Raw genomic sequence first — 129141 nt, forward strand, 5'->3', positions numbered from 1 at the left:
AAAATAAAGGCCCTATCTCCAAATACAGTCACGTCCTGTGATACAGGGGTGAAGACTTCAACATGAATTTTGGGAGACACAAGTCAGCCCATAATACAAGGTAATTTCACACAGTGACAAAGAGCACACGTCACAAGGAAACAAAGTGATTGCATGGCAACAGTCGGGACTCTTCAGACTGGATGGTCTCAGACACCTCATGGACACGTGACTTGGGCTGAGACCTGACTGACAGGCACTGCCAGGGGCAGGATCTCTGGTGGTTACAGACCCGGCAGTGGGGGCTGGAAACACAAAGCCTCCAAGTTGGGAACAGGCTTATAAATTCAAGGACCAGCAAGAAGGCCAATGTGTTGAAGCAAAAGAAACAAAAGGGAGAGTGAGGGTGATAATATTCGAAAGTTAGGGAGGGGCAGGTCATATAGGGCCTGCATCCCAGGGTGAGGAGAGCAAGTTTTAGGGTAAGAGTAATGGGAAGAGTTTCAGGAATCTAAGCAGGGAGCAGCACAATCTGATCTGTTGTCATCTCTAATGAGAGAGAAATCATGCCCAACCTGACCATGGCGGAAAAAACCGCTCCAGTTTCGAATGGGTCAGTGGTGTCTTGCAGGGGTGTGGTGGACAGCACACGACAGGCAGGGTCATGAGCACCCAGCCGCTGAAAGAAATAAAGGACTAAGCGCTACTGAGGATTCAAACCATAGGCAATAAACTAAGCCTGGAGACAGAAAGAGAGGGAGAAGCTTCTGCTGTAAAGATGCTGAGACCTGAGAAAAGCCTCCAGGTTTCTTCAAGGAATGCAGCTTGACAAAATACAACAGATTGGCAATCATCAGCCAGTGGAGACCCTTAGGGAGAGGGCACACTTCCTCACTGAATATAGTGTTTTGTTGTTACTGTTAGCACCTTTCTTTGTGCGGTTTGAAGGCGGCTCATGGGCGGTAAATTGATGGACGATCACAATTTCCAAAACACCTCTCCGGAGGAGGCGTGCATCCAACGGCAACTTGCTGTTTGCAGGTTTTGTCATTTCTGAGTGAGTCTGCCTGCTTTAGCATAGCACTGCCTGGCACAGGAAGGTGAGGTGAAGAAGAGTAGAAACTGCTTAGGACCTCCCTACAGTGTGCCAAGCATCTGGCTTATGTGCAGAACTATCTGATCAAGCCATCCCCTAACAGGTAGATACATTGGATTCTTGTTATTCACAGTAGGGATGGCCTATAAGATCTTTATGAACCATTGGTTCTATGAGAAATACAGAGTTAGAGTCCTGCAACCCTCTAGTCAAAACATGTTTATCAACGGATCAATATATGACCTTGTTTTACCCACACTTCTGTTTAAAGACATTTTAATATATGTTGTTAATTCATTAACATTGAACTCATACCCAAAAGCGCCGTACCACTGACCTGAATAAAGTTGTATGAACTGATTGTTAAATACGCTGAAATTTTGCCAGCTGGTTATTAAACTAACATTATTAAAAATTATGTAAACTTAGGATTTTAAATTGTATTTTAAAATACAGGGAATACTCAAAAATATCTCTAATTATTTTCCTATGTTTTATTACCATGCATGCTCATATATGATACACTGTATAATGGTATGTCACTGTACATTTCTTCCTAATTCTGTATTTAGTGACTTTACACTGGTAGCTTGCAATCAGGGTTTTATTTATGTATTTACTTATTTGGGTAAGCCAGTTATAAACATTTACCAGAATACCACTGTCACCTGGAACCCATAGAGGCAGAAACTATGGCTTGTAAAAAGTTAAGTAACTTATTTCCTGTCACCCAGCTAGCAAGCAGTAGAGTTGAGATTTGACCTAGACCTGAATGATTTCAAAACTTATACCTATTTTCCTCGTCGATTATGCTTCTTCCAATGTTTGCATTTGTTTCTGAAGACGGGCTGCTTAGATTCCTACTGCATTTGAATTGTGCCTGGCGTTTTTTCTTATCTACCTCCTGTAATTTTCCTTACACACTTCCTTCTCCAGCTAACCCAGAGAGCTTGCAAGAGCCAAGGTATAACCAAGAGCACAGGTTTAAAAGGAATCAATTCAAGCAGTTCAATAATTCAGTGCATCGCAGACTAGAAGGATAGAAGATACGTAGGTTATGAAACTAGTTATTTAGTGGTCTGGGCTTTAAGAATGGGCTGAAAATCTCATAGGGAAATACTCCCAGGGGTGAGTGAGGGATGGGGTACTATAGATGAGGAAGATATAGGAAATGAATGGGCAATCTCCAGCTCTCCTTTTTTTGAGTCATAGCAGTTAATTTGATTCATCAGGATTAAACTCTTGGCTCCTGTTAGTTCTGCTGACCCAGGATGCTAGTAACTACCCAGTAAGCCAGCCAGCCAACAGGTTGTAAGATGCTAGGCCAGTTGGAGCCATATCACCAAAGATGAGCTCAAAAGGCTCTCTAGAGTTTCTAAAAATGGTGTTTTCTCTGTCTGTTGAAGGCACTAGATGGTTTATAGAACCATAGTGACATACTATACTTTCAGGGCTACAGTTTCTTAGTTATCCACTTATAAGTCATTCTTGAGGAGATACAAAACAGCTTATACCATACTAGCTAAAACACACACACAGAGCCACAATGCTAATGAATTCAATGAAATGCACATCAAAATTAAGTCAACACGTGTATTGAGCACCAACTCTCTATGAGACATTGTGTTAGGCATTGTGAGAGAAGCCAGAGGCAAAGCTGCTGAACCCAAGGGTTTTTCTTTTTTTTTTTTTTAATTTTTTTTTTCAACATTTATTTATTTTTGGGACAGAGAGAGACAGAGCATGAACGGGGGAGGGGCAGAGAGAGAGGGAGACACAGAATCGGAAACAGGCTCCAGGCTCTGAGCCATCAGCCCAGAGCCTGACGCGGGGCTCGAACTCACGGACCGCGAGATCGTGACCTGGCTGAAGTCGGATGCTTAACCGACTGCGCCACCCAGGTGCCCCAAGGGTTTTTCAATCTAGTTAGAGAGGCAGAGCACAAGCAGTGGCTGTCTTAATAGGTCACAGTAGCTCTGAAAGAAAGGATACTCGTTCTGTTAAGTAGATCAAACTTTATCATAAAGGTGAAACGTTTTTGAAAATGATAATTCCTCTTATTCCGCATTATTTTCATCATTATATCAAATATATTGTTAGGGTGATAATCACCAGAAAAGTTCAGAGGAGAGAGAAGTTGCTTCAGAATCCGATGAGAAAGATTTGAAGGAGAAAACCATGAATGGATTCAGATGAGTCAAGCGGGAGGAGGGAGGGCATATGAGACGAAGGGCATGGTGTGAACCAGAGAGTAAGCCCTTTAGCATTGCTACCCCTGGCTCCTAGTGGCCTGACCTCTGACACCTTTCACTCTGCCCTCATCCTTCCCCATGCCTCTCGACCCAGGTCCCAAGTCGGTGGCCTCAAGTGGGCTGTGCCATGTCATCTCTCCAGCACATCAGACTCTCTCTGCCTCAAGGTCTTTTCCCTCTTTGCCATTGAGCAAACTCTCATATGCCCTTCAAGACTAACTAATGGATTCCTCCTCCTAGAATGCCTTAGTCATTTGAAATGTAGTGCTCTTCCTAGAGAAGAAAAGGTACAACCATTTAATTCCATCGGAGTGCTTATCACACCCGCCCCCCCAAACACACACACACACTTGACTGTAAGCATCTTGAGGGCAAGGATCTTGCTTTTTCTATCTGGATTCTTAGCCAGCATATTTGCTACTTAGTAAGCACTCACTAAATGCTTATAGAATGAATGTATATATTTACAGAAATAAGAGTTTCAGGAAGGCAAATAAGTTTTGGAGGGGAAAAATGAGCTAATTTTTACATTTTGAATTTAAGCTTCTGAGCCCATTCATTTGGAAACATCTACCAAAAAATTGGAAAGATGGGACTGTGACTAGGTACCATTTTTACTGCCATTATTTCAGATAAAGAGGCAGATGCACAAAGAGAAACAGAACCTTGTCTTGATCTCAGAGCCAGAAGACAGACACAGATAACTTAGTTAAGCTGAGATATTTCTCCATTGCCTACTAAAGTGGAACCTTGAGGAATGCCTACCAGAGAGATACAAGGAAGAAGATAAGCCAGCAAAGAACTCCACGATAACAGAGATAAGAATACAATGATGTTAATGACAATGATCACCATCCATTCTGCCTCTTTCTCTCTTCCTTCCCTTCTCTTTTCTTCCTGAAGTGTTCAGTTCCAAAGCCTTGGATGGGACAAAGCAGGGTGGATGTTTAGGCCAGGTGAGGGATTGTGGCCCAGAGTGGAGTGCTGGGTGCCAAATAGGGTCATGAAAATGTCTACAGAGGAGATTAGTATAGCATGGAGAATCAGGATGGGGTGAAGAGGGTGTCCATAGAAGGGAGGCCTAATATCAGCTACCAGGCCTAAGCAGGATGATGAAGGCATACCTGCCAAAGAGCAGCCAGTATGGGAAGTCAGAGTGGCTGCATTCAGAGAATAGTTGCATGCAGGGAAATTGAACGAACACAGAATATCTTAAGAATAACTGAAGACAGTTTCTTTCTGTTAGAAAAGGGAGTTATATATATGGAGGGGTAGAAAACCCAATAAATTTAGTATTAGATTAAAATTATTATAGGTATCCATGTAAAGTCATGCCTTTCAATATATAGACTGATATCGTTAGAAGAGCAGACGTTAAGTGTTTATCTGTGTAAATGTGACTATATCTCTACATATTCCCTAGCTGTCCACCTGAGGGCCTGCCATCAGTGAATCCCTGGCAAACACAACTAGCACCCCAGGTCTTGGTTTCTAATCCAGCCTAAATCCATTTTCCATTAAAAGGAACCAGCCTTCTTGAAGAAGTGGTTGAATCCTGGGCTGAGCAGGAAAGCACAGGCTGAAAGGGAGGATTTTTTTGAGCTAGAAAGCAAGAAAGTGCTCAAAGAATGATGGGAAAATGGTAGGGCCTGTCACTGGTGAAATCTGAGACATGTTGTGCACCAAAATTCATCATAGTAACTGATTATAATGCATTGAATAAAAAGGGAAACTGAGGTTCATATAAATTAATAAATAAAAACTGAAAGGTTGAGGAGGAGCAAGGTGTCTGCATAGTTTCATGGTAACTCCCCACAAAATATTTATTAACTGCAAAGGTGAAAGTAGTCATTTTTACAGCCAAGAAGCCTGGCAGACATCATCTCAAGTGAATGCCATCAGGAATGGAGCAAATGAAATCATGAGTCACTTGACTGGATGCAATAAGAAAGCAGCATCACTTCCGTGATATTCCTGCCAAAGATGCAGATATCAGATAAATGCAAACTGAGGGGCATTCAGCAAAGTAACTGGTAATCTTCAAATGTGCAAATGGCATGAAAGTCAACCAAAGAGTGAAAACTGTTCTAGAGTGAAGGAGACACTAAGGAGACATGACAACTGAAAGCAACGCAGGAATCTGAACTGGATCCTGTTGCCATGGAGACATAATTAGGACAATTGGTGGAACTGAGGAGTAGATTGTGGTAGTAAATCAATGTTAATCTCCTGACTTTGATGGTTGCATTGTGGTTTTGTTGAAAAATGTCCTTGTTTGCAGTAAGTACACACTAAAGATTAAGACGTAAAAAAAGAAAAAGTTCTGTGTACTGAACTTACACTTTGCCTGTAACTTTGAGATAATTTTTTAAATCAATATATTTGTTTTCACAACTCTAATAATTTCTCAAGTGAAATTTTCAGAAACCTGGATGCAGTAGAACTCTTCCTAAAAATGACAATGCCATCTTCGAGTTCCAAGAACAATAAAGTATACAAAATGCCTCAGCCTATTAAAGGGAAATTTAGTGAAAGAAGAAAATGCATTAGCTAAAACTTCTCAAGAATTCTAAATTGTTTGGCAAGTAGACTACTTATGTTAGTTTTTGCAAGTTTTTGAATTATAATAGTTGTATTTTTCAACACTTTCTAAGTGTAATAAACCATCATGTTTAATATAATGCCTCAATTTGTTATGCAAAAATAAATGAAAATAATAACAGTAATAATAAATAGCTACTGTTCGTTGAACATTTATTATGTATACTCTGCTATGAGGTATGCGATATTATTATTTACAGCTTGCATATCAGAAAAATGATGTTTAAATAGGTTAAGAAATTGCCCATAAATAGGGATACTAATGTATAGTATAGCCAACTTTTGGACCCACGTTTTTCACACTCCAAAGCCCGTATTAATAATTCCTGCCCTCTGATGCCTCCCATGGAAGCCCAAAGAAGGGAATTTTAGGAAGGATACGAGAAGCCTGGGCTTCCCTCTAGAGCCCCCCTCTCCTTCACTGTTTACTCCCAATCCAATCTATCACTAAGTCCTGCTGTTTTCATTTTACAACTCTACCCCTCTTCTCCCCATGTTAGTTAAGGCCTCACCATTTTCCTCCTGCTTCCTGGCAACAGGTTTCCTCTCTTCCCGATTCTTATCTCAGCCTTTTTCGATGTCTCCACGTTGTTGTCCGAGTGATCAGTCTAAAATGCGCATCTGAATATCACAATGTGCTTAAAGTTCTATATGGAATAAAGACTCCTTTGTGGTTCCAATTACCTTTTGGTTAAGGTCAAAACATGGCACCCAAGTCTTTCTGTGTCCAGTCTCTGGATATCTCTTCAGCCTCACTAACTATGAGGTCCCATGCAAATGTCCCCCATGCTGTGTGCTCAAGGAACTCTTGTGGGATTTATAATTCTCCGAATACACCAACACACCCTAATGCAAAACTAATGTGTGCCCTTCAGCAAGTGTGACTATGTCTCACCAGTGTTTTCTGGCATTCTCCCCTTCCCCAAACAGGCTGAGCTGGGTACCCTTTGGAATTCCCAACACATTTCTGTAAAGACCTCTTTTGTATAATCTATCACAACTTAATATAACCTTCCTTCATCTCACTGAGCTCCTCGAAAGTGGGATTAGAGCTTGTTCGTCGTTGTATACCTCCTAATGGCGGGATCAAAGAGGGTGCTATAGAAAGACCCCACTGAATGAGTGAGCGAGTGAATGAATAATCATCAGTGAATTATCAGTTGTATTAAATGCTACAGAGAGGCAAAATGACAGAAATAGTGATTTTCTGGAGAAGCGCCTCAGAAGAGTTGAGGGAGACACCGACTGACTAGGGGGTTAGATAATTTGAGTAGGAAGACAGCAGGGGAAGTTTTTAAACAAGTACACAGAAAGCTGGTTGGCTGAACCTAAGTTCTGAGTAAACGTGCTTCAAACACTAGGTGCCCTCAGTCCCAGAGGTATGTGATGGCTTTAACAAATCAATTAGTTCATACTTGTGAATAGGTAATGCAAGCACATCGTATAAAATTCCAAACTGTAAAGCTCCCTCCCCTCTCCGTGCCCATCTCCAGCCCCTCAGTTCCTGGTGCAGAAGGAACCACAATAAATAACCATTTAGAGTGTTTTTGTTTTCTAAGATTCTGTCTTCATAACCTGGCAATGATTTATAGGAAATAAATATAAATTGATGATTTGTACCATGGATATGTAAACAAGAGGCAAAGGTAAATAAATCTTGCAGGTGGCACTCTATTTCCATTTGCAAAGCTGCCAAACTCGTACTTGCCCCTGGAGACGAAAGCAACTGTATACTGGACATTCCAGTGTGCTTATTTATCGAAATCTGTAAGACTGGTCCTAGATGAGCTTGGAAAAATATAAGTAATGGCACACGAATATTAACATAGGTGATCGAATGGAAGATATAATGTGATTTGGAGGAATCTGCATTTGTAAAATATTCTTCCTGAGCTGTGTTTTGTTTAATTGAAGCCGCAGACATGGCTGTCGGATGACTTGGTTGTTAATTAGTTGTCCATTAGTCTTCATTTCCTTATTAGGGAAAAGCAAATGTATGCTAATGTGTTGGAGGCAACTTAATCTATTGAATTTCATCTTTATTCCCTATTAACACCCGAGATTTTTCATTAATATATATGAAACTTGGACATGCACAGTGACAGTTCATCCTAACACGCTGAATACAAGGCTAGTTTGCACGTATAAAGTTAGTTACGACCATTTGGACTTTGATTTAAAAACTAGGAAATTGGGGTGGTGGGGGGTGCCTGGATGGCTCAGTTGGTTAGGCAGGTGTCTGATTTTGGCTCAGGTCATAATCTCCCCATTTGTGAGTTCGAGCCCCATGTCGGGCTCTGTGCTGACATCTCAGAGCCTGGAGGAACCTGCTTCGGATTCTGTGTCTCCCTCTGTCTCTGCCCTTCCCTGGCCCATGCTGTGTGTGTGTGTGTGTGTGTGTGTGTCTCAAAAATAAACATTAAAATTAAAAAAAAAAAAACCCTAGGTAATTTTTATGAAGTGGAAAGTGGTAAAAAACTTATTTTGTGCAATTTTTAAAGCTACAATATAATTAATACATACTGAGCATAAAAGTTACCTTAGATGCTACAAATTAGGCTGGCTATTAATAATAACAGTGTTGCTGTGTGCATCCCTGCTCCTGTTATGGTGTGACACACTCATTAGGGCTTCTGAATTAGATTTTTTTCCATCCTGCGGGTTTGGGCAAAGTTGAATTTTTTTTTTTTTTTTTTTAATGTATGCATTAAGGCAAGGCTTTAGAAATGTATTTTTCAGCTTTGGAAAGATATGGAAATTAAGCAGACTAATCACTGCAGCAACCAGAGACTAAAAATAAAAAGTAATTTAGTCAGAATGAGATTGCTTCTCCACTTCTCTCTGAGGGTGATTGGTGGGAATGATGATGTCATGTCTTGTAAATACTGTTCATGATTCTCACAGCCTGAAATGGTGGCAGAGATGGCACTGGTCCTCTGTCAGTTCAAAGGAACCAATGCATCGGCTTCATCCAGGACTCAGAAATGGGGTGGCCCTGAGAGATATGTCAAGGCACTTTGAGGATGTGGTGTGCTGCCAGCCAGCCGCTCTGCCTGCCCTGCTAACCCCTGGAGCCTGGCAGCTGACCCAGCTTTCCTGCTCACTCTGTCATCGGGAACGCAGGCCAGGTGCTCCAAGCCAAGGGGCCATCCCTTGACATTCCTCTTGCTGTGGAAATAGTGAAAATTCTCTCCGACATTCTTGGCAAACTTTGCAAAACTTAGCTCATTTTAGACTCCAGCTTTCTCCAATGTATTCTTAGCATTAGGCCGCTCTTTGGTCCCAAGATTCTTATTTATGTCTTTTTAACTAACATACCTCCAAGAAAGTTCTCTAAGTGGCCCCTGGGGATTCTTTAGATTCCTTCTCAGTTTCCTGTTTGTCAAGGCCATTTTTAAATAAGAGTGTCAGAGATTCCCAAGTGAATTTGGGTCATTTCCCATTTTAGAGTTCCTGCCCAGAAGGTCACACTTATCTTCACTCTCAATGTTTTGAACTCTGCTTCCTGAGAACTGAGGATATAGGTCTGCCCATAAGCAACATTCCCTGTGTTGGCAATGGAAAGGAACTAGCTAATGAGGTCACTTTCTCAGTATGGAATTCAGTGAAATGAAAACAAGTATTTATTGAACATTGACTTTGCTCCAGGCACTTTGCCATGAAGATCTGGCTGAGGAATGTGGGAGGCAAACCATTAAACTAATAATTTTCTTCTTTTTTAACTAATAATTTCAATACAATGGGATAAATCAATCAAAAGAGGTATGTGCAATGGATAGTGGCGGTACAAGGGCAAGAGTGTACTGTGTCTAGGGAAAATGGCACTAACTGGGCTTTTGGAAAGAAATAAAAGTCAATGAGGCCAACATAAAGGTAGAAGGACTTCCAGGTAGAAGGAACCAGCATTGTGCAAAGTCCTGGATGTATGAACTAACAAGGTTTGCTGTCATCAGCAACTTCTCAGTTCTTCCTTTTTATTTTTTTTTTGAAAAATCTTTAATGTTTATTTATTTTTGAGAGAAAGAGAGACAGTGTGAGTAGGGGAGGGCAGAGAGAGACTTGAGACACAGAATCTGAAGCAGGCTCCAGGCTCTTAGCTGGCAGCACAGAGCCCGATGCAGGGCTCAAACCCACGAGCATCGAGATCATGACCTGAGCCACCCAGGCGCCCCGGTTTTTCCTTTTTAAAAATTAAAGTTAGCATAACTGTTATTCTTAAGTGTTGTTTGTCTTATTTTGTTTCTGAAGCGATATATGTTTGGTTTAGATATTGATATTACACAGAAATGTGTGCCAAGTAAGAATCTTCCATAGCCTCAACCTTCAGGAATATGCTATTGCCTGTCTAGTATATACGTGTCTAGATCTTTTTTTCTTACATCTGTACCAAACTAGAATCGTACTTTTTCTTTGGCAACCTGCTTCTAAGTCAGTACGTATAACTAAATGTTTTATACTCTATCCTCAATTTTTGGTATTTTGTATCCCATTGTTCAGGTTGAGTGGCAGTGTAGTGTAGTAATTAAACATGGAAGTCTTAGAGTCAGATGAATCCCAGCTATACCACTAGTAACTGTGTGGCCCTGGGTGAGTAGCTCAACCATTCTGTGTAACCAAACAAATGTGAGTTCTCTCCTTGGTGACTCATAGATAGAAACTATACCCGGTGAGTTGTCACACAAAGGAAACTTTATTTACAGCAAATAAGAAGATGATGGGGAATAACTTCCAAAGCCATGACTCCCTAAGCAAGAGTGAATGGGCTTCTACCTAGAGACAGGTATAAGGTCATGCATGCACCTCAAGGAAACACTGTATGCTTTATAAATGAGGCTTGTGCTCCTCCTTGGGCAGAGATTTTAGTGTAATAATGAGATAAAGGTAAATGTTGGTCATCCCAGAGGTGACTCCATGGTCCATCTGCACAGGCGTGAGTTGGGGGTTTAGCTCAAACTGGTCTGGATAGTCTGGGCCACCAGAACTCTTCCTCTGGGCAGTGATTATTGTTTGAGTGCTATTTTCGGTTTCCACCATGGGATGTTATGCCTGTAGGGTTCATTGCCTGAGTTAAGAGATACTTTGGGAAGAAGAGCTTAAGGAGAAATGTGGGCCAAAAAACATCCTACAAAAAAATCATATATATATATATCCCACTTTATACATATATATGTGTATATATATATATATATATATATATATATATCTCCCACTATATATACACATATATCCCACTATATATATATATATATATATATATATATATATATATATATCTCACATCTTTATCCACTCATCTATTGATGGGCATTTGCATTGCTTCCATATCTTGGCTATTGTAAATAATGTTACAATAAGCATGGGGGTGCATATATCTTTTCGAATTAGAGTTTTGGTTTTCTTTGGGTAAATACCCAACAGTGAAATTACTGGATCATATGGCATTTCGATTTTTCATTTTTGAGGAACATGCTTTTTACCACAGTGGCTGCACTGGTCCCTGTTGACTGATATTTGTGCTATTTCCAATTCTTTACATGTTTTGGCTACTAAAGAATCTTCCAAGGCAAGTTATGAATTGCCCTTAACCTCTAATGCATTTGAGCTCCTGTTTCTTTCTGAATTATCAACACCCAGCAACAGCATATAAGCACTTAACAAATGCTACTCATGGTGTTGACTCTCTTGGAGGCAGCACAAAATGGGGTGAGTGGGGGTACAGTAGAGTGGCTTCCAGGCTAGAACAAAGGACTCCACTGCAAGTTTTCTCTCTGCAGATATGCCCTGACAGGAAGGCATATGCTAAGCATAGACTGGGAAAGGATGCAGGAAGATTGGGACCTGAGATGTCAAGCTGGGCTGGAAAGAAGCCAGAGAATGTGTGTAGGCCAGAAATATATGGCCAGTGACAACCTTGAGTTCAAAGAACTCAAAAGGATGCCCTGGGATCCAAATATTTTAGGAAAAAAGTGTAGTATACTTTTTTGTGAGATGCTTCACTATATATAGTTCTCATTAATCTGTAGATAGAAATAAAGTTATATTAATATTGATAAGGGCCAAAAACAGTCCCGCCCCCCAAGATGGACCACTTGACATGAAGATTATTTTGAGTTAAAAAGTAATCAAAACCCAGCAGATTCAGAAAAAGCTCTTTACCTCCCCCACAAATGCCGAAAAGAATTTAGATAAGGACCTGCTCCAGGAAAAGAGCTGTCACCATAGATAACTACATTATGATATGAACTAAGTATGGTAGACATGGAGGAACCTAGCAAGGCCTGCTTTTTCAAAGTCTTCTCTTTGTCCCACTGTTTCTGAGTGTCCCAGCAAACATTGACTTAGCAAACATTTACTCTTTTTTATTCTTCCTGAAGATTGCATTCCTTCCCTTTGAAGACCCAGCCCCTCACCCCTTGTCTTTGGTTCAGAATGATGCATATACCTCTTTTTGCCTATCTTTAGAATTTCCATGTCTATGTGGACTTGCCATACGCTGTTAAGTTTGATTTTCTCCTGTTAATTGGTCTCATGTCAATGTGATTTTTAGTCCGGCTAGAAGGACTTTGAAAGGGACAGGATTCTTTCATAATATGAGTTCCAAAACTACAAGGCTCTTCCCTCTCATGTTGGCAGGGGAAGTCAGCTTCTTTCTCTCAGTCTCCCTGGACCATTTCCCGGGGTCAGGGGGCTGGGAGATTCTCAAATGCACAAGGACAAATTTACTCACCCTAAGGTGCCTCACCAGTCACAGCCTCAAGTGCAGGAGACACTGCAGAGAACCTGCTCTGCTATTTCCTCCTCCCCCACCATTCTCCCCACCCCTGCCCCCAGGGTAAGTGTGCTTTGCTGTATTCTTTGGCAGAGTTTGTGTAAGATGGGATATGGAGTCAGAGGGAAGAATGACCCTATCTCCAAGTCTGGGTCTAGAGTGCTGGAGAACTTAACTCTTTATTTCTCTCCCTAAACTCAGTCTCTGCAGAAGTCCCAAACATGTCCCCTGAGGCAGAATTGGGGAAAAGGAAAGGATACAGATATCAGCCATGCCCTCCACTGTTTTTATTTGTCTTTTTAGCCACTCAAGCACAAACATTGACTGACCATTGTAGTGGGTTTAATGTAAATCCCAATTCCCTGACTTTTTCTGTACCTAGGGGTGGATTCTCCCCCAACTCCTTCCTTGAATCTGGGCTGGCCTATGACTGGCTTTGGTCAGCTGCATGTGGCTGAAGTGATGGTGTGTGTGTCAGTTTCAAGCTTACACCTCAGGAGGCCTTGGGTGCTTCTGCCCACTCTTGGCTCCTCACCAGGCCCTGAAAACAACCCAGCTTCGACTACTGGCTGATGAAAAATCACCTCAGCCCACAGCCAAGCGCCTGCCCAGCAGAACCCAGAAGAGCTGTCCTGCCAAGCCCAGCCAAGATCAGCAGAGTTGTATCGATGACTTGCTTTCACATGAGTGATGCCAGGGAGACCAGGAGAACCATCCAGCTAAACCACCGACTTGTGAACTAAGTAAGGTCTGTGCCATTTGAAGCCACTGGATTTTCTGTTGGTGACACAGCATCATTGTGACAATGGATAACAGGTATAACCCTCTTTCTGACCTCCAAGATCAATATCATTTTTCTTTTCTTTTCTTTTCTTTTTTTTTTTTGGGGGGGGGGGGGTCAAATACCTCCCTGAGAAGCTCAACAAATAGCCAAACTCTAGTTCTCAGTCTAGATTCAGCCCAGACACTCTACTGCCCGTACAACAGTCTGTGGGAAAGACACTATAGCCAGAAGAAGATATTTTAATTTAGTAGATGTCCAGAAATCCTAAAGGAAAGCTAGTCGGCCTACTGGGAGAGACATACATGAGGAGTAAGTGCAGTAACGCCCTACAAATCTTCAATAAGGCCACAAAGATTCCAGTAAGTGTGGTGGGAGGGCATTTCTCGTGAAACCAGTGAGGGAGGCCAATCTCCCCATTTTGAACTGAGTTGGAGCTGAAATGAGACCAAGAGCCGCCAGAACCAGAAAGGAGATGCCGCGCTGCCCAGGCCTTGGAACCCAGGCTCCAGCTAAGTTTACCTACGATCTCTGATGGCAGGGAAGTCCTGCAATGGGAATCCGAATGATATATTTGTTAGGGTCAGGCGTAAGGCAGGGTAAAGATAAGAGTCAGAGGCTAAAAAATTTTAGCAGTCAAAGGCTTTATTTGGGAACTAAGTTCTCGGGCGAGGTTCCGTGACTCAGGGAGAGAGAGAGAGGAGTCAGGGAAGTCGCCCCCAGGTGTGGTGGGGTGGGGTTTTTAAGCTGCAGCGTTCCGGGTTTAGGTTCTGGTGGGCCTTTTTCGCGTCAGGTCGTGCTGTCACTTGGTGATTGGTTGACCTCCAATTCGTTCTGGCAGCTACTAGGGGCTTTTCTTTGGGTCGCGCTGGCAAGATGACGGTCCCCTCTACTGTGGTTCCAAGGACATCCTAACAATATTAACTTGTTTATAACCTGTCTCTACACTTCTTCCAGGATGCCAAGTGGCCTCCTCTAATTCTAACCCCTAGGTTGCCACTGCTCCATGTTGTAACCTCCAGGGGTAAAGTTCTTTGGGACAAGATAAGGGGAGAGCTTTGTCAGGTATGTGAAGGGTGATCCCTGACCACAGACTGCTCTTCTCCATCTGACTGATTGCAAGGCAGCTTCTCTTCCCTCAGGGTCCCCTTCCTCATCATTTGTGATTTCTAGGGACTTTGAATGGAGCCTGTACACCTGGTGCAGATGAATAGAGCTTGCCCACCCAGGCGGCTCTGAAAGGTTCCCCTGGGCTCTCCTGATGGAGTTCCTTTCTGACTGGGGGCCTGCCAGCCACACCAAAGCTGCCCACAGCCCAACAAACAGCTACCGCAAGGCAACAGGCCAGTAGCTGGAAATCTACGGATTGACAGCTGGGTGCGGAGAAAGCGATAAACGATAAGTTGTTGATTGATTTCTAGTTCTGTTTACCCTTTTGAGTAATAAAAAACAAAAAAAAAAGTGAGGGTGAACGTGCGAAACAGGGTAAGGCCCTGTGAGGTAGTTCACATGGGTCCTGCTCCCTGATGACCTTTTCTAGACATTTTCCCACTACAGTCATAGTTATGTGGGTGTGGTCCTAATTGTTTGGTACCTGACCTTGGGGTGATTTGGGGCAGGGGAATATTGACTTGGTGTGTGACTTAGATAAAGGGAGTGGTTAAGCGTCTGGGCTCAGGATTGGTCAGTTTGCATATCAAAGTCACAAGCAAGTTGTTTGCTATCTCTAGGAATTAGCTCACCCTAAGAGGGCCAGTCCCTCCTCAAGTCTGAAAGGCCCCTACATGCCAAAGCATCATAAAATACAGAAACTTAAAAATATATATATATGATAAACACAGCAGGCTGGGAGAATATGCATCCTCCATATCTGCCCTGAACACCCAAATTGTCAAGACACTTGACAGCTTCTGGGCCTTCCCTCAAGGCCACACAGCTTAGGACTCGGCATTCTGCCCTCTAAGTATTTACAGAAGTCATTCGTAGCACCTCAGTCCAGCTCTCTTGTCCCAGAGCAGTTCTTTGCTTTTCCAGGAAACCAACGGGATGAAAGTCCAGGGCCGGGACTTCCTCCTCAGGGTGTTTGACAAGGACTGACGTACTCTAGGCCCTTTGAATACGGGAAGTTCCAGACACACCCAACCTTGACTGTAGTTTCTTGAATGCTGAATGCTGGAACTTAGGTAGAAGGACAGAAGCAAAAACATTTCAATATGAGGGACCCACTGACAGATTGTTCGGTGAGTAGCTCAGTGTGGTTTTGCGCCTGTGTGTGAGAGGGTGGCCTTAGAGGGATATGTTTATATATTAATGGGTTTTAACTGAAGAAATCTGAGACGTTTGGAAGACAAACATGTTAGATACTGGCTGTGATACAAAAGTCTTGTGGCTTTTCTTTGGTTCGATTTAAAAGACAGTGCTTTCTAGCAAGTGACGGGTCAAGGTAATAGTCATCTTTTATTCTCATATTGTTGGAAAGACTTGGAGTGGGTATAGCATCACATTTGCTTGCAGATGGTGGCTGTTTGGAAAGCATTCGTAAGATATACACCGACGGTGCCAACATCGTGTGTAGAGCGGCTACCCAAACACTCAGAATCTGCAGCTGATTTGGGGTTCTGAGAATGCAGTAGGGTGGAGGGCTTTGGCATATTTTCCCGTATCATTTACAGTCAATAACTGCAAGACGTGCAAGAGGAAGGATGGGCTCCCCACGCTGCCTGCCCTACGGTGGTTCTCAGACAGGCTTCCCAACATGTTTGTTTAGTCCTGGGGAGCATTACCAAACAGAAGATTGGCTAAAAGTCCGAGGACAGTGTGAGGTCATTAGCAGCAATTTAGGAAATAAGGAACAATTAAAATAAGGTGTGTGTGGGGGGGGAAGGGGGTATATATGCTCTGAACAGAAAATAATCAAGAATCATCAGCGTGTTAGCCCAATAAATGATGCCAAAAAACTGAAATTGGTGACATCGGAAGCAAGGGGTTACGTTCATTCATCCCGCAAGTATTTTATCAAAAAACAAAACAAAACAAAAACCACCAACAATAACAAACTGGATAAACAGATAAATGAGGGCTGTAATAAAGCCATAAAGAAAAAAAAAGCAACAGGGGCGCCTGGGTGGCTCAGTCGGTTAAGCGTCTGACTTGGTTTTGGCTCAGGTCATAGTCTCATCTCACCTGAGTCTCATCTCAAGTCATAGTCTTGCATAGTTTCTTGAGTTCGACCCCCACGTCAGACTCTGTGCTGACAGTGCAGAGCCTGCTTGGGATTCTCCCTCTCTCCTTCTCTCTCTGCCCCTCCCCTGCTTGCTCTCTCTGTCCCTCTTGAAATGAATAAACATAAGAAAAGTTTTTAAAATAAATAAAAAAGAAAAAAGCAACAGAATTAACGGTTTCATTGTTGTTTATTCAATGGACAGAGCACAGGCTTAGAGCAGATGGAGCCGTAAGTGCTACGCCACAAAATGAGTTCATGAATCAGATGAGCTAAATGACACGAAGTCATAATAGCTAGTAATATTATTAGTGATGATGCAATAGCAGATTCTACCTACTTTTACTCTTTTAAATGCAAAAGTAAATATGTGTCTAATGTAAAAACAAAAATTCCAACAGTATGGTTGTATATAGATTTTAAGACTGAAAATTCCCCCCTTTAATAAGCATGCATATAATTTTAAAATATGTTTTAATAAAGGTATATCAATATAATGTTTCCTTTGCAATCCTATGTTACTTTATCTAATGCATTTAAAAATATTCTGAGTAAAATATAGATTTCACAAGACTGCCAAAGGGACCCATAATACAAAAAATATTTTAAAATCTCTTTTGTTGGGGCACCTGGGTGGCCTAATCGGTTAAGCGTCTGACTTCGGCTCAGGTCATGATCTCATGGCTCGTGACTTTGAACCCTGCATTGGGCTCTGTGCTGACAGCTTGGAGCCTGGAGCCTGCTTCGGATTCTGTGTCTCCCTGTCTCTCAAAAATAAATAAAAATTTTTAAAAATTAAAAAAAAAAATCTCTTCTGTTAAGTTCATGCTCCAATGGGAAAGATAGGCTAATAACTGGGCTATTCAACATCAGACAGCTTAGTCAGTGTCCATGCTCAAAAATGGGCTAAATATTGTGTAGGCTCTTAACCAATCTTAAAAGTGTCAAAATTTATTTGAAGAAGGTTTTTTTTTTTTTTTTTAAGTTCTGGTTTTGAAAAGGAACAGAATTGGCTCCGGGCCTTAAGGTCTTGAAGTTTACAAGTTTAGCTTCTACACCTACAAAAAAAAAAAAAAAAAAAATGCCAAGTGAAGTCATTTTCAAATCTATGTACAAGGAAGTGGATAGGATCAAATTGTCTCCAAATGAAATAATCCAATTATTTTTAAAAAGCAGCACCTTCTTATGAAATAATACCATAGAGATAGATCATGGGAAAATAACAAGCTACAACCAAGTTTATATTTTTATCCACTCCTGTGGTATCCAGGTCAGGACCTGTAAAATCAGGCATTCTGGGCTTCACCTAATCTGTCCCTTCCCTTAACATCATCAGCTATTGAAACAGTACCAGGCTGTGGGACTGCTCCTTTAATCTGGCTTAGATGCCAATCTGAGCTTTCTACCTCCGTGGCTCTGCCTGGGTCATGGGATATTAACTGACACTAAGACAGAAGACACTGGTACAATGGCCCATGGCTTCTGTGGGATTCTGGTTCTTCACAGATATAAGGAAGCAGGTTGGGTCTGGCATAGATGTCCTATGGCCCACAGCATCCCTGGTGTACACATCGAGATATGTGATACGCCATCCACGTTTCATAGACTGCTGTTTCCTCATCTGGAGTAAGAGGAAGAAAGGATGGAGTAGACTATGTTCTTTAATGTTCTATATCTCATAATTTATGATGGTGTGCCATGGGGATTCCAAATGTTACCCAGGTAATCCCTTAGAGGGACAGTGGTTTGAAATATGATCCCCCATGAATCAAGATTCACATGAAATCAGTAGCACGGTGCCTGTCATATGAAAGACATCCAACAAAACTTATCTGATTAAATATAAGTGGAATATCATAGTTTATTTGACCTATGAGGATGCCACTGTCCAAAAAGTTTCCATACTGCCATCTACAATACAAATGGACTATTCTCGAATAACTGAATTTAACCTTAATCATTCAAATTGTAGAAAGTCAAAAAGAGCTGCTAGTCCAGGGTTGATACAGTGCATTTAGAAGTTATCTAATTATGTCATGTGCCCATTGCTTTGATTACTGCATTTTTTGTAATGACAGCATTTATACAACAGAATTTGCTTACAAATGCTGGGCAAAAATATTTTTGTAAAGACTGAATAGGAGGGGCATCTGGGTAGCTCAGCAGGTTAAGCATCAGACTCTTGATTTCTGCTCAGGTCATGATGTCTCAGTTGGTCGTGGGATTGAGTCCTGTGATGGACTCTGAGCTGACAGGCTCTCTCTCTCAAAATAAATAAATAAGTGAAGAAAAAAAAAAAAAAAAAGACTGAATGGGAAATGCCTGTGTGTACTAGTTGTGTTGTGAAGGGATTTTTTTAGGGGCTTAGAAATGTCCCAAATATTCTACCACTAGCCTGGACTCCCTTTATCAGGAAAAAAACACATAACTTTTTTCCTAGGGATTCATGAGCCCTAGGAGAGACAACATGTTAATAAAAATTCATATGGAGATGTAAGATCGATAGCAGGTCTTTTCCTGGAATAAATATTTGGTAGGGTTGGAGTATTTGAAAGCTCAACAGGGTGGGAAAAGAACACCAAAACTTCACCTCCTGTACGACTTTGAGTAGAGAAAACCCTTCTTGAACTGGTTGATGACATGACGAAGCCATTTGTGCTGACCATAGCACTTAAAGGTAACTATTACTCCGAGTAAACTTAGTGTCATTATACTGATAAGCTGATTATAAATATATTTATTTCTGAAGGTTTCTCTAATTGATTGGCTCACCTAATATTTCTAATCACAGTTCTGCCCCTAACTAATGAAGTTATTTTCAGCTCTTTGGCATTTCACTATAAAATAAAAGGATTAGATGTTAGTGATTTTCAAGCTATGCTCCATGGAATCCCTTCAGTGGTCTCTCTGGTGCATTAGAGTGGAGTGGGAAGGAGAGAGGTGGGTTAGGAAAGGGAGAGCCAAAGCCAAGGTCAAGAGATTTCATACGCTCAAAGCAGATATGTTCCAAGGTTTTCTGATCTCACACACACACACACACACACACACACACGCACGGCAAGATGGTCCTGGGTTCCACTTTGACATTTATGCAAGTCTGCTTTTCACAGATTTTTGTCTTTAAGTTTCAGTGGATGGGACATGATGAAAGGTACAGAATCACTGTTTCCAAAGAAGGGGTTGTGCTGAAATACTGGAAGTATTCTTAGCTATTCTTTTATTTACCGATATCACCTTTATCTCATGTAGATCAGGGTTTGTCAGGGAGTGTCTGGTACATTGCATGTAGGGTTAGAGATAAAAAATCTCTCCATTGCTGTAATAAGAAGAACATCCTGTTGTCACCTGATCACTAAGTTAACAACAACACAATGTATTCAGGAGCTTTTGAACTAGTGTGTGCCTGGGCATCCTGGAGTTTAGGGAATGGGTTATAAGTGTACCTGAGACATGAATCTCGGCAACCCTAAAACTGGCAGGATGTGGTTGGGGGACAGAGCTCATGGGCCAATTTCCTCTGCCTGGAACAACTCCGCTCATTTACCACACTGTCCTAGTACAAATAGCATTTTCTAGATGTGTCATAATGTGAAAACAGTTAGGAAGTACCAGTCTATTAAATAACAGGAAATCATCTTCCAAAATCCTGGCAGCTGCAGCATCGATTGAAGCATAAGATGTGCTTCGTCTGAGCAGCCTCTTGCTTTAACAAGTCGAGTTTGAATGCCTTTGGAAAAGACAGAAACTCCCCACTTTCTCACAGTCTCCCTGACTCCCTCCAAAAACAATTGAGCTTTGAATCAATGGTTTAGAAACATTTAAGGCTGTCTGGCCTCCTAGAACTGGTCCTCTGGAGATAGTATTTTAAAAACATGTCTTGGAGAGTTTTGATGGCTTGATAAATTTGGGAAATTCAGCAGCCCCTGCAGCCCAGCACATAAAAATTCTCAACTGGTTCTGCTCATTTCCACTTTGGTTAGGGGCAAGATTTCCCCTCCATGCTCCCATCCTCATACATGGGGTCCAAGGTATCCTATTCTCTCCCCAGGTCTGCTAGATGCAGACTCCTCAGGTGATGGGGCTGGTGTGGGCCCATCCCCTGGGACACCTCATCTCAGAGTCCCTTCCTTGCACTCCTGGCCTCCTGATGGGAGGTTCTTCTCATGTTGCTCTGAAACCTCCAAATTCCTCCAGTCTACATCTCTGCTCTGTCTTTTCCCAGCCCCAGCCCCAGCCTCCTGATGTTTCAGAGCAAGAAAACTCACTCTGCAAGCACCCTTTCAAATCTTTCTCTCTTGCACATGGCCCCCTGGCGTTTTTGCTGGGTCTTTGTTTCTGCTTTGCTGTGGGCTGGAGAGAGAAGCAGATAGGACATTACATTAAAAACTTACAATTTAATATTGTGAGATATTTCTAAGTAAATCAAATAAGAAAGCTACAGGACTTAGAAAGAAAATCATAAAATTTTATTGAACATAAAATAAGATTTGAACACACGAAAAGACTTACTATGTCCTTGGATGGGAGGTCTAAATACCATAAAAAAGTCAATTTCCCCAAATTGATATATTTATGTAATGACATTCCAATTAGGATTCCAACAGGGACTTTTTAAAAAAAAATGTAATTAGATAAATCCTCATATGCAAGAATAAATGCCCAAGTATAGCCAAAGAAATTATGAAAAGGAATGAAAAAAAAAAAAAACAGTTGTTTACAGAAAGCAGAAGCAAAGTGTTAAGTATCTCTATAACTTAGGTAACGAGTTCTTATGTGTATCATTATTATTATCTGTATCATTATTATTTTATGAAACATAAAAACTGTGTCTGAGTTTGAACTATGTTCAGCTGCACATTTTAAAAGTCAAAAATAAGAGTGGCTTTTCAAAACCCCTATTATTGCATTCCTTTCACACATAAAGTAAGTCCAAAAGTAGAGAGTTGAGGGCTTATATGGTGGCCCCCAGGGCCATCAAGGACCCAGGCTCTTTTTCTTTTTCTACTCTACCATCTTAGTACATGGCATCTATCCTCAAGACCACCTCGTGGCCTCAGCCATCGTTTCTAAGTATAGGTATCGGGGAAGAGAAGGAAGGAAACGTCACTGAAACCTCACACAACACTTGTACCCATGCTTCCTTGGGAAACGTTTAGTCACATGGCTACATCTAAGGGAGAGACACCGAGAAAAAACTTTATGCTGGGGATATGTGCCCTGCTTCACATTTATTTATTTTCTTCTCATGATACCTATGTGTGATTTGTGGAATGTTATTTGGTAGTGTAGTAAGAAAATAAAAAGGTTAGGGGTGATTTATTGAAAACGTTTAGGCAACAGAGGAGCAAACAAAAAAGCTAAACAATCTTAAAATGCTCACTAAAACTTTCCCATTGTACCTGTAAGGGAAGGAAGGAGGCCTTATAAGATCATATCGTTCACAGACAAGTTATTTTTATAGAAATAAAAGTGGGTTGGTTGCCAAATAGTAATTTTACTCTCATGACTCAGGGGAGAATCATTTCCTCAGACATCCTACATCTGAACCTCACTGTAGGTATGTTTTGCTTGCTCTGCAGACAGCTTAAAAATTTGTAAATTGTTTGCTACCATTGTTTTTTTTAAACCGTATTTCAGATGCCAATCCCTATGTCAGCTTTTTGGGACAGACTAGAATATCTGGCCATCCTGGGCTGCAGTCCCTTGGTCCAGAGCAGTGGGGACAGCTGTCTCTCCAGCTCGCTCTCCCCACCCTACTCCTCACTCACGCAGGGGTCTGCCCCCTGCCTGCAGACGTGTGATTTTGTCAACTTTGCTTTAGGGGTTCACAATGTATTTATAAAGAGCTTTGCTCCCTGACTGCTGTCTTTGAGCCCAAGGTAGTTTCATTGGAGCCATTTGCTATTCCTGTGTGTCTGCCAAACCCTGCCCTGGCTCTCTGTGCTAAGTTCAGGTGAAAGGAGAACCACTGCATAAAGATAAAAGAACTTGGTACAGGGACACCTGGGTGGCTCAGTCGGTTAAGCATCCAACTTCTGCTTAGGTCGTGACCTCAGAGCTTGTGAGTTCAAGCCCTGCGTTGGGCTCTGTGCTGACAGCCCGGAGCCTGGAGCCTGCTTCGGATTCTGTGTCTCCATCTCTGTCTCTGCCCCTCCCATGCTTGTGCCGTCTCTCTCTTTCTCTCAAAAGTAAATACACATTAAAACATTGTTTTAATTATAGTTAAAAAAAGGAATTTGGTGTCTATAGAATTGCATTTCTATATCCTAGATTTGGTTCATTCCACTCTGAAGTTAAGGACCTGGATCAGGTCCTTTCCTTTAGGTCCTTTCCTCCTCCGTGACCCCGTGTCCTCTGTTTGCTACTCTGCTAGCACACACACCAGGTGTTCCCATGACAACTGAAGGGTTGCCTTGGCCCTGAGGATTCACGTCCGTGAATCTGCCCGCTGCATGGTAGGTGCTCCCTGAATGTGAGCTCTCAAAGCCACTGGAGTGCTGGACGAGGCTGGCTCGTCGGAGGAACAAAGAGCCACAGCATGGCCCTCATTTCATACAGAACTTGCATCCTCCTCTGTAAAATCTCATTTTAAAAAATGCAATGAGGTATCACACCTCCCACATGGAAACTCTGAGGGAATGTGCTTGGGACTGTTCCACCGCCTAACTGATCCACTCTGTGTCAGGACAGCTGCAGAATTCATTCACGTTTAGTCTCTTCATTTGGGCACTTAAAATCTACCATCATCAATGTCTACTTTTACAAATACAATTTTCAGGGTGACTTCGTGGAGTTCGAAATCAAATGACAAAATCTTTCCCATTGAATTCTTGTGTCTGTAGGCTAAATTCATATAGGAATGAATTTATAAATATTTATTCATAAATTTGTAAAAGTTTGGTACACCAAAAATGTTCAACTCATTATTATAACATTCTTATTACTAGAGTTAGAAAAAAAAAATTTAATGTCTATTTTTGAGAGGGAGAGAGAGACAGAGCACAAGCGGGGGAGGGACAGAGAGAGAGGGAGACACAGAATCCGAAGCAGGCTCCAGGCTCTGAGCTGTCGTCAGCACAGAGCCGGGTGCGGGGCTCAAAATCATGAACCGTGAGGTCATGACCTGAGCTCAAGTCTGACGCTTAACTGACTGAGCCACCCAGGTACTCTTTATTACTAGAGTTAAATCAGATTTAGAGGGACCAGGACACATTTTATTAGCAAGTTATTTCACTTACATATTCATATCTCATCCAAAAAAAAAAAAAAAAAAAAAAAAAACCACATTCACTTCATGAGTTCATGGTATGGCACCCAGGAATATTATTTGGGAACTTGGGGTGGAGGCACAAAATGATTAGTCAGTGTACGTATTTCAGAATGTACTTTTAACCATCCTGGGAAACAATAGAAGTGACAGGAAGTCAGACTTCAAAATCACCCCACTGCTGACTTGTTGCCTGGGGACAAACAAATCAGCTGTATTTTTGAAAAGTTCTGCCGGGTATTTCATATCCAGGCATAAGACACTTAATCTTTATTTTAGGAACTCATCCAAAATGTGTACATCCCCTTAGCTTCACGATCATTTACAATGACAGTCATCATTACAGAGCAGTTTGAATTTATCGTTCTGTCTTTGAAAGTGCTCATAACCCTTCTGTGCTTTTCTTTTTCAGTGTAATAAAGTGTACAAGAATCTAAAGGGGTTTTCTCAAAATGGAGAGAATTTCTGCAAGCAGGTCACATCCATTCTTCAGCAAAGGTACAAAAATGCACGTTTGCAATAAACAGTTCTTCTTTCATTGCAGCTAGCAATATGACCGGAGGAGTGATTACAAGCTGTCCTACTTTCCAGAACTCCGTGTTGTATTCTGGTACTGGAGAGATTAGTTTGAAGAGTGATTCTCTTGTATTGCACACTTATCACTTGGGTGCCATAAAAATCAGGAAACGATAGGAAGTAATTCTGCTTGCGAAGGCTCAGTCAAGTCTCTTTTGACTTCGCAGACTGAGTTTATCAACCCCCTCCTGGGGCACTCCACTGGGCCTGATGTATATGCCATTATTAGATTCCCATACTGATGGCAACTGTGAGTGTACATTTCCATCTTCCTTACCAGGGCAGGGGCTGTATCCTATTCATCTTTTCATGTCTGGGCTTTGGACTTCCTCAGTAAATGTCTCATGAATGAAAAGTGATCATTTTCAGCATCATCTTCTCTTAATACTAGATGTGATCATGTGTAAAGTTGTTGACTATGCTAAAATGAGCACACCTAAGTCAGTCAAGAAAGTTACAGAAGTTCCTGCTTAAAATTAGAGAACCCAAGAACTGAATTGGGCCGTAAAGAGTCCTTAAGTCTTTTCCCTATATCTAGACAGCTCTATAATAAGCAACCCTAAAGAGTTAAACCTATTCTTTTAAGATAACCCATTTCAAATTTAAAGTGTTGCATGCGTAGTATATATGGATCAATTGCATCCTGCATTAGTAGGATGAGAGCAAATGAGAATATTAGCTTTATCAGGAACAATCAGTAAGGCCCGGGAAAGATAAAGGAAAGCTCAAACGGGCAGTTATTAAAAAAACAAAAACAAAACAAGCAAACAAACAAACAAAACACATGTTTGTCAAATGGAGTCAAAAAGAAAAAAAAATTAAAATAAGTTACTTCTATCTTAATAGCCAATTGCTTTGATTCTGAGAGGAACAGGGAGGAACAATCTGGGAGGGAATTTCTTCTTTAAGAAAATATTTATTTTTTTAGTCTCAAAAAATTATTTAAAATAGGACCAGTTAGCTATTGTACAAATTCAACCCATTACCTAGATTAGAAAGCACCCCCCTCCTGCAGATTGGGAAGGATCTATACATATTTTAGCCATGCATGTGACCTGGATTAAAGTCCTCTGGGCCTTGATTATTTGGTGTCCCTGTGTTCAAAATTAGTGCCCCATAGACCGCAATGAAGACAGAAGGCAGGTGATAAGTAATGCTTGGCAAACGGACTTAAGAATGAATGGAATAAATATGGGGGAATCAGTGCTCCGAACTATCTTATTGTTTTTCCCTGTCCAGGTCACTCCAAACCTCCACGCTGCCACAGACACATCTACTTTATATACAATCACAACCTTCATTTCTTACCTGGGTCTCTCAGAGTTGCTTCCTAGGGCTACTATCCTTCCCAGAGTTATTCACATGCAAAGTCTTCCACCTTCCACTAGAGCAGCAAACAAGCTCCAAAGAAGAAGAAACACTTGGGTAGCTAAGAATGTTTCTCTCCATAGTTTTACCTTCCTATGGAGTGGAAATTAGAATTTGAAGATCTAAAGAACAGTACTGGTTAGCAAAATTACTAGCACTTTTCTGGGATAAAAACTGCATAGCATACATATGAGAAGGGAATCTATTTTTTTTAATTTTTTTTTTTTAACATTTATTTATTTTTGAGACAGAGAGAGACAGAGCATGAACGGGGGAGGGTCAGAGAGAGAGGGAGACACAGAATCCGAAACAGGCTCCAGGCTCTGAGCTGTCAGCACAGAGCCGGATGCGGGGCTTGAACTCACGGACCACGAGATCATGACCTGAGCTGAAGTTGGACACTTAACCGACTGAGCCACCCAGGCGCCCCGAGGGGAATCTAATATTTACCTTGACTGGAGAAATTATGCTAGGTATTAGGTCATTTATGCAATAGATGCTTTCCTGGACGTTTTTGTAAAGCTGAACTTATAAGCTGAACTTATACAACAATTAAATAATTTCTCCCTAACCAAGATGCCATTTGAGTTGCTTTATATTTACTCCTGATAAATGTGCTTTTGGCAATGTCTCCTCACACCTGAACTTTTGGTTCTCCTTCCTCGGCTCACTTGTTTGATCATGTAATTAACCTGAAGGATGTTCACCCACACTAAAAGAGTAGGTATTTGGAGACAACATTTTTCTAACAAACTTTCTTTTTTTTTTTTTTTCAGACACAAACTTTCTATTAATCTTTGAATATGTAACACATTGTGTTTTTTTCCATCTATATTTCTATATGTTAGCTGGCAAATACAGAGTCCACTTCACTTGCTAGAATTATTTTTTTTTTCCCCCATGGGGAGTGATTCTGAAGTCACTAACTCTTCCTATAAGGTATTTGAACTGAGTTGACATAATAATCATAGCAAAAGGAGGAATGGTCACAACATAATTGGTACTATACTTGCCTTACCCTTTCCATTCTGAGAAATCAGTATCTATTACCTTAGATATACAAAACATAAGAGCTAGGCCATCAGCCATCCTTGTAAATGGGTAGAGTTATTACATATAAGTCAATGATATCTTTCCTCTGTATTAGAAAAATACCTGGAAACCAATACTCTTTTTAAGATTTTATTTATTTATTTATTTACTTACTTACTGACTTACTTGAGACAGCAAGCATGAGCAGGGGAGAGGCAAAGGGAGAGAGAGAGAGAATCCCAAGGAGGCTTGGGGCCCCATACCACAACTCTGTATAAAAACTATCCAGTTACTTAGAGTATAGACAAGTAATGAGAAACCCCATCAGACAAGTAAATGGTACTTCTGGAACACGTATAGTAGGCATTCTCTGTGAAGGTTATGACATAGAAAATTATGAAGACAAATCCAGTGGCCAGGATAATAAAAGATATAGTGAGGAAGCATATGGGGCTTCTTAGGGCTAAAGGTGTATCAGTCATATAAAATACATTCAGTAAATACTTGTAGATTGAAAGAATAAATGAATGCAAGATAGTTAAATGTTTCTTTCTTTTTAATTTTTTTTTTTTGTTTTTTAGAGAGAGAGAGAGAGAGCATGAGCAGAGGAGGGGCAGAGGGAGCAGGGGGAAAGGGGGATAGAGAATCTTAAGCAGGCTTCACACAAAACATGAAGCCCAATGCAGGGCTCTGTTTCAAGACCTTGAGATCACGACCTGAGCCAAAATCAAGAGTTGAACGCTTAAGGGACTGAGCCACCCAGATGCCCCTATTTTATCATTATGCCTACATTACTAGAACAAGGTCTTTACTGTCCTTGGATTTTAACAATTCCAGACACCTTGCTTACGAATACATTGGAATGTGTTTCCGCATGGCAGTTCCACATTAGCACATGGCTACAAGAGACAGCATCACGATCCAGCTTTAAGTCCAGATAATGCTTCATTTCCAAGCTCAGCTGCCTACCAATTTGTTCTAATTGGTGGTGATAGAAAAGTGCAGTTGTTATTAAAACATCATTTTGCCTGGCAATTCTGCAATTCATGGTCATGCTTAACTTCTTTTATCCAATTAGCAGCATCAGTTTCCTTTTTTTTTTTTTTTTTTTTTTTTTTTGTAGCAGCAACTCTGATTTAGCCAGAAACACACAGCAGCTCCTGACATGCCTAATGTCAAAGTCATCGGGTTCGCTTTAACACAATTACAGATTGGACTTAAAGGACAAAGGCACATTCCCCAGAACTGTTTATGAATGTTTGGTCCCCTGCACCCTCACAGCTAGGGCTTAAACAGGTTTTCATGGGAAAATCAATTGTTCTCTGTAAGGAAGCTTCAGGGCAGGTTTTCAAATGGCAAGTGCCACTGGTCTGGACATTAAAATAAATAAATAAATAAATAAAAAGAAAGAAAGAAAAGAATGAAACAAAGAAATAAGTATAGTTGGTCATTGTTCCATCCACGACTCATTGCAGATGCTGTCAACAAAGGCATAAATGATTGAAATGAAAATATTGATAAATCCTAAACTTTTCTACTCTGCCCATGGCCTGGGTGATCTTAACTTCTACGGCTTCAGCTCTTTTTTGCATATTGATGACTCATACATTTATATTACCAGGCAATATGTCTTATCTGTACTCCAAGCCATACATCTGACACTCTATTGGGCATTTCCACCTGGGTGTCCCATGCAACCACAAAGTCAGCCTATTTAAAACAAAGTTTATCAGCTTTTCCCCAAAGTGGATACTCCTGGATGTTTTACCATGGTGACTGGGACCTCTGCCCACCCAATTAAGCCCAATTATCTGGGAGTCACCCATGACCCTTCTTCTTTCTCACCTCATGACCAGATCTTCATGTTTCTCTCCTTTAAGCACCTGTTATACCCATAGCTTTATTATCATTTCATGGCCTCTGCCATTGTTCTGGGGGGAAAAAAATCTCTTAACCTATTCTTCGTCTAGGAGTACCGCCTTGAAGTTGTGCAATTTGTACACTGCATAAAAGCACCTGCAGGGGCTGAGTGAAAGCAGAAATCTAACCCACTCTCCACCCTCGAGCCTTGCACCTTGGCTCCGAGCTGTGCCTTTTCAAAGAATCTCCTTTTTCTAATGCAAGCAAAGTTATCTCAACTAGGGAGCTGGCAAGGGCTCTGCCCTTATCTCTCTAACACACCTTCCACTCTGTGACCATGACCCTGTTTAAGACTCTTCAAAGACTTCCATGACCTTTAGTATAAAATTCAGCCCTCATAGCGTTTTATAAAAGGGCCTTTGAGACCTGGGCCCTGCCTCCCTATCCAATTTGTCTCCTCCATCTACCCATGATCCCCACCCCTCTTCATCTATTAAACCACTGGTAGTCACAACTCCGCCTTGTGTCCTTGCCACCCCTCCTACCAACTCCCACCTGCCCTGATGGGTCCCTGAATTTGTGCATACTGTATCCTATGTCTGCTAGACACTTCTTCACCTTGGTTACCAGTCTGCATTCAATAGATCTCCAAGATTCAGCTATCCCACTCATGTGAGCCTTCCCTGACTCCAGTCCCATCTCAAAATGGTACTCCTCAGGGATGCGGAGAACTTATCTCTGCTCTAGATCCTACTACTCTACATGGTTACAGTCTGTTCACTTGCCTGTCTCTTCCACTGGAGGCTGACCTCCTTGAGAGTCTCTGTATCCCATGTGACCAGCACAGAGCCTAGAATAGAGCAAGCGTTCAACACATGTTTACTGAGTGAATGAACGTGTCAGTGTAGGAGTGACTTTAGGCAGTCCTATCTTTGAAGAAGTTCAAGTTAGGCTATTTCTGAGAAGCAATAAATAAATGTGTGAAAGAAATTTACTTACATGGTATATAGATTATTTTGAACAAAAAGCTAGACAAGAATGACAGAAACACTGAAGATACCATTTGTCCAGCACAATCTACAGATCAGGCACTGTGTTAGATATGTCTTATACTTGGTGTCTTTCACTTTTTTAATTCTCACAGCTCAATGCAATGTGACCACACTCTCACTCATTCATAATATAGAGATGGGGATGTGGAAAAAAAGGATACATTTTGATTTCTACCCAGCCCAACACACGCTGGGTGTGAGGGCATCTGGCCACCGGGCACTGCCACTGTGGGTATCCCAACATGCTCAAGGGGTCCTAGTGTAGCCCCCTTCAGAGTCTTAAAGTCCTCTGTGGGAAATGACATCAGCGGCCATTAAGCCTAGTAGCTTCTAAATCTGGTAACACGGGGGCCTGGGGGAGCCCTCAAGGGCCACTTCAAGGAGGGAGGAGAAGTTAAGCGGGCAGGGCTCAGCTCCCTTGTGACTCCCTCTCTCATTATAGCAGAGTATAGTGTTTCTATGACATGGTGAAATGCTGTACACAATTTTGTTTTCCAGCTAAAAAGTTAGGCATATGGCCCTTCTTGTCTATTTTACCTGACTCCCCCCCCCCCCCCCCCCCCCCAAAAAACAACACTCTCACCTGATTCCACTGACCTCACTCAGTTCAGGAATTACCAGCCATGGAGAATCTGAAGTTCTGGAGCTACCATAGCTGTGTACTCTCTGGGCCAGAAGTGAGCAGTGACTGAGTGGCGCTTGAATTCTGGGCAGCGAAGGAGGGTCTGGTCCTCGCATTTCATCTTCTCATACTGTTCTTAGCAGCCAGAATTAGGGCAATTGATACTGATGAGGTGGGCGTTGTGGGCTAGCAGAGAGCCCAGGCACTCGAGTAACAGAGAGCTTCCATGTGAAAATGTCCTCCAGATGGCTAATAACTAACTTTTAAATACAGCCTAGTTATAAAATGGGCTTAGGACCATCTTCCAAAAGGCAAACTGATAAGGCTTGGGTATAAAATATCAATATACCAGCCCCCAAACCAGAAGTTGCTGCTGGTGGAAAGTAGGAAACCAGAGGTGGGACTGATCCACAAACATTTTCAGATTACTAAAATTTCTTCTTAATTCATAATGAAGGGATGGCTCTGTTACCTGCTGTTTTCAAGCTTGAGAGAGGCTTAGTTCAATTTTAATTAATTCCTCATAGACACAGGGGCAGCTACAGTCTTTTTTTTAAATCACTTTTTATCATCTTAATTTTAATAGAGCAGGATATGCTAAAATTGATGACATGGTCACTTATATTCTTACAGTTTAATTTGTGCTCTATCTAAAATATTGAATCTGATACCACATATTCTTCCTCTCCCCTTTCTTTCAAAAGTATCATTTGTTTTAAAATTGAAGACAAATGTTGATCTTTGACTTACTGGTTGGTCTTCATTATTACTAATGAAAATTTATTGACCTGCCTCCACATGCTGAGAGGAAATTAGAATATAAATGGATTAAAAGTCAGTGCATGCCATTTCCCTGGTTCAGGATCTTTAAGGCTCACTGGAATATTCTGAGATTGAGTTATGCATCAAAATATATATACGTACATCATCAATTTCACATGTGCCAAGACAGTTGCTTGGAGAAGAAATCTCGACCTCTACTACATATGGTAGCTATAGGGCTAGAATATTAAACAGAGTGTTCTTACAAGCTTGTTTCTGATTATTTTAATGAGGGAATGAAAATTCTCTGTCTCGATTCGACATTAGCTCTGTCTCTCTTAACTCCCTTTACATTATGGAAACCGTGATAAAACAGCTCTCTTCAAAGGACTGAGAAGAAACCAATGTATACAGGGGTACACTTGCCACCTTTGCCTTGGGAAAACACTGAGGTCAGTGCATTTCTGTTCAGGAATTCTAAAAGGATATCCATCTATCTACCTATCACCTATCTATCTATCGATCGATTGATCAATCGATACACATATCCACACATACTCTTTATTAGACCATAAGCACAGACGAGCCACATGGCAGTGTTTGTTTAAATTTACAAATGTCCTGGTTTATAAAAGTAAAAGCTCTCTCTATGCTTGCCAGTGGGAACATGGCTTCTTAGAGCAATTTTCTCTGGGGAGGAATTTACTCATTAACCTCTGTTAAGATGAAGGCCATTCGTTGCCAGAGGCAGGGAACTTTTCATTAGTTGGCAGACTCACCAGAAAGAGAGCTCAGAGTGTTCCATTCCTCCTGTACCCACACCCATCCTCCTGACCTTGTTTCATTTCCTTCTAACTGGCAGGGTAATCTGTTGAGGATTCTCAAGTGGTTATTAGGGTTTAAAATGTTGGCAGCCAGCTTTGCTTGGTCAATTTGAATGCTGGGTCTAAAACCCTTCAGGGTCACCATTATGCTGAAGGTGGAGGGACAGTTACAGGTGCTCTTCAAAGAGGCCGTGTCCAACTGGGTCCTGACTCAGAGACCTACATTGATGACAGCTGATATCACAGCCCTCTCCCTCCCACCTTCCAGACCCTTAACACCTCCTCCATGTCTGGGAACATGACTTATACTGATGTTTCCAGAAGATGCCCGGCAAGCTCAGTCTGCCTGTGCTGAGGTTGCTGTGAGTTCGGTCTCTAGCTGCTAAGCCACCAGGAGCCTTGGTGATTCAGAACACTGCCTTTAAAGGCGAAGTGAGAGGCGGTGACAGTTTTTAAAAGCACTTACCTTTGACTTCCCCCGCAATTCTCCATCTCCAGCCTCTTCCCCACAGTTTCAGAGGCAGGAAACTGGAAGGACCAAGCAGGCAGTTTCTCAAGCCCAGACTGCCTGGTTTCAAGTCTCAGCTCTGTCACTTCTTCTTATATGACCTCAGGAAAGTTAATGGGGGTAAACTCTCTGCATCTTGGTGTTCCCCTCCATGAAATGGGGAGAGTATGTGTGCCTATCTGATGGGAGTTCTCCCAGATTAAGTGAGGAAGTTTCATGCCTATTTTGTGGGCAGGCAGAACACAAGTCAAGCATCAGCAACATGTCACAAGGGATGGCAACACATTTATCAAGAGGGCACTATTTGGAATTTTTAAGCTCTATTTCAACCTGTAAAACTACAAATCTGCCCAGATTTCTAAGATACTTGTGTATAAAGAGAAATGCTGTGTGGTAATTGAATCTCTTTAGGCTGGTTTCCTATTGTGCTCAAGCAAAACCCAGCAGAAGTCCTGGGGCTCGGAAGCAAAGCTCAAAACAGAAGAGTATTAGCTTCACAGCCAGCAGGACCCTTTTCCTTTCTTGATGCCAAAAGCCCAACATTTTCCCCCAGGTGAATCTGATTTAGTTAGCAATTTAAAGGAAAACAACACTTCCTTCTGGCAATTGTCCTTTTTATTTCCGCCTGGCCTCTGAGAGACTCCTTGTACAGCCTCCAAGAACATCCTGAAAGTGAAAATGAATTCTGAGGAAAAGGCTGTGCCCAACAGCATTACCTGTTGTGTTAGAAGCCATTCTGGATTGTCCTGGAGCTGATGGATGAGCAAACTGTGGATTCTTCCCCCAACACTTCCCATCTCTGTATATTCGAGGTGTTCTGAATGTTTAGAGATCCTTTTGGGTACATAATAATGGTACTTGAAAAATTACTATTTATTAAGAACTTGTTTGGTGCCTAGCACTTAGCTGAGCAGTACGAACACTTCATCTTATTTAATATTCTCTGTGCTGCTTCCAAGAGAAAACGGAATGCTAAAAAAGAAAGTCTTAAAAAGCCCTCTGGTTAGCAATGGTCTAGGTAAGTGGATCTAGCTACTCCAAGGGCTAGAAAGCAGTGTACTCTGACATTAGGACTGAGCAATGCATCAGGGCAGGAATGCATCGAAATAGTTTAAGATTTTCAAAAGCTGTGGAGCAAGAACAGATATAGCAGAGACCAGTTAAAAATTCTAACCAAGATCTGATGGGAAGTCCATTCAAGACTTATATACTGAGTGCCTGGCACTGTTCTAGGCCTAGAGATATAGCAAGCAGCGAACGAAACAAATTCTGGTCCTTGTGGAACTTACCTTCTAGGGGTGTTCACAGAATTGTTCATAGAAATATACTGAGAAAATATGTGGTGTAAGACAGTGGTTAAGTTCTAGAACATAAAGAAAGCCTTAAGAGAATATATAGTCACAGGGTAGCCTCTGAGATAGTGATGTTTGAACAAAACCTGTTGGGGTTTATATGAAGGAGATGCCATGTGGCTATATAGCAGGAGTATCCAGCAAGGGCCACAGCAAGTGCAAAGGCCCTGAAGCAGGATGGCATTTGGCTACTAAGCAGGAGTACAGTAAGCAAGGGGATGACTGGTAAGAGAGGAAATAGAGAGGGAGATAAGTGTCAGATTATGCAGGTCAGTCCAGCAATCAATCTAGGTATTGAGCCCCTCCTAGGTTTGGATCATTTGCATATTTTAATCATCATAAAACCTCTAGAGGTGGGTCTGATTACTCCCTTTAAGCAGTAACTAAAGCCACTCCAGTAAACGGTAGAGGTCTGGGCTTCTAGAACATCCAAATTCATCAAGGTGATGATCTCTCCCAGTTTGCTGCTGACCAGCATTCTCTCTCTCCATCGATTGGAATATATTCTTAGAGCACAGAAATAGCTTTTTAAATGCAATGATGTATTTACTTATCAGCTTCATTATTTTAAAATACTTGCCACGACCATTACTTACACTTTGGAAAGGTTTAATTCCAAATGGTGTTTTAAGCAACTAGGCCTTAATATGCATTCTACAGTGACTTTCTTTCTTTCAAATAGTGGTGAAAATAACTTAAATCACAGCTATACTAACAGGGAAAGATGAATAGAAATTTAACAATAGATCAATAGCTCATGATCTCTGGATTCCATTTTATACAACAGAGCTATCTTTCCCCGTTCGATCCATGATATTAAATTCTAATCTCATTGCACTGAAAAAAATGCAGGTATTAAGTTAGTTACTAGAGAATTCTGGGATTGTTTTTCCAATGAAGTGAAGTCATAAATCTAAAGATATGTTATAATAAAAATAGAATTCAAAGACTAAAAACTATGCAATAATAGTAACAAAATAAACACACCCACTCTGGTCCAAATTAAGAAGGAATACAATATAAATTGAACTTAATGTCCTACATTTGTATTATCTTCAAAGAAAGTGAGAAGATTGAATAAGACTATGTCTTTATTTTATCTATAGATGGGCTTATAAGTAGGACATGGTAAAATCAGTTTAAGATAACGGTGATTCAATCTATTCAAAAGAACCGAGGAGTTTGTTTTTGGAGGCATGCCCAGATTCCCTACTGAGTCTTGTCCTGCATAGAAAGTAACAGAAATTCATTTTCTAAATCTAGTTTTGGCCCCTCTGCACTTTTCCATTAGAAAGCTACTTCTTGCTTTTTGTGTAAGAGCTGCTGGGTTGAGAGGAGTGCGACATTCTCCCCTCCCTGCCATGGCGTGTGCTTGTCCACTGGTATCAGTGTATTCTGAAAAGGGGGAGTCATCTGGCAAAAATACAACTTTGCCTAGTGTGCTCAAGGCTCCCATTCCACCATATACTGTGAACTTTGTTCATACCAACTTGCGCGCAAACAACAGATAGCCCTACACTGTTATGAATTAGCAGGTCACCAAACAAGTGCTGAGTCTTAGGGTAGTGGCAGAGCTGTGGCTCGAATGTCCAGAGTTTGAGGCAGGGGGACTCACCATTCCAGCCTGGGTGCTTTTGGAAACCCGTGTCACGGGGGCTCCATGTTTGCACCAACCAAAACCTGGTGTCATTGGCACCAGAGTGAACACAACTCAGAAGTGGTGTGGTCTGCCCTGGGTGCCTCAGCCTTACCAGAGCTGGTCATGTCTAAAGGTCATCATATCGAGAAAGTTTCTGAACTTCCTTTGGTGGTTGAAGATGAAGTTGAAGGCTACAAGAAGACCAAGGAGGCTGTTCTGCTTCTTATGAAACTTAAGGCTTGGAATGATATCAAAAATGTCTAATGCATCTCAACAAAGGAGTGCTGGAAATGGCAAAGCGAGAAACCACTGTCGTCTCCAGTGTGGGGGACCCTGCATCATCTATAATGAGGACAACGGTGTCATCCAGGCCTGCAGAAACATTCTTGGAATTACTCTATTTAGTAAGCAACTGAACATTTTGACACTTGCTCCTGGTGGGCATGGGATGGTTCCACATTTGGACTGAAAGTGCTTTCCCCAAGTTAGATGTTCTGTATGGCACTTGGTGTAAGGCATCCTCCCTCAAGAATAACTACACGCTTGATAAACACCTTAGCAGAATCTGGAAAAACCCAGAGATCCAAAGAGCCCTGGGAGCAGCATGCAGGAAGATTCATCACAGAGTCCTGAGCAAGAATTCACCAAAGAACCTGAGAATCAGGTTGAAGCCAAACCCATATGCCAAGACCATGTGCCGGAGCACCATCCTCCACCAGGCCAGGGGTCAAAAACTCTGGATGGATGAGGCAGCAGCCATGCTAAAAGCCATATCGGATGAGAAGAGGGTTCCAGGCAAGCAGTCTGTGGTAGGGAAGAAGGGAAAGAAGCCTCTTGGTGTTAAGGAGCAGAAGAAACCTTTGATGGGAAAAAGCTGCAACTACCAAGAACGCAGAGGCTGAGAAGAAGCCTGTAAAAAAGAAAGAAACCCACCATGGAAGAAAAAATCCTGCTGCATAAATTTACATTTGTGTCTTCTATAAATGTTGAATCATTTTGGGCAGCTAATTTTTTTATTTTTTAAATATTTATTTATTTTTGAGAGAGAGACAGAGCATGAGTGAAGGAGGGGCAGACAGAGAGGGAGACACAGAATCCGAAGCAGGCTCCAGGCTCCAAGCTATCAGCACAGAGCTCGACACAGAACTTGAACTCCAGCCGCAAGATCATGACCTGAGCCGAAGTCAGACGCTTACTTAACCAACTGAGCCACCCAGGCACCACCCCTGGGTAGCTAATTTTGAATAAAGACCTGATCACGGGCAGTGAGAAACAAAACAAAGAAAAAAAAAGTGACTTCTTGGCTAACTTCATCATAATTGATTACTTCATTGCCAGCTATTATAATCTAGAGCTAATCTGATGGTGTTGATGTCCCAGAATAAGTAGGAAAGTTTTCCATTCTTTGCTCGATGAATTAGTTTGCTAGGTCTGCCATAATAAGGTACCATAGACTTGGTGTCTTAAATAACAGAAATTGATTGTCTCACAGTTCTGGAGGCTGGTAGTCTGAGATCAAGGTGTTGGCTAGGTTGGTTCCTTCTGAGAGCTGTGACGAAGAATCTGTTCCATGCTGCTATCTAGCCTCTGGTGGTTTTCTGCCAATCTTTGGGACTCCATGGCTTGTAGATGCATCACCCCAATCTCTTGTCTTCATCTTCACATGGAATTCTCCCTGTGTGTGTGTGTTTGTCTCTATGTCCAAATTTCCTTTCTTTATAAGGACATGGCCATATTGGATCTGGCCCATCCTGATGAACTCATCTTAACCTGATCATCTGCAAAGCCCCTATTTCTAAATAAGGCCACATTCACAGGCTCTAGGGCTTAGGACTTTAACATCTTTGTGGGGGTGGGAAGGGAATACAATTCAACCCATAACTCTAGTGTAGAAGAAGGTTAAATTAAAAGCTCTCCCTCCGTAGGATCCTTTTGGATATCCTTAAGGATTTCACCTAAGGACAAGATGATCCTTATAGTAAACAAGGCGTGTCTTTGTGCAGACATGGAATGGTCAGCCTGATCCCTCCTTCATTTGTGTGTGCATATGTGTGTTTGTCAGCCGTTTGGCCAGAGCATCCTACCTAACAACTATCCCTTTGCTAACAGGGCAAACTTGGAGATTAACTATGCCAAAGGACTTCAGAAGCTAGCAATCAAGTTAAGCAAAACATTACAGAGCACCAAAAAAAAGTAAGTATCTGTAAGAGGTAAGGCAAAATAATTCTTAAAAGCTATCAAAAGTGACATATGTCCAATCCCAGCTTCCTCTTATAAATGTGGAGGAATAATGTCAAGCACGGCTTACAGTTCTTGGGCACTTACTATGTGCCAGGCACTGCATTACAAGCTTTTATAGATGCTCTCCTTTAATCTTCATGATCCTTGGCAAGTCTTCTTAATTGTCCCTATTACAGACAAGGTCTTGAAGCTTGGAGAGTTTAAGAAACTTGCCCCAATTACACAGGTATTAAGTGACAGAACTGGATTGATCCTGTGTCCTTACAATGTCTACACCCATATTCATAAGAAGTCCCAGTGATAACATGTTACTTTAGAAACAGTGTCACTGAGTTGGAAGGTCTTGGAGTCAAGAAGTGTGAATCCCACTTTATCTCAACTCCATGACCTCCAAAGAATAACCTGGCCTCCCTGTGCCTTGATTTCCTCCACTGTTAGATGGAGTAACAACATGTGCTTCATTGTGTGTATGTGTGTGTGTGTACACACCTCTTGGGGGAGGTATGTATTATATGATATCACGTATGTAGAGATTAGCTCATCGGGTCCTGAAAAGCTGGTGGTTCACATTTTCCTTAGTACATTTCAGAATGAAGTTGATATTTTCTTCCAGGGGAGAGAAGAAATATATTGGATATTCTAAAAGATATTCTAAAAATGGTCCATCAATGATAATTTATAACAAAGATTCTTGACCAATACTTGCAGGTGTCATCCTAAACTGGAAGTACCATTGCAAAGACCACTTTTGATGGTGAAAGAGAGAGGGAAAGAAAAAAGAAGCCTTCTGGAGCTCACATTCCTATTCCTCCTCAGGAATTCTCTGTAATAGCAAATAATGGCTTTGAAATTGTTTGACTTTGAGCTCGATTTTTAGGACGGTACTTTAGTAGACTGCAAAGGAGCCAGTATAGCAGAATGGTTGAGTATAGACTTTATTTACGCTGACCAGATTTAAATTCTACCTCTACCCCTCATCAAGTGGGTGAATAGGGCAATTTATTTTACCTCTCAGTGTGTATTTAAAATGGAAATAGAACCTATCTCATATAATTGCTGTGAGGATTAAATGAGATAATTTTTGAGAAGTGTGTTTAATTCCTGGCATAGAGCAAAAGCTCCATAAGTGTCCATTATGATCTTGATTACTCCCTAATTATCCCCTAAAGAATGAGAGGTGTAGGGGTGCAGGGGGTGTGTCTTGTTGTGTTGTAATCCTGGCATCCAGCATAGATGCTCCCAGAGCGGTGGCATGTCCAGAATGTTTTGTTAATAATAACCATTGATTAATTAATAAACTTTTATCTATATGAAAATCTGTGTTAGCTACTTGGATAGATAACCTGAACTATTTCTATTTTAAAAGACCAGTTAAGGGGTGCCTGGGTGACTCAGTTGGTTAGGCACCCAACTCTTCATTCCGGCTCAGGTCATGATCTCATGGCTCATGGATTCAAGGCCCACATCGGGCTCTGTGCTGACGGCACGGAGCCTGCTTGGGATTCTGTTTCCCTCTCTGTCCCTCCCCTGCTTGCTCTCTATCTGTCTCTCTCTCAAAAACAAATAAATAAACATTTTTTTAAAAAGTTTAAAATAAATAAATAAATAAATAAATAAATAAAAGACCAGTTAAGTGAAGGTCAGAGAAATCATGTGATCTTTTCAAGGTCAAAGACACAGACCCCTCTGAGGTCCAAGCTCTAGGCTTCCTGCTCTGCTGCTCAGCTCCTCTAAGGATCAAATGTCAGCTTCTCTTTCCCAAAGGGTGCCTGAGTTCCTATTTATTTGTTTATTTACTTATATACTTTTAAAGTTTATTTATTTATTTTGGGGGGGTGGGTGGAGAGGCAGAGAAAGGGAGAGAGAGAATCCCAAGCAGGCTTCTTGCTGTCAGCAAAGATCCCAACATGGGATGAAGCCCACTAACCATAAGATCATGACCTGAGCTGAAATCATGAGCCCAAATCAAGAGTCAGATGCTTAACTGACTGAGCCATCCAGGCACTCCATGGGTTCCTTTTTTAAAAATCAACTCAGGGCATGTGGGTGGCTCAGTGGGTTGAGCGATTGACTTTGGTTCAGGTCATGATCTCACAGTCTGTGAGTTCAAGCCCCGCATCGGGCTCGGTGCTGACAGCTCGGAGCTTGGACCCTGCTTCAGGTCTGTGTCTCCCTCTCTCTCTGCTCCTCCCCCACTCACGCTTTGTCTCTCTTGCTCTCAAAAATAAATAAGCATTAAAATAAATAAATAATCAACTCTATTAAAGTTTAATTTGCATGCAATAACAAGCACCCATTCTAAGTAAATGGTTTGGTTGATTTTGATATGTGTATACACTATGTAGCTACCACCAAAATCAAAACATAGACATTTTCATCACATCAAAAGATTCTTTGTGCCTGTTTGCAATCCTTGCCCCACTTAAACAACCACTGATCTGCTTCTTATCAATACAGATTCATTTTGTGTTTCCTGCAATTTCCTATAACTTTGAGTCTATAGAAGGTAGTCTCTTGTCTCTGGTTTTATGCCTGGCTTAGGATATGCAGACAATCTGTCATCCTCTGGTGTATCTCTCCAATTCTCTGCAAGGTGCAACCTAAGTCATTTGGAGGCACAACCTCTGCACCATCCTGACTTCAGTAGAGGCACAGGTCTGTCCCCTCCCCCTCCATCAAAGTCTACACAGGCCTCTGTCCCTGAACTTTATTAATGCAATTGAGCTTATTGTTCTGGCTTCTGAAGGCCAAGGCTATGGGCTGCTGTGAGCTATGCCCCTTCTGTGGGAGAAAATAACATCACACTTGCTAACCCTCCCCCTGTGCCGTTAGGGAGAGGTCAGTGCTCTCTTTCATGAAGTGGAGACACTGCTTACAAGACAACAAAATATCTGAGCTGTTGTCCTAAAAGCCAGCAGGAAACGGGAGCTGGACCCTAACCCCAAGAGCAGTACATGGGCCGTCCCAGGGCTCTTGGGTGCTTCACCACTTAACTTTTCTGAGCCTAGCTCAGCTTATTCATTCATGGGATGAGGAGCCTGAAAAGATTGTCTTTAGGCCCCTCCACCCCTACCTACTGCATGATCTTCCACCTGTTCTAAATGCCTTCTCACCCTTGGCTACTTTATTTTCCTGACTTTCTACAGACATGAAATGGAAAATGAAAACTGAAATGAAAAATGATGGAAAGAAACCCATATATGTAATGACTATAGTGCAAATCAGTAAGTTGGCAGAATTTAACCCCGTGGACAAAGTGAAATAAGATTAGGGAAATGAATGCAATTGCTGAGTGTAGTGACTCAGACGGGATGCTGTATTTCTCAGATTTACTGGGAAAATGACACCCACTCTTGTGCTCCCTGTTTTTGCCTCCAGCTGTCTCGTCAGTGCCTGGGCCTGGGTCTCAGAGGGCATGAAATCTGCGGCGGACCTGCATCAGTGAGTGCCCCCACCCTGGCTTACTCCAACCCCCAGGGAGGCATAAATATTTAAAGTGGGTGTGCTACAAATAGTCTGCTTCAAACTTGCCCTTAACAGATAGACTGGAACACACCATTTTATTTCCCCAGAAAATAATTTGGAAAGTAGATATAAATCCTAATACTATGCTTGTGTGTCTTTTATGTTCTATTTCCAGAAAACTTGGCAAAGCAATTGAGTTGGAAGCAATAAAACCAACTCATCAGGTCCTGAGTGTACATGAAAAGAAGAGAAAATCCGTGAGTCAAATCTTAAAGCAAGATTTCTGTCTTTGACCCTAGGAATAAACGGTGATCGAAAGTGATGCTGGGTTTCAGGAATTTGCCAGAATAAGAAACACAAACTCAAGATTTATCTACAGAGATGTTTGTTAAAGCATTGCTTATAATAGTGAAAAACTAGAAACATCTTCATCATCCAAAAATAAATCATGATAATTTGAATGGCATATTATGCAAGCATTAAAAATCTTATTATAGAAGAATTTAATGATATGGAAATTTTTTCACTATATAGTGTTAAATAAAAATGATCTCAATTTTTTAAACTATTTGTAAATATATGTATATATGAATAGAAAAAAATCTAGAGGAACCTCCTAAGAATATTAATAAGAATTATATCTACATAGTGGAATTCAAGGTTATTTTTATTTCATTTATTGTACTTTTTGTATTTACATTGTTTTTCAAGGAATAGATATTCCTTTTGTAAACAGGAATTATATGCACAATTTTTAGAAAGACGTGCTTTTCTGTGCTTAACAGCTTCAGATTAGGTAAAGGCAATAATGGATATAGTCCTCAAATAAAATTAGAAAAAAAAAAGAGAGAGAACAACTAAATACTTTCAGGACACCTGGTCCTCTTATCTAGTGCATTCTGTAGTCTTCCTGTCTACCTCTCTTCCAGAACAGTTTCATCTGTGTTTCTTTTTCTTTTTCTTTGTGTGTCATACAGTTGTTAAGCACTTTAAAATATATTTTCAGGTGATGTGAAGGGGTGTTTGATTAGCGCTGCTTAGCTCTGATAGGGGTGAGGTCATGGTCACTATTTGTTTCAAGGCCAGGTGCAGGTAAGAAGCAGTAATGGTGGTCCTTGTGAAGGAAAGGGGTGGTGGTGAGGGGAGTTTCAAGTGACCACAGCCCGATAAAGCAGGTCCTAAAGGTAATAAGTTAGTAAGATGAGGGAATTTGTAAAAGTCCTGATGGAAGATAAATGATCCAAAAACATTTTTATTCAGATGCATTAAACTGAGTCAGGAAATGGATTTGATGTTTGTGTGAACCTATATGTATTTTTACCAGAATGGATGTTCTACTGAGGGCTGGGGTGATGGGGGAAATTTACAGTAATTACTAAAAAGCAATATAATCTTCCACCTTCACAAACAAACTTAATAAACACTGAACACCAGTCAATATTTCATTAATTACAAGATAGTTCTCATAACCCCGTATTTATATGATAGTCACTAGCATTTCCTTAGTACTTACCATAAATTAGGCACAGTGACATTATCATTATTATCACAGTGCTTTGGATAATTCATTCCATGATCCCCCAAATCGCTGGTCCAGTTCAGAGTCTTCATTTTGGCCTTTCTCCTCCTTGCTGCTCCCCCAAAACCCTGGCCCACTCTCTCACAGAAGATAAAAATGAGCATTTTTTTTAAAAAGTGAACTTGTTCCACATTTCACAGAGTCAAAAGTGACATAATGCACAAAATTATTTTCATCGTATTTGTTACATAAATTGTATATTCCAAATTTAATCAGCTGGTAACATAAAAGTGCAATGTTGCTAGGTCTCAGTGTGGTTGAGTGATAGCTGAGCTGTGGGCCTGCAAAAAAAGTCTATGGTCCAGGAAGAAAAAGTTTTGCCTCATAGAATCTGATCTCCTTGGGGGGTTGGCTAGGGGCATTTTTATCATTATTATTGTCCTTTTGGCTGTTGAAAAGCAGGAGAAAAGTTAATTATAATTAAGAATTCAATCTCTTTGAGGGGTGCCTGGGTGGCTTAGCTGAGCATCTGACTCTTGATTTGGGCTCAGGTCATGATCCCAGGGTCGAGGGATCAAGTCCCGGGTGGGGCTCCGCACTGAGCATGGAGCCTGCTTAAGATTCTCTCTCCCCCTCAGCTCCTCCCCCCTGCTCACACACACTTGTGCTCTTGCTCTCTCTCTCTCTCTCTCTCTCTAAAATAAAAAAATTTAAAAAAATTGTTTTAAAGAATTCAATCTCTTTGAAATTAAAACAGTATTCATTTCAGGGGCCATGAGACACTTAGTAAAATTAGCACTGCCAGGACTGTTATAGATTGTCATGGTGCTAGAAGTTGGGCCACGTGAAATGATGTGGAAGAACCAATGGGAGCGAAAGTGACGCCAGATTCTGCAAGACCCCCTCCACACAGATTGTACACATTTATATTGTTTCTACAAGTTTTTATATAGTCACATCGTTTACGTAGAAATCATTCTGGGGCGCCTGGGTGGCTTGGTCGGTTATGCGTCCGACTTCAGCCCAGGTCATGATCTCATGGTCCGTGAGTTCAAGCCCCGCGTCGGGCTCTGTACTGACAGCTCAGAGCCTGGAGCCTGTTTCAGATTCTGTGTCTCCCTCTCTCTCTGCCCCTCCCCTGTTCATGCTCTGTCTCTCTCTGTCTCAAAAAATAAATAAACGTTAAAAAAAAAAAAAAAAAAAAAGAAATCATTCTTTTACCAAATGCACTCAAGCTAAATCCTGTCAAGAGATTTTTGACATGGGGAAAAGATAGTTTGACTACTTTTCTCAGGACTTTGAGATTCCTGCGAACTGTGATCGTGACTGTGCCAGAATTTATAAGCCAGCCCCATGACTCAACAAAAAGAAAAAAAAATCATTTTTCTTTTTTTCTGTTCATAGCTTGATAATGAAGTTGAAAAGGCAGCAAACCTTGTCATTAGCAACTGGAATCAACAAATCAAGGCAAGTATACATACAAATGTCATTTATGTGAACTCAGTTTTTAGGATTGATACTTTTTGCCTTTGCATGAATGTGATCATGTGCTTTAGTGTTAGTCTTTCTAAGTGCTAACTGAAGAGAAACATGTTTCTTCACCTGAGTTTTTAAATAGATATATCTTTCAACTAAACCAACAGAAGAGCAGGGGTCTAAATATGGTTATTATTTATAACTAACAGACATAGCATTTATTGTATGCCACATGCTATATATTTTTATTAAATCATCACAACACCACCCCCCCCCCAAAAAAAAACCCAACCCAATGTGGTATGTGACCTGTATTGTTCCATTTGACAGATGGGTGGGGAAACTGAGACACAGAGAAGTAAATCATATGCCTAAATCTGGTTAATGGTTGAACCAAGAATTGTTATAAGTCGTTGGGTTCCAGAGTCACTGCTCTTACCCATTACACTACACTGACTGCCTCTCTTTATAATCTGTAACTTAGGGCAGGAGACATATACTATCTTGAGTTTTGGATTTATCATTCATAGAAGGGCATTCGTGATCGCTGTGTCACTAGCGAGAGGAGTACCATGAAGGGTGGGGAGTGATATGTAAAGAGGAACACATTTATTGATTCCACAAATATGTATGGTCTGCTTCTTGTAGTCCACACTGTACTAGGATATAGTTCCTATTTTCAAGTAATTTAAAATGTAGTTGGCTAGATAACATATGTGCAGGAAACAGTAAATGAATTCTAGGGAGAGGAATTATGATCTGGTGTGAGAATTTAGAGCATATCATTATAGGTTCTTAAGCAGAGAGAATAACAGATGGAACCTATACATATGTACAGAAGATAATTCTAGAATAATCTGGTTTAGGAGGAATTCAAGTAGAAAGAACTAGAAGCCAGTGCAGAGGGAATCTGCTAAGAAAGCCCAGTGATCTGTTTTACTAGAACTTGTGCTTCAAAAGTTGAACTCCATTTTCATCTCCAGAGTGTTAATGCCCAAAGAGAACTTTCCCCAGCAGACAGCTGCTAGTGGCAAATAACTAGAGAGGCCCTCAAAACTATAAGGCAGCCCCAACTTAGCCCTCAGGGTTGACTTTGAAGCTTCTTCATTAAAACCAATGGCTCCATAAGACCAAGGACATTAAGAAATGTTTGAGATAAATGAATTTCTATACCCACAATAGTAGTAGTGGTAAAAAGAATGCTCATGAGAACCACTTTTATAAGAAATGTTTAAAAGTCCCATAATCAGCACCCAGGCATGTGTTTTTAGTTTTGCTCTTGATTTTAGGAGCTTTCTTAAACAGGCTTTGTGTTTAAAAATCCATTCTCTAAATATTCAGCTTTCACCAGAAACTCAATATAACGAACCAAAAGAGAGAAACCGGGCTCAGCAGCTGTAATTGCTTTCAAGAACAAAAGAAGCATCTTTTATTCTTTCCCAGTTCCCAGCAAGTAATTTTTCTAAATAAAATGATCCTATTTTTTTATGAAGAGTGACAGAGAAATTAGAGAACATAAAATTCTTGAGCTCGAATAATTTTCTCCCCAGCTACAGTTGAAGGGTTTCCACATGTAATGAAGTGTGGTCTATTTGGGAGACAGAAATGGAAGCCTTAAAGGACCAAATGCTCTTCCCTCACGCTCTCATTTTTCCAGGGTTGTGTGACTGGAGGCAGAGAGAGAGGGCCAGTGGCTTCCTGTTCCTTGAATTCCCTTTTGCAGAGCCTTCATAGGTTTAGAGACGTTTAGAAGGCGTTGCCTCTGATTCCTAAAGAGAGAGGGAACTGAACTTTTCCCTTCATTGCCTGGTTTTGCAGTCCTTGCAACCTTGAGGTGAAAAACTAAACAGTCTTCCAATCAAGCCAGTTCCTGAACAGGCTGAATCCAATTCAAACCAAGTTCTGTTTGTTTATTTTCTCTCTGGAACAGCATCTTCTGCCAAGTTGGAATTGTGTAGAATAGGAAATGATCACCTGACTCATAACCCACTTTGAGGTTTAAGGCACCAACAGAGTAGGGAGACTTTGAACACTTCTTCCTTCCCAACTCTCAGTCCCCTGCCGCAAATGCAGGCCATTTCACAGAATGCCAGTCAAATGCGCAGGGTATCAGGAGCAAATCTCCCCTTTGCTTTAAGTTTTAAGAGAGCATCTTAAAATGACCTCACTTGTGGCCCAGGTTGATTTTTAAAAATGATGCAGGCAGTCTTCCATGTTTGCTGTGATGTTTTTGTGGGAAAGCTGTTCCCTTCATTATGCCAGCTAGAACAATGGTTTGGAGACTTGTAGGCCTTTGTGATTTGGAGAAATGTATAATGTTCTCGAGTGCACTTGCTATAATAAAAAAATATACATTGTTTTCAGGGAAAAAATGTTAGCTACTGTTTTATTGTAGGCAGATTTTGAGGTGAGGGCAGAAATGAAGATCTCAAAATACACAATCATTTAAGCTAGCACATGAACACAACTTGTTTCAAAACAGAAGAGTTTTTCTCCTGACATCCATTTCTGATCCGTTTTTGGTTTTTGTATGTTTTTGACTCTAGGCCAAGAAGAAATTAATGGTGAGTACCAAGAAGCATGAAGCACTTGCCCATCTTGTAGAAAGCTCCAAGCAAACTGTGACTAAGAAGGAGAAGCAGAAGGTAACCTGTCTTGGCCGGCTGTGTGCATGTGGCTTGGAAACCAATGGGTTTCCTACTCTGACTTCTGAACACAAGAGAACTGGCTGATTCTCTGCTCTGTATGGGGTCTCTGCAGAGCTGTTATGTGGCAGAATAGGAGAGGGATTCTAAATCATTTCTAATCCACATCTATTTTTAAAATTTTTTTAATGTTTATTTCTGAGAAAGAGAGAGAGAGAGAGAGAGTGGAGTAGGGGCAGAGAGAGAGGGAGACAAAGAATCCGAAGCAGGCTCCAAGCTCTGAGCTCTCAGCACAGAGCCGGACACGGGGCTCGAACTCACGGACCACAAGATCATGACCTGAGCTGAAGTTGGATGCTTGACCGACTAAGCCACCTAGGTGCCCCCCGTGGTCCACATATATTTTTAAATTTTTTAAAATGTTTTTTATTTATTTTTGAAGGAGAGAGAGCATGAGCGGGGGAGGAGCAGAGAGAGGGGGAGACACAGAATCTGAAACGGGCTCCAGGCTCTGAGCTGTCAGCACAGAGACCGATGCGGGGCTCAAACTCACAAACTGTGAAATCAGGTCCTGAGCCAAAGTCGGACGCTTAACCGACTGAGCCACCCAGGCACCCCGGTCCACATGTATTTTTAAAAGGGATTATTGACAGGCGATAAATTAGGCCAAGGGTGTCCAAATTTTTTGATAGGGACCCCTTTCAATATCTCTCAGCCCAAAAAAATAAAAAAAAAAAAAATACCCATTCATATATAATGAATTGTACAATGTACCTTATTGATGTTGTACATAATATAGAGCACTTTATATATTGTACTAATATGTTATGAACATTATAAAACATAAAAAAGTGTTTGAAGGGTGACATAAAGATGAAAAAGTATTTTAAATGATTAGTTAATGATGATGCCTTCAAAGGATCACTGAGTGACATTTCCAGGCGAAACATACACTTGGGCAAGTTTCAGCCTTCATCTTAGGAAATGTAAACTCCTATTTCTAATGCTCCTCTTGGTAGTGTTAAACCTTCTGGTTAACTTCTTGTGAGATTTCACCAGATCGTCCCAGATTTTGCTTTTCCTGTGGGCGATGACGCACTCATAACCAGGAGCCAGAGAAAGCATCAGCTCTGACATTTTCTCCTGGCTTTCTTATGCTTCCATTGGCAGTACTGATGTCAATCTACATCTTCTTAGCAGAAACCTTTTTGAGACATTTGTTAACTTTGTGTGTGTAACCTAATTAAAGCTAGATGATAATTCTGTAAATCCCCACGCCCCGGACACATGCGGATGGCCACATGTCCCAGGATGCTGAAAGTGAAGACATTTGTGAAGGCCTGTGTCAGCTGCCTATGCTGTGAAATCCCCACTCTCCCTCCAGAGCACACAACTGTCTATGTGTGGGCACCCGTGTTGATTCACATGTTAAATAAGAGTAAGCTCCATTACTGTTTTCAGGTAAAAATGAACACAAACAATACTGGAGACATAATAGGTTATCTTGCACACTTCTGGTGGTGCGTGCTCCAAATTGGAAACCTTTGAAATAGTATCTTCCCTAAAAGATAGAGTCCCCCTAAGGAAATGTGGGCAGCACCACGGCAACCCAAAACACTATGAAAAGAGAAAGAAACTTGTCATTGCAAGTAACGTTATCACTTCATCTGAAGCAACTATTAGTCAAATAACTTAAATTCATTGTTAGCAAGGTTTTACAATGTTCTTATTTCTTCCCATGTCAATCTTTGCAGTATGAAATGATCACAACGCGAATTGAATGATGAGGCAGCTTCTGCGGAGGCAAAACTACAGTCTGTTCAAATGCTAAACACCAGGGCCAGTCCTAGGCATTCAGAGCCCTCATTAGAAGTTATTCTTCACTGATGTCAAGCAATAACAAAGAGAAAAGCTCAGGGCAGCTAAATGGTGGATTTCCTTTTCCTTTCCTCATTAGCAGCTTCCCCGGGCTGTGGAAACCAATGGACTTCCTCTGGCCTCCTCTGACTGATCCTGTAACCATGGCCCTTGGCTGTCATTTTATCCAGACCCTTACCATCTTCATTGCTTTTTCTGGGAGCTTCCTTTGTTTTACTTTTTTTCTTTTCTTTTTCTTTTTTCAGTCCTAAGGCTAAACACCTAAGGCAGCATTCCCTTTTTGCATTTCCCATAGAAGTGCCCCTCATCTCCGACCTGAGCAGGGCTGGCTTTTCAGCGCTCAGCAGTTCTTTCTGTTTCCTGCTCAGCAGTCCTTGTTCTCAGCAGAAGCTGATCTAAATCATTCTTCTTCCACCTCCATCCTCACCACCCATCTCAGCAGACTGACTCTCTCGCCTCCTTCCTCACAGAGTAAATGGAAGTCAGCTCAGCCACCTGCCTATTAAAGTCATATGTGCAATGGGACAAGCCAATTCTTCATGTGCTTGGATTCCCATCCCATCCTGCCTCCCAGAGATGCTTCTTTTGACTCTTTCTCTTTCTCCTATATCTCGGACATACCCCTCTCTAATAGCTGCTTCTCATCAGTCGACATGTCTTTCCCCACCCTGTCTTGGGAAAGTGGGGAGAGGCAGGGATTCACCTTTTTGTGGCCTTGTTCCTCTCCAGATTTTTAATCATCTCCTTTTTACAATAATATTTATTTACAAAATATTTATTTATAAAAATATTTATTAAAAGGGCTGTCTGTGCTCTGTCTCCATTTCCTCACCTCCTGATTCACACCTCAAACTATAGTAATCAAGCTTCCCCCCAATCCTACTAAGAGTTTCTTGCCTGGAAAACAATGTCACCCTTGTTGCTAAAGCCAATGTGTACTTCCTGATTCTTATTTTATTTAACTCCTTGGAAGCATTAAGCATTGTTGACTTATGCCTTCTAAAAAAATTCTCTTCTAAAAAAATTTTTTTTACTGTTTATTTTTGAGAGAGAGAGAGAGAGAGAGAGAGGGAATGAGCGGGGGAGGGGCAGAGGGAGAGAGGGAGACACAGAATCCAAAGCAGGCTCCAGGCTCTGAGCTGTAGGGCTCAAACTCATGAACCACGAGATCACAACCTGAGCCCAAGTCAGACACTCAACACACTGAGCCATCCAGGTTCCCCAACATTCTCTTAACTTCAGCAATATCTTACCCTTTTGGGTTTTTTTCTTTTGGGCAATTTTTTCTTAAACTCCTTTATGGACTTCTCTTTTTCTGCCTGACCTTTATATATTGCTTTTCCTGATGATTTCTCTCCTGGGACTCATTCTGCTTTATTCAGCATTGTATTTCCAGGGTCCAACGCAGTATTCTCAAAATCAGGTACTCAATAAGTAACCAGTACGCAATAAATATACTCTCAAAGTTTCAACTACCATATCTATGCTGATAATAACCAAATTTATATCTCCAGCCCAACCAGTCTCTAAACTGCCTTCTGGCACCTCAAACTCAACATCCAAGATTGGAGCCATTATTTCCCTCTACCAAAAATATTCTTTATTGCTGTGTTTTCTGTATCTTTTGAATATTACCAGTTAACATAACCTTGCTGTTCTACCTCCTAAATGAAATACTTCTTGAATTTTTCTACTCGCACTCATCTCCCAGACCACCATCACCATCGCTTGGATTACTCCGGCTGATTGGTCTCTTGGCTTTCAGCATTGCTTCCTTCTCCTCCCCCCGGCCCCCACCATCTATAAGCCCACCCGACTTTTCTGAAACTCGAAAATGAGCATATCATTCTCCCTTTTAAAGGCCTCCTTTTACTGGCTTCCTCACCAATTCTTACCCCTATTTTAAGTTTATTCACTCAGGGTCATTTCTGTGAGCACCCAAGTCTCAGCTTACATGTCATTTTAATCCCAAGGCTAGTTTAGGTGCCCCTCTTGGTGCCCCAGTGACACCTAATTCTTGTATCATTCCAGGATTGATCATTCCAGGATTGATCACACAGGATAGTGATGGCCCTGTGGGTCTCTGACTAGAGGGGGGAGACTACCTAGTTCCCTTTGCTAGTCCCAGAGCCCAGTATGTGATGCATTGTGGCACTCAGTAAATGTTTGATGAATAAATTAATGAGATGTTTGTTCCTAGAGAAAGAAGAAAAAAGAAAAAATCTTCAATTTTTGCCAGATTTTTGGTAGAGGTTTCTGAGAATTTCCTTAAATAAGAATATAAAACTCTACATTCTTCTTTTATATCTATTTGGGATTATTTGTTGTAAATTTGTTGAGCAGAAACTTCTAGTCAATAGCTCTCTAGTGTAGGCTGATGAATGTGAGTAGTCACCTCAAAAGTGACCTCATTCTCATTGCCAGGGTGGCGGGGGGTGGCGATGAGCATTCTCAGTAAGAATCTAAGGATTATGATTTAGCAAAGTATGGCCATGGCACACTTCCAGCCTTTTCACTATATTGTCATCAGGTTAAAATTCACAAGCTCATGTTTCCATAGATAAATGTGGTTCATTACACTTGATATACAAAACCAAATGTGTCCTGTGTAAGTCATACATCAGAGCCGAGGGACAGTTGAATGGCTAGCATATCAACTCAAATAATAAAGTGAGTGGTATTAATATTCACCATTTTGGATGAATGTTCTTCATTACTGAAACATTAGTCAAAATGTTCTTAAGCATAAAGAAGGTCATTTTTAAAAGTCTTTGTCTCTGTCCTTGAAACTCCTAAACTGCTTAAGTCCCAGGGATCTTTGGTGCTCCTTCACCTGTGGTTTGGGGACCATTTGCATCAGAATTACCCGAAGAGATGGCGAAATTCAGATTTCCCAATCCCATTACAGAACTAAAGAGTCAGTATTGGCACTTGTGGGACTCCAAAAATCTGCAATTTTATAAGCACTCAGGTCCTTCCTAGGCATATTCAAGTTTGAGAATCATTCGTGTTAACACAACTTCCTTTGTTCTCAAAGATGTGAAATTACTTCTCTGAGTATTTTGAGAATTTCAGCTACCTTGGTGCAGAGAATTTTTTATCACTTTGATTTTCCAGAAGACTTCACAATCAGATAGCCACGTTTGGTGGCAGGCAAGAGGGGGCTCTTTGTGAAGGAGCAGATCACTGGGGAGCAGGATAAGGGGAAAGCACCTGTCAGCTTCCCATAACTTGTAGTGAACATTAGCATGTGCCTCAGGCTCCTCACCGGTGATCCAGTTCTAAAGTTACATGGCTGCATAATCTCTACCTGTCCTGGTAGGAAACACCAGGGCACAAGGATTTACCAAATAGAGTACAGGAATCACTAGTAGGTGACAGTCTTGAGCTGGAGGTTCTTAATCTGTGCTTGTTTCCCCTCACCTGTCATTTGGTCTCCTCCTTGATTTGATGAGCACGGGCACATCATGTCACACTTAAGAACCTCAGTTTCCTCATTTGAAAAATTGAAGGAGGGGCTGAAGGAGGGGTGCCTGGATGGTTCAGTTGGTTAAGCGTCCAACTCTTGATTTCCACTCAGGTCATGATCTCACAGTTCGTGAGTTTGAGCCCCACATCGGGCTCTGCGGTGACAGTGTGGAGCCTGCATGGGATTCTTCTCTCTCTGCCCCTCCCCTGTTCTCTCTCTCTCTCTCAAAATAAATCAATAAACTGTAAAAAAAAAAAAAAATGAAGGAATCATATTGAAAGGCCCTTAGATTTCCTTTCAGGTCTGATACCCGTTTTCTCTGAGAAAAATCTTTCATTTTGTCATCTATAGCTACTGTTTATGACTTTAGCTGGGAGTTGAGAAATGTCTCATTGGGATATACATAATTCTTTACCTGGAATTACAAAGAGCCTTGATAAATGTGTTAATGAATATGTTGCGCTGACCTTTTCCTTCAGCTCCTCAGTAAACTGAAAAAATCGACTGAAAAGTTGGCAAAAGAAGATGAAAATTACTACCAAAAAAACCTGGCAGGCTGTGCTACCAGGCTGAAGTGGGAAAACACATTAGAAAACTGCTACCAGGTAAGTTCTGTGCTCACATTTTTCTCTTCTTCCATTGGGCTCTGTGAGGCCTTGAAAATGAAGGTCAGATCTACACTTACGGGACCTGATGGTCTCTGCCCTTGGCTAGGACCCTCACTCTAGAGGTGACTTTAGACAAACCACATAACTTCTAATTGTTTCCATTTCTCTGTGGATACAATAACCAGTGAATATTTATTGAGTGTCATTGGCCAGAATCTAATTCTCAATGGGCACAAAGGCACTCAGCTAACTTCAAAAAGTGCTGTCAAAGTAAAGTATTAGGTACTCAGAAATGAGTTTTTAGGCCTGAGAGCTGATTTATACAGTAATCACTTAATGTGGTTCCTTTGTGTCTAAGGCTCTGTGGCGGGCACTGGAGCAATAATGACAGTCCCGTCTCAACTTGGGATGTGTACAGTTTAGCAGCAAGGAAGACGTCTAAAGAAAGAATTGTGGCAAATCATCCAATAAAAATTAAGAAGTGTGAACAAGCAAGTCACGAAAGGGAAAATCAAAATCACCTACAAACATATGAAAAGATGCTCAATCACTTGGCAAAAATTAAAAAGTAGCAATGCCAAGTACTGCTAAATAAGAATTGCTGGGAAACAAGAATTCTTGTCCCTCTCTAGTGAGAATAATTTGATGGTATCTAGTAAAACTAAAATGTGAATGTATTTACAACATGCAGGTCCCCTCGTAGGCTTATATCCTAAAAAAAAAAAATTTTACACCTATATACCATTATGTATAACAATATTTATTGTAGGACAGGTTTATAACAGTAAGAAAAAATTGTACACAACCTTCGTGCCTCTCAATAGAAGAATTACTCTAAAAATTGCTCTAATTTAGAAAGTAGACTAATATTATATCTAGCAATAAATATTAATTAAAACTACACTTAAACACAAATTAACCTCAAAAAACATGATGTTGAAGAAAAGAAACTGCTATTCATACAGTGTATGTAAATTAAAGCATTTGAAAAACGCACACGTCAAACTACAGTGTTTTTATGTGTGTGTTTGTAAACTTATACATATAGACTGAATGTATGTTGGAGGAGGGAAATGGGAATTCAACAGGCTGCCACATACAGCCATGCAGCTTGTGGACAGTCTGGCAGAGGACCAAAAAAAAAAACCCACAAAAAACAAACAAAAAACAAAAAACAAAACAAAACAAAAAAAACCCAGGCTTAAAATTTACTCTACTGTATATCTGAATAGCTTGGTTCTCTATTTTTAAAGTCAACATAAATATGACCAGCTTAAATAATTCTCAATTCTGGGTGCTAAGAACATGAACGTTTGGGTTTATTTTTTCCCCATATTTTAAGTTAAAAAAATGTTTAAAGCAAGGTACAGTTGCAAAAAGAGGCAATCATGATACAATTCGATAAGCACAGTAATGTGTCGATGATAAGGGCCAACATGTAACAGGTGCTGCTTATGGACAGGCACTGGGTTAAGTATATCCACTGCATTATATTTTGCATTCATCACAACATTTTGAAGAGGTCATAATTTTATTCTTAATTTATAGTGAGGGAGTGGAGGCTGAGAGACATGAAGGAACTTGCCCAAGATGGCAATAAGGTTCAACGTAGGCAGTCTGATGCCACGGCCTTAACCTCTACTCTCTGCTTTGGCGTTAATAGGAGCTGGGCAAGCAGAAATGGAGGAGCTGGGCAAGCAGAAATAAAAGAGCCGTGTTTAGTCTCTTGTTATTGCACTTTCAAGGTAGGATAGATGCAGTTAGGAAAAAACGGGGAAATTAAAGGAGAGACAAAAATTAGGCCATAGAGGAAGAAATGAGAATAAACCTTTCTTTAATTTATGCCTTCAAACATAGGGTCCTGGTACTTTCCTTGCTTTTGTTGACTAGGTTTTACATGCAGATGGTGAGAAAGGGCCAAGGATTTAATTTCCAACCTTATCCATCTGAAACCTGGCCCTCCAAACTGGCTCTGGTCTTGCCTCATCCCCTGGGACTGCTCAGTGGCATTGTGGTTGTCCACAGAGGCTGGCTTCCTTGGAAGCCCTGTTAGATTATGGGAAAGAAATTGCTGCTCCCATCCCATCTTCCAGACACCCTTCAAGGGTGATAAGAAAAATATTTCTCTATGTCTCCACCCTTCTCACCTCTACATCACGGCAATGGAGGATAATTATGGTTCTTAACCGGTATGGCTGCCATGTCTGGTGTAGGTGACATCCAGCTGGCCTTCCAAATGTCTTAGATAACTGCTCTTAATAACTACCTTCTCAGAGGCTCTTACTAGGTCTCTCTTTCCTTTTTTCTAAGTTTTCTTTCTTCCTATTAGAGTCCTCCTACACCTGACCTCCAGACCGATCCCCCTTTTAGCAGCCTTAACTTTTATATTGAAGCATCATGGAAAGGATCTTCTTTGTTTGTAAAGATTCTCTGATGGTGACAAGATACACATTTATTTACATTTTGAAAGATGTCTTGGCAGACAAACAAAAACACAGACTCTTAAATATAGAGAACGAATTAGTGGTTGCCAGAGCAGAATTGGGGGAGGAGGATGGGTGAAATAGGTGAAGTTCCCTATAAGCGAAGAGTACACTTACATGATGAGCGCTGACTCATGTATAGACTCGTTGGATCTCTATATTGTACACCTGAAACTGATATAACTGTATGTTCATTACACTTGAAGTTTTTTTTTTTTTTTTTTAAATTCCTTTCAACTCAGCTTTAAAAATATTTAAGACTCAAGATTTTTTATTAGAATCTAAGTCAGGGCACCTGGGTGGCTCAGTCAGTTAAGCCTCTGACTCTTGATTTCAGCTCAGGTCATGATCTCATGATTTGTGGGTTTGAACCCACATCAGGCTCTGCACTGACAGTGAGGAGCCTGCTTGGGATTCTCTCTCTCTTTCTCTCTCTCTCTGCCTGTCCCCACTCATGCTCTATCTCTCTCTCTCAAAATATACAAATGAATAAACATTTATTTTTAAATAATTAACAAAGAATCTAAGTCAAAATCAGAATCTCCATGAGGAAAAGAAAGATTTCTTTTCGTCCTTCTTGTGTCCTGGTTTATTTTTTACCAGCATGCCAGCAGCCACCAACCTTTCACCCCCTCTCCCTTTTAGTTCACATACTCCCTTTTACCACAGCCTCTTTAGGGCCACCTTCTGCCTCCTGAGTCAAGCCCAGCCTTTCAGACCCGCTCGAGACAACTTCTACCAAGTAAGTCATCCTTGCCTGGCCCTAACCAAGAATGATTCCCTTATTTTGTATTCCCTTGACTTGTTTATACTCAGTCCACACCAACAAGTTGCTGACTCACATATCACTGTGTTTACACTATTGTTTGCAAACTCAGAAGTAGAAAGTTATATTCATAAAGACACATAACAAAAGTGGGCTGAGCAGAATTAAAGGAGAATTTTATTGTAAGTGTGGGAGGTGGAAATGTGACAACAAAGTTCGCTCATTTTCGTTTTTTCCTCCATTCTTCTACCAATCTTCTGTAAAAATGGAGTATAAGAATTCATTCAAATGTCCTATAATGTATCCTCCTACCCCTTCTTACTCTCCAAATTAGATTTACAAATTCTTTCAGAGAACATTCAGTGACCTGCATTTGAGGCAGGATTTACTAGATCCCAAGAAATGTGAGGTTTCAAATGTGGTTATGAAGTAATAAAACCAATTCCATAAGCCACATGTAAAATTAGTCTTATTATTTATAATCACACTATGTTCAAGTCATATTTCCTACCCTCCAAGAAAAAACAGTTCAGCTGGTAGAAATAATCTTTAATATATTTTGAAAAATAATAGCCACGCTAGTAAGAATTACCAAGAGCCAAATGTTTGGTACTAACAGAACTTACTCAAGGAATTATTTATTTTAGAAAGTTATTTGCAGTAAGTGTCAAGGGCATTAAGAACGTTCACTTTCTCAACCAGTATTCTTCATCTGAACCGCAGAACACAGAAAATAATCTGAGTGACTGCTCCCAGTTCTCCTAAGGGTTGTAGTGACTGGTAGCACTCTAGATGCAAGGGGGCAGATGGTCACTCACAAGGTGTAAAAAGCTGCCTTATGACATTAGGCCTTAATCCTCTCCTAGAACCCATGTTGAAAAATGCAAATTTCTTTCTATAAATCCATCTTGAGAACATAGCTGAAAAACAAACCAATTTCTGCTCAAAATACATTAAAAACAAAAGGGAGGAAACAATTCAGCCGGCTAACATTAAGAGGACGGCTAAATGAATCAAATACACTATATGCAATCCCACAAATAGACCATATTAAGTGGTGTTTTGGGAGACTAACAACATGAAAAATTGCTTTTGTATAAGTTAAGGGAAAAAACAGGGTACCAATTTGACTAATTTGATAGATAATTAGAAAGAAAAAATCTTACATACACGCCACCTAGATGGACTGAAATACACCAAAATGCTAATGGGTTATCTCTAGGTGGAAGAATTATAAATAATTTTTAAATTAAATTTTTTGTGGCCCTTCATAGTCCCAAGATAATGTTTCAAAGCAGCTAGCATGTTTGTTAAAATTCCAATTCCTGAGCGGAATCATCCCTAAATGGGATGAATCAGAACCTTTGAATGGTTTTAGGAAGGTATCTGGGTGATTGCTATGCATACTAAAATTTGAGAGTTCTTGTTCTAGAAAGAACATGGTATTTCTTTGATTAGTTTTATGAAAGCAATTTAGATGAAATCTGTCCAAATTTCTTGGGTAGTGCAGACCAGGAGGCCAGGACAGAAGGACCAAAAAGAATGAATGAAGAGGATGAATTCTCACAGTGCCTGGGCCGCAGATAGACTTCAAATCTGCTAACTCTGACCATACTCTCCACGTACACACTATTGTAAAAGCAGAGGAGGACAGTTTCAGTTCCTTCAGAGTATTTTGCTTCTCTGCCACCCACTTTATACAAAAATAAAATGATAATAGAAAGCAGTAATTCATTAGATGAGATATGGATTTCCCCTTTGCACAGTGGAATTTATCTCTGCCTCTTTTCATGAGCAAACATAGATCATTTTAATGATTTCCCTGAAATGTAATTAAAATCTCTTAACCATTACCATCTCCACCAAGGGATACTGGTTGTTCCAATCTCAAATTGAGGCTCGTGGCTCAGCACTTGTCAAAATAAGGAAACAGCTGCCCACTAGGATACAATGTGTTCTTAAACACATTGTTTTTTCTCCTGTCCTTTGTTCATGGTGCTAAACTAGAACAGGTGTTTCTCTAAATCTTTCTCTAAGGTGTAAAGTCTCTTATTGAAGATGGTTCCAGTTGAGGTTTAAGCAACTGAGCAGAATTTGTCCTATAGATTGGTTAGGAAGCATATATCTCTGTCCTTGGAAGAAGCAATACATTGGATAGCCTACTTTTCTGTGTCTTTAATCCTATATCTGGGAAACTGAGGGCACACAACCACTTTCATGGCTGGTGCCTGACAGTATTGAAGACAGACTCAGGAGACTAAGAACAGAAACAAAGGCATTTTTCTCCCAATGACTTATAAAAGTTGTATAGCTTCTGACTCAATAAAGAAGTGGCCATGGGAGAGCAGAGCTCTGGCTTCTTGCTTCAAATGTCATGACACTTGGCACAGAATTGAAATTTTCATGTGATCGGCATAAATTTTCATAGTTACTGCCTGAGCTTTTTACTACTTGCATTTAATAGCAGTGTTAAAATGACTATATACCAATAAACAAGGAATATACATAGAATGGAATATTATTCAGCCTTAAAAAGGAAGGCCATTCTGTCACATGCTACATGGGTAAACCTTGAAGACTTCATGCTAGGTGAAATAAGCCAGACACAAAAGGACAAAATTTATATGATTCCTCTTATGTGAGATACCGAAGGTAGTCAAATTCATAGAAGACATAAAGTAGAATGATGATTGACAGGGGGTATGGAAAAAGGGGTTTGGGGAATTTGGTTTAATGGGTAGAGTTTCAGTTTTGCAAGATGAAAAAAGTTCTGGAGATGAATGATAACTATGGTTGCACAACAATGTTGAATGTACTCAATGACACTGATGTGTACACTTAAAAGTGGTTAAGGGGCGCCTGGGTGGCTCAGTCGGTCAAGCGTCTGACTTCGGCTCAGGTCATGATCTCACAGCTCATAGGTTCGAGCCCCACATCAAGCTCTGTGCTGACAGCTCAGAACCTGGAGCCTGCTTCGGATTCTGTGTCTCCCTCTCTCTGCCCCTCCCTCCCTCACTCACGCTCTGTGTCAAAAACAAATAAACATCAAAAAAAAAAATTTCCAAAGTGGTTAAAATGGTAAGTTTTATGTTATGCAAGTTTTACCACAATTTTAAAAAAAATAAATTTTTAAAAAAGTTTAAAGTGACTATACACCATAGATAAAATAACAACTGAATGTGAATGTGATCTACCACAGGGATATAAAGGACCGCCATACTGTATTAGGTCAGTGGGCCCTGTAGATGTGCCTAGAGAGGCAGATGGGAGAACCCAATGATCTTTGTGACCACCCCCCTGCACTACCCCCACCCTGCCAAAGGCCTTGAGAAGGACTTGACCTTCTTACTTCCTATGGAAATGCTACCCACCAATTTGACCAAAGCCTTCTTCATGAAAGACTATTGCTGAGTCCTCTTTATCGTGTGGCATGGAGTTGGGTGGGATGGTGGGCGTGAGAGCAACAACCTGACCTCTGAACAAAGCAGGGACGCCCAGGCTTTGTCCTTACAAAAATGGGATGATGAGCATGTGGTCTTGGGCACCTGCCACCTCCATCAAAGCCCAAAGTCCTCTGTGCACATACCCAGCAGCCTCCCCCCTCTCCCACATGGCCTAGGAATCCCATCTGGCCCAGCCTTCTCACACAATGCCTAGCAGCTGAATTTGCCTACACTCCCTCAAAACAATCAGCAGCCCAGCTAGCAGTGAGTGGCAAAAACCTAATAACTAACTTTTTCTAAAATCTTAAGACCAACAAGGGAAACGTGACATCCCTTTGTTTACCCTTCCTAGGTAAAAGTTACGAGACTCTAGGAGTAGAATTTTTATCATTCCACACAAAGTGGAAAGGCTATGTTCCCACCTTCACACAGTGGTCTTCGACCCCCCAGGCCTAATTTTAGGCCAGGATTATGAGTTGATCAGACTTTGGGGCTCTGCTCTTTTCAATAGTTTCCTTAAATTCACCTGCCCCGCAGAGGCTAGCAGAATGCCTTGTATGTACTATAAACAGTTCTAAAAATATTTAGCGTCTAAATGCACTTCCAAGGTATGGATACGGGTTTTACTGGGCTTTGCTCTCCTTCTCTAGAACTCACAGATGCTTTTCAAATTATTCCTTTTCTCCCCTTTTTTTTGTGAATGTCAGGTAATCCACAACATCACCTTATATACCTTTTGGGCCAAAACAGCCTGGGGAACATATGTGAGTTAAACCAATCCTACATAAAGCTAAACAGGAAATACACCAATCTCCCCCCCCACTGCAGCTTGGATGTGGCATAAACAAGAGGCACTCACATAACAGTTCATTCAGACTTTCTTCGGATGTGTCAGTGCTTGGTAGGTAACATTAGTTTTGCACAACAACGGGCCAGTCTTACACCATTTTCCATCCTTTTCAGAGCATCCTGGAGCTGGAGAAGGAAAGAATTAAACTTTTATACAATAACTTAAACCAGTACACCCAACATATTTCTGTTTTTGGCCAAACCCTGACTACAGTGAGTAGTAAAGATTTCTCTATTTCTGATATGCATGGTAAGAACTGGCAGGAAACATTCTTCAGTAAACTTGCTCTGCTTTCTTGGCTTTTCAGTGTCACACTCAGATTCACTGTGCCATCAACAAGATAGATGTTGAAAAAGACATCCAGGCTCTCATGGAAGAAACCGCAGTCTCATCCACAGAAAATAAATCTGACTTCCTATTAACCGATTACTTTGTAAGTATGGAATGGAAGGAAGTTCCATTAATGGGGCACCTTAGTCATATATTGAGGGATTCACTTTGAAAAAAAAAATTGAGATCAATTATAAATGAAAGTATTGGTTTTTTCATAGTCTGTATAAATAAAAAACAGTATGTGGTTTACAAACTGGGCAACAGAAATATGTCTTTGGTGTTCTTTGGAAGGGAGGAAAGTTAAACGGGATTCCAGACTGAATCTTTATACTCAGTCTTCTATAGAAGAGTAATGCCAGGCAGACACATTTCATGATCTGTAAATAATCACTGTATATCATATTGGATGTCTATTGTTGCATAACAATTACCCCCAAGCATAACTGGTTAAAACAAGCATTTATTACCTCACAGTTTCTGTGGGTCAGGAATCTAGGTATGGCTTCACCCTCAAGGTGTCAGCCAGGAGTGCTGATATGTCAAAGCTCTCCTGAGAGACGACCTGCTTCTGAGCTCATGTGGCTGATGGCAAGCCTCCGGCCCCTCCCAACTGGTAGCTGGAGATACCAGCTTCTTGCCATGTAGGTCTTTCCACCTATGGGAGGTTCACAACATGTCACAAAATGTCTGCTTCCCCCAGAACTGGTGATCCAAAAGAGACGGAGCTAGAGTGTCCAAGATGGAATTTAGTCTTCATAAGCTAATCTCAGAAGTGACATCTCTTAGTATTCTATTTGTTAGAACCAAGTCAATAAGTATGGCCCACATTTAAGTGGAGGAGATTATACAAAGGCATGACTCAAATGTGGGAATCATTATCAACATTCTTCATGGTCTTTGCCTTTGAAAATCTTGAACCATATTACAAAAACTTATTTTGAGAGCATTTGGATGATTCTACTATTATATGAAACTTGCTAAAAACTGATCAATCATCTAACCTCTTTGTTATCTTGGGGTAAATTCTTTGTCTTCTTGGATCATGCCTCAAAGATTTTGTCTTCTGCTCCCCTCTTGTTACCCTTAATTACAGTGTTCTAGAAGCTGATCATTAGTTACCAAAATCTGCAGGAAGAATTCCCCATAGCTCCTCCCTGTGCCTTCTGCTATATTTCATTCAGACTTTCAAGGTCCAGACTGGGAAGGTTCATTTCTCCCTGTATAGGGAACTAGCCTACTGGTCATGCTCTAGAATTAAAAGTGTAGCTGAAGTCAACATCCCAGGAGTCCTGTGCAGGGAATAAAAGATGAGGGAGGGGGAAAGCCCATCAGATTAGGCACAAAGATGACGCCTGACCAGCTTTTTCCCTCCCCATCCTCCAAATAGCCATAAGTGGCCACATATTTCTTTAATCAAATCTTTTTTTTTTTTTTCCTATTCTGGCAACGGTGAAATGAATTAGCAACAGCAATGTCTGCTCAGAGCAGTAACAAAGGTAGCAATGGGAGTGGAAAGGAAGATTTGATGGGGGAAGTGCTCTTCTTTTTTTTTTTCTTTATCCTTTTTAATAGGTGACCTCTTAGATGGGAAACGTACAATAAAGTATTTTTGTTATTCTCTTTAAAAAAGTGCCCCTATTGAATAACTTGTCAATAAAATAAGGGCCATTCTCCTTGAATATTTGATTAGGCTTCCAGTGAAATGTAAGGAGGCAGCCATGACAGTCTATCTTTAATTGCCACGCCCATGGAAATTTTGGGTTTCTATGGAACTTCTGTGTACCAAAGCTGATGACTACATATCTGTTGTCTAAATGAACGGATTGTATCTCCAAATGTGTAAACGGGATTTTCTTAATATCCTCAAAGCAAAACACCCCCAAATTCTGACTTACTAGACATTAGCAGTAAGTATAGACTGGTTTATATCTAGTGCCAAGAAATGTACATGGACTAGGGTAAGACAGACCAATAAGAGTACAGATATTGAGGGGCTGGTGACCAGTGTGAAAATATTTGTAAGGTTACCATAAGGCCATGCTCAGAAGATTGTATCTGAAGTTTCATAGGCCACCTTCAGTACTGATCTTCTTTCCAAAATCTTTGGAAGAGAAGGACAAATTTAAGAAAGTTAACGGACAGCAGTATATTCTAGCCTCAAGTTGATCCAGTAGTGATCCATCTCTGGAAATACATTTGTAAACAATAGGTGTCCCTAAACAACCCAAATGAAGTCTCAGCCTGGCATGGGAGCCAGAGTGTGATGTGCATTTCTCCAGCAAGGAAGTCCTGAGGGTTGGAGGCAGGCAGCCATGCAGTTCCACTGGGGCTCATGTGGGGTGTGACGACCACCATGGGCAGGCATGTGTAGGAGCAGATGGGGAAGAGACCTGGGACTCAGAAGAGCAGGGTTTCAAGCTGTTTCCTTTGGGCCTTCATTTATGTCTCTGAGTGTCACAGGTAAAATGGGGGAAATAAAGCCAACCTCATAGAGTTGTTGTGAGAATCACATGTAATAAAGATACATACTTTTATAATATGTAATTCACAATATATAAATATTTTTATCTAGAGCTCATTATTTCTATAATGGTTGTTTGCTTTGCTCTAAATTCTCATGCCTCCCTTTCTTTGTGATGATCTCTCCACCAACTTTCAGGATCCTGGTTTTTCTCCTTCCATATTGGAGAAGTCCTGACTCCTTTAGTGCCATCTTCAGTCATTGGTGTCCCCTCTTTCTCCACGGGTTCCTGTCCCTCTGCTACACTCATGTTCAGCCCCTCGCCACCTGACCCTAACATCCTCTTTTTTTTTCCTCATTTAGATCTTGAAATAATGTATGTGAAAGTTCAGGTATTGTTATTACTTTCTCACATTTTATAGGATAAAATCTCTACTTCAGCCCAAAAATCTGGCTTAAACTATGAAGACAAATTTTCCTTCCACTATGTTTGCTCATGCAAATGGCTGGTCTGTTGATTGTTCCTGATATGTTTTTTTTTTTTTTTTGCAGTCCTCCCTCTATCCTTTGGCTTGAGCCATTTCCCCTACCCGGGGTACCCTTTGACTTCTTTTCCCTGGACTGAAAAATCCTGGTGAAGTCTTCTAGCCTCCTTGAAACTTTCTTGCCTTGGCACTTGCTGAATCACGCATTCCTGTCTGCACCATTCATGAATGAATGTGGCCTTGAATTGTTAGCTCTCTTCATGATATGCTTCAAGGCTTGACTAAATTATAGACCCATTCTGGGAAGAGCTCACGTGTTCCCAGCAGCTGGCCAAGAAAGCAGAACACAACAGATATTTGTTCCACTCCGTAGGCAGTCCTGGTTCAAGGTAAACACATGATGCTACATTGGATGTTTAAAGAACTCTAACTGGAACCAAGGCAAATAGAGAGCAACATGTATCCAAAAAACCAATTTACTTATCAAGAAACTATGAAATAACCATAGTAAGGCTCTTCCTTCAACAATGTGTTCTATTAAGGAAGTCCTCGGCTATGTACTGACAAGCTGTGGGCAAGATGTTTTCATAGTAAGCAGGCCTAGAACAAGTAGAACAATCCGTATAAAACCAAAGGTTATCCTGCTTTTATTTATTTATTTTTTTACTCTTTTTCTCCTGTCCAGTTAATATTAAATACAGTTATCAGTGAAAGTATCAGTATAGCCAGGGGGAGCAACCCTTACTTTTTTCTCCTTAAATTGTTAAGCATCATTTTCTCCCCCAAAGGAAGAAGATCTTAACAATGCAATGAATAAAGAGCGACAAGAGTCTTCAATAAAATCCAAACTGTTGAGACTGCAAAAAGATATCGAAAAAGCCTCAAGAGACCGGGCAGGTGTGTAATTGTATCTGTGAGTGGCCTGATAAGTGTTCTACTTGGAGGGTTCCTTCAGAGTTAGGGTGATTCCACTTTTGCAGACTGGGGCAGGGACCATCTCATTTAAAGAATCCTATGTCAAGGGGCGCCTGGGTGGCGCAGTCGGTTAAGCGTCCGACTTCAGCCAGGTCACGATCTCGCGGTCCGTGAGTTCGAGCCCCGCGTCGGGCTCTGGGCTGATGGCTCAGAGCCTGGAGCCTGTTTCCGATTCTGTGTCTCCCTCTCTCTCTGCCCCTCCCCCGTTCATGCTCTGTCTCTCTCTGTCCTAAGAATAGATGAACGTTGAAAAAAAAAAAATTAAAAAAAAAAAAATCCTATGTCAAACCTAATTTGTCTGAATAAAGAACAATGGGAAAGAAGACAGGAGAGCACAAACAGGCTGGAAATGACACTTTGGTCTATTTGAGAGAGCTATGTCACCATTTCCAGAAATGCAGCATATTGCTGTGTTTCTGAAATGGCTGGAATGAGGGACAATTTGTTTGGTTGAAAACGTGGTAAACCTGTGCACACAGCTTTTGGTTTTCTTGTTTGTTTCTTTTTAAACTATCCTTCCAAATGACGAAGCTAGGTATGTCAGAATGTGAAGCAGCTCTAAAGGGATACGGATAATAAAAACGACCCCACACCTGTGATTCTGGAATGTGAAGCTTATCTTATGTGGACCAGAGCGACACGTTGAAATGTAATCCCTGTCAGGAAATCCGAGGGAGTGAAATGTTTAGAAACCTAAATATCATAGTGAGGAAGAGCCTAACACTGTGGGAAGTGTTGGGAATGGACCACGGACTGGGTCCGCAAGGAGATTCAAAAGCTCATCTTGCAAAATAATAATCAAGATTTTTTTTAACTCCAGCATTTCTCAAATTTCATTAAATGAAGGTACAGGCCACTGGTTCAGTAAAATTTAGTAACAACTACGTGCAGAAAGAGCCTCAGCCATTGGGAAGCCCTCCTGGTATCACCTCTGGGCCCAGGCTCGGCTGCCTGTGGCCCCTCTCAGCTGTGTTCCGCCAGGGCAGGATGGACAGCGGTGACCGAGAGAATCATTTCATTGCTAGGTTTGGAACAAATGCTGAAATCCTACTCTAGCAACTCCGCCTTCTTGGACACAGAGAGCCAAAGAATCACAGCGGCCTTAATGGACGAGGTAAATATTTGCAGATTCCACCTTCCTAGGTTTAATGACGAAAGAGTTATTTTTAGGATGCTTGTTTTCGGGGCCCATTTGACCTCTCTTTGCCTTTCTTTTCTCATGACATACAACATTCTAGGAAGAGAGCTCCTATAGTCACCTCCTTGACGAACAGTTTGAGGGATCCGGAAAAATTCAACTTAGAAATGTTTGCTTTAGTGTCCTTCCTGGAAAAGAATTGTGCCTAAAATAGAATTCCCCAAAATAGAATAATTCCATCAAGGTCTGGAAACCACGTGTACTTTAACCCAGTTAGGAAAAGTGATTAAACACACACACACAAACCCACAACCAGGGCCTGCATTCAGAAAGGTCTGGCTCTGGATCCAGCCCTGCCATTTACAGTGACTTGGGACGACTTTAGTTTTCTCATCTGTAAAATGGGGATATTGGTCCCTACTTCAGAAGGTTATTGTGAGGATATAGTGTTGGTTAGAAACTGTCAGCACAGTGCACAGAGGAGAGCTGAAAACCTGGTAACTATGAAGATTCCATTTTCTTAGTTCACTGATCCCTCAGCGAACATCACGGTCTTCCGAAAATAACAGGGGAGCGGAAAGATGTGAGGCACAGAGTGAGGGGGGTAGTCTGGGTGTGTGGCAAAAGCTCCTGAGAAAAAGGGAAAGAACTTCAGAGGCTGAGGTTGTCTGAGGGGAGGGGAGGTGCTGTCAGGAGAGGGCAGGGAGAGAGGCATCTCTGGGCCTTTTTTGCTGAGAGCCTGGACCTCAGCAGCCCCCAGGCATTTGTGGGAGTGATGGACAATGCAGCCGCTTCAGAGGAGCCCAGGTGAAAGAGAGGTTAGCAAAGTGCTGTGAATTCTATATAGGAATAAAGGCAAACAGATGCTATGAACTATGTGTGCTAGATGCAGGTTTTCTGCTATGATTACAGAAATAGGAAGTTGACTGGGGTTAATATGAGAAGAATTCAGGAAGCGATAAAATCTTTAGCAATGTTTTGTAGGATATAGGAAGCTGGGCCAGCTGTCCTTACCTTGTACCTAGCCTGTCTTGTGAAAGCAGGTACCTAATAATTCTGTCCAAACAGGTAATTTCAGTAGTTCTTTGGTGAAAGGAGACAGATACAGCCAGGTACAGTTTAATCGATTGTTTAGCAGAGGTTTCCTTTAGAGGAGGTGCTGTTGGAAAAACAAACCTAACACTCTTAGGGAAAGAAAGGCCTGAATTCTGTTCACTTGGGAACAGAGCTCTAACATATTTGCAGTGACACATGGCTATAGTTTTTATGAAATTATAAAGCAGTCTGTAGAACATTTTCTGTGATAGTGCAAAATGTTTGGTTTTCTAACTCCATGCAAGTAGTATTTACCAAAATAAAGTCATATGGAGCATTTTTTGATGGTGTTAAGTTGTAAGTTTATTTCTTTGGTTGTTCTTGCATAGAATTTTGTCATCATCATTACCAGCACAGAACATGTATTGGGATCATCTGGGTACATGCTGGCCTGATCCACATAGTGGAGGGTATAAGGTCCGGGAGGGTCTGGCTCCTGAATTAATGGTGCTTATGATGGAGTAAATATGAACCTTTGAGCAGTGAATAGCAAATATCCGTGTAACTTGGCTACACACCCCTGCATCCGATGGATAACACGAAGTCTACCCAGGGAAGGTTTCTTGCAGGAGGAAACTCTGTTTCATTTAAATTCTTCCTAATTCATTGCCTCTTTGTCCTTCAAGTGCCATATTTGAAAGAGAAGAATGTTGATAACACATGTTCTAGGAGAAAGTGTTGTGGAAACTGAATATATTTAGAATAGATACTATCTTCAGACACTGGAAGGAGCACCACATAGGAGAGGAAGGAGATTTGTCCTATGATGCTCTCAGATGCAGACTAGGTCTTATGGTAGAAGATATGCGGTGGGTTTTGGTTTCATCTTAGGTAAGCCTGTCCCACAGTGCAGTCGATCAGAGGTGTTCAGTTCAGTTCAGTCCAACCGGAGGTGTTGTGGTCTCTTGGCAAGAATGTTAAGGTTAGGAATCCCCCTGCTGGATATGTGGAAAAGGAAGAAATAATGGTCAAGAAGAGATTGGATGAGCAGGCCCCTTCCAATGTTTAGATTCTATTATTTGGTTTACCCTAACTGAACACAGCTTAACAAAGAAGTTATTACGAAGTTTCTAGTTCAAGGTCAAATGGAGAACAGGAGGTCAAATTCAGAACTAGGAGTGTATCTTTAGCTTCACTTATTTTTTTAAATGTTTATCTATTTATTTGTGTGTGTGACAGAGACAGAGAAAGCGAAGGAGGGGCAGAGAGAGAAGGAGACAGAGAATCCCAAGCAGGCTCTGCACTGTCAGCAGGGAGCCTGATGTGGGGCTCAAACTCACAAACTGTGAGATCATGACCTGAGACGAAATCAAAAGTCAGGATGCTAAACTGATTGAGCCACCCAGACACCCCTAGCTTCACGTATTTTTATACTCAGATACTCCAGACCATTGTTTCCAGTGTCCAGAAGTGTTACTGCAAACTTGTTGGGTAATATAAGACCTAATCTCTTTAAGAAAAGTAATAACAGCAGCAGCAGCAACAAAACCCATCTCACACTATTTCAGTTGGATTCTATCGATACAAGTTCAGTTGTGTTCACAATGCTGAGCACAATGTTCAACATCCTTTTTTCAAGGCCCTGGAAGTCTACCTTCTGCAATCAACACTCATTATTCCCTTTCTCACTGCTCAGCAGAAAATAGCTCAGAGTAAAGCTATTTGTTGCCACAAAATACTGAGTAATATATCTATCAAGGTTTCTGCTTTACCCTATGTATAGAAGAGTCCAGAATGCGGTGCACTGCACAACTAAGCCTTTCCTTTAAAATACGGAAAGTGTCCACTTTTTGCTCCCTTTAGCATTTTCTGTGCATATCTGCATGAAGTTGAATGTGTACCTTTCTAGACCTCTTTGTCATCTTGGAAGTTATCCTGATATCCCTTTACCCTTCCAGTCGTACCTCATGTTCTAGAAATTTACTCACATGGCCAAATGATATATCCACAGACCAACTTGAAACTAGACCTTTTGCAAGCAAACTCCTACAAACTGTCATCAGTGTTAGCAGAACTTGAGCAAAGACCTCAACCCAACCATCCCTGCAGTAACTCTATCTTCAGGTGGAAAGAAAAGGTAAAAATTTAAGAGATTTGGTTGTAATTTCTTGACTGGGTTTGCTGTATGGAGTGGCTTCAAATAGTACCGGGGCAAAAAGGCTATTATGAATTACATGTGCCACATGTCCCAAATCCCAGTTGTGGAATTTTAAGATAAATTTATGTCTTACTCCTTCTGGGTGAAGTAACAAGAGTTAATCACAAATGAATACATTCTTTGTGGACTAAATATGAGGAGCTAATAATTCTATGGATTCCTTCTTCATCTCCCTCATACCTTAACTTTATTCTTTGAACATGCCTCTAGAATAAAATTTCTATGTGCCTAAATTGTAAGATTTTGTGATATACTCTAGTCTCATCCATTTCACACGGTACATGACGTGGATAAAGTGTGAGCATAATTTAAAAAATTCACACCGGTGTATTTTCCTGGTGATACACTATAAGGATTGATAATGAGCATGTGCATATATGTGGGTCACTGTACCTTGCAGCTGTTTTCCACTTCCAATCAGAAGGGGGAGCTGTAACCACCTTGTGATAAGGGGACTTTTTCCATGAAACTTAGCTCTAAAATGGTCTCAATCATGGCAGATTGAGTCATGGCAATTTCACTTGCATTAAAGCCAATTAAAGTTGAATTTGTAGAAGTAATGCTGTGAACGTTATTATTTGACCTTGAGGTCACGTCAGAATTGCAAACACAGGGTGTAAAATGCGGTGATTGTCTAATTTTGAAAATATTAAGGCTTTAGAAATAAGAAAGCTTTATGGTAGAGTTTTTAAAACTATTGAATAATTCATTTATACTCTCCCCCCCAAAATTAAAAAAACAAATTCCTTAGGAAAACAGCTGTGGAAGAGTTACTTCTCATAAATACTTTTGATGACAGTGTTGTTAAAAATGACTTTTTTTTTTTTTTTTTTTTTTAACAATTTAAACAGCAACAGACACATAGTTATGTGAAAATATCTCGGCCTTTTCTGATGAAGGTGAGCAGGGCATCTTGTGGTGGGCAGAGAATCCCGAGTGCTTCATCTGCAGGTAATCCCAGGCCCACAATAATCTGGGGGAGGTTCTATCGGTAAAGCACGTTGCTACATTTACATTTTATTTTCAGAATCCTTTGGGCATATATCAGCTCAAAGAAATTTGCATTTCAGTTAGGACTGATTCATTTGTTGGTATCTGTAGCTTTCTGTGCAGATGTTATCCAAAATTTGGGAAGGAGTCAAAAAGTGGAGGGTTGAGGAAAAAATGTATGATATGAGAAGGTACCTTCGATGACTGGCATCCGTGTTATTCAGACAGTCTGCATCTGCTGTCCTTACATTCAACCTCAAACCCTTGTGAGGAGTTCTGTCTCCACTGCCTCCTCCAAACTTCCATGGAAATCCTGTCCTTTCTGTGAGAAACACGGTGGTCCCAACCCTACCTACTCCCTTTATTCAGCTGCCTTATATTAGCCATTTGCCAGCTCACACCCACCACATTTCACCTTTCAACACACAGATACAAGCTCACACACACACCCTACCATTGTCCCTTGTTGTTTAACTATAGTTACCATAACCTTGATTCTCAAGTTTCTTGATGAGAAGTTGGTGAAAAGAGTTTCAGTAAAACCCAGGATGTTATGGTCCACTTGGTGTATTAAAGACTCGCGATCGCATTAAGAAATAGTTCCATCAGTACCTAGGGATGGTGGTAACAAACACGAGCACTAGCTGGCTCTGATCTATTCCTGAATGGCAAAACTGGTGTATGTTTTCCAAAATATGCTTCAACTACCACACATACTAGCTAACTGGTGTTGACAAGTTCATGTGGGAAACAACCTTAAATTGTCATCTTTATTGTTTTTTCTCCAGACTCATTATTTTCCGTACTATGATATAGTTTTTGATTATATAATATACATAGTCCATATACACAGTAGGTATATCATAAATGGTTACTATACCCAGGAACGAAGATTATGTGAAATTATAAACTTTCCCTTTGAGAAGATGTCAGTATATTTCAGCTCAGCACCACACTATTCAATAACTGAAGAGCTTCCCATCATATTCATCTTGCCTACTGACACAGCGTTACTAATTATTACTGGATCCAACTTTCAGCGTCTGGTGTGGCCCAGCTCGGCAGTGGTCTTTGCAAGGCTTTATATTCTTTCCAAGCCAGACAAGATGATGAATTAAATTTGGAAAAAGGTAAGAATCATTTTCAAATAGTTTGACTGCCTTCCCATTTGATTTGACTAAAACTCCTGTCTTTGTTACAACAGCCTTAAAAGTTACTACAACATCAAATCAGTTCAGGTTTATAATGACCCTTCTTAGAAAATAAAGATAAAGCACATCGAAAATAAGAGTCACATAATAAAAATAGCTAACATTTATTCCGTGTTTACTGAGTGCTAGATATTGCTACAAGCACATTGTCCCATTTAATGTTCATGAAAGCCCTGTGAGGTAGGTATTATTATTTATTCCCATTTTATTGTTGAGGAGACTAAGGCATAGAAACGTTAAGTACTTTGGCTAGAGTTACAGGAAGTGGTAGAACATGCTTTGATCTCAGAAACCCAGAGTCATGCTTTTTATCACAGGGCTAACCTGGGCGAGAATGTCAGTAATGGAAAGTTACTAGAAGGGTAGCCTCACCTTTTTCCTTTTCAGAAAACTAAACACACAAGAATGTGAAATGACTTCCTTTCATGGCGTAGGGTAAGCTCGAATTCTAGAAGCCAGGTCAGAGGACTTCCAGCTTAATGTTTCTCCCACTTATCGCTTATAACAGAGTTTTATGGCCAATCTAAGGAAACAACCCCTTTCTCTGTGTCACAGATTTTTGATGAACATGGAAAGGTATGCTGTCATAGGTTACCTAGACCTCAGCATTAAATAAGAAACAGCCACTAGTCTCAACTTTCCTTGTGTGTCCGATGAACAACCATATTTGGACATTAAAGCTGAGATCTGGAGATGAAATAGTGAGAAAGGGTTGTGTTGTAGGAGAGAGCTGTTTACCTGCAAGCAGGACATGGCATCCAGAGCCAACAGGAAGTCGTGATGGATTTTGCAGCCATACAACAGGGACACCATGTCTTTGCTCTTGGTTAATGGGTGCTTCCTTTTCAGTTTGCTGGTCAGATTTCTTCAGCGACTACTTCTCCTTTTAGTTCAGAAAGAAATAAAGATAAGAAAAAGGGTAATATAGTAGACCCTCTCCTCTGTTCATCTTAAATCAATGTTGCCTTTACCTAAAATTGGAAGTGTTAGAGAAGTCACTTTGTTCTTCATCACATCATAAGGTTACCTACAGCAGTAGGTAAATGAAATGCTGTATTCCCACTTTCCATGTGAATAAAAAACACATTTCCCAGATGCCACCTAGACCCCAGGGCCTGAGTTTGAGGTACATAGTTACACAATAAACTTATTATCTTCTTTGTCTTCAGTTCTCTGTTGGCAGCAAAGTCTACTTATACTTTATCTCGTAAGTGGGTTCTTTATACATTAAAACATTTTTTTAATGTTTATTTATTTTTGAGAGAGAGAGAGAGACAGAGTGTGAACGAGGGGGCAGGCAGAGAGAGAGGGAGACACAGAATCCCAAGCAGGTTCCAGGCTCTGAGCTGTCAGCACAGAGCCCGATGTAGGGCTTGAACTCATGACTGTGAGATCATGACCTAAGAGTCACCCAGGCACCCCTATAAATGAATTCTTTAAATAAAAGGAGACATTGGAGGCTTCAGAAAGCTGGCAACAAGATTTTAAATTATTTGTTTGAATTCCTGTTAGTGGACTGTGTCAGTCTGCTGACTTGAGAGAATTCATTGGAGGTAGAATGTAGGCTGGGAATGATCTTTAAGAATAAAAAGTGATTTATGAGTGAGGTGAGATAGTAAGGGTGGATGTGGACAGTCTCCTTTGCCTAAGAAAGAAAATCACTGGGGAAGAAAATGAATGGAAGAAAGACTAAAAAATGACCTCAGAATGATGCTCAAGGTCAAGGAGCTCTCTTGCATCACGAAGGCAGTGGATGTTTCTACTCTAATGTGCAGAAAGCAGCCAGAGAGGAAGGACTCTTTCTCACAAGGGAAGGATTTAGCCAGAGTATTTGGGGGCATCTATGGTTAAGCTTTTAGGGTTATTAATATCAGAATAGTATTTGTTAAAAGAGAGAGAATTAGAGAAGGGCCATGTGTTTCTTAGGAATTCTATTTGAATCATTGCTTTAAAAAGTATTGTCTTCAAATTGACATTTTATTAAACTTACCAAAATTGCTGAATGGGGAGTTAAGTTTCTGTGCAAGCTATGAGTTGGAACTTTGGACTGTGAAATTGGCACATGTAATGGAGGGAAGCCGTCTCGATCTAAAGAAAAGTCTGATAGCTGAGACATAATAGTCACCATAGCAGACTGTCTTGGCCACCAACATGAGAAACCCTTAACACACAGACACCAAGAAAAGAGTTTGATGACAAGCTGTATCTGACGTGAGCCATCCAGCATGAGAAGGATATATGATCCAACATGATTCTGTTCTTTTTTTTTAAATTTTTGATGTTTATTTTTGAGAGAGAGAGAGAGAGAGAGAAGAGAGTGAGAGACAGAGTGCAAGCAGGGGAGAGGCAAAGAGAGAGGGAGACACAGAATCCAAAGCAGGCTCCAGGCTCCAGGCTATCAGCACAGAGCCTAATGCAGGGCTCGAATCCAGGAACTGTGAGGTCATGGCCTGAGCTGAAGTCGGACGCTTAAGTGACTGAGCCACCCAGGGGCCCCAATGCCATTCGTTTTTAATCAAACTATTTTATGGCATAACTTTGCTCGTTATCTTATGCTTTTTAATATTCTCTGCATTATGCCTGCTTCACACAGAGGTGTTCAATAAATTTGGCTTTACCTAAATCACGTGCAGAGACTGATGCTAACAAGTAACTCCTTGAAAGCACAATCTCCTTAAAATTGTTTTACCAAAAAAAAAAAAAAAAAAAAAAGTTTTACCAACTGGATTCAGGCTTGTGCTTAAATGGCAGAGACCTGTTTGTCTAACTAAATGTGCATTTTTACAGGTGACATTGTGACTATATACAAGAAAGAAGAAGAAGGATGGTGGTTTGGTTCTTTGAATGGAAAAAGGGGTCATTTTCCTGCCGCTTACGTGGAGGAGCTCCCTTCAAATGCTGGGAACCCGGCTACGCAGACGTAAGACAAGATTCCGAACATGCCGCCTTAGTCCGTAAACTTCACAATGCAGTGCAAATAAAGATAAATGCTGTAATCTTTACAAATAGGTAACGGTGTCCTCCCTCTGTGTCATGGCACTTTGCACTCCTGCTTATTTGCCTGAAACAGAGTTAGAAGATGGAGAGCAAAGGGAGAAAAGAAAGAGACCCTGCAGTTCCTAGAGTTTTCGAATCCTAGGAGACCCTAGAGATGCCCCAACACAGCCCCTGGTGTCACACACAGAGAGACAGAGCTCAGATCATTCAGCCACTTGCCTGAAGTCACATAGTTTTCTGGTAGTGCCGCAGAGATTAGGACTTAGATGTCTTTTTCATCTGGATCGTGTGCCCACAGGCCAGAGCAAGCCTGTGAGGGGTCAGGCAGTGTCTGGGAGACAAGGAAGACCAGATTAAGTCTGAGAAGAAGAGTTCAGCAGAGCCCTGGCAGATAAGACCCCTGGGAGATAGGCCCAGGTTAGGAGAGGGTAGAATAAAGAATCAGAAGCTGAGGCCAAGAGTCCCTATGATCAGGAGAGGGGATGCTAGACAAGAGGTCTGGATACTAGGTGAAGCTCAGTGTAGAATGGAGCCCCATCCTGAGCCAACCTTCTGATGTAGTGGCTTCTTGTAAACCTTGTATGCACAACCAGAACTTCTATTAGAAGTGAGGTCAGGTGTGAGCCAGAGATGGTTTGGAATCTGAAAGCGAGAGCAAGGTGGATAGGAAAGGGTTAGGAAGGAGACAGTGCCTGAAAACTCTTGCCTCCTTGTCCATTTGGAAACTTCATATACCAATTTAGAGGTATGAAACTCGCACTTCCCAATTAGTCAGTGTGAAGAGAATATCCTCAGCAGCTTCCTAGTGAAAGGAACCTTAAAACGCTAATGAGTCTCTCTGGATGGAAAGTTCTGGAAATCAACATTTACGGTTAAAATGGAATATTTAGAGAGAAGCAGTTTTATGTTCCTTCCTCAAATGCCCTCTAATGGGTAAAGGTTGGGGATGAGACAGGGTAGGCCTCAAATTCTTCCCAAGGGGAACATTTTAAAATGGAGAGAAGTGGTTCAGCAGCATCTTTCAGAAAATGACCTAAGTCAGCCTGGAGATCACACTCTATTGAGTGGAAGGTCCTGGTGTTAATAGAAACATCTGGGCATGTTTACTATTGTGCCTAACAGTCTGACATTAGAGTAATTAAAATCCATTCCATTACTGTCCTGCCACCTACATCTTTGCTTTTAATTAAATTTTACACTTTCAAAAAGGAACTTTTCAAACCAAGGTACCTATGTTTTTTATACTCTGCACCACTGCACTCCTATAGCAGGATATAATGAACACATAGAGATATTTATAGATAGAGATACCAGACCTGAAGGAGCTCAAGTAAAATTTGTTATGTGAGACATAACTTACAGCCTAGAAGAGCAGATCAGAAGTTTTAATGTCACCCTTAATGGCGTACTAATGAAGGCTTTCTACATGTAGAAAGTTGGCTGAATAATAGGCCATTAGACCATGAACAGAAAATTTGAATTTATATTTCCTCTTCATCTTACTTCTTTCCATTAAGCCTTGATGTATAAAAAATTGTGTGGCAATTGACTGCAGCCTACAATGGATCATTTGTGTAGAGAAAGTGATGATAATGGTGGTTGGGCCCTGAAACTCACTGGAAGCAATTTTCAAAGAAGGACGCCCCTCTTTCTTCATAAGTCAGTTTTACTTTGTGAAAACATAAATGATTTCCCTGTTTTGTAATGTTGCTGAAAATTCTTTTTGCATCTGCGTTATATAATATTTAAACCTCAAAGAAATACTATAGGGAAACTATATATACAAATACAGTTGGGTAGGACAGACTTGTTGAATATCCTTTGAGAAGGGCAAGAATTTTCCGATTGGACAGGTAGGAATGGTAGCCCTTATATTTAGATAAAAATTAAATGTATATTGTGAAGATTAATGATGTACAAAAGTCTTCCATACAGAATAAAATAATTTTTAATATTCATACTTTTAAACTCTTTATTGGGCTTTCATAATTACACTACACTATTCAGTTCCATATCTCAGGAAGTTTTTAGCAACATTAACAACCTGAAATATAGGCAGTAGGGGTCTGAGCCACTGAAAACATCACAAGGCATTTTTCTACTTTATCTTCTTTCTAGTAGAATGCAAACTGATACATCTATCATGCTATCAACCAGAAAGATCTATGAATTTTTTTTTGCATTTTCAATTACCCATAATAATTAATATTTATAATGACAAAAAGCAATTTTATCACTTAAAGTGCCTTCCGATCTATCAAAAAGTAATATCCAGGTTAGGGTAAAGTAAATTTTATTGCACAGTATTATAAGGCTTTAACTGATCAGTAATTTGAGCAGAGGGTAACTTTGTTCTCCCCTCCCCCCAAAAACCCTCCTCCCTCAAAGTCTTAATGGCCTTGGGGTTGTAATCAGCCTGACCTAGAGCAAGAAAAGTGCATTAGGATCAAATAACATGTCCTATTGTTCTTTGCAGTGTTACACAGGAAGCGTGTATAATCCCAGGGCAGATATGCTTGGAGGTGGGGGCAGGGGGCCTACAAACCGGTGGGACTGGACTCGGACTTGGACCAGGGTTGGGGACACAGCAGAGAAGAGCAGGAATCTTTTGCAGAGGGAGTGCAGCTACTCGGATAGAGCTACAAGGATAGTGTCAGAGATTTTGGGAAGCTGTGATCCAGAGTGCAGAGCCCTGCTGAGCCAAGGATGCCAGGCCTCCCACTCCCAATCACAAGCACCATGGACGATAAACTACCAAGCCAGAGAATCCAGGTTGCGCTTTAGCCGGGAGCTCGGTTTAGGGAAACTAGGTGGACCTGTGGGTGCCTGCAGCTGGGGAAATGTGCCTAAGCAGGACATTCCAGTGGCCACCCCCGGGGGGGGGGGGGGTGTCACCGCAATGGGAGGAAAGCAGCTTCCGCCAACCGGCCAGAGTTTGGAATAAAGAGACTTGCACAGAGTTCGAGTGAAATACTCTCTCAGGATAAGGAGAAGCCGACCTGGGCGTGGAAGCAAACCGAACTGGCCAGAGAAAGACCTTGATTCCACAGCTCAGGACTAATGATAGAGATCTGGGGACCACATAGGGAGTCACACCAAGGAGTGCCTGGAAAGGACTGGACCTGCCTAGCCATGTATATGAGGTGGCAAATGTGTTACTGAGCGCAGTCTCAGCTGGCTTGTAACTTGGGTTTTTCTGACACTGGGGCAAATGGCTCAGTGCTGGCTGCAGCGATTCTGTGAGCGCGGTGCTGGGACCGGCAGCACGGATATAACCTTGGACTAAGTTAGAAATGCAAAATGTCAGCCCATATTTTACCCTCGGCCAGAAACACTGACGTCTGTGGGTTAGGTGTTTCTAGTGCAAATGGAAGCTTGAGAACCACTGACTCACTTGAATGAATCCTGAGAATAGTTTCTAAACTACAGACGCACCGCGGAAGGAGCACTGTTGAAGGAGAAAGTGGAGAATACCACCTACCCAGGAAGGCCGCTCTAAAAAAAGAAATAGCCCTTCCTTTTGGTCCAATAAGTTTTTAAAGATGAGTGTTGCTGGGGGCTGTGTCCAACAAGGCTTTCTCCATTGTGAGGGCTGCTCTTTTCCTCTTCTGTCACATGCTCACTCTTGGCCCAGGGAAGAAGGAACACTTTGGACTACATTACACCCCCTCACAAGAGACTCCTCTTCTTTCTCAGCCACTTACTTGATATTCTTGTTAGCAGAAGAAAGCCTGGTAGGGTCCCTATCTTGATACTAGAGAATGAGAAGCAAACAGCTCTCCCCTCACAATCCATTCCCCTTTACTCCCCACCCCACCACCCAGGCTCTAAGAGTAGATAATCCTCCTTCTGACTTATGATCCAAAGTCAATAGTAGCCTAACAACACTATGCCACCAATGCCTATGTCATCTATCTCACTATCTCATCAGGTAAACATTTTATCATCTCACATCACAAGAAGAAGTGTGAGTACAGTACAATAAATACAGTACAACAATTGATCATGCACTAGGCCACAGAACAAGTCTCTAGAACGGTCTGACCACACTATAAGTTAAAAATTACTAAGAAAAGGATAATTTAAAAACCACATGCATTTGGAGAACACATACATATGTGCACCTGCACGCACCTAAGCACATGTATGTACACACACACACACTTCTAAATAAGCCATGGTCAAAGAAGAAATCTTAATAGAAATTTTAAAATATTAGAAATAAAAAATAGGAAAGCTACTACATATTAACACCTGTAAGTCTGGGAAATCAGCTTAAAAAATTCTATAGGGAAAAGTAGAAAGGCTAAAATTAATGAACTAAGTATCCTAAGTATGGATTTATAAACAACAGCAGAATCAACCCAAATAAAGCAAAGGATATAAAAAGAAAAGAAAGAGCAAAAGTTAATGAAGTATAAAACAAAATAAAATATTGAATTAAGCTGTTGGTTGGTTCTTTGAAAGGATTAATAAATTGAGCAAACCTTTGGCAGAATTAAGAGAAAAAAGCATAAAAAATATTATTTATAAGGTAAAAGTGGACATACTACAGCAGATACTTAAAAGCTAAAATCACATACTATCAACAACTTTACACCAATAAATTTGTAGAAAAGCAAGCCCAAAAGACAAAATTCTCAAAAAATACGCATTATCAAAACTCACTCAAGAAACAAAATATAACTGGATAATTGAATTACTATTAAAGACATTTAATGAGTATTTGCAAAATAAATCTTCCTACAAAGAAAACACAGGCCAGATAGTTCCATAGGTGAGTTCAAAAACAGATAATCTCATTCAGACTTTTTCAGGAAGTAGAAAAAAAAGGAACACAGCTGAACTATTTTCAAGGTTTGAGGGTGTAGGATAACCTTGATACCAAAACCAAAGTTAATATACAAAGGAAAATTATAAGCCAATCTCATTTATGGCTATAGATATAAAAATTTAAACAGAATATTCACAAACTGAATCCAATACTATTGAAAAAAAAAAAAAAAGCTTGCACATCATGGATAATTGGATTTATTCCAGGAAGGCAGGGTTGATTCAATATTAAAAAAAAAAAAAATCTATTGATATAAATCACTATGTTGACAGATTAAAGATGAAAATCTATATAGATGCAGAAAAAACATGATAACATTAACAAACATTCATAATTATTTCAATTTAATTTTTAATGTTTATTTTTGAGAGACTGAGCATGAGAGAGGGAGGGGCAGACAGAGAGGGAGACACAGTACACAATGCAGGCTTCAGACTCTGAGCTGTCAGCACAGATCCCAATGTGGGGCTAGGACCCACGAACCGTGAGATCATGACCTGAACCATGTCAGACGCTTAACTGACTGAGCCACCCAGGTGCCCCCATGATAATTACTTTTAGTTAACTGAGAATACAAGCAAACTTCCTTGACCTGATCAACAGAAAAGAAAATGGCAAGTTTGGGAAACTACCATAGTACAGTATAGCTGAAACTCAAAAAGGTTAAATGACTCGCTTAAGATCAGGTACCACAGACTGGACCACATCTTAATTCTCAGATTTTTTCCACAACACCATTTTGATGCTGGCAAACAGAACTTTTCACAAATTATTCAAGATTTATCATTATACTTTGAATCTCATATATTGCCTCTTTCAAATGAAAGACCTTATCCTCAGCTGCTTCCAGCTGGTTGCTAAGAGAACGGGAAACGTGACCAAACTCTAAACATTCTTCACATCAAACCACATCATAGAGTGTTCATGCTTCTCACCATGATGTATTTAACGATAACCAAGAAAGGGGCTGATTTTAAATAGCTTCTATTTCCTCCAGTTTACTTGACAACTGGACTCTATTTCTACTGAGATGAAACTCTTTATTCGGAATGAATCTTATTCTCTATTAGCTCGTCATTAAGTCAAGAGTCGCCTGCAGGGCCATCTTTATCACCTAAAAATGGCTGAAGATAGCGGCAACACACCTGCAGGTATTATTGATCAAGTTAGCTCCTTTTCAAAGGCTTAATTTTGATTTCCTATTAAATAATTTTCTATTGAGTCTGGACGGTGTGCTCAACATTAACAGGTATTTCTTAAGCTTCTACTTTGTGCCAGACACACTATGCAAGGGAATAGCAAAATAGGCAATTTGCTGTCACGGTACACAAATCAAAACAGAACTAATGGTCTCTGTCTAGGAATTTTCTGAGTTGGAGGAGAAGTAACTTTGTAATCCTCATCAGCTGGGAAATTGAAATTTTTAATGCATTTGAAAATTTTAGCAGATTTTGTGCCATTTGTTTTTTAACTTGAACAGTGTAGTGATTGAGTTTAATTTTTTTAATTTTTTCCTATTATTATTACTTTTAGAGAGAGAGAGCATGAGCAGAGAGAGGGGCAGAAAGAGAGAGAGAGAGACAGAGAGAGAGAGAACCCCAAGCAGGCTCCATGCTCAATGTGGAGCCCAACACAGGGCTTGATCCCACAATCCTGGGATCATGACTTGAGCCAAAATCAAGAGTCAAACGTTCAAACAACTGAGCCATCCAGGTGCCCCTTTTAATATTTTTTAAATTTAATTTTTAAAGATCTCATTGTTCATTTTATTACAAAATTAATCTACTCCATTTGGATTCCATTTTATTTATTATTTGTTTTTAAGTTTATTTATTTATTTTGAGACAGAGAGAGGATGAGCAGGGGAGGGACAGAGAGAGGGGGACAGAGGATCTGAAGTGGGTTCTGTGCTGACAGCAGAGAGCCCCATGTGGGGCTCGAACCCATGAACTGTCAGATCATGACTTAAGCCAAAGTCAGATGCTTAACTGACTGAACCACCCAGGTGCCCTTGGATTCCATTTTAATCAGCTTTACTACTTGTGTGTTTCTTTTCCATTTAGGAAAATCTTACCTTTGTATCTTGTGTTTTATTTCCATATCAGGAAGATTTTAAATGGTTAAAATTATTTTTTCAAGTTTATTTATTTGTTTTGAGAGAGAGCAAGCACGTGAGCTGGGGGAGGGGTAGAGGGAGAGAGAAAGAGAGAGAGAGAGAGGGAGAATCTTAAGCAGGCTCCATGATCAGTGCAGAGCCTGATGAGGGGCTCAGTCTCACAAACTGTAAGATCATGACCTGAGCCAAAATCAAGAGTTGGATGCTTAACCAACTGAGCCACCCAGGCACCCCTAAAATTATTTTAGTTTTGCAATATACCATCCTAAATACAATGTATAAAAAAGAGCAAACTTAATGAGATAGTTTGGTTTGCTTTTCATGTGTATTTTTATTCATTCAAAGTGACATTTTCACAATGTAGCCACTTTATCATTTAAGATAATATATTGGTAATATTAACTCCAGAATATTCCTGGGTTGGCACATAGTGACCCTCAATAATTAAGGTCTTTATATTTGAACAAAGAGTTATACCTAAGTCAACAGCCCTCTGTCCAACATTTCCATAAAATTGATTACCGCAGTCCTCGAGGCTTAGAGACTGTTTCAGTGAGCCTTTCGGGTCCAAAAGGCCAGGTACTCTGCTCATTGTCTTCCCGAGATTTGAAGCTGTTTTGTTGTCTTGGTGAAGGTATTCCCTATGGATCCAGACAAAGCACATTCCTCTACTTTCAAGAGAGTTTACCTTTCTTTCTCTTAATCTTTATACTTCTAAAGAAACACAAATGCTACGTTATATTATTGAAGTTCAAGTTTGTTTAGAATCTTTGTTAAGGGCTTTGTCTTCATATACTTTTCCTGCAATGCAGCACAGAAATGCATAAGGTGTAGTCCGGGTGAAGCTTGTGAATTAGGTGGCAGACCGCCACCTACGTTTGAATTCCGACTCTAACGCTTACTAGCTGTGTGACTCAAAGTTACTTGAACTCTTACTATGTTGGATTTCTTATCTGTAGAACAAGGTTATGGATAGTATCTACCTCACAGGCCGTTGAGGAAATACAAATGAGTAGATATACGTAAAGGGCTTAGAACAGTGCCAGGCACATAAAAGTTTTTAAAAAGAAATAGCTATTTTTCTAAAGTGTCCAGCCCGAACCAATTCCAATTTTGGAACGAATCAACTTCTCAGGTGAGAAAACAATTCACTATACAGTTCCACTGCTTAAGGCCTTTTGTTTCGTATGATAGTGCACTTTTCTTTGGACCCCAGCAGTAAAGCTGGTTCCTACATTGTCCTTTTGGGACTTTCCTCCTTCCCTGGCCTTACCTCCCAGACCTTGCCCTACCTCCACGCCCATTTAGAAATGAAAAATGGCTGTCCCTAAAGAGAAATGGACCCTAGGTGGAAGGAAGCTCCCCATTTCTTCTCTCATCCCCAATCTCTATTTCTGTAACTTGCAGGTGAAAGGAACCCTTCAGAGTTTCTTACCAAGGCAAGCCAGCTCAATGCCTTCCTCACTACATGATACAAAACATTGTATCTTCAAGAGTTTGTGCTATGAGACATGGTTTTCGTCTAGTTTCAGTGAATGAAGATTTTTCTTTACGTTTTATGCTTGTTCCTTGTAGATATAATTCAGGTAGGGAATTAAGTAAATATATATTCACTGTAGCAGTAACCTGGTATTTTTTGATGTCAAATTATCTAGTCTGTCCCTTAGAGAACTATAATGCCCCTTCTCTTAGCTCCATTTTTGAAGTTAACCTACCTCCATACCTGGGTTACAGCCGGGAGCTAGTCTAATCAAAGTATGTACTTTACCCCCTGATCACCAGTGATTGGTTCAGGGATTGGGATCAGCTTGAAGTTGCTGGGGTCTACCATGTGGGGCCTCAACCTAGAAAAAAACAGCTAAGCAATGGATCCTACTAATATAATTTGAGCTCCAAATCAAGCTAGGTCCACAAAAAACAAAATCGGGTTTTGATACAATTTTATGTATTCATTTAAATGTAGTTATATCAAAAAATAAGGCCAAATGTAAAGGTCTGCTTAGGAAAGCTGTACTTTTGCTCATTGTACTGTCACTGTTAAAATATTCCCTTGAGTCAAGACGGTGATAAAATAGGATAAGACGTTGTCAGGCACAAGCTCAAGATGCCCCTCTGGGAACAAAGGAGCTGGCTGGAAACATCTCCCTCCCCTGCTCCTCAGCATAAACACAGAGCCACCTGGGGGAAGCAGCTCAGCCTGTACACTGGCTGCCTAACTTGCTTATACCAATGCCCTCCCCATCACCCGGCCCTTACTGACCCATGCTCTGGTGGGACTGCCCTTCTCAGTCAAGGTTGCCTCAGTCCCAGTGTGGCAGGCCCCTCTCCCAGGAGACCAGCACAAACCCCTGCCCACACCACCTCTCTCAACCAGAGTCCTACAGGGCCTCAGTTCTGGCAGAGTTGGTGTCAGGTTTCACAGACCAGAGCATATCTAGTTAAAACTCTCCACATTCAGGCCGGGGACCAAACACTGCCCACAGTAGTCAAGGAAAAACTCTGCAGACAACTGGCCTGAAAGATAGAGCAACCAAAACATGCAGCACATACCAGAGACACCCTGCGAAGTGCCATGAATTGGCAATACCTGACCTCTTCCTACGGCTATTACTTGCAGGGGCAGGAGTATAATTGGCTTTCCAGCACAAAAAGTCAGAGACTTAAACAAAATGTCAAGACAGAGGAATTTATGCCAAATGAAAGAAAAGATAAGACCATGGCCGAAGGCCTAAGCTAAACAGATATAAGTAACATGCCTGATGAAGAATTTAAAACAACAATCATAAGGATCCTCACTGGGCTTGAGAAGAGAATAGAAGACATCAGGGAGACACTTACCACAGAGATAAGTTAAAAAAAAAATTAGAATGAAGACTGCAATAAATGAGATTGAAAACAGGCTTGGTGCAATGAAGAGTAAGTTGGAAGAAGCAGAGGAATAAATTAGTGACTTAGAAGACAAAATAATGGAAAGTAAGCTGAACAAAAGAGAGAAAGAAAAATTATGGGGCATGAAAATAGAGAACTCAGTGACTCCATGAAATGTAATAACACTTATAGGAGTCCCAGAAGAAGAAGGAGAGAAAAGTTAGCAGAAATTTATTTCAAGAAATAACAGCAGAGGGGGGCCTGGGTGGCTCAGTAGGTTGAGTGTCCAACTCTTGATTTCAGCTTGGGTCATGATCCCAGGTTCATGGCATTGAGCTCGGTGTTGGGCTCTGCACTGAGCATGGAACCTGCTTAGGATTCTCTCTCTCCCTCCCTCCCTCTGTCCCTCTCCCCCACTCACATGCTCTTTCTCTCTGAAAAGAAAAGAATAGAAAAGAAGGGAAAAGCATAGAAAAGAAAAAAAGAGAAAAGAATGAAGGGAAGGGAAGGGAAAGGAAGGGAAGCAGAAAATCTCCCTCATCTGGGCAAGGAAGGAGAAATCCATATCCAAGAGGCACAGAGAACTCCCATCGAAATCAACAAAAGCAGGCCAACACCTGGGCATATTCTAATTAAATCTGCAAAATATAATGATAAAGAAAAAAGTCTTAAAAGCAGCAAGACAAGAGAAGTCCTTAATTCACAAGGGAAAATCCATAAGGCTAGCTAGAGATTTCTCAACAGAGACTTGGCAAGCCAGTAGGGAGTGGCATGATATATTCAAAGTGCTAAATGGGAAAAAACTGCAGCCAAGAATACTCTATTCAGCAAGGCTATCATTCAGAATAGAAGGAGAGATAAAGAGTGTCCCAGACAAAAACTAAAGGAGTTTGTGACCACTAAACCAGATCTGCAAGAAATATTAAAGAAGACTCCTTGAGTGCAAAGGAGACCAAAAGTGACAGACAAGATCAGAGAAAATCTCCAGAAACAACGAAAAAACAAGTAATAAAATGGCTATAAATACATGCCAATAATTACTTTGAATATAAATGTACTAAATGGTCCCAATCAAAAGACATAGGGTGCCAGAAAGGATAAAAAAACAAGACCCATCTATATGCTACCTACAAGAGACTCATTATGAACCTTAAGACATCTGCAGGTTGAAAGTGAGGGGGTGGGGAAATATTTATGCAAATAGATGTCAAAAGCAAGCCAGAGTAGCAGTACTTATATCGGACAAATACTTTTCTGTTCTCATATTGTTTTTATCCTGCTTTAGTGTTAGGGTAATACTGGCTTCATAGAATGATTTTGAATGTGTTCCCTCTATTCCAGTATTTGTAAGATTTTGATACAAATTGTCATTAATTATTCATTTAAATGTTTGGTAGAATTCACCAATGAAACCATGTAGTCTTAGGCTTTTCTGTGATGGGAGATTTTTGATTCCTAATTCAGCTTTCATTCTTATTCTTGATCTAAGATTTCCTATTTCCTGGATTCAAGATTCATGATTCAATTTCAGTAACTTGTGCATTTTTTGGAATTACCTGGGCTTTTCCCCTAAGTTTTAGAAATTGATTTGTTAGTGATGGTTTATAGTAATCTGTTATCACACTATGCATTGCCAATTTTGTTCATTTTTTTTTAGAAATCTGGTCATTACTTTCAATGTTATGTTATTGTTTATTCTGGTCTCTAGTTTATTTCCAATTTTTCTTATTTGCTTCCTCTACTAAATATTGGCTAACCTTCTTTTTTTAGTTTCTTGGGGTGCAATATTATTTAAACCATTTTTCTTAATACAACCATTTATGGCATAAATTTCACTCTAAAATCTGCTTTTGCTGCATCCCATAGGTTTTAGAATATTGTGTTTTCTTTTTCTTTTGTTTTCACATATTTTGATTTGCCGTTTGATTCCTTATTTGGCCCACTGCCTGTATATTAGTATGTTGTTTAATATTTACATATTAAATATTTGATATTAAAAAAAAATGTTGGAAAAAAAAGTCTTTGTTAGTAGCACACACTCCAATCTCTAGGGCAGTTTATTAGCTTTTTATCTCTGCAGAAAAATCCCAATCAATGGTTCCTAAAAGCTAGCCTGCACACTGGGATGGGCCAGTGATAACATTCCTACCAACCCATAGCATTCTTCTCAGATAAATTCTACTGCTATATGATGGTAAGCAGAGCTCTGAGCCAAGTCCTAGGCATAAGAGGCAACTGAGGGAAAGTGCTCTGAAACTCTCTTCCTACTATATATATATATATATATATATATATATATAGTAGGAAGTTCCCCCCACACACATTTATCATAGTATACTATATACTATATATACAATATACAATATATTGTATATATACAATATACAATTATATACTATATATACAATATATACTATATACTATATATAGTATATATAGTGTGTATATATATATATATATATATATATATAGTAGGAAGTTCCCCCCACACACATTTATCATAGTATACTATCTTTCATCTTAAAAAGAACACATTTGACTTTATAAATTTTATTTAAGATTTTAGTTAAAATAATTTAGAGAAATAAACCACACAGAAATGTTACAAAAATACAAAAGAATTACAGGCAAACAGTGGATAATGAGAATTCTTTTAAAAGAGATACATGATAGGGAAGAAAAATAAAGTGTTTATATACTATTCATATATTAATTATAAACCATAGCAGTAAAAGCTTTCCGGACATTGGCAAGAAAAGCCGAGAAATTGTTGGTCTTCCTTACTTTCTCTTGAAATTCTGCTAGGCACTCAAGATGAGGAGCACTATCTGACACTAGAAGAAAAAAAAAAAAAAAAAAAAAAGGGAAGATAATGTGAATGAGATTTTTTATGGGAGAGAAGTGTTTCTAACTTAGATGCTTTCATCTGATTCAAATTATTTCAATTCCATTTTACTGAAATGCTTCCAGCATAGAACAACAGATACACTTGATTTTCATATCCTAACTATCTTTTGGACCTTTTCTTTGCTTAATCTGTAAATATTAAAATCTTAAGTACTATAATTGTACTTTAAATTTAAACAGATGGTAGTCAAGGGATTGAAGAACTCAGTGATAAAAAGAACAGAATGCCATTTCCAGTCATCTTTCTTACATTTTAACTAAACTGTTTTAACAGGTGTGTGTTGTGTGTGTGTGTGTGTGTGTGTGTGTGTGCATGTGTGTGTTGGGTTTTTTGTTTTGTTTTGTTTTTTTAACTGTTAAGTCAGTTTTCTCTGTAAACTTTTGGCTTGAATTCTAGTTCCTGGCCACTGGATCAAAAAAAGAACAGCTTTCAATGACAACTTTTAGTAATTTACAATTATGGGGAAAAAATCTAAGGTTTTACAAGTGTTCACTAGAAAATGTGGTTGCTATTCTAAAAGTGGTATTTACAGGACCTACTAATCAAATGTGACACAAAGTCACAAATAACGGTACACCTCTCAACATGCAGTTGTACAAATTGTAAACAAATCTCCATTGAGGGTGGTCAAAGGAAAGGAATGATTCAGCTTTCTCTCCCAACAATTTGGTCCTTTGCCCAAGGGGAAGAAAGTCAACCATATCAGATTTCCAGTTCTTTGGCAGAGATTGTTTAGGACACAAGGACCAGGACCACAGCAGAGAAAGAACAAAAGGCACTCGGTTCAAAATCACACTGTAGATTCTATTTTAACACACTATCAAATACCATGACCCTATGTAGCAAGAGAGGATATGCAAGGTATGTGGGTTTTGGGGTTTGCTTTTGAAACTTTAGCACTCATTAGAAGATATTTACAGAGAGAAAAAATTTGCACATGAATTAGGTTCCTAAATACAAATTCCATGAGAATGAGGATCAAGTCACCGGGGCACATTAAGGAGACAACTCAGCAGTCCTCCTGAGTGTACGTGTGCTATAAATGCTTTCAGATGAGAACACAGGTCTAATGAGCTGAGAACCATTTTTCTGAATTCCAATAAATTAAAAATTACTTTAAAAGGGGCCCAAGAATTAAAGAGAGATAAATATATTTCCATTCTCTTCTAGTTCCAACTATTACCAATCACATATATTCCCCATAAATCGATGCCTTTCTGGCCTGCTGGAGAATCAGTAGGTGAGCTAAATTACAAATGTGTGCGATTTTTCAGGAGAGGATAATATTTCTTAAATTGATTTTTGGTAAAATAAATGACCACATTCTGATGAGTTAGCATTTGCTTTTAAAATCACCTACTTGAATACATTATAATATTCACATTTATATAGTCATATCCTTTATAGTTTTATGTTCTCTAAAAGGATAATTCATACTTGCATATGAAATGCAGTGATCGGTGGTCTTTTAGACTTTTCTACCAAGGTGGCACTGTGCCATCCTGAATAGAAGTTACGTATTAAGGCTCCTAGATAATAACTATAAATCAAAACTACATTCACAGTCTTTAGAAGACCCTATCCCATGAAGCAAGCTGGCAAAGAAAGGGACACCTTGTGGGAACATTACTTTCTTTCATATTACTTTATTTTTTTAAGTTTATTTATTTTGAAAGAGACAGAGTGCTAGCAAGGGAGGGGCAGAGAGAGAGAGACAGAGACAGAGACAGAGAAAATTCCAAGCAGGCTCCTCAGGGTCAGCACAGAGCCCAACATGGGGCTCATACTCACAAAACTGTGAAATCATGACCTGAGCTGAAACCAAGAGTCAGACACTTATCCGACTGAGCCACCCAGGCACCGCTCCTTTATGTTACTCTATATGCTGAGTTAGATAACATTTTGGATGCCAGTCTTAAATATCAGTTAAGAGAGAGGAATACATACCCTCATATTCCCTTGCTTCATTTAGGTGGAGGGAAAACATAAAAGGGTTCTCAGGATGTTTAGGGTCAATATTAGTAAATATAAACTGCAACTTATCACCTGAAAAAAAATTAAATTATTTGGTGTGAGAATATTTTATTGTGCCAAGCCTTTCAATGGAGATGAGCTTTCTCACCTGTCTTTAATCAGTATCTAGACTGCTAAACGTATGTATATATACACTTAACCAAGCCTCCAAATGTACAAGTTACCAATTAGTTTTAAATGAATTACAGTTTAAACATGATACAAAAACACAAGTAACGAAAGAACTGATAAATTAGACTTCATCAAAATTAAAAACTTTTGTCTTTTAAAGGATATTACCAAGGCAGTGGAAAGATAACCCACAGAATGGGAGAAAATATTTGCAAATCCTATCTCAGATATGGACTTAATACAGAGAATACATTTAAAAGAACTACAACTGAACAACTAAAAGAAAAGCAATCCAATTAAAAACTGGACTAAGGACTTGAGTAAGTATTTCTCCGAAGAATAGATACAAATGTCCAATAATAAGCACATGGAAAGATGCTCAATACCACTAATCACTGGGGAAATGCAACCCAAAACTACAATGAGATATTATTTTATACTCACCAGGACAGCTATAACAAAACAAAAAAACAAAACAAAACAAAACAAGAAAAAAAGAAAAGAACAGTGTGAATGAAGACATGGCGAAATCAGGACATTGCTAGTAGGAATGTAAAATGGCGTTGCAGCTGCAGAAAACAGCTTGGCAGTTCCTCAAAAAGTTACATAAAGAATTGCAATGACCCAGTAACTCCACTCCTCAGTACATATCAAAAAAAAAGAATAGAGAATAGGGACCTCAAATAACGATGCCAATGCTTATAGCAGCATTACCCACAGCAGCCAAAAGGTGGTAATAACTGTGTGTTCACTGACAGATGACTAAAGAAACAAAATATGGTATAGTCACAACAGAATATCATTTGGTAATAAAAAGGAATGAACTTCTGATACATGCTACAACATGAATGAACCTCGAAAACATCATGCTAAATACAATAATCCAGACGCAAAACAACAGGACAAATACTGTATGATTCCACCTACATGAAATACTTAGAATAGGTAAATTTAGAGAGACAGAAAGTAGAAGTTATCAGGGGCTGGGAAAGGAGGAATAAGTTATTGTTTAATGGGTGCAGAATTTCTGTTTGTGGTATTAAAGAATTCTGGAAATAGTGGTGATGGTTGCATAGCATTGTTAATGTAATGCTACAGAATTGTACAATAAAAAATAGTTAAAATGGCAAATTCTATGTCATGTAGTTTTATCACAATAAAAAATATTGAACAGATTTGACTTTTTCTACATAGTTATCTGCAATTAATGCCTATTTTTCCAAAAGACCTCCAAATGTTCCCAAAGGAGTAAATGCCCAGAAGAAATTAAAAATGGCAGCCACAGAGGTGCCTGGGTTGGTTAAGCATCCGACCTCAGCTCAGATCATGGTGAGTTTGAGCCCCTGAGCTGTCAGCATAGAGCCTGGAGCCTGCTTCCGATTCTGTGTCTCCTTCTCTCTCTGCCCCTCCCCCTACTCATGTGCTCTCACACTCTCTCAAAAACATTAAACATTTTTTTAATAAAAAAAATGGCAGCCACAAAGTAGAAACTCACATGCATTTTGGTTTTGCTCTACAAAATAAAAAATTAGTAAATTTCATTAAAAAAATGCTTTTAATTATAAAAAAGTAAAGTTCAGAAACTTTGAAAAACATTTGTCTTGCATTTTTATTCAAAATGAAATAATTACATCAGTAGACCAGATTTTTAAAAGTGTTAATAGCTGTTGGTGAAGATGTGGAGAAAGGGGAACCCTCGTGCTCTGCTGGAGGGAATGCAAACTGGTGCAGCCACTCCGGAAAACAGTTACTTAAAAAGTTAAAAATAGAACTACTGTATGATCCAGCAACTGCACTACTAGATATTTACTGAAAGGACAAAAATATTGATTTGAGGGGTGCCTGGGTGGCTCAGTCGGTTGACTGTCCGACTTCGGCTCAGGTCATGATCTCACGGTCCGTGAGTTCGAGCCCCGCGTCGGGCTCTGTGCTGGCTGCTCAGAGCCTGGAGCCTGTTTCAGATTCTGTGTCTCCCTCTCTCTGACCCTCCCCCGTTCATGCTCTGTCTCTCTCTGTCTCAAAAATAAATAAAAAAACATTTAAAAAAAAAAAAGAAAAAAAAATATTGATTTGAATGGAAACATGCACCCCAACGTTTTTAGCAGCATTATCAACAATAGCCAAATTATGGAAAGAGCCCAAATGTCCATCGACTTTTGAATGGCATGTGCACGCGTGCGCGTGCACACACACACACACACACAGGAATACTACTCCGCCATCAAAAAGAATGAAATCTTGCCATTTGCAATGATGTGGATGGAGCTAGAGTGTATTATGCTAACTGAAATAAATCAGAGAAAGACAAATACCATATGATTTCACTCATATCTGAAATTTAAGAAACAAAATAGATGAACAAATGTGAAGAGGGGTGGAGGGAAATAGACCATAAAAGACTCTTTACTATAGAGAACAAACTGAAGGTTGCTAGAGGGGAGGTGGTTGGGGATGGGCTAGATGGGTGATGGGTATTAAGGAGGGCATTTGATGTGATGAGCACTGGGTATTGTATGTAAGTGATGAATCATTGGGTTCTACTCCTGAAAAGCAATATTGCACACTGTATGTTAACTAACTACAATTTAAATAAAAAGTTGAAAAGAAAAAAAAAGTGTTAATGGTAATGGAAGAGATGTATGCCAAGGAAAAAAGACATCATAAGATAACAAAGAGTTTAATTTGGGTTTCTCTTTTAAAATACTTTTAAAATTCTTTTTAAAATCCTTTTAAAAAAAAAAAAGGACTTGGGGCGCCTGGGTGGCGCAGTCGGTTAAGCGTCCGACTTCAGCCAGGTCACGATCTCGCGGTCCGTGAGTTCGAGCCCCGCGTCAGGCTCTGGGCTGATGGCTCAGAGCCTGGAGCCTGTTTCGGATTCTGTGTCTCCCTCTCTCTCTGCCCCTCCCCTGTTCATGCTCTGTCTCTTTCTGTTCCCCAAAAAATAAATAAACGTTGAAAAAAAAAATTAAAAAAAAAAAAAAAAAAAAGGACTATTTCCTGACTTTGAGGGCTATGAGAAAGTTCTAATTCTTTTGTAAATGTTTCTTTACTTATTTTGAGAGAGAGAGGAATACAGAGTGAGCAAGGGAGGGGTACAGAGAGAGAGAGAGAGAGGGAGAGAGAATATCCCAAGCAGGCTCTGCAATGTCAGCACGGAGCGCAGCTTGGGGCTTGAACCCATGAATTGTGAAATCATCACCTGAATGCTTAACCCACTGAGCGATCCAGGTGCCATGAGAAAATTCTAATTTTTTAATTTTTTTTAATTTACATCCAAGTTAGTTAGCATATAGTTAAACAATGATTTCAGGAGTAGATTCCTTAATGTCCCTTACCCAGTTAGCCCATCCCCCCTCCCACAACCCCTCCAGTAAGCCTCTGTTCATTCTCCATATTTAAAAGTCTCTTGCGTTTTGTCCCCCTCCCTGTTTTTACATTATTTTTTGCTTCCCTCGCTTATGTTCACCTATTCTGTGTATTAAAGTCCTCATATGAGTGAAGTCATATGATATTTATCAAGAAAGTTCTAATTTTAAATCTGAAAATAATTTTAAAGCTTTCTGGCCCCAAAACACCTCAGGATGACAGTGAGTCCAATGGATCAAAAATTCAGAGTTGGTCCCTGTATTTCCCTCTAATCGAAAGGTTAATATTTTGGGGGGTACCTGGGTGGCTCAGTTGGTTAAGTGTCCGACTTCGGCTCAGATCGTGATCTTACAGTTCATGAGTTCGAGCCCTGCATCAAGCTCTCTGCTGTCAGTGCAAAGCCTATTTCAGATCCTCTGTCTCCCTCTCTCTGCCCATCCCCCACTCATGCTTTCTCTCTCTCTCTCAAAAATCAATAAACATTTAAAAAAAGTTTAATTTAATATTTTTAATAAAATTTAATATTTTATTTTAATAAAATTTAACTTTTTTATTAAAAGCTTATTTCAACAGATGGGGGGGGCACAAAAAAGACTAATAGATATATGAATGAAGAGACCAAACAATCTAAGAAATACAGTAAATATTCAGAAGAAAAGTTTACCTGTTCATTAATAAAGAAATGCACTTAAAAAACAATGCTCCAATTATATCTACTTTGCTGCCAAACAACAACAACAAACAAACAAACAAAATACAATTCTGGCAAGAATACAATGAAGTGGGTACACTTTACATTGTAGAGAGGTGTGCACAAAAGAATTAACGCGGCAGGCCTGATGATGCTATCCTTAGAATCTTAGAAAGGTCTGCTTGCAAGCTAGCCCTTGGCTGATGTGTTGGGAGTCCCCCAAACCACCCTAGGTTTGAAGATTCGCTAAGAGAACTCATACGATTCACCAGAGGGTCATACACAGGGCTATAGTTTATCACAGCGAAAGACTATGGCAAAATCAACAAGAGGAAAAAACACATAGGGCGAAGTGCAGGGAAAACCAGCACAAGCTTCCGGAGTCTCTGATGAACTTCCCTGGTAGACAACCCTTCCCGTGTATCGTCACATTCAATGCTAAAGGAATTAATAAGCATGTCTAGTGTGACTCTGCTGGGTTAGGACTCTTAAAAAACTATGCCTGAAAAAAGTGTTTCTTTTAGACTGTGCTCCAGTGCCTTTTTGGGGCTGTTATGCAGTTTATTGCAGTTTCTGCCATACATCTGAGCTGGCAATATGACTGATTCTATGCTGCATCCTGTAAGTCTTTCTAGCGAATCCCCAAACCTGACGGTGATCCTGGGGACTGCTAACACCTGTAACTGCCACATACACCACACATAACGGTCATTAAAATATTTACACGCTTTACCCCAGTAATGCTTCCCTAGGAATTCCACGGAAATTATACAAAAGAAATGGATAAGTCTGTATTCACAATAGTACTTCTAAAACTGAAACGTTAGCATAATCTGAATGTTAAGTTAGAAACAATACCTGCATTAGGTAGATAAAAGATTCCATAAATTAAGAGACATTAATGAAATGAATTATTATGTCGCTATTTTAAAATTACCATGGGAAGGCTATAGCAACTGGAAAAATGCTGATCATAGAATACCAGGAAGAACAAGGAACAAAAATTACTTTCATGTTGGCAATCATGCCAAACATACATTTATTACAATACTGGATGATAAATAACCAAGGCATCAGTAATTATGTTACGGTGATAAAAAATTTTAAAATTCTTTACTGTTTCCTAAAAAGTTAATAATGTGGTCGTTATTTTATTTGAAAATATTTTTAAAATTCTTCTCTACTTAAGAAAACACACACCTTTCTAATCTCGTGTGTTTTACTTACGTTAATATACTCACCATAAATTTTTCTAATTTCTAGTCCAAGTCGATCTTTATACAAGTCTGCAGATTTCTGTAGCCTTTTCAACTTCTCTTCATTAGCTTTGTTAGCAGCAGAAATAGCTATGATTAAAAAAAAAAAAACAAAGAAATACACATATTTGAATATGAAGGATTTTTAGACAGACACTTTGTAGCATAAAGAGTGTGCTTAATAGTTCCTGGAAGAGAATGTGTGATCATTAACTTTGTTGCATAAATTATACCATGGCTTCTCCAATGAAACTGCCCCCCACTCTGTTTAATTAAGCTCCCACATCAGTTGCATTATGACTCTGGTTACATTAAAAAATCAAAAGGACCCTTAAGTAAAACAAGAGAAAATAAAACCCACTTATTTAACTTCAGACAGCTTTCTTGCAGAAATGAGTGGCTGGCTATGCCCCTGAGATGCTACCCATTTTTACTATGAACTGGAGAGAAGGCAAGAGATAGATAATTGTAAACCATCACCACTTTGAAATTTAATGTTTTAAATATGTGTACAACTAGAAACTTACTTTCCTTCTTCCTAGCATATTCTTCCTTAAGATCCTGAATATTTGCAGTCAGTACTTCTAGTTTCTCATTTTTGTCTTTTATTTCAGCAATCAATCTTAACAAGTTGTCTTTTTTTTCTTGAATGAGCTTATTCCGCCTACAGATCTCTGTAAGAAGTACAAAGTATTAGCTAGAATATATATACTTTGCTCTCCAATATCTATCTCTGGTAAGAAAAGACTAAACTATTGACTTTCATTAGGATTAATAAAGAGTGTTTTATTTACTTACTTATTTTATTTATTTATTTGCTTTTGAGAGAGAGAGAGCGAGCGAGCAAGTGAGCATGAGTGAGGGAGAGGGAGACAGAATCTGAAGCAGGTTCCAGGCTCTGAGCTGTCAGCACAGAGCTCCATGCAGGGCTTGACCTCAGGAACTGTAAGATCATGACCTGAGCAGAAGTCGGATGCTTAACCGACTGAGCCACCCAGGTGCCCCAAAAATGTTTTAACTGATAAGTGCTTTCTAATGGTTCAAAAATTATAAAGAAAAGGGAAAAAAATCCTATTCTTTCCTATTTGTCTTTGAAAATAAAAATGAGACAAAACTCTTTTTAAAATGAGAATACCAAATTACTATTTAAAAAAAATTTTTTTTTTTATTCATTTTTGAGAGTGAGAGAAACAGAGCATGAGCAGGGAGGGGCAGAGAGAGAGAGGGAGACATAGAATGCAAAGCAGGCTCCAGGCTCCGAGCTGTCAACACAGAGCCTGATGTGGGTTTCAGACTCACAAACGGCGATATCATGACCTGAGCTGAAGTCGGACGCTTAACCGACTGAGCCACCCAGGCGCCCTGAGCATACCAAATTAAACCACAAAAAGAAAATCAGGTCATGACGTTGCAGCAATACCCTTCAAATAAGTACATAAATAAAGCCCACCATCAAAGACAACCAAATCTGGAAATGTTTTTACACAGTACTTTAAAGAAACAATTCATTATAATGCAGTATAAATGATTCTGGAAAATACCAAAAAGACAAAAAGGAGTGAAGGAAGAGATGGGGCGCCTGGGTGGCTCAGTCGGTTAAGCATCCGACTTCGTCTCAGGTCATGGTCTCATGGTCCGTGAGTTCAAGCCCCACATGGGGCTCTGTGCTAACAGCTCAGAGCCTGGAGCCTGCTTCGGAATTCTGTGTCTCCCTCTCTCTCTCTCTCTGCCCCTCCCCTGTTTGTGCTCTGTCTCTGTCTCAAAAATAAATAAACATTAAAAAAACTTTTTTTAAAAAAGTGAAGGAAGAGAGGGAAAGAGAGAGGTAGGAAGGGCGAAACTTCATTTACATTAATAACAAACAAAACATCCAGGAATAATCTAAATTAAGAAATGTAGGCCCTGTATGAAAAAATAATGCAAAACTTGTCTGAAACAAATAACCTATACATATGGAGAGACATTTTATGCTTCTAAATATTATAAAGATGTCAGTATTTCCCAAATTCATTTCTATATTTGATGCAATCCCAATGGACTCTGGAGGGAAGGGAAGAGGAGGATCTAACAAAATTATAAAATTTATCTGATGAGTACACAGGAGAGAACAGTTAAGGAAATATGGTAAGAGAAATAACAAGGAAAGGTACTTGTCTCACCAGATTTAACATGTGTGATTGTGACACTTTTAACACAATAATGGAGTACTAGCTGAAGAAACGACATACAGCTCAGTTAAACAAACAAAAAAGGCATTCCCAAACAAACACTGGTATCTTTGGGAAATATGAAAAATGAAATATCATAAATCAAGTGGTGGACGGTTTCCCAAACCATGCTGAAATCTAAAATAAATTCCATATATATTAAATATTTAAATATAAAATGAAATCTTGCAAACCTAAAAGGCAGTATCTGAATATAAAATTAGCCTTTCCTGTGGGGAAAGACCTTTTTACTAAAAGGCAAAAAGAAATCAAAGAGAAAGTCATATACCAGCTACATAACAGTTAATAAGTGGGCAAAAACCCTCATATTTGATTCAAATAAACATAAAACTCTACTATATGCTAGGAACTTTGTTCAACACCTTATATTTCCATAAATTTACCTAAATTTCATCATAATACATTATGCAGTTCTAATTTAAAAAAGGAAAAGGCTCAGCAGTTGAGGAAGTTGCCCAAAAGTTTTATTTGCTAGGATGCAAAAAATAGTAAGACCTGGATTCAAACTCAACACTTGACTTCAAAGGTCATGCTTTTGACCATTAAACATCCTCCCTGAACAGTTCTTAATCTAAAGAAGACACAAATATAAATTCCTAAGACAAAAACAAAGAGATAAATGGAGGAAATGTAGAATGCAGACGGCTAATAAACATGAAACACAATTTAACCTGAGTAGTAATCACAGAAATGCAAATAAAGCAAGTAACATACCAATTTTCATTTATTACAACAATGTTTACAAAAATGACAGCTGGTGTCGAGAAGAATGGAAAATACTAGAGTCCTTGTGGAATATTTTTGACATTGCAAAACAAGTTTTAAGGATATTCATGTCCTTTAATCCAGTTATTTCATTTTTACAAGTTAACCTAAGAAAATAAGATGTATGCGAGTATTTATATACATAAGATTGTTTTCAGTATTATTTATAATGATGAAAAGCTGAAAACATCCTAAATGGCTAATGAGTAAATCATTAAATAAATATGGCATATTAATAAGGTAGAATATCCTCTCAGGGATACCTGGATGGCTCCGTTAGTTGAGCATGCAACTCTTGATTTCGACTCAGGTCATGACCCCAGGATCGTGGGATTGAGCCTGGGATCAAACCCCACCTCGGGCTCTACACCAACTGTGAAGGTTGCTTAAGATTCTCTCTTCCTCTGCCCCTCTCCCGCTAGCTGTCTCTCAATAAACTAACAAACAAACAAACAAACAGGTGTACAGATGTTTTCCTGAGTTAGTGTTTTTGGTTCCCTCTGATAAACACCCAGAAATGGAATTACTGGATCATATGGTAGTTTTAATTTTCTGAGGAACCCTGCATATTATTTTCCAGAGTAGCCACTATGGAAAAATGCACTTAAAAATAATTAAGGAGACATGTATGGCAAAAGAGATACATATTAAAAGTCCAAAAGTATCAGTTCCAATCTGGCTCTTCAGTTGTTACCCAAGGACCTTGGTCAAATTATAACTTTGGAGACTCTTATAAAAGGAGGATAATAATGGCTGCCCTATTTCTTTAACTCACAGGGTTAGAGTACACAATAATAATACAGAAACTTTTAAATTATTAAGTGATACATAAATACCATATATGTCAGTGTTTTTATTATAACATGTAAAGAACTGTATGGATTTGTGCCAGTATAAATGTAAGGGCCCTTGATATGGCATAACTCATGTATACACTGTCAGTTGTCTCTTTTATTCTCTAGGGCAGGTATTTCAAACTTTCACTACTACTCACCACATAAATCCTCCCTTGAGTTTTCCCTTCCATGTGGAAAGATTGTTTTATGGTACACTAGAAAGAGCAGACATTTGGCTGCGATCCTAGACCTTGTATCTATCAAATGTATGACCTTAACCAAGTTTTGTAACTTCAGTGTGCTTCAATTTTTTCATCTGAAAAAAGGGATAATTTTGGTCTTGTAAAGATTTCAGGACTTTTGTTTTTTGTTTTTTGGTTTTTTTTTTTTGAGAGAGTGAGTGCCAGAGGGCAAGAAGCAGAGGAGATGGAGAGAAAGAATCTTAAGCAGGCTCCACGCCCACCCCGGAGTCTGATGAAGGGGCTTGATCCCACTACCCTGGGATGATGCCCTGAACTGAAATTGAGAGTCAGACACTTAACCAACTGAGCCTCCCAGGTGTCCTTAGGATTTTAGGATTTAAGAGCCTGGTCCATAGTAAACGCCTCTCACTTTGAACAGATGATCTTCCTCATAATAATAATATAGAAGCAACAGATGCTCTAGGCAGGCCAGAATTTTTGAACAATTTGTTCTCTGCAGTATCTTCCTTGAAGATGCAAAGTAGCTGCTCAACAAATATGTGGTGAGTGAATGAGTTCCCTCCACCTTCCATACTCCCCAAATGTATCCAGATCAGTGTCCTCTCCTGAGAGTAACAGTGGCTCCTTCTCCAAAACATGGTTAATCCAGATTCCTTCCCCTAAGGGAAAGAACTGAAGAACTGAAGAACTCCTGCTTTTTAAACGCCAGTCTATGATTTCCAATGGGAAAACAAACCTGTTTTTCAAAAAATTGTCATTTACACATCAGCATAGATGATCACAAGCACAGTGATGAATAAAAAAAGGGACAGAATATACAGAAAATGATGCCATTTATATAACATTCAAAAATACAATACTAAATATTAATAGGTTAGTTCTGGAAGGTAGGATTAGAGAAAAGTATTATATAAGATGTTCTATTTCTTAAGCTGGGTTGCAGATACATAAATGTTTATTATTTTTATACATGTATCTGCATATATATATGCACACACACACAATACACTGGGTTTTTTTTCTTTTCTTTTTTTTTTTTTAAAGTAGGCTTCATGCCCAGTGCAGACCCCAACACGGGACCCGAACTGACAACCCCGAGATCAAGACCCGAGCGAAGATTAAGAGTCAAGTGACTGACCCAGGTGCCCCACAGCATATTGTTTTACTTGTATGAGGGACTGCATAAAGATGTTTAATCTAAAAAACCCTCTGTGATCTATAGTTTGTCACCTACGATTTTGATATTCCAGAAACATCTCAACCATTCGTTCCTCTTCCTTTAATTTCACAGACAGCTTTTCTGAAAGAGAAATTGGAATTGAAGTTTCGATTCAGCTGAAATAACATAAAAAAAAAAAAACAAAAAAAAACAAGAACAACAAAGCAGCATGTTACAAGTTAACTTTAGTTACCTGTAAGTGCTTTGATGGAGTCTTTGTAGGTATCTCTTAGTCCCATCATTTGACAGGACGTGTCACTGAGAGTGCTTTTGAATTTATTCCAAAATTCATTTATGCTTTTATCAAATAGTGCCAGTTCGTCCTCTATCATCTTGTAAGAGAATGCTACAAAACAAAACATTGATTGTATTTTTTATAAGTTGTTGAAATAAAATCAAGCTCATATTCCAATCAAGCATATTTTGGCAGTTTGACTTTTGCTAGGAAATAATTAGCAGCTTGCTTTTTTAAAAAAGGATATCTTACTTTTTAAATATTTACTTGTTCTTGAGAGAGAAAGAGAGTACACGCAGGGCAGGGGCAGAAAGAGGAAGACACAGAATCCCAAGCAGGCTCCAGGCTCCAAGCTGTCAGTGCAGAGCCCATACGGGGCTCAACCTCAGTAACTGTGAGCCTAAGTAGGATGCTTAACCTGACTGAGCCAACTAGGTGACCTAAGCAGCTTACTTTTAACTCTAGCTATTCCAGCTAAAACCATCCCAATAACTCAAAACCTTCCCAAGAAGGCCACACACATCTCGTTCGGTGGAACCCGGAACCCTTCGGCCTCAGCGAAGCCCAGCAGTGCAAACAACAAAGCCGTGCATTTCACAGACTTCGCTCCCGAAAACAAATCCAGCCCAGAAATACACTTTCCCCTATCGCCACAGGCAGGTCGAGGAACCCTGGTCAGCCCCCAGCTCTCTCACCTTTTCCAGGAGACCTGAGCCCCGCCGCCAAACCACACAAGACCAGAAACAATTCAAGCCAACAGCAGGTCTCCAGACCCAGCTCCCGCAGCCCCGCCAACTTTCCTATTTCAAATTTTAGGGCGCCTTCCTCCTCCCGCCCCCGGTCGCTCATTCGCCTTCAGATTGGCTGATAATTAGGCTCTCCATGAAGGGATTGGTTAATCTAGCCCTCCGGGATTCTCGCGGACAAATATAGGGGAAAGTGCATTCTGGGATTTGTAGTTTTTTTTTTTTTTCTGAGAGACAGACTCTCAGCTCTGCTTTGTGAAGTGTTAATAGCTCCGGGAGGACTCGCCCCAGCACAAGTCATTCATCTGTTTCAAATAAAGATTTCTGCAACAAATATAAATATTGAACTTTAATCGCATTCTGTTGCCAAGTATTTACTGCCTTCTTTAATGCTCTCTGTAGCTTAAAGTTAATTGAAAATACTAAAGCTAATGAAAACACCATTTTTTAATATGTCTTATCATTTAATTACTTTTCATTGGGAAGTGGTTGGAACATTACTGTGTATTGGCTTCTAATATGAACATTTCCAAAATATCTTGATTCTCTTATTTTCGACCATGTGAAACAGAAACAAAATGCAGTACCTAGTACTTACTGGTAGTCCTTGCCCAGGTGAAAACTCAATGACACAAAACTTTTCATGGATGAGTTCATTGGTACCTATCCTCTCTGACACTCTGTGCTGTATTTAAAAATGAAAAGAAGTGGAGAAGCCAAAAGTAATTCAAGGTTTTTAACTTCTATATTTGTAAGAATGGTGATGCTGTTGGTTGAATAGAAAATATCTTCATGGTTGTTTGGGTGTATTGGGGAAGGGGTGTTGCAGGAAGGCAGGGGCAGGAGTTACTATTTGAAAGTGCTGAGTTTCTGAGGATATTGTTGGGAGATCTAAGTGTTAATGTTCCATAGGCATTTTACTTCTCTAGGTAATCGATAGTGGCTAACTGCTCCAACTCTGCAGTAAGAGTGCCTGAGTTTGAAATCCAGGCTCTATCATTTACTAAGTTTGTCCTCGGGCAAGTTACTTGGCCTATTGGACCTCAGTTTCCTCATCTGTAAAATGAGGGCAATAGTAATAATAATACCTTCTTCCTTCATATACCCAATGTGAAGACTAAAAGAGATAATAAATGCAAATGCCTTGAAAGAAGTCCCTATAACATAAGTACTCAAAATGGTTTCCTGTTTTTAGGATTTCATACCCTACCTACCTCCTATGCAATAGATTGTCATATTAAAACACATACAAATAAGGCTTTAAATAGAGCAAAATCTAAGTTGGCAAAGAAATAGAGATCTTGCAATTGAATGCTCATTTTAGCTGAGGTAATACATATAACTCTCATTACAAGATGATCACACTACTTACTGAATTCTGATTTTAAAAAAAAACAAAACACGGATTTGGTAAGTCTGAATAAGTATAGAATACATCCCTCCCATCCAATCCAAATTTAATTAATTAATTAGTTAGGTGTTGTTATTTACCATTAATAATAAGACCATTTAATAATTTACCAATATAACAAATACAACAAATTTAGTTTCCACATAATGGATACTAAACTTCAAACAATAATCTGAAAACAGGGTCAGTAATTTCTTTAGGTCATTACTAGTTCAAGATAATAAATAATTTCCTCAGCTTGGAATAATACTTGGACCAACTCTCTAATGCATTCCTAATAGAATCTGGCAGAGCATGACCGATCCATGAGCAAAATGGAAAAAAAGAGTTTATTAGCAAGGCTTTGAGATATTCATGACTGACACAAGGCTAGAACTATATCTTTTAAACTAAGGTGAACTTTAGTGGATTACTCTTATTAAGTTCACTCCAATGATTAGTGGACAAAAACATCCAGAAGATCCTCAGAATAAATTCTTATTGTTCACAGAAAATCTCTTCTTTTCTACTCTTCTAGCTTCTCTAACAATAATTTGGAGGGATTACTATAACACTACATTGCTATCTCGCAGAACTTCAAACTGGAAGTAACTAGAACTCTGTTAGAGTCACCTGCTATGTTCCTTGAGGACCAGAAGGAGACACAAGCTATTCAACTTGAATTTGCTAAAGGATGGGCAAGATGCGTGGAAGCTGTACTGGTCAAGACCTCCAAGTAAATGAAATTGACTTCCTATTTGCATCCTTCTTGGTAAAGCCGAGGAGGAAAGAACAATATGAAAAGAACATAGAGGATGTGCACTTTAAAGAATGGAAAGTAAATATGACTTGTATTACGGAGTTAAAATTATTATTTTTATCTCTGACCATGACATATTTGTGAAGATAAAGCCCTCGATTATAGGCCAAAAGGTTTCTATTGCTATTTTTTTCATTATCATTAAAGGATCCAAACACCAACGATAAAATAAATGTGTAAATAACTTTCCCAGGAGTACCTGATATTGAGCATTCTCTCCTAAAAGCTAAATTCAGACCAACAGAACCAGGGCAGGTTATTACTAATGCTTAACACATCACAATGTAAGTCAGCTTCTAGCCTATGGACTGTTATTAATAATCTTAGACATATAGTTTGCTGTAATATCTTCTTTCATTCCAGAAATATTTGTCCAAGGACTTCTGATTTCTGGTAATATTTATCTTAAAGTAAAATTGTACCTATTGGGCATCTCATAATTTCACCTGAATGAATAATGGTCCTCATTTCTCAGGTTTTCACTGGTCCAGATTAGTGAATACATTACTTACTAAGATTCATGGAGGGGTGCTGACTGGATCACCAGCTCGATGAATTACTTACTGGGTTTTTACACTGGTCCTTATTAGGCTGTTGAGTGAAGGTTCTAACTCTCTTTGGATCTTGGACTGGGGCAAGTGATTACCTCACTGATATACAGTCTTTAGGGATCCCCTGGGGGTCCATTGTCTTTTATTCTTTCTCAAGGCTCATCCCCAACCAAGAAGTGAGGGAGAAACTTCTGTGTCGTTTGTCAAAATGCTCCTCTCTAGAAGACAAGGGGAATGGGTTTCTCTTTACTCCTCCAGTCATAGGTAGAAACAACTAGTGAAGCAACCAGCTATTCTTTCTGCTCAGCACCACTTTCTTAGCTTTAAAAAGGGGATAAGAGAAGCTCCCCCATCACAACCCCATACAACACCACCATCACCATTATCATCATACGTACCTGCCTTTCGTTCCAACCAGGATTTTAGGGGTGTCTATTATGTGCCATGAAATGAGCTGGGCACTATATTCTCTGAGATATATGGTCTGTAACCAAGGTAGGGTGGGGAGCAGGAAATAAGCACACATTCCCAGTCTGGAGATGTTTTTGGTCCATGGTTATAGGAGCCTTGGTCAGACTGACTAAAAGTTCCGTTTTTTCTTCCCTGAAAACTTAATTCTTTTTCTAGTGGATGAAGGATCATGGGGTACCAGAAGAAAGGTCATTGTCCCCTATGGCACATACCTTTGCTGAGTAGATACTTTCCATCTTGGGGGCAGAGCTCAGGATTAAAATGATAGTAAACAATGCCATGCTTAAGATGAAAAGTTTTCCACTTTTCTGGATATAAGGATCTCTTTATGGCATACACATTCATAGTGACCTCTCAAAATGCTAGTAACATGTACTTTCAATATCCATTCACTGACAAAATTAAAAATGATAAAAGCTACTATGAATTCAGAAGAGGGGAAAGCTCTTTGAGTAGATTCCAGGTTAAGAACAGCCAATAGAAAATGCTTGCATTCAAAAGATTCTTGAACAGAAACTTTAAATTCTCTAGATCTCTGTATAGCCTATGTCAGGAATCATTGGAAAAGATGATTCAAGAAAATGTTTCTTCTGATAGTTGTTATAATCAAAGCAAAGTATATCCAAGGTGGAGTCACCTTTAGTGCCAAGTCCATGTAGAATCTTTTATTTCCTTCCTAAATTAAAAAAAAAATTAATTAAAAGAAGAGCTAGGGCCTCCAGCATGGTGGAGTGAGGAAGTCACCAAATCCTCTCCCAAAAAAGGCAAGTATAAAACTGTACACAATTATCAAAAACAACCATTTCAGTTTCCTGGAAATTAACCAAAGGCTTACAGCAAACTAAGAAGCATTTATTCATGAAAAAAATATACTCAAAAACATTATTAAGTGAAAGAAGCCAGAGGCAAAAGACTACATATTATATAACTCTCTTTGCATAAAATATCCAGAAAAGGCAAATCCATAGAGATTGTTCAGTTCTTGCTTGCGAATGGGGGTGGAAGCAAACATTAACTGCACACGGGCACAAGGGAACATTCTGCAGTGACAGAGATGTTCTAAAACTAGTTGTGATGGTTGCACAACTCCATAAATTTACTAGAAATAATTGCACTGTACATTTACAGTTGTGAATTTTATGGTATGTAAATTATCCCTCAAGTTGTTCAATTATACCTCAAAATTGTTAAAACAAAAAAGAAAGAAAGTGTACATTTTCCAAGCACCCAAAAGACATTCCACACAGTGAGAAAGATTCTGATGCACAGTAAAGTCTGAGAATACACACAGCAGGTATTCTTTAGGCCATCTATAAAATAAGAACGCAGGTGCAAAGTATCTTAACTCTACTATGAAGAAAGTGAATAGTCCTACCCAATGGGCCACCTCTTGGGTCCCTTGGTGATCCAAGAAAAAGTTTATGAATATAATAGTTCATGGTCATTTCTAGAGAAGAATGCATACTGAGACTAGTGGAGGAGGTACCTGGAAGAGTTATAGTTGGGTTACTTATCATTGTTCATTACGGAATGCCAATATTCCTGGAATCCTAGCCAGAATGGAAGTAATTATTTTCTAAAAGTCACTAGGGTCTCAACTCACTCAGAAATAAATCCATTTTACATTTCAAGGTGACACTGGAGAGATTTCAAATACAAGTTATTTTACAACAGGCACATAAGCTGGTAGTAAGAGGATAATGACCATGTACAAAGACATAAAGGTCAATGCCTCCAAAATACAGTTTTGTTTAGTACCATTGCACCAGCAACATAAGCTAAAGTCAAATATCTCTGAATGATGTTGAATTGCAATGAGCACTATAACTCAGAGAGGAATGGTTCATCTTATGATAAGAAAGTATCTTGTGGTTATATTTGGCACGCAGAGCATATTAAAGAAATTCTAGTCTCTGCCCTGTAGGTTGCAATCTAAGTAAAACAGACAGGATTTGCTGCCAATCAAAGCCTCAGGAAAATCTAAATGAATCAGAATAAGGAAGTTTTGGAAAGAACTGGAATTATTCAACTTTTGGAATTAACTGAAAAGAAGGTAACAACAGTACAGGGTTTTGAGACTGGTAATAGTATTTTTTTTTAAGGTTTATTTATATTTGAGAAAGAGACTGAGTGGGGGAGGGACAAAAAGAAAGGGGGACAGAGAATCGAAGCGGGCTCCACACTGACAGCAGCAAGTCCAATGCAGGGCTTGAACTCATGAACGTGAGATCATGACCTGAGCTGAAGTCAGACCATCAACTGACGGAGCCACTCAGGTGCCCCAAGACTGGCTATAGTATTAAAAGATTTTTAAAAAGTCATTAAGAAGAAGGAAGACATTCAGACAAGGAAATCATGCTGGAGAGACTGGAGTACTGAGGATGACTCTGAAGAAACTGAGGAAATGAGAGGATCCTGGGCATAGGTGCCATGGAAAATAGATGGAATTACAGTGAACCTGATGCTGTACTTAACTCCTTTGGGTCAGGGATTTCATCAAGAATGTTGTGAAAGCTGTAGCCTTCTTCCAAGAAACATGTATATGCACTAATATTTTGCATATGATTCCAGAAAGTTTGATGACTTCTAAACAGGTCAAATTCAAGTCATAGACCCTTGGCCTAGTAACCAAAGAGATTCAGCTAATATTGGAACCGAATCACACACTCTTAAAGATTTCTTCCACTCAAAAGTGCTTTAACTGACACAGCAGAGTTCTAGTTCTTGAACAGAACACAGGGTTATTAAATGGAGAGTGCTACCACAGCAGGAAGAAAAAATCTTGATCCCAAAGGGCACGGTGGTTGTGCAATTTTCTGAGGACTCTCATTATGTGGAGGACATCTGGTTTGATTCTAAGATGCAATGGTGAACAGTTCAGATTTGGCTCTGCTCTCTTGAAGTTGTCTTTGCTTTCAAGGTACAGAGGAAGGTTGAAGTTTGTGACCAATTCAAAGACTGAACTCAGGAAGCATTTGTCATGAGAAAGAGGGTGCATAGATTTAGCGTGAGAAAGAGGGATAGAGAGAAAGGGAGAGAAAGGAAGGAGAGAGAAAAGGGAGGGTGGGAGGAAGAGGCAGAGATGCCAGAGTACAAATGAGAAGTAACAGAATATTTGTGTATAAGACTGAAATTTTATCCCTTTGTCCTACTTCTACTCTGATCAAAAATATCATAATTGGAGGTCAACTCCACTTTTACAACCGACTTGGAAAAATAAGAATAACTAATGTAGGGGTGCCTGAGTGGCTCAATTGGTTAAGTATCTAACTCTTGATCTTGGCTCGGGTCATGAAGTCTCAATTCACAAGATGGAGCCCCGCGTCAGGCTCTGCACTGACCGGGAAAAAACCTGCTTGGGATTCTCAATCCCTCTCTCTCTCAAAATAAAGAAATAAACTTAAAGAAAAGATTTTTAAAAAAGAATAACTAATATTAATTATAGCTAACATTTTTGAGTGTTTACCATGGGCCCTAATAAAAGCAACAACAACAACAAAAGAGAATGAGATAGAGATTCCAAAAGAAGGGGAAAAAACATACCAAATTTGCATCCATAGGGAAGAGAGTGGAATAATATAGACCCCAAATAAGGGCGTTGAGAAAAAATGCCTTATGGTAGAAGTTGAGAAAGCGGTATAAGAAATGTTCAACTACAGGGGCGCCTGGGTGGCTCAATCAGTTAAGCATCCAACTTCGGTTCAGGTCATGATCTCACAGATCATGAGTTCGAGCCCTGTGTCAGGCTCTGTGCATTCTGATAGCTCAGAGCCTGGAGCCTGCTTTGGATTCTGTGTCTCCTTCTCTCTCTGCCCCTTGCCCGCTCATTCTCTCTCTCTCTCTCTCTCTCAAATAAATAATTAAAAAACATTAAAAAAAAAAAAGAAATGTTAACTATACACAGGACACACAGAAGGGGTATGACACCTTGTGTCATCATTCATCATTCATTCAGAGATGAATTAAGATGGAGTTTCTATGGGGAACCTGGGTGGCTCAGGACACTCATGTCCAACTCTTGATTTCAGCTCAGGTCATGATCCCAGGGTCATGGGATAGAGCTCAGGGTCAGGTTCCATCCTGAGCATGGAGCCTGTTTAAGATTATCCTGCTTAAGGTACTCCTTCTCTCCCCACCCGCCCCCCAGACCCCTCTCCTCACTCATGATGTCTCTCTCTCTAAAAAAGAAAAGAAAAAAAAAAAACAAAGAAAAGGAAAAAGAAAAAAGAAAGATGGAGTTCCTACAACTTGATGTGCATAAGAACCACACAGGAAGCTTACTAAAATGCACATTTTTGGACTTTAATTCTAAAGAGTCTGATTCCACAATCTGGAGTGGGCCTGGGAATCTATATGCAGATGGCAGGAAGCAGGTGGTCCACAGATGACACTTTGAGAAAGACAACTTCAAAAGGAGAAGGGTAGAGGTAGATCTACCCTTTTTTGGATCATAGCTGGGGCTTTGCCCCATCATTTGGCACAGACCTTAATCCTAACAACCTTGACTTTGGAATGACTCAGTGTATGAGACAGTCTCTGTTATTTAAAAAAAATTCATTTTTGAGAGAAAGAGAGAGAGAGAGCAGGGGAGGGGCAGAGAGAGACACACACACACAGAATCCAAAGCAAGCTCCAGGCTCTGAGCTCAAACTCATGAATCACAAGATCATGACCTGAGCCAAAGTCAGATGCTTAACTTACTGAGCCACCCAGATGCCCCTAGGCAGGCTCTGTTATTGAAGGGAAAAACTCTACCTGAAGATTATTAGAACCAGAAAAGAACCAACTCCTACCTTTCTTTCTTGCTATGAGCCGCATAGGATAAGTACTGGAGAACATCCCTACCCTAAACCATGGCAAATGTGGTGGCAGTTGGCAAACTGAGGAGGACCCAGGAAATGCTTAGAAAGAGGTTTCCCACAAGCAACAAAAATCATAAAATATGTATAAGTTCTGTAGAGCTAGAAGTGAATAGTTCACAAGTATGATGGGTCCAGTAAACATTGTTTTTATTTCTATCGTTTGTTTCATTTCTAAATTTTTATATTAACTGCTTATTAAATTTAATTTAGTTTTATAATTACATAATATATTTACATAGTTTCAAAGTCAAATCTAGAAAATAAGTCCCTACAGAAGGATGACCATGTGAAGACGCAAAAGAAGATGGCCGTCTACAAGCCAAGGATAGAGACTGCAGAAGAAGCTATTCCTGCCAACACCCTAGACTTGTACTTTCAAGAATTGTGAGAAAATAAATTTCCATTGTTTAAACCACCCAGTCTGGTGCTTTGTATGTCAGTCCTAGCAGACTAATATCATTCCCTAAAAGAAAAGAATGTTTGAAGAAAGAAGTCGAGGTTTTCCCATTCTCTCCACTCTCTCCACTTCTTTCCTTTATAGATAACCTTAACTTTTTAAATTGTTTATTCTTCTATTATCTTTAAATGTAAACAGATGTGTACATATATTACTTTTTTTCTTAAACATATATATATATATATATGTAAACATATACATAATTTTCTCCATCTTAAAGAAGTGTTCTTTTTAAAAAAAAAAGTTTTTTTAGGGGATGCCTGGGTGGCTCAGTTGATTAAGCATCCAACTTCAGCTTAGATCATGATCTCACGGTTTGTGGTTTGAGCCCTGCATTGTGCTCTGGGCCAACAGCTCGGACCCTGGAGCCTGCTTCAGATTCTGTGTTTCCCTGTCTCTCTCTGCCCCTCCCCCACTCTCACTCTGTCTCTCTCTTAAACACAAGTAAACATTAAAAAAGATTTTTTTTGTTAATGTTTATTTGTGTTTAAGAGAGAGGGGGCAGGGAGAGATAGAGCATGAGTGGGGGAGGGGCAGAGAGAGACAGAAACAGAATCTGAAGCAGGCTCCAGGCTCCGAGCTGTCAGCACAGAGCCCAATGCAAATCACGAACCCACAAACAGTGAGATCATGACTTGAGCTGAAGTTGGATGTTTAACTGACTAAGCCACCCAGATGCCCCTAAGGAAGTGTTCTTGACCCAGTCACTTTATAATATCTTTGCATAAGAAAATGCATTTGAGTTTAGACTAACTGAATAACAAACTTTTTATTTTTTTTAATTTTCTTTTTTATTTTTAAAAATGTACATCCAAATTAGTTAGCATATAGTGCAACAATGATTTCAGGAGTAGATTCCTTAATACCCCTTACCCATTTAGCCCATCCTCCCTCCTACAACCCCTCCAGTAACCCTCAGTTTGTTCTCCATATTTATGAGTCTCTTCTGTTATGTCTTCCTCCCTGTTTTTACATTATTTTTGTTTCCCTTCCCTTATGTTCATCTGTTTTGTCTCTTAAAGTCCTCATATGAGTGAAGTCATATGATTCTTGTCTTTCTCTAATTTCACTTAGCATAATACCCTCCAGTTCCATCCACGTAGTTGCAAATGGCAAGATTTCATTCTTTTTGATTGCTGAGTAATACTCCATTGTATACATATACCACTTCTTTGTCCATTCATCCATCGATGGACATTTGGGCTCTTTCCATATATTGGCTATATATGGAGCCAATCAGCACACCTGTATCCTATGGATAAATGCCTAGTAGTGCAATTGCTGGGTCATAGGGCAGTTCTATTTTTAGTTTTTTGAGGAACCTCCAAACTGTTTTCCAGAGTGGCTGCACCAGCTTGCATTCCCACCATCAATGCAAAAGAGATCCTCTTTCTCCACATCCTCGCCAACATCTGTTGTTGCCTGAGTTGTTAAGGTTAGCCATTCTGACAAGTGTAAGTTGGTATCTCATTGTGGTTTTGATTTGCATTTCCCCGATAATGAGTGATGTCGAGCATTTTTTCATGTGTCGATTGGCCATCTGGATGTCTTCCTTGGAGAAGTGTCTATTCATGTCTTTTGCCCATTTCTTCACTGGATTATTTGTTTTTTGGGTGTTGAGTTTGATAAGTTCTTTATAGATTTTGGATACTAACCCTTTATCTAATTTGTCATTTGCAAATATCTTCTCCCATTCTGTCAGTTGCCTTTTAGTTTTGCTGATTGTTTCCTTCACTGTACAGAAGCTTTTTATTTTGATGAGGTCCCAGTAGTTCATTTTTGCTTTTGTTTCCCTTGTCTCCGGAGACGTGTTGAGTAAGAAGTTGCTGCAGGCAAGATCAAAGAGGTTTTTGCCTGCTTTCTCCTCAAGGATTTTAATGGCTTCCTATCTTACATTTAGGTCTTTCATCATTTTGAGTTTTTGTGTATGATGTAAGAAAGTGGTCCACATTCATTCTTCCCCATGTCGCTGTCCAGTTTTCCCAGCATCACTTGCTGAAGAGACTGTCTTTATTCCATTGGGTATTCTTTCCCGCTTTGTCAAAGATTAGTTGGCCATATGTTTGTAGGTCCATTTCTGGGTTCTCTATTCTGTTCCATTGATCTGAGTGTTCTTGTGCCAGGACCATACTGTCTTGATGATTACAGCTTTGCAGTATAGCTTGAAGTCCGGGATTGTGATGCCTCCTGCTTTGGTTTTCTTTTTCAAGATTGCTTTGGCTATTTGGGGTCTTTTCTCGTTCCATACAAATTTTAGGATGATTTGTTCTAGCTCTGTGAAGAATGCTGGTGTTACTTTGATAGGGATTGCATTGAATATGTAGACTGCTTTGGGTAGTATCAATATTTTAACAATATTTGTTCTTCTTATCCAGGAGCATGGAATCGTTCTCTATTTTTTTTGTGTCTTCTTCAATTTCTTTCATAAGCTTTCTGTAGTTTTCAGTGTATAGATTTTTCACCTCTTTGGTTAGATTTATTCCTAGGTATTTTATGGTTTTTTGGTGCAACTGTAAATGGGATCCATTCCTTGAATTCTCTTTCTGTTGCTTCATTGTTGGTGTATAGGAATGCAACTAATTTCTGTGTATTGATTTTATATCCTGCAACTTTGCTGAATTCATGAATCAATTCTAGCAGTTTTTTGGTGGAATCTTTTTGGTTTTCCATATAGAGTATTATGTCATCTGTGAAGAGTGAAAGTTTGACCTCCTCCTGGCCAATTTGGATGCCTTTTATTTCTTTGTGTTGTCTGATTGCAGAGGCTAAGACTTCCAATACTGTGTTGAATAACAGTGGTGAGAGAGGACATCCCTGTCTTTTTCCTGACCTTAGGGGGAAAGCTTTCAGGTTTTCCCAATTGAGGATGATACTAGCATTGGGTCTTTTGTATATGGCTTTTATGATCTTGAGGTATGATCCTTCTATCCCTACTTTCTTGAGGGTTTTTATCAAGAAAGGATGCTGTATTTTGTCAAGTGCTTTCTCTGCATCTATTGAGAGGATCATATGGTTCTTGTCCTTTATTTTATTGACTTGATGAATCACGTTAATTGTTTTGCGGATATTGAACCAGCCCTGCATCCCAGGTATAAATCCCACTTGGTCATGGTGAATAATTTTTTTAATGTATTATTGGATTTGGTTGGCTAATATCTTGTTGAGGATTTTTGCATCCATGTTAATCAGGGAAATTGGTCTATAGTTCTCCTTTTTAGTTGGGTGTCTGGTTTTGGAATCAAGGTAATGCTGGCTTCATAGAAACAGTTTGGAAGTTTTCCTTCCATTCTATTTTTTGGAACAGCTTCAAGAGAATAGGTGTTAACACTTCCTTAAATGTTTGGTAGAATTCCCCTGGAAAGCCATTGTGCCCTGGACTCTTCTTTTTTTGGCAGATTTTTGATTACTAATTCTATTTCTTTACGGGTTATGGGTCTGTTCAAATTTTCTATTTCTTTCTGTTTCAGTTTTGGTAGTGTATATGTTCCTAGAAATTTGTCCATTTCCTCCAGATTGCCCATTTTATTGGCATATACTTGCTCATAATATTCTCTTATTATTGTTTTTATTTCTTCTGTGTTGATTGTGATCTCTCCTTTTTCATTCTTGATTTTATTTATTTGGGTCCTTTCCTTTTTCTTCTTGATCAAACTGGCTAATGGTGTATCAATTTTGTTAATTCTTTCAAAGAACCAGCTTCTGGTTTCGTTGATCTGTTCTGCTGGGATAACAAACTTTTTAAAAGCCTCTTCAAATAAGTTAGAGCTCACATCAAGTTTTGTTCAACAATTCATTCATTCATTCATTCATTCAAAAGAAATTTATTGAATAATTACAAAAGTACCAGGAGCAGGTCTAGGGTTTGTGAGAAGAAAATCTCTTCTAATATTGGGGCCTCTCTTTAATAAAAAAGAATGGAAAATTATTAGTATGCTGTACAACTCCCAGCAGCTCCCAGAAATAACCTGCCATTTCATGAGTCCGTGCAAGTTTCATGAGAGATCTGCCCCTGCCTGGGCTTGTGCTGGCTGGGGTCTATGCTAATGGCTCGCACACAAAGCGGATGTGATCCCTTATTTGATGGAGCTTGCACTATGGAGCAAGAAACAGTTACAAATTGTAATTAAATCCCTGTTATGGGCTAAATTTCATCCCCTAAAATTCATATGTTGAAGTCCCAGCCCCTAATATCTCAGAATGTGCCTATTTGGAGATAGGGTCTTTAAAGAAGTAACAAGGGGCACCTGCGTGGCTCAGTTGCTTAAGCATCCGTCTCCGGCTCAGGTCAGGATCTCTTGGTTTGTGAGTTGGAGTCCCACATAGGGCTCTGTGATGACAGCTCAGAGCCTGGAGCCTGCTTCAGGTTCTGTGTCTCCTTCTTTCTCTGCCCCTCCCTGGCTTTCACTCTGTCTCTCTCTCTCTCTCTCAAAAAATGAATAAACATTTTACAAAAATTACAGAGGTAACTAAGTTAATGTTAGGGCGGCACCTAACCACGTATGACTGGTGAACATCCCTACAGAAGGATGACCATGTGAAGACACAGAAAGAAGATGGCCGTCTACAAGCCAAGGATAGAGACTTCAGAAGAATCTATTCTTGCCAACACCCTGGACTTGTACTTTCAAGAATTGTGAGAAAATAAATTTCCATTTTTAAACCATCCAGTCTGACTAATATCATTCCCTAAAAGAAAAGAATGTTTGAGAGAAAATTTTGTCAAAGGAATGGCAAGGATGCTGGTCACAGGTGGCATCTCTAAGGAAGTACATATAAGCTGAGATATGAAAAGACTAAAAATGATGAACTATGGGGTATAAAAAGAGTTAGCAGATCCTGTTAAAAGGCAAAAGAAATCAAGGTGCTTTTACTTCCATTAGTTATACCATAGCCTATAGAACCAGATAGTCCTCAGGAGACAGCCAGTCTTTCCAAATTAACTACCTAAGATGAAAAACTAATGTGCAGCTAAATTCATCACAGTCCACAGACTCTGAAGAATTGAATGAGCATGAAGCTGAATTTTTAATTGTAAGACAAAATGTATTTGATATCATCCACACCTAGGTTTAGGGACAAGACATTTCCAAAGAAAATGAATATGATGAACTATCTAGCTTAAACACTTCTCAGAAAAAGAATAAAGAGAACTAATGTCCTTCCTCATGGCTCATTAAAGATATTATGGAAATCATAGAACCTGAATATGCAAAACAAAAAAGCCAGACGCATAGACTCTGATTAGTCAAGGCTAATGCCTCACACAGAGTAGTGCATACTTGAATAAATTCATTTATCTTTGGTAAGCAAGTCTATGCTCTCTTTTTGACTCAATGGATAATAAGAATTATAGAATTATAGGATAGACAAGGGATTTCCTTATTTCTTGGTGCGATGCTACATCAACTACTACATATACTTATTCAATTTGTTTTGTGAGAGACTGAATATACAAATGGACAATGGCCAAGCCAAACATGACAACAGAATTCTGACCCAAAACCTCTGAAGCAATCTGCCCAGAATGGTCAGGATTTGGTCAATGACTGTCAGCTTCCCCATTTTTTGCCCCAGCTTCCTACTCAGGACCAACCAGAGAAAGCTGAATATGCTCCCCCGACCAATCACATAAAACATGCTGCTTCTAGTTCACTCATCTCCAGCTTTCCTGTGCCAACAACCTCTAATCAGAGCACATCTGAGGTCTTCCCTTGTTTCCACTACAGCAAAGCTTTTCTATTCCCTGCCTATTTCCGAATCTTTGTCAAATGCAGGTGATGGGTAGTTTGCTATAGCAAACTCAGAATAAATAGCCTCTGTTTTTTCTCATTTGAGTGGCTTTAATTTATTTCTATACTTGTCTGTCTCCAGAGAAGAAAATGTCTGTTGGGTTGCAAGGCTATCAGTAAAGGATAGGAGTCAGAGTCAGCTTCAAGCTCTGAGGTGCCCATCTTGATATTTCCCCAGAGAAGATGTCAGACACTGGGAAGTGAATTCCCATAACACTGAATTCCCATAACAACAGTGTCCCTGCTGTCAAATGATAGGATAAGCCACCCAAGACAAGTTCAAAGTGATGATTGTATCTATGAACTTCTAGTACTCTGGCAGCTGGCCAGATGTTCTTGGGTGTCAACCAATTTTCTCTCAGGACTACACAGAAAAGCTTCATAGTTAGAATGATGACACAGGTCAATTGGAGGTCTGGGTGGTTGAAAACATTTGAAACAAGTTGGTCCTAGCATAAATTTTTATTTGTTTTGCTGCCATTTAAAATCTCACCAATGTTGGCTTTGAACAACCTGGACACAGCCGAGACTAAGAAGAAACACTGGTCTGGAAATAAAATCTAGTCTCTACGCAGGGCTCCCACACTGAAGAAATGACCTCGGCCTGGTTGCTTGCACATTTCCCCATTACTAACCAAGGATTACTGGACAGCTATGAAGTTAATTTGGAAGATAAGATAGTGTATGTTTAAAGGTAAATAATTGGAAAAGCATAAATGCAATGCTCCAATGTGTTCTAAAGCACAACTGAGTTTTCAACACATTTGATTTTATCCCAACACATACATCGTTCAGATCAGTTTAGCACACTAGTTGGAGAACCAAGGGTGTAATTCTGGGCCACCTGGAGGAAGAGCAAAATGTGGGGAGAGCCACTGTTGGCTGACTTCCTAGTTCTCCTCCTACTGAAATGATATGAATGATAAAGGAGATCAGTAAGTTTCTCACTGTGGATAGAGATTGATACCCACTTCCTGGTAACCATTTAAAGTCACTTTCTGAAAAACGACCTGCTGCCACTCACCACCAGTCAAACCAGTGTTCTTGTCCACAGATACCAGGCTGTATTTTAACCTCCTTCCAGATGCTCATCACAGAAAGCTCAGTGAGGGAGGCGGCCATCAGCATGCCCTGCTGTAGGAGTGCCACTTGAGTCGTCACCACTGCCTCACCTCTTCTGGGCCACAATGCCGAGTTTGTATGCAAACTGTCACCAGCTTTATAATTTCTCATTAGAGTAGGGTTTTCTTTAATTCTAGACAGAATCTCTGAAGTCTTGAGAAGATACATCAGTCGATGTAAACATTGAATTTGACAGAAAAATCCAGTTGCATACAATGACTTATATACTAAATGTCATTAAAGCTTCTTTCAGGTTGACTTTTGGCGGGGCGGGGGGGGGTGGTGCTTAAGGCTGAAAGGAGAATAGATAATATATAAATTTCTTTATAATAATGATTCTCAACCCCCTCTGTACATTGGAATCATTTGGAAAGTATTTTTGAAATACCAGTGCTTGTGTCCCATCACCAGAAAGTTAATTTGCCTGGGGTAGGACAAAGCTAGGGCATTTTCCAAAAATATCCAGAAAGATTTTAATGGGCAGTCAAAGCATTTCCTCCAAGGCAGCAACAGAGGCTGGGGGTGGGAGGTGGGGGTGAGGGGAGCACCTAGGGAGGCTGGATCCCCATGACAATGGTGCTGTTGAATGATGGAGCAGGACTCCCAAGAGAAATCCAAGGACCCCAAGAGATATCCTTTGAAGATGGCTCCTAGTGAGGAGGCTGAGATGAGAGAAGACAAGGATCTGAATGGTAAAAGAACAAACACGTGACTTACTTTCACCCTCTGCCGCCGAGTGGGGGCGCTTCATTGCTTTCTGGGGACCCTGGAACGCCTCAGCCTCTGGGTCTTTCTGAGCTGTCTGCCCTTCTGTGTATTCCCAATCTACATGTTTGTTTGGGTGTTTGAGTGCTTCCCTCATATTTCTGCTGAACACTTTTGTTTTCAATAAACCATTTTCCTGATTGGTCAACAGCCCTTTAAAGTTGATTTTTATCTTTCTGTCGCAGGAGTGATTCCCTGACTCAATTGTATTCCCTTGTCCATAAAAATATGACTCATTCTTAACACAGTTCTATTACCCAGGTGACCTCTGTGTCTGCTTTCTTGCCTTATAGTCAAAAGCCAATACGTTTCCTTGCAGATTTCATGTATTTCATGTATTTCCTTCTCTATTCCTTATATACCATATCATTCTCTCTGCTAAAAGAGAAATATCAAAATATTTTTAGTTAAAAGTCTTCAATCAGAAAATAACCTGTCATAACATGTAAATTTTTCATGCCCAGATATTTACCCATACGTTTTTCTCTAAGACCCAATAAAATAGTCAAAGAGCCACAGTCTATTTTATATTAAAATGCATGGCTCTAAGGGCTATTTGACATGCAGTAATTATTTGTGTAGTCTTCTAGCCAAGCATAGAAATTGCCAATGTCTCTGCCCTTGAAGGAAATGAACTGTGCAAAAAATTTCAAGCAAACATGATCCAACTGTGTACACAAAAGGGAGATTGCATAAGAAATTCATTGTGTCTCCACCCAAATTTCCCCTCGACTTGCCACAGATCAGCATGTACTTCACCTCTTCGGCACCAATTAAGATCATCAACACATGAGCTTTTCAGCAGAGGAGGATTGATGTACCCTCTCACAGATGGCCAGCATCACATGTTACAGTAATGGCCAGATACGCCACATGGGTAGTGTATAAAAACGGTGGGACTCAGAGCACTTCAGCTCCGATTGCTCTATGTTTAGAATTGCCTCTCTTTCAAGATGGATTTCCTTCATAGGAATGGAGTGCTCGTTATTCAGCATTTGCAGAAGGACTACCGAGCTTACTACAATTTTCTAAATTTTATGTCCAATGTTGGTGATCCCCGGAATATCTTTTCTATTTATTTTCCACTTTGGTTTCAACTTAATCAGACAGTTGGAACCAAGATGATATGGGTAGCAGTCATTGGGGATTGGTTCAATCTTATTTTTAAATGGTAAGCCTTCTGTTTTCTTTCATTTTTTGTAAATCTTATTCTTAAATTTGTAGCTTTGGCTTAATGATCACATTTCAGATGTGTGTAGTTTCTACTTAGAAAATCTTTCAAACATGCCAATTGACTTGAAACACCTATTCATAAATAGAACTTACAAAAAGCATAGAAACGTATACTTGATCTGACTTATAAGTAAATTCCAAACCCTGTATCACATATGTTGTGATTAAACAAGAGGTTAGTTAAATGAGCAGCACCATAATGAACAGATTGATAATTCCAGGGACCACCCAGTGTAAGAATCCAAAGCACCCACAGAAGTTTCCTTACAAGGAAAAAAGTCCCCGTTTTTACTGGAAACTAGGATGCCAAAGCTCCAAATGACTGTCATCCTCTGTAATAAGAGACAGACCAGAACCCAGTCTCTTAATCATGAACTTTCCCCATCAAACCTCTGCTTGAGTCATTTTTATAGGAGAGAATAACTAATCTCCGGTTAAGCAATAGTTGTGTGTTTAAATATGTATGCATATTTGTATTTCTTTAAATACAGGATATTGTTCGGTCATCGGCCTTACTGGTGGGTCCAAGAAACTCAGATTTACCCAAATCATTCAAGTTCATGCCTCGAACAGTTCCCCACTACATGTGAAACAGGTCCAGGTAAGCAATTATAGCAGCCTCGAGTTACTAAAGATATTCCAACAGAGAGTCATTATGTATGATTATTATCTAATAACTATATGATATTATATAGGGTATTAAAGAAAATGTCATGAGTAAGGATACTAAAAGTTCATAAGCATAACAATTGCTAATGAAAAGGAAAGCTTTGTGAACAATCATTTTGTTATTTGTAAAAGGGTAAGTTGGGAGACTACTTTCTAAATGATTTTATATTTGGCATTTATTTCTGGGAAGAATGTAATGGTTTGATTCTAAAACAAACAAAAAAGTTAGCTAGAAGAAATTGCCAAAGAACTATATTAAAATTCTAGAAATGTTGACTTGTCTGTTGCTGAGCAACTTTCAAAATTATTATGGATCTTTTGAGAATCTCATGAATGAGGTAAGGACTTCCTGGTTTTACTACTGCCAGTAGAGATTATTTCTAATCATAGACTTTTTTCTTTCAAATTTCTTTTTTTCTCTTGTATATATAGACTATAAATAGACTTCTTGGGCCACTTCCTTTTATAAGTAAGATTCTGTATGAGTGTAAAATATTTACTATGAAAATTGAGTTTAAGTTTTGAAAAGGTTTTTAAAATATATATTAAGGTAAAATTACATGTTGTTTTAATTTATAAGAATGTGTGACATACCTTACCACAGTTTGTTACATAGCATAAAATTCTTTCCATTTGACATCCTGAAACTCATGCTGAATATAGTCAATGTGTAAGTTCCTAATGAGTTCTCTGAATATCTTCTTTCTTGCTCCCATAAAAGTACACATCCATCTGTTATATTATTTATCACACTGTACTGTAATTAATTTGGCTCCTCCAATAGGCTATGCATTCCATCAGGACAGAAATGATGTATATTTTTTCTTTGTGAAACCAACGTTGGATGGACGGATGGATGGATGGACAGACGGACGGATGGATGGATAACCTTTGAGACAATTGAAATGCTACTTTGGTTTATCCCAGAATTTCCCAGTGTGTGTTCTATCTCATAAAACATTTTCTGGAAAAAAAAAAAAAGGAATAGTGCATTCTATATTCACTCCCTAAAGATTTACAGCTCATGTAAGCGTGTAAAAGGCTCTGAAAAATCCGGTATAAGGTATAGCTTTGAAAGAAGTAGATCTATAAGAAATAGATTGTATTTTTTAATGCAGTGGTTTTCAAAGAGGTGTGTTTAATCTGAATAAATCTCCACTTGGTAAAAACTCATGGTGAACATCAAAGTAAAGTGATTTTTTAAAAAATCAAGCAGCATGGGAAAGACATTCTGGGAGCAAAAAGGCTGCCAGGCTTCGTGTGTCAGGACTGATGCCCTTTACAGCTTCCCTCGTCCATTCCATGACAAAGACACCTTTTGCAGTGGTGCCAGACACAAGATAGGCACTGATGTATCTGCTAGTTTATAGCAGTTAATTGTAAGTCACTTGGTAAACCAGAACATAGTAATGATACCCTTCAGATGTTTTGACTTTTCAGCCCAAGGAAAATTAATGGATTCCAGATCCAACACAAGTACTTTAATTTTCTCAACAATTAAAAACAACTAGCCATGAAAAATAAGCAGGGATGTGGCAGATTTGGGTGTAACAGCTCAAGTTCTTAATTAGCCTTGAACATTTTGATTTCTAGAATTTGATGAACTTGAAAAATCTGAAAAAAAAATTCTTGAAATAGTGTTTTGAGGCTCAATTTGTCTCAACTTCTTTTATTTCTACCTATTCCTAAACATTACATATAGCCTGTGGGTTTTTTTTTTTTTCCTGAGTTGTTTGTAACTTTCATGGCTAATATGCTATTCTGTGGTCTACTTCTAATACTGATACGCTATTAACCACCTTTCAAATGGATCAGCACTTTGTTGTTGCAGGAAGTCCATCTGGCCATGCAATGGGCTCATCATGTGTCTGGTATGTCATGGTAACAGCTGCCCTGAGCCACACTGTCAGTCGGATGGATAAGTCGTCTACCACTCTGCACAGGTCAGCTTTGCTCCAGTGTCTGTACCACTGGAATGTGAATACAGAAAGTCTTGAATACAGAAAGACTTTTTAAAACATTTCCTTTGGCATATTTTTAGTTGTTGAGATGTGCTTATCCTATTCTATCATAGCCAAAATAGCAAAATGAATAGAAAGTTAATATTTTGCTTTAAGGTAATCTACTCTTTGGCTCAGAGCTATTGCCACATTGGTTGGAAATGTTTAATTGACTAATGGCTTGCTGGAAGTGCCTTTGGGTTTCCATAATACATTATCACTTTAGTAGCTCATAAATAAGCCGTCTAAAATTATATAAGGAAGTATTTTTGCATGCACATTCCCTTGCTTTAAGATTAACAAGAAGTTTTGAGAATCATCATTCCCTTTGAATGTATCAGTTCAGAAAAATTACGTTTTCTTCTTTGAATAGCCAACATTTTTGACATCAATAACATATTCTAGCTTAAAAGACTATTCAACCTTTTTAACTAAAAACATTCTAAAGGCAAACTTAAATTTGAATGTTAGTAGATTTAATGTTAATAGAATCATAATGTTTAGAAAGGCCTACAACTTTAAGATTATTCATAATTCTAATAGGAATTGGGATGTTTCCTTCTCTTCTCTCCTGAAATACTTTTAACTATCATTAAAAAAATCCTGGGCATCACTTGAATCATAAATTATTAGGCTACTGAGATAAGATTTTTCAGTTAATTGCTTAAGATACTATAACATATACCATCATGTTAAAGTTCTTCTAAAATAAAAAATTTCCAGGGTGCCTGGGTGGCTCAGTCGGTTGAACATCTGACTCTTGATTTCAGCTCAGGTCATGAACTCATGGCTTCGTGAGTTCGAGCCCACATCGGGCTCTGTGCTGACAGTGTGGAGCCTGCTTGGGATTCTCTCTCTCTCTCTCTCTCTCTCTCTCTCTCTGCCTCTCCTCCACTCATGCTGTCTTTGTTTCTCTTAAATTAAATAAACATTTAAAAATCAAAAAAATAAAATTAAAAAATTCCAAGATCTATTGCACATTCCACTTTTAAAGTAGTATTGGACAATAAAAGAAACAAACCACCAAAGAGATTTGGGTATTTTCAAAGTTTATTTTAGTGAGACTGCAACTTGTATGCCTTAAGGTGTTTATTATCCAACCGCAAACAACAACAGTAAAACATTGTAATGAAAAGAAATTAACATTTTCTATCCATGGACAAGTATTCAAAATAGGAATCTTAACAAGCCTCACCTTTTCTCTGTAGTTCATTTCTTCCTCAAATTTCCAAACCTTAAAAAACCTTTCTTTCAAAAAAAATTCTATGATTCCCTTTAGATTTTTATAACTGTAACCTTTCCTTTGTCCATCGATATTTATTGAGTGCCTACTCTTTATCTTAATATTACCAAATTCCTGTTTATTCTTCTTCCCTATGGATAACTCCTGCTTACCTCCTCTTGGAAAGTCTCATTTCTTTCTATTTAGTTTTTTCCATAACCAGTCTGGCCCAATTATCAGGAACAAACATTTGGGAGCAAAACCCCAAGGATTCCTATAACTGAATATTGCTAATTCTTTATTAAAATGATGAGCTTGGACTTCAATATTTTTGTAAGCTTTATTGCACATTGCTACTTCTAAGCTAAAGTATATAATGTTTAGGTCAATTCCCTTGTCTCTTATTTTCTATATGTAAAAAAACAAGGAATCAGGACTCTTGAGAGTCTGTGAAATTGAACCAAATGAAAATTTGCCCCTGATGAAATGCTTGTATGATTTTCATCAGAGTGGCAGTGGACTCTCCAGTGAATTTACTTCAGAGAAAAAAATGTTGAGAGGATAAAGATGAAGCACATACCACAGAGAGTAAAAATGTATAGGATCATTTCTAGGTCTTCCTGGATATTAATAATTCCCCCCAAACTTGAATTTACCATACTCCTTTAAAATAATTATCAGGGTATCAAATTATCTTCCTTTTATAGCATTTATTAAAATCTCAGGATATCGCACTGGTCAAGTTTAATGCATTGCTAAATTTTAGGAACCTCTGTTAAAGCTTTTCAAATCTTACGAAGCACATGGAAACATTTTGGGGAGAGAAAAGTCTCTAGAATCATAATGTTATATCACAGTTAGAAGAGTCCTCTGAGAAAGATCATCTGGTGTCACCCCCTTAATTTTATGAGTGATACAATTTCTCTACTTTTTACGCTTATATCTATTCTTCCATCGTAGACTGACCTGGTCATTTCTTTGGAGTCTTTTTTGGTTGATTCAAATCAGTGTCTGCATCTCCAGAGTATTCATAGCAACACATTTTCCTCATCAAGCTATTCTTGGAGTAATTGGTGGTAAATATGATCACTTACCTTTAGTTGTATCCTTGGAAAACTTTAGTGTCATTTGTTTTATGTCGTTAGATTCTCCCTGGTAGGTAGTATCCCAGTCTCAGGTAATTCTGTCAAGCCACTGATACTAAATGCTACCCTGGGAGCGTAAGCAGTTCAACACACCTCTCAAATCCTCCATGTACACAATGCACAGTCTCATTCGATGGCATTAGCACATAACGCGCAGGGAGATGGGGCTTCTCTGAAGTGTGGCCAGGGCCACGTCTGACTCCCAAGCCTTCACCTCAGACAGCCTGCTCGTGTCTTGGTTCGGGGGACTTCATAATGGCCCTCCAGCCTGCACACTATGCCACTGTCTTTGATACACCTGAAGTGATTATTACATGACCATGGACTTCATTTAGCAGCTGCTTTGTATTCCTGAAGCGGCACTCCCCATGACTGAGTTTCCCCCACGTACCTTTTAAAGGCTCTGTAGTTAATAGGCTATGGCAATTGAAATATTAATTGCAAGCACCCAAATCAGTGCTCTGCCTATGTAGTATTTGTCTCCCAGTGCCACAGATTCCTGAGTGATCCACCTGGGCTAACAGGGATGGTTGAAAAGACCATGCGGGCAAGTGTGTGTTTTTATTTAAGAAAGGGGCTTTGGAAAATGGATAGAACCTAGACGTCTAAAGACTTTTATTGTGAAGACAGTGGTAAATTCTTTAATGCAGAGAGGGATGATTCCTGAGGGGCTTGAGGGCTCATGGTCATCTTCAGTGTCTTTTTCTGATCCTCAGGCATGCTTGTGGCAGAGGCTTTTGAGCACACTCCAGGCATCCAAACAGCCAGTCTGAGCACATACCTGAAGACCAACCTCTTCCTCTTTCTGTTTGCACTGGGCTTTTACCTGCTTCTCAGACTGCTTGACATTGACCTGCTGTGGTCTGTGCCCATAGCCAAGAAGTGGTGTGCCAACCCGGACTGGATCCACATTGACACCACACCTTTTGCCGGACTCATGAGAAACCTTGGGGTACTCTTTGGCTTGGGCTTTGCAATCAACTCAGAGATGTTCCTTAGGAGCTGCCGAGGGGAAAATGGCTACAAGCTGAGCTTTCGGCTGCTTTGTGCTGTGGTCTCGTTGATCACACTGCAGCTCTACCATTTCATCAAGATCCCCACTCATGCAGAGCATTTATTTTATGTGCTGTCTTTCTGTAAAAGTGCATCCATCCCACTGACTGTGGTTGCTCTGATTCCCTACTGTATTCATATGTTAATGAAACCAAGTGAAAAGAAGATTAATTAGAGTTGCACAGGGAGTTAGTGCTCTGTGGCCCCAGCCTGACACTCCTGTTCCATCCTCCAGCAGAACCACGGGCAGGGGGAGACTGGAGGCTTCCAAGCAGAGGTCACAAAATGGCAGCCACTGGCCCCAACCCACTATACCTATGTTTAGTTTGGCCTTCACAGTGGTCTCCCCCCACCCCAATTTAAATTAGTTGCCAACATTTGAAAACCAGAATATTTGGCATAAAAGTCTGAACTGTGTTTTCTTGAAAAATCTGACAATATGGCATCTCAGGACCTGCATTCCCTCCTGGAAACAATCTACTGTTATTGACTGTCCCTAGTAAGAAGCAGCATTCTCTATTTTCTCACAGTCTTTAGCACCCCAATAGGAGCCTCAATATCAGTTGTCATTACTATAAGAAGGTCAGGGTGCTTATGGCTCCTGTGGGCATTTTAGTGGGAGCCCCCCTCAAATCCAATCCCTTCGGTTTTCAGATAAGGAGAGGGAAATTCATTCAGGAGAAAAAACTTGCTGTTGTCACACCACTGTCAGAACAGGAATTAGAACCCAAGTCTTCTGACATATACTTCCATTACACTGTTTTGTTTCTTCATTTTTAAGAAGTAAAAATCTGTAAGAGTGAATGCTTCTGTGATGATTGCCATGTAAATCAGCTGTTTTTCCAGAAATGTCATTAAAATGCCACAACCTGTTTGACTCACATCATGCAGGGTGTTGATGGGGCCAGCGATGGCTCTAGATGTGGCTACATATCCAGGGGAAAGGGGTCAGGTTACTGTATAGACTTGAACCTCTGTTTAACTCCTGGTCTCTTTTTGCAATAGTGCTTTCCAGTGTCAATAAATGCTGAAGATGCTCTGCTCAGAACATTATTTACCAGTCTTTCAAAACCAAGAAAATCAAGTCCTTTCCTCAAGGTCATGCTCCAACCTAAGAAAACTATTAATTGCATCTATCTATTCGGGTTAATCTCTATGTATACTGAGCTGTGATGAAAAATCTATAGCTTTACTTTAGAGAATTATTATTGAAAGAATATTAATATTATACTGAGAATTTCTCAACAAGAGTTTTTTCCCCCCTTTTTCCTTTCATTGTGTCCAGTAATCCTGGACTTTAAATTGATAAGTATGTCATTCCAATCAGGTACATTTTGAGTCAGACTTTGCTACACATCTTAGTTGCCTGTGGTCCACTACAGTGTTTTATGTAACTCTACTCAAAAATATAAATATGTGAATTATTTCAGATGATATAATAAACCATCCATAAGTATTTATGAAAACTTAACAGTTCAAGTAAGTACTAGTTGGCAAAACATTAGTTGAGGGTAACAAAAACTCGAAAAATCAAAGATTTTCCTCGAAAGGAAATTATTGTTTCCTCCTGTAAATGTATTTATAGAGTATATGCTGTTGCTTTTACAAAACACACATAAAAGTTTTGGGTTTTTTTAATGTTTATTTATTTTTGAGAGAGAGACAGAGAGAGACAGAGAGTAAGCAGGGAAGAGACAGAGAGAGAGGGAGACACAAATCTGAAGCAGGCTCCGGGCTCTGAGCTGTCAGCACAGAGCCTGACACTGGGCTTGAACTCACGAACCATGAGCTCATGACCTTAGCTGAAGTCAGATGCTTAAGTGACTGAGCCACCCAGGTGCCTCACAGCTTTGTTTTTAAAGGTAATCGAACTTGGTTTCAGTGGTCAGGTGATTCCTAAGCAAGAAGCTGAGGGATGAAGAAAGATCATCTTAAGAATGAAATTTGTCTCGTGTTGAAGGGACATTCGGGGTGAAAGAGAAAAGAATGGTTCTTAAGATAATGACTTCTGGTTGTTGGTTCAAGCCCCTCTGCCCCAGTGTTGCCCTTAGAAGTTCATTTCAGTCCTTTGACCCTTTTCAATACGTGTGTCTCATCCAGTACTCTCCTGCACTTGCCAAAGAGCTCACTGCTCTCAGGACCCCTTTGTCAAAGTTTCATTTGAGATTAATAATGTTAGTTTGGAGGAATCTTCCATCCCAACACAGTCTCAGACTGCTTCTCACCAAGCCTGGGGAAAACTGGGGCATTAACAGCCAGGGGCTGCTGCTCCAATGCTCACTCCACCATACATCCCTCCTCAGTTCCCAGAGAGAAGCGCTCCCCAGGCACCCAAAGTGAGCGCCCTCTGTTGGGTGACACTTGACCCTCAGAAGGGGAATAGGATGAGGTGTGGGTTCATTTTCTATAATTAATCGCCAACAAATCCACCCTATCTGCCATCAAGGCTAAAAGTCCCCATGTGATGAGATTTCCCTTTTTACTCTAGTTGAAGTCTCCTGGAGGGATCCATATGGTGGCAAATTGCTTCTGCAATGGAAACTGCTTAGGCAGCAAGAGGAACAGCTTCTCACAGCCTTGGAGAAAATGCCTCCCTTTAATAATGATGGAAAAGACTCTTCTGCTTCCAATTTATTTGCTAAACGTAAGTGGAATTGAGCTGATTTGACTCACTGTTACTATATCCATATATTCAAAATGTCTACACATCTACATATTCAGGAGAAAAATGTCAATATTATGAGCTCTCAGGATGAGAAAATCAAGACAAGCGACTTGAGAGACTGCCCAATCAAACACACATTTGAAAAGAGAAGCCAAGTAATTTATTATTGCCGAAACTAGCTTTCAAGATGAGTGTTGAATCCCTTTTCTCTGACAACTTATTGATTGGACATCTGCATTAGGTTAAATTGGGCCTTCTCTAGATCTATTTCAGTATAACAGAAGAGAGAGTTTTAAAAATGCATTATAAGATGCCCTTGAAAGTTATATCTGTAAATAAATGCTTTATATTTATTCACAATCTGTAAGTAAATTCGAGATCAAATTGGTACATACAGATACAAAAAACCTTGGTATAAGAAAAAGTCAAAGACTTGGTTTTAAAATGTGACTCTTAAGTATTGTAAAACCATACATTCTAGCACTCTTCAACTGAACTTTTTACAATAACGGAAAGCCACTAGCCATGTGTGGCTCTTGGGCTTTTGAAATGCAGCTAATGTGACCCAGGAACTGCATTTCAAAATTGTATTTACTTTTATTTTTGTTTTTTTTTAACATGTATTTAGTTTTGAGAGACAAAGAGAGCGTGAGCCGGGAGAAGCAGAGAGAGGAGACACAGAATCTGAAGCAGGCTCCAGGCTCTGAGCTCTCAGCGCAGAGCCTGACATGGGGCTCAAGCCCACAGACCTCGAGATCACGACCTGAGTCAAAGTCAGCCACTTAACCGACTGAGCCACCCAGGCGCCCCTGTATTTACTTTTAATTAACTTAAACTTAAATAGTCATGTGTGTGTCTAGTGGCTACTGAATTGGACAGCACAGATCAAGTCCTATAGTGCTTTTCCTTAAAAAAAAAAAAAAAAAAAAAAAGGTATTTTTTTATATTGTCACCTGCACTACAGTCCTGTGTGAGACAACATGAATGGTATCTGCTTTATTTTACATGAAGAAAGTGAAGCATCAGTGATTTGCTTACATAACATACACAAGGTATGTTTACCCTGGCCCAGAGATCTTTGATTTCATTTGAGATTATGGATGTTAACATGCAAGTTAATTTCCAGACGAAAATAATCATAGTTACTGTTAACAAGGTATAAGACATGTATAGTGACAGGGAAATTCTAATTCTGAACCTTCCACATCAAAAAAAATTAACTTGTGTGGTAACTGGCACTAAACATTTCTGGGGCTGGGAGAACTCGAGTGACTATAAAAAGTTAACAGTAGGCTCTGCTGCATGTCCCAGCGAGACCGTCTACAGACCTAAGATTCCCTCTCTGTGCAGCATCCTTCTCTCTCACTCTGTCTGTCCTGCAATCTCTAGTCACCCCAGTCTCCCTAGACTCTTAGCTCTCAGTTGCCTCAAATCAGGAGGTCTAGTTCCCTCTTGCTACACAGTGTCCTGGAACCCTCTGAGGGCCACTAGGCTGGATAGAGTTTTATCCAATATTCACGACCTCATCCTGAAGTTTGGATGACTCTCTGACCAAGTTTTCCTGCTTGTCTGGTCCTACCACACCTGTATGTTGGACACCAGTACTTCTGTGTATATTCAGAAACTGTTCAAAAAAGGATCCCTAGTGTCCAATTGCACCTGTGGATTTTGCCCTCATTGAATGACTGTTATGGCCACTTTGGAAATTGCAAATCGCTTTCTGAATGAATATGTGGACCTCAGTGCCGCCAAGAAACTAAGGCGGCATTTTGGGGCTCCTGGGTGGCTCAGTTAAGTGTCCGACTTCGGCTCAGGTCACAATCTCACAGCTTGTGAGTTCGAGCCCTGCATCGGGCTCTGGGCTGACAGCTCGCAGCCTGGAGCCTGCTTCAGATTCTGTGTCTCCCTCTCTCTCTCTGCCCCTCCCCCACTCACATTCACACTGTCTCTCTCTCTCAAAAAATAAACATTAAAAAATTTTTACAAAAACACTAAGGTGGCCTTTAAAAATTTTCCTCCCCCCACCCCTTACCTTTAATGCTTTATGATGGTGATTTCACACTGAAGGTCATATGGTGGTGCCACTTGTTAACTTAAAAAAAAAAGACATTTTTTTTTTCTTAAAAAGAATTATTAGCAGCTGAGAGGTCTATAAGAAGCAACAATCCTGGAAACTTTTGCCAAATGACAGCAACTTATGGGAAAATTCTAGGAATTAGAAGTGCTTCTCTTTTGCTCTGCAAAGGACAAGTGCAGTCCGCGTCA

The 129141-nt window shown here is 39.8% G+C and overlaps 3 protein-coding genes and 1 pseudogene across 10 annotated transcripts; 3 read left to right on the forward strand and 1 right to left on the reverse strand.

Moving 5' to 3' along the window:
• The first annotated feature begins 15586 nt into the window (after window positions 1–15586).
• Window positions 15587–74257, forward strand: NOSTRIN (nitric oxide synthase trafficking). Of its 8 annotated transcripts, none has more exons than XM_045480092.1 (17): window positions 15587–15718; window positions 24378–24463; window positions 37670–37753; window positions 38510–38626; window positions 41180–41242; window positions 41442–41523; window positions 44190–44252; window positions 46808–46906; window positions 52733–52858; window positions 60517–60615; window positions 60711–60836; window positions 64471–64579; window positions 65683–65771; window positions 68842–68967; window positions 69900–69999; window positions 71079–71168; window positions 74037–74257. In XM_045480092.1, the coding sequence occupies exons 1-17, from the start codon at window positions 15692–15694 to the stop codon at window positions 74171–74173; spliced, it is 1623 nt and encodes a 540-aa protein (XP_045336048.1). In that variant the 5' UTR covers window positions 15587–15691; the 3' UTR covers window positions 74174–74257. The 8 variants fall into 8 exon arrangements, with proteins under 8 accessions (XP_045336048.1, XP_045336050.1, XP_045336049.1 ...); XM_045480094.1 differs by having other exon boundaries at window positions 46808–46825; XM_045480093.1 differs by lacking the exon at window positions 74037–74257 and adding an exon at window positions 72419–72495.
• On the forward strand, window positions 33474–36520 carry LOC123599766 (annotated as a pseudogene).
• Window positions 74258–86598: 12341 nt separating the features above from the next.
• On the reverse strand, window positions 86599–100744 carry SPC25 (SPC25 component of NDC80 kinetochore complex). The gene is made up of 7 exons (XM_045480100.1): window positions 100612–100744; window positions 99875–100027; window positions 99697–99762; window positions 94958–95104; window positions 94416–94520; window positions 88920–89018; window positions 86599–86898 (listed from the first exon to the last, which is right to left on the reverse strand). Exons 2-7 carry the CDS (start codon window positions 100011–100013, stop codon window positions 86774–86776), a joined length of 681 nt encoding a protein of 226 aa, XP_045336056.1. The 5' UTR covers window positions 100014–100027; window positions 100612–100744; the 3' UTR covers window positions 86599–86773.
• Window positions 100745–117826: 17082 nt separating this feature from the next.
• G6PC2 (glucose-6-phosphatase catalytic subunit 2) lies at window positions 117827–125251 on the forward strand. The gene is made up of 5 exons (XM_045475086.1): window positions 117827–118060; window positions 118614–118723; window positions 120623–120734; window positions 122974–123089; window positions 123875–125251. The coding sequence occupies exons 1-5, from the start codon at window positions 117843–117845 to the stop codon at window positions 124384–124386; spliced, it is 1068 nt and encodes a 355-aa protein (XP_045331042.1). The 5' UTR covers window positions 117827–117842; the 3' UTR covers window positions 124387–125251.
• Window positions 125252–129141: the final 3890 nt, after the last annotated feature.

The sequence above is a fragment of the Leopardus geoffroyi genome, chromosome C1, assembly GCF_018350155.1.
Source record: "Leopardus geoffroyi isolate Oge1 chromosome C1, O.geoffroyi_Oge1_pat1.0, whole genome shotgun sequence".
In the NCBI taxonomy this organism is placed as follows: domain Eukaryota; kingdom Metazoa; phylum Chordata; class Mammalia; order Carnivora; family Felidae; genus Leopardus; species Leopardus geoffroyi.

Bases quoted from the DNA above. Each gene is read 5' to 3' on its own strand.
- NOSTRIN (XM_045480092.1), top strand. From the start codon at position 15,692: ATGAGGGACCCACTGACAGATTGTTCG. The intron at 24,464-37,669 runs GTACAAAAATGC...CTTTGCTAACAG, and splicing joins ACATCCATTCTTCAGCAAAG to GGCAAACTTGGAGATTAACT. The intron at 38,627-41,179 runs GTAATAGCAAAT...TTTTGCCTCCAG, and splicing joins TTCCTCCTCAGGAATTCTCT to CTGTCTCGTCAGTGCCTGGG.
- SPC25 (XM_045480100.1), bottom strand. From the start codon at position 100,013: ATGATAGAGGACGAACTGGCACTATTTGATAAAAGCATAAATGAATTT. The intron at 99,763-99,874 runs GTAACTAAAGTT...TTTCTCTTTCAG, and splicing joins CTCCATCAAAGCACTTACAG to AAAAGCTGTCTGTGAAATTA. The intron at 95,105-99,696 runs GTAGGTGACAAA...TACTTCTTACAG, and splicing joins GTTTCTGGAATATCAAAATC to AGATCTGTAGGCGGAATAAG.
- G6PC2 (XM_045475086.1), top strand. From the start codon at position 117,843: ATGGATTTCCTTCATAGGAATGGAGTGCTCGTTATTCAGCATTTGCAG. The intron at 118,724-120,622 runs GTAAGCAATTAT...TTGTTGTTGCAG, and splicing joins TACATGTGAAACAGGTCCAG to GAAGTCCATCTGGCCATGCA. The intron at 123,090-123,874 runs GTAAATATGATC...TCTGATCCTCAG, and splicing joins TATTCTTGGAGTAATTGGTG to GCATGCTTGTGGCAGAGGCT.